Genomic DNA, 106,302 nt, shown 5'->3' with positions numbered 1-106,302 from the left:
CATCATTGATGTACAAGGCTACTCCGCCACCTTTGCCTTTCTTCCTGTCTTTTCTAAACAACACATAGCCTTCAATACCTGTACTCCAGTCATGAGTACTATTCCACCAGGTTTCTGTTATCACTTGCAATCTTTCAATTGTACCAACAGGTGGCACTAGCAACTTCTCAATTGGTTAAAAAGTATTTACTATCCATTCATCCATCCCTGTTGATTCTATGAAAGAACATATGTCACAATTCACGTCGATTTCCCAGGAACAATGCAATCAGATATCCGCACAACAAAGTCATTCTGAAACAGGGAACTTATGCTGGAAAGATCTTTTCACTTCTACATGGCTATAAACTGTAATATGAAATCATCGTTTTCTATAGTTACTTGAACAGAATACTGTTATTAAAGTTGAAAAAAAAAGAAAACAGCCTCTTACCACACTCCACACAGTGCATTCAAATAACTGGAGAATCGAGGGAACTGAAAAGAAACATAAGTGTCAATGAGCATCACCATTGGGAAGCCAGAATCAGGTCAGATCTTCAAGAAAGGTTTTCAGAGGAAGGAGTTATGCTCAAACAGCTCCAGAGGCACTGGTGTGGCACATGCCAGGATGCACATTTTGACAAGCAAGCACAGACACTGCAAGTAATCCACTAACAAACTTACCATTGGCACAATCTTTTAGCGATAAAACTGAAGATTACGAATAGGGCCCTACCAAATTCAGTCTATTTTGGTCAATTTCCTGGCCATTGGATTTTAAAAATCATAAATGTCATGATTTCAGCTATTGAAATCTGAAATGTGACGGTGTTGTAATTGTAGGGGTCCTAACCCAAAAAGGAGTTATCGGGGCGGGGGGGGAGGTTGCAAGATTATTGTAGTGGGGGTTGCGATTCTGCTACTCTCATTTCTGTGCTGCTGCTGATGGCGGCGCTGCCTTCAGAGCTGGGCAGCTGGCGAGCAGCGGCTGCTGGCCAGGAGCTCAGCTCTGAAGGCAGAGCTGCCACCAGCAGCAGCGCAGAAGTAAGAGTGGCCTAGTATGGTATTGCCACCCTTACTTCTGCGCTGCTGCTGGTGGGGCACTGCCTTCAGAGCTGGGTGCCCAGCCAACAGCTGCCGCTCTCTGGCCACCCAGCTCTGAAATCAGCACAGAAGTAAGGGTGGCAATACCACAAACCCCCTACAATAACCTTGTGACCCCCCTGCAACTCCCTTTTGGGGCAGGACCCCTGGTTTGAGAAAAGCTGGTCTCCCCCATGAAATCTGGTCTTTTGTGTGCTTTTACCCTCTACTATACAGATTTCATGGGGGGAGACCAGATTTCACAGTCTGTGACACATTTTTCATGGCCATGAATTTAATAGGGCCCTAATTATGAATGATCTAACTCCATGTATCTTTCCCAAACCTTTAATTCTGCAAAATCAAAACACTAACACTCTGCTGGGCTTGCACAGCGTGTTACAGCTGAGGATCTCAATGTAAGCATGTATCGTTATCCCCACTTTGCTGATGGGGAAACTGAGGCACAGTGATAGCTACAGAACTGGGAATAATACTCAGGAATCCTGACTCCTACATGCCTGCTCTAGCCACTGGAAAGACTCTCTTCCCTTAAGGCTGTGACTTGGAAGAGAATGGAGAACAGTTTACATCCTGCCTGATGGGTGGAATTCACCCTGTGCAGAAGGCCAACACAAACCCTATTACTCACATATGTCACACTTTAGCCCTGGGATGGCTCAGTGCTAGGCCTTTGCCCAAGGGCAGATTTGACCAGCTGAGTATTTAAATCGAAAAACCGAGTATTCAACCAAAAATACAACATTAATGCTTAAAAAGCCTCACAAAGAGAAGGCGGCTAGCCCAGGGGGTTGGGATGTTGGAAGAGCTAAATTCAATTCCCAGCTCTGTCACTGACTTCTAGTGTGTCTTTGAGCAAGTTACTTGTCTCAGCTGACCTACAACAGGGATCCCTGCTCTGCCTCCCAGCAGGTTGTGAGGAACTCAGATCTGAACGTTACGGAGGCTGTGCACATTGCTATATGGGGAGAGGATCACTCCCATTGTTTAGATTTTCCAAGGAGTGTTTCACTGGACTCCAAGGCCCCATGGATCCACCCTCATGTCTCTCCTTAGTGTCCATGTCCTGGCTTGCTCACCAACACTTTTCAATTATTAGTTTGTTCCCAGGCATCTCCTGCACTCAGTGTCTGTCGTGATGGTTCATGGTTCACACTGATATTCAGGACTAAAGCTGCAGTGAGCTAACCGTGGCAAATTGCCAGTACTGTTATGCTGGGTCTCACACTTTGTCTTCTTTGGGGAGGGTTCAGAGCACCATTGCTTGCCTCTGAATCAGTATTTTAATTACCCCACTATTGTCCTTGAGGAGGGGAGTGGAAAGGGAGGGACCTGGGCCCACCCTCTTCTCCATGGTCCCCACCAGGGCCTGAGTTTTGGGAATCCACTTGACCTATTGTTTCTTCCCTGTGTTACTTCCTCTCCTGCCCTTCAGCTTGAAGGGTTTGCACTCCCTTCTACAAAGCCAGGTGCCCCCTTACCAGTGTGTTTTTGGATTTCTCAGCTCAACCCACAGCAGTCCCCAATTTCTCTTTGTCTCTCTTCAAACTTTCTATTTTGGTACTCCAACTCAACACACTGACGAGCAGGGTTTTTTATACATGATGCTGCTGGTGTCTTATGGCTTCATGAGATGCTCTTAGTTAATTTTATGCAAACCTTTCCTCCTCTTGGAGATAGGATCCTGCTAAACTTCTCCTGCTGCCCTCTGGTGCTTGTTCAATTAACTCAGGATGTAGAGTACAGTGTCTATAACGATAGAGGTTTGTTTCTGTTACCTGTAAGGGTTAACAAAAGGAACCAATCAGCGAACCAAATTTTCCAATCTTCACGGGGGAGTTTTGGGTTATGTGTTCTGTTCGTCTGCTGTTCTCTCTCGGCTGCTGGAGTGATCTCTTATCTCCGCAGCTTTCTATATCTTCTGTTTCAGTGTAGTACAGGTAAAGAGCATAGGCTATTATTTTCTTTTACTTTCCATGTGTGTAGTTTGCCAGAATGTTAAATGTTATTTCCTTTTGGTAGGCTGTTTATTCATTTTGTTTTTCTTTTAGCAATGCCCTGTATATTTCACCTTGATACAGCGCACCTATTTATGTTTTTATCTTTCTTTTCTTATCAAAGCTTCTCTTTTAAGAACTGTTATTATTTTTCTCTGGTAAGGTGGAAGCCGAAGGAGAGGGAAATTCTTTGTTTAGAGTTAAAGCTTGCATTTGACAGGACTCTGAGCTGAGGTGCAGAGACCCTATCTCTCGTGTTCTGTTTCAAGGAATTGAAGCAGGGTAATCTCCTAGAGTACCCAGGGCGGGAAGATCTGGGAGGAGGCAAAGAGGGGGAAGGGAAGTAGGTTATTTCCCTTTGTTGTGAGACTCAGGGTATTTGAGTCTTGGGGTTCCCCAGGGAAGGTTCTGGGGAGACCAGAGTGAGCCAGATACTGGAATTTCTGGCTCGTGGCAGCGCTATCAGATCTAAGCTGGTAATTAAGCTTGGAGGTTTCATGCAGGCATCCACATTTTTGACGCTAAGGTTCAGAATTGGGACGTATGCTATATGACAACAAGCTGGGCTCTAAGCCAGGTTACCATGTTGACCCTTTCCCTGAGCAACTATCCCAAACTGTGTCAATACACTATGTGTTACCCAGAAGGAGATGGTTATACTCTGGGTGGGTCACTGCTTGCCTTTCACTCGCCCTGTGTAAATCAGGAGTAACTGCACTGAAGCCAGTGGAGCTGCACTGGTATAGAGCTTGTGGGAGTTAGAGCAGGACGAGACCTCAAAGGAATTTATGTGCCTGTCTCCCATTGATGTCAATGGGAATTAGGTGCCTAGCACTTTTGAGGATCGGGATCTAAGTCTCCCCCTGAGCCAGTTGTGAGTGTGAAACATGCCCTCTCTCTGGCACTGAAGGGAAGATGATGTAACTTACCAGGGGTTTGGTGAGGAAAGCCAGAATCTTCTTCAGGAGAAAGGGGAGTCTGTAGCAATTGATCTGGGAGCAGGAGTTGGGATCCACAGTGTCCAGTTCACTGGGAAGGGAGACAGAGAAGAGGCAGTCAGGATGAGCCAGCTGTGCTGGGTCTACCCAGTGCTGATTCCTAGCCAGAAGATGTCTGACATTCATTACATAACATGGACCTCAGCTAGCCCCTTTCAGCCAAGGAGATCAACGTTCTTTGCAAACAAATAAATCTACGACTGCGAGATCCCCTGGAGACCAGGCAAGGCTCCCACAAAGAGACAGTCACCAGATCAGCTGATTTGCAGTCCTGTGCACTAGCCACTACATAAGGCACAAAGAAATAAACTCTTCCCTGTTATAAAGCAAGAGGCTGGAAAAGCCTGCCTCCTAGCCTAGGTTATCATGTTACTCTTCTTCATGGCATCACTCAGTGAAACCAGCTGGCTTATGGGCTAGCCTCTTGCCTGGATATGCCCAACAGGAACTGGCCCAGAGGTACTAGGCCAGTGGCAGCTGGTGCCCAGAACAAGTGGTGGGGCTTGACCAGCAGGGGAAATGGCATTCAGACCCAGGCTATGTGGCCAAACCCCAATAGCCCAGCTGAAGGCCATATTCCCAGTTCAGTGCTTCCTTCCCCTGCCACTTGCAGTCTGCGAGTGTGCCTACACTGCACACTAAGCCCAGGATCTGACTCAGGTTTGAGCACAAGCCCCACTTCCATCCACACCCACATCCGCATGACTCAGGTCAAAGAAGCATGCCAGATCCTGGTCATAAGACCCTACAGTGGGGAGAGAGGGGGGAATCAAAGCCCAAGGCCACCGAAACTCAGGTCCAAGCCCTGTCATTTTGCAGTGTGGACACAGCTCAAGCCGCAGAGCCAAGTCAGAAGGTCTGTGTGGTGCAGGACGGATGTGTTAGCACAGCTGTGAGACCCAGGATTACAAAGTAGTGTGGATGCTCAGGCCCGGGCTTGGAAACATTATGTGTGTCGTACAGACATACCTAAGGCTACGTTTTAGTCATGGGTATTTTTAATAAAAGTCACGGACAAGTCACGGGCAGTAAACAAAAATTCATAGCCCGTGACCTGTCCATGACTTTTAATAAAAATCCCTGTGACTAAAACTTGGGCGGGGGGGCTGCAGGTGCTCAGGGGCGGGGAGGGTTGTCCGGGGTGCCGCGCGTGCTGGGGGAGGTGGCCCAAGACTCCTGCTGGTGCTAGGGGGGAGGGAGGAGTTGGCCAGGCTGCCAGATGCTCCCTACCTGGCTCCACGTCCCTGTAGCTCCTAGGTGGTGGAGAGGCACAAGCGCCGGCTAGCACAGCTCCCATTGGCCGGGAACTGCAGCTAAAGGGAGCTGCAGGGGTGGGGCCTACAGGTGCAAGCAGCGTGTTGCGCAAAGCCACCCCTGCCCCCTCGGCCATCTACCAGCTGCAGGGCCATGCCAGTGGGAGCCCACTACCACAAGGTAAGCACCCCCCCACAACCCCGTGCCCCTAGCCCTGAGCCCCCTCCCACATTCCCAGTCTGCTGAATCTCTGCACTTCTGGGCCAGGCAGCTCAGCACCCTGGCACCTCCAGGCCTGCTAGTTCAGAGCCCCAGCACCTCTGGGCCTGGCAGTTCCTAGCCCCAGCACCTCCAGGCCAGGCAGCTCAGCGCCCTGGCACCTCCGGGCCTGGCAGTTCGTAGCCCCAGCACCTCTTGCTCTGCTGCATCAGTGATGAGTTTAAAAAACTTGCTTTAGTCCCGGCAGCTCTTTCATTACAAATTAAGCTCTGCCTCATTGGTGGGGCTTAGCTCCGCCAGCCTATCGGGACCCGCACCTCCATAGCAGACCCGGCCCAAGTTCACCACGGTTGTAAGCAGCCGCGACTCCTCAGAAGACAGTGCAGTCAGGCCCACAGCACTGCTAGGCAATGGTCCCGTGTCCCTGTAGCTCCTTCACTTCATTGTGGAGACCCAGCCTGCTGTCACTAATTACACCCACCCCTCTGCGTGTGGCCGGCCTCAGTCACACTTACAATTTCTCAAGCAAAGCAGCGCCTCCATCGGCAAACAGGCCCTTCATGAAGAGCTCGTTCATGACATAGTCGATCCGTGGGGGGACGAATGGGATCACCTGGGTGAAAGAGGAGGTGGTTCAAAAACCAGGGGACAATACTTCATTGTAATTACTTATATTCTGGTAGAATCCAGAGGCCCCACCTGAAATCGGCGCCCTGCTTTGCTCGGAACTGTATGTACACTTGGTAAGAGATCTAGTGATTTGCCTGGCAGAGCCAGGAATTAAACCCAGATCTCCGGAGTGTCACTGCAGTGCTTTCTTCACAAAACAACCCTACCTCCATTTAGCCAAGATCTGCGGTATAAACAGGATTCTCGCTCAGCACCATCTGCACACGGGACAGTTCTGAGAGTGCAAGCTGCAGAGTAGCCCATAATATTATCATCATTTAACTCCTGCATAGAATCATTTGCTGGTCACTGAGTAACATGAACACACCTAGGATGTAATAACGCCCATCAATGGTAGTGTTGGGTTTTTTTGAAGAGTTCCTGCATAATATGGATGTAAATATACTTAGATTTTAAAAGAAAGGTGAGAGGAGAGGGGAGAAAGCTTTTCCTGTTTTCTTTTATTCAATTTATCCTTTTCCTTTGCCATCGTCTTACTAAAAATAATACCACACAGTCACACTGTATAGCATCTTCTATCCAAAGATCCAAAAGCAGCCTCCAAAGGTATGATTAGCCTCTTTTCACAGCTGAGGCTCAAAGAACATACATGATTTGTCCAAAGTCACATGGGAAAATAAAACCAGCGTAGCTCCACTGAGGTCACCAGTTTACTCCACCTGGCCCACAGGTCCTACATAAATACTGTGTTTGTTTTTGTTTTTAAAATTAAGAGCAAAAGATACTACAGAGTTTAGTGGAGCCAGTTAACACAGAAGAATTACAGAGAGTGTCCGTCTCTTCCCCAGGACAACTCATCTGGTAGTCTGAAAGTGGAAGGATAATTTACATGGGATGGAGAGACTCCAAGGCACAGCTATGAGTACAGTAGAAATACCTAGACAGAGTCTTAAATACTAATGTACGGGACGCAGTCTGAGTACTACCTTTGAATGGAAAGGAGAGAAATTAGAGCAGACTGAAGATGTCTTTTTCCATCGGAAAATGTCATTGTATCGCAACTAAAATTCCACAGGAACATGCTGATTTAAACCAAATTTTGCTTTTAAAAATATCAAAATGAAGCATTTCAATAATGCTAAGTGTATTTTAAATTTTATAAAAAAAGCAAATACCAAAATGGAAACAAAACTGAAATTGGGAAAATTAAACAAAACACCAGTTGAGCTGAAGCAAAGTTTTCAAGAGTTTTGTTTCATGGAAAATGTTGAAATTTTGGTTTTTCATTCTGATTCGGGACCAAATATTTTTCTGAAATGTTGGAATTTCCCATGGAACAAAAATGCCAGTTCCCAACTATCTCTAGTTGCAAGATTTTCTTGTTAGCTGATCCTCCTGTATTTGTGAAAGGCATTTTAATCATTATACGTTTCATCCCAGTTACAATCAAGGTAGTGTGATAACTAGGTACAAATATGTGGTTCTCTGTTGCTATCTGGCATGAGACCTAGTAGGCTTCAGAGGGTTAATTAACCTATGCCTTGCAGTCAGTCAGATTGCTTCTCCTTATCACTTTGATTCATGTAGTTATATCGATCATGTGAATAAAGCTGGTTATGAACGAATAGGTTGCAGCCACTGAATGTACCGTGTGTCCAGCCTCCTGCAGCAATGTCCTGGTTTCATGCACAGCCCGTCTCATGCAAGGAGGTAGCAGGAAATAGCCGTCTGTGTCATAGTACCCGATCCGAAGAGGAGTGGAACTGGAGTACACCTGAGAGGAGACATATCTGCCCTTAACGTCTCTAGAACTGTGGGAATAATGGGATTAAACCACTATCATCCAGACTCTTCCCAGCTGGGACTAATGATGGGCAAACCTCTGCCCTCAGCCCAATCCTATGAGGTCCTGATTCTGCTCCCTCCCATCTCCCAACTCAAAGATCCTGCCCCCAGCCCTGTCCCCAGTGGTCTCTCTCTCCCAACAAGCCCTGTGGCTGTGATTCCATCATGGGTCCTCAGCTCTGATATTCTCTCTGTCTCCGAGGTTCTAGCCAACAGCCTCCTTCCAAACCCCACACATTCTGGAATCTCCCCACATCAGAGGGACCACAGGCCCTGACACCAAGGATACCAGGAAGTGGGATGTGAAGACGTTGGCCAGATCAGCCAACATTGTCACGGCTTTTCAGAGCACAATGTAGATTTCAGCAAAAGAAGGAGCCTAACCAGTGTGACCATCTAACGTTAATTGGTCACCGTTCAATGACCTACCTCCTCGTTGAAGGGCAGGGGTGGCACAGTGGGGTCCAGGCGGAACATGTCGTCACACAGGAGTGCTCTCATGCACAGAGTCAGGCTGTCCACGTCCCTTGCCATTGGCCCGACCATTCCTGTAACTGAAGTAAAAGAACACACATGTAGCTAACCACTAAGCCAAATGTTTGAGCTCACCCAAGGTAGCCAGATGTATCAAGGCCAGGTATGCTTATAGCATACGCAATGGTCTCCATATCTGTCTACAGCTGTGATAATAAAGGGATAAACTCTTTTATTCTGAAGATCTAGAATAAACAGTGTAACTCATGGAATAAGAAACCTCCCATTTATTTCTATGTTTGAGCTCCTCATTCGCATTCTGCCCTTCCTTCCTTCCCCCATCCCCCATGCGGATAAGGTCCAAGTTCAAGGTCCCAGAAGACAGAGCTGTCAGTAGTTAGCCTGACATGAATAAAGGGCATTCTTCGGTCTAATAAGGGGCTGTCACAAAATATGTCTGCCTGAGTGAGGACTGGAGAACTTGACCAGCTAAGTCTGTCCCAGAGCTGAGCCAGGGAGGACACAGCAAGAAGTCCACGGGTCAGGGGGGCAGAAAAGCGAGTGTACGGGAAGAGAATGCCCTTCTTGAGGGGCTAAGGAGCATGGATAGGAAGAGAGGCTAGTCATAGGGACAGCGGAAGTTTTCGTTGATTGGATTCCCAGTCACTATTTCCCACTTTTGGCTGAAACTTGCACTTAAATGAACATTTCCCAGATTTCATCTCCAACCGAGTGGCTCACCATCGAGTTAGGACAATTTCCATTATAATTAGTATTTCTTTGTATTACAGTAGAACCCAGAGGCCTCAAGCAGAGCTCGGCTTTGCACAAGACAAACTGAACTCTTTGGGGCAGGGACTGAGAAGGCACGAGACAAAGGAAGAGTTATTACCTCTACTTTACAGATGGGGAAGTGGGACACAGAGGGGTGAAGTGTCCCTGCCCAAAGTCACCCAGGGATGGAACTCAAAACACCCATGTCCCAGTCTAGTTCCTCTCTGAGACCCTCACCGTGGTTAATATCTGTTGCCAGAGGTTCAGACAGAAAAGGTCGTTGAAGAAATGGCTCACCTGTTTGGACGTAACTGACAGGGCCGCTAACTCCGAAGGGACCGTGGGAGATAGAAATAAACAAACACATAAATACTGTGGATAACAATAGGAGGCATCTGAAGGGGGCAGGAGGGGACAGGCAGGGGAAATAGATTTAAGATCTGTCAACAGATCAGCTGCCAGGTTTAGTGATGAGGGAGAAACCCGCCCAGGTGGGGGATGAATCAGCTTGCGGCTGACCCAGCACCTACTGAAATGAAGGGAAAGGCTCCCATGGATTTCACTGCTCACTGGATGACCTTTCATGAGGAAAGGCCATTCCCCTTTCTGCACAATCTGGAAATAGACGGTGCCCCTCTCAGCAGGGTAACCACTGGGAATGGAAGGTGAGGAGCTCAGCACTCGCCCCCCCCCTAATCCGCAAGGGTCCTATGCTCCACTGCAGGATACAGATCTGAGTCTCAAATGAAGCCACTGACAGTTACTCATACCCTGCAAGGCAGAATTAAGCCCCGAGGAGTTTAAAACAAGACCTACCCATGCAGGCCCCAATCCAAAGCTCACTGAGATCACTTGGAGTCTTCCCAATGATTTCAATGGCATTTGGACACAGCCTTTCAAGATCTGTGATGACACTTAGAGAGAGGGAGCTGGGGTTTCAGTGAGCTTGGATTTGATTCACAAGGCCGGGGACCAGGCTGGCTTTGGGCAATGGGTTTTCACCCTCAGTGGCAGCGATTCAGGGTGGTGGGCACTTGGTCTCAGCACATGCTGTGCCATGGAAGCTCCTTGTTACCTCTGAGAGGCTCTGCAGAAATCAACAAACAATCAATCCCTTGTCAGTGCCGCAGAAACCAACGCAGCCCTTTGGCAGGCTGGGGGCAGGTCTCAGCACTTACCTCAGCCTGTTGCCCGTCGGCTTGAGCCCGCACAGCCCGCAGAAGCTGGACGGCAGGCGGATGCTCCCACCTATATCTGTCCCAAAGCCCAGGACGGACCCTCCTCCAGCGATCAGCGCCCCTTCCCCTCCAGAGGAGCCGCCGGGGCTTTTCTTGTGGTTCAGTGGATTCACAGTCTGACCAAAGATCAAGTTGCTGCAGTCGTAGCTGAGTGAGATGGAAACCAGCAGGTCAGTTAATGGCAGTGAGCTCAGTTCTCTACATCACATTCCCTTCCATAGCGCTGAAGGACGCAGAGGCCTATTTAACCTTTCACCTTACCAAGACACCTCACCTCACCTTGTTACGGACCCAAATCTCCACTCAAATGACCAGTGAAGCCAACAGGCAGCAGAGTCCAGCAGATCAGCCAAGATCAAATGTGCTGACTCCTACTTCAACAGTGATCTCAATAATGGGGGACTAGCATAGGCCGCTCACTGCTGGTGAATAAGGTACAATGCAGCTCACAACTGGAGAACGATGGTGGGCGGGGGAAGGGGAGTATGCCCCTGATCCACCTACAATATAGTCCTTTATTGGTAGGGCCCTACCAAATTCATGATCCACTCTGGTCAATTTTGTGGCCCTAGGATTTGAAAATTAGTCAATTTCACATTTTCAGATGTTTACATCTGAAATGTCACAGTGTTGTAACCGACCCAAAAGGGGGTAATGGAGGATTGCAAAGCTGATGTCGGCGGTTGCAGGATTGCCACCCTCATCTTTTCCAGCCCCAGAGCTTCCTGCAGCTGGTGGAAGTTCGTGGAAGTGGAGGTGGGTCTGATCTCCCCCTTGCTGCTGGGAGCACCCCAGCCAGGGTCTCCTAGCTGCTAGTCTTGGCCAGTGGTGGATTAGCTGTGCCCAGGAGCTCTGGACAATTTGGGAGTGCCCTGAACCCAGATCTGAGGTTGCTGCAGCACAGAAGTGAGGGTGTACCACCCTCACCTCTACACTGCCTCTGGAGGTGGGTTGGGCCTCCCCACCGAGAGCAGTAGTGCAGGGGAAGGACAAGTCATGTCCCACCTCAGCTTGCCCAGACTAGTGGCTAGAAGCCCCCAGCTAGGGCGCTCCCAGCAACACAGGGGAGATCGGATTTCACTGGGAAGGACTTATTTCACGGTCCGTGGCACGTTTATCATGGCTGTGAAATTGGTAGGGCCCTATTTACTGGAGAGCAGTAGCCTCGGCATAGTTCTCCTGCATAGGTGCCTGGACTATTCGGCTGATCGAACAGCAAGAGGACTGCATGGAATCGCCTCCCAGTGGAAGCTGCCGGAGCACTGGCTGGTGCCCTGTGTGAGCATTTCCGAGTTAAATGCAGGAACGGGGGAGCAGGACCTGAGCAGCCCCAAGTACACAGAGTTACTCAGAGCCGCGTGGCTCTGGCTCACCCCTTTCCATCAGCCCCAACCTGAAGCAGAGTCCCCAGCAGTCCTGGGAAGGCCTTCTCTGGTGGGGTGAGGGCCCCCCTACACTGAGCACAGAGAGAAGGGGTACATTAACTTCCACTGGATCTTGAATGTTCACAGTCCAGTTGGGACCACCTTGCTGCTGAGAGTAGTCCCGGTGAAGATAACGGCCCAGGGCCTCAGAGATTAGTAAGCGCCTAACTCCCATTGATTTCAACTGACATAAGGTGCCTAAATACCTTTGGATCTGAGCCAACATGATTGGTCACACGGGCAAGGTGATGACAGTCTGGCCTCTGGTGTTTCTCTCTCACTAAGCACTGAGAGCCAGATTTGAAGGCTAGCGAAGTCAGTGGCTGTCTTTCCACCCTCCCACACTGGTCTCGACGGCAGGGGGGTACGGAAAAGTAGCAATCCTTGTCACCCGCCATTACTTGATCAAGCACTGGGAGATGTTGGTTTTCACAAACGGAATGGCCCCCTGCTTCTTCAGCACCTTCACTAAGACGCTGTCCTCTCGCTCCGGGTAGCCAAGGTACTGTCCCAAGCCACAGGTGGAGACGTGACCCTTGGAACGGGGGCAGACATAGAGCACGTTAGAGACACGGGACTGACACTGTGGTCACCATGGATGAAACCTCTGAGCCCTAACGTGAGAGGTGGAAATGGACATGCAGCTGCCTCCCAGTGTCCTCTGGTACATAGCCATTAATGGTGATACAAGGGCTGGCAGCTCCATTGAAGGCCCTTCTCTCTCTCCTGAGGATCATTTTGCTCCACCACAAATGAGCAATTTCCCCCACATATCCTAACTGCTCTCCAGTCCCAGCCATGAGATGCCTTCTTACAGTCTGACATCCCCTTTCGCCCCGCAGCCCTTTGTAAGTCACCCACCTCTGATATCACCACATCTCTCAAGGCAGCTGACTCAGTAGATCACAGGGATCTTTCTGCCAACCTGGCCATGACACTGCTTCAGTGCAGCCTCATTGCACTCACACTCTGATGACAGAGCCATAAACAAGCTCATCGATATTTCAGGGCTGAGCCAATACTTTTAATTAAGTTAATGACACTGTAATTAATTCACAGCCAGCTGGAACTTCACAGAATCAGTAGGGAATAAAACTCAGACCTCCTGCTCCAAAAAGCACAGCCCCCTACCAGTTGAATTAAAGGAGAATCACTGTTCACTCTCTGCAGCATAGAGCTTTTGACACATATGGACAGTTCCACTTCTATCCAGCAGAGGGAAATGGTTCACAGACACACCAACTAGCACATATACCATATCAGTTGCTCTTTATACCTTCCACTACAGCGGTCCGTGTATTTTATTACCGATCCCAACATAGTGCACTCCCTTATCTCAACATTACATGCTTCTTTAAAAAGGGGAAATATAGAAGCACCTCGTATCCAATGGAATCCTTGATACTGACGGGAACTCCATTCAACAACCCTTTCTCCCTTTGCGTCTTCACTTCCTGGAGCAGGTGCACACACTCTTGAATAAAATCCGTCACACAGTTCACATCCCGGTTCACTTCTAAGGCCTTGCCAAGAAAACATAGGAGGGAAAGAAAGGGTCATTCACCTCTTAAGACCTTTAATTCACCCTGCATCTGAGTTTATGCTTCATAACGAAGGAAGACAAGCAAAACCTTGTACCCAGGTCTACACTGGAAAGTTGTTTCCAATTAAGGTAGGAGGTGAAGTTAAAGTGCAATAGCTATTCCTGATTAACTCCATGTGTGGACACTCTTATTCTGAAACAAGAATGCCTTATTGTGTTTCATGGTATAGAAACAGAGGAGTTAGATTAAAAAAAACATAAAATACTTTTGCTGCAAGGTTACAATGTAACACAACTTTACTTCTCAGAATTCAGACCCATAACACACACACACACAAATGCAAAGAGAAACAACAACAACAACAACAGAGACAGACAAAACAGGCTGCTCCCTAAAACAAAAAGGAACAATTCATTCCACCTTATTCTAGCAGGCTAGCTGCAGACTGACTGCTGCTGCATGCTAGGCAGGTCTTATGCTTCCCTACAGAGCCCCCTGGTGTGCAAGGAAGATGAGGAAAACCTGAGAACTTAAAGTGATAGATCACAATTTTCAGTTTTCAATACACCACAGAATAAGACATTATCTCTTTGCATTAAGCATTTCCACCCAGGGACCTAATCAGGAACAACTTCTGTGCGTAGACAGACAAGTCCTGAGTGGCATTGCTCCAGGCAAAACTCCTAATAACTCTATGGGGGAAATTTTCCCTAGTGCAGAGGGCCAGCCCTAGATTTAAACAACTGATAATTTACTTCAAAGAGAAATTTTAAGCAAACAATCCCAGTTTATCCTAAAGCTAGCACCAGTTATTATTATTGTATCTGTTAGAGTTGGCCTGGAGGACCCAACCAAACTCAGGGCCACCCATTGTGCTAGGTGCTGTTCAGACACATAATGCATCAGTCCCTGCCTGGAAGAGCTTGCAGATGAAATAGCAAGTTAAAGGGAGTGTTATAATCCCCATTTTATAGTTGGTTAGCTGAGCTCAAGGCAGATTAATTCCCTTGCCCAAGGACACACAGGGAGGTGTGTGTCAGAGTCTACAGTTGAAGCCAGATCACCTGAGTCCCAATTCAGTGCTTTAACCACATCCTTGCTGTCTTGAAGAAGGGATGACTTCCTCACCTTGTCCAAGTACGTGTAGAGGACGCTGTCTGGTGACAGGGAATCTTCCTTCAGTTTCTTGACCAGCTCAACAAGCGGCAGAGAGAGGATGTGACTGGCCTGTACCTCTGGGTTCTGCAAAGTGTGGTAGATACATGGCAATTATTGTGTAGAGCACGGAGCCGGTTGGAAACTCTTGTGTGTATAATAAAAAAAAAACAGGTGAAAATTTCAATCAGTTGTTTTCCCCCATAAATATATCCCCCTGTTTTCTGATCAGCTCTAGCAAAGAATTGTCCCACAGTTACAGGGTCAGCTTCTCTCCCTATCTTGTCTCTGGGTTTCAAGACCTGGGTGAATGATTCCCATCAACAGCTGAAGACCTGTGAATTCAAGACAGTTGTATTTCATTGCAAAGATGGTCAAATTCCACCCTCTCCCCCGCAAAAAAAATCTGCAAGATTTCCTGTTTTCACCCCCAAACAGTTCTAATTTCTGAGCAAACAGCTGCTTTCCCCTGCAACATTGTCCAAGGAAATTTGGCTGAAAACAGAATCAGTTTTTACATCAATGCAGTATAGTGTATATGACACATAGATGATCACTTGCAAGTTTCCATGCTGAATGTGGTCTGGGCTCATTCCTAAGGATCTCCTGCTGCTACATTATTTATAGCAGTCCTATAAGTAGCTCTGAACTGTTAACCTGAGATGCAGTCTGGTCTATGATGCAATGCATGACATCAAATTTAGCCTGCTCCGCCAGTGCCATCTGCTACCAGCAGGGTGCATGGTAAAGCCGAATTTCATGTAACACATACAACAAAAAAAATTAGCTCAGGGCTTCGCCAGGTGGTAGGTCACTGTGTAGACAAGAGATGGGGCTGTAGCTCAGACAGCGTTCAAATAAGTTCACTGATTCTGACATACCAGGTTGCAACTCAGCTAAACAGTCTGGGGTTAAGTAGGAGACTTGCAAATAATTTAGGGTCTGTTCCTGTTGCCCTTAAGATGAGCAGTTCCTTATTCCATGAGTGGGGCTAGGCTAAACTTGGAGCCCTCCTAAGGTCCTGGATGATCAGGGACAAAACAAATCTCATGCTGGGAGATAGGTCTGTGTGCTATGGGGTGAGACTGACAGCTAAGACCCCTGCGTGCAGGAGATTATAAAGGAAACTTTCGGGCAGAAGTCACAAGACTTCAGGGATCATTCATTCTCCCAGCTCAGAGGAGAGTTTTTTTTTGTAGCTGGACCCATGACACATTTCTTTGAGACTGTTAATAAGATGCGTGTGCATGATCCTTTCTGAGGACAAGAGGAATATTCGGGTGCGTCACCTCTTGTTTGAACTGCTGGACAGCTTCTTCCATCCGGCCCAGGGCACGCACTCGGTTCCTCCTTGCCTCCCGCATCCTCTGCTGCACCAGCTTCTTCACCATCCACTTGAGCACCAGGAAGGCCACGGTGGAGCTGCAGAGCAGGATGGAGATAACGCTGGGAGCCAGCTCCACCTCTGGCAGCAGCTGCCGCATCTTCTCGGGGATCATAGCAAGATGGGCCTCGCCGGCGGCTAGGGCACCCTGAAATCAACAGGGCAAGTAAGGAGGGGCCAATTCTCAGCCATTCGAATACCAACCACGATCAGCCTCCACTACCGCTGGAGCTAAAGGAGGGGCAGAAAATGGAAGTGCTGGTTGTTGGTGCTTCTCAAGAGATCTCGTTTTAAGGCCCTGGTCTCCCAAAGGGTCTAGGTCCCTGCTATAGTGAGTGCATTGACGTGCTTGCATGCTTGGTTTGCAGGCTGTGGGAGAGGGGACGTTTCTCAAAGCCTAGTACCCGCTCCCTTCCTGCAAGGAGGAGCTCTGCAAGGCCGGTAGGATCCGTTCCCCTCACCCCACACCCTGGTCTCCTGTCACTGCAGGATCTGAGCAGCCTTCACTGACACGGGCGGGAGTTCCTGGTGGAAGAAGTGGGCCCCAGACTGAGCAGCAAAGCAAAGGTCAGCCCATTGCATCAGGCTGGCACATGTGGCGTGCTGGAGCAGACACTAGGGGCCCAGTCCCCTGGGGGTTTAACTCCCAGGGACATCAGGCAAAGACGGAGCAGGCCAGGATTCAAACCCTGCACCTTCCCATTCTTGCTCCTTCCCCGCACTCCCCCATGCATCCCCATCCCCATCCTCGCTCCTTCCCTGCACCCTCCATCCCCCGTCCCTGTACCCCATCTCCAAGCCAGGAGCAGCACATTGACCTCTCTGTTGGGGGGCGTTTCAGGCTCTCTCCCTCAGGCTAAGCCTTGCTTTTCTCTCTTCAGCTCATTTTCCCGCCCCTGCTCCCCAGACCCTGTCCCTCCCAAGCTCATCGCTCTGCTCCCTCATCACTGCCTGGCCCCTCATCCGCAGCGCAGGGGGACTCTGCCGCTTTGAGTGTTGCCTTCAGCCTCCCGCCAACTGCCCACTTCCAACTGCCATTCCCCTCGGCCACGGAACCTCCCGTTGCCAGCCTCCAGATGTCCCGATTTTATAGGGACAGTCCTGATATTTGGGGCTTTCTCTTATATAGGCACTTATTACCCCCTACCCCCGTCCTGTTTTTCACACTTGCTATCTGATCACTCCACTCCTGCCCCTCGGCCAAGGGCTCGGCGCTCCCAGAAAGGGAGCACCGTATCTATCCCTTTGTCCAGCACACGGAGCAGCACTGGCTGCAGTGGAGAGATACAGGCTATGTCTACACTGGGAAAATAACAACCCTTTGGAAGCGATTCTCAGGGCCCAGTCAACTGACTCCAACTCGCACTACTGGGCTGAAAATAGCAGGGTAGACATTCCCACTCAGGCAGGATCCCAGGCTCCAAGACCCACCCGCCTCACCAGGTTTCATAGCCCATGCTCCAGTCCAAGCCAGAACACCTACACTGCTGTTTTCAGCCCTGTAGCACAAGCTCGAGGTCTGACTCTGCTGGGGTTTGCTTTGGTTTTGCAGTGTAGACGTACCCACTGTGAGATCAGTGGATCAGGGCCAGGATGAGAGGAGCTGGGTGTGTTAATGCCAAAAGGCTGCTGGTTTTAAAACTTTAAATTGCTAAGAATAAGCCATCAGTCTATGGTCAGGAGCAAGTTTATTCCAGCAAGGATCTAAATCCACCATGGACAAGGCCCATATACAAGGCAACGTCCTGCTTAAAACACTACTTTGATCTTATTTATTTGGCTAACCGTGGTGTGTATCCAGTGTTAAACCATTATAGACAAAGCCAATGGAAGGGGAGGAAAAAATGGAAGTTCAGACTTAGCCAGAATTGTAGGAACTCATTACTCAAAAATTTTGTGTTATTGTCTCTCTTTCAACAGCTTCACTTTACAGTTTGGGTGTTCCCTCCTTTAAAATTTGACAACCTTTAAAAAACTAGGGATTTTAACCTGAGCTGGTTAGAAAATAGTCATCCTCCCATTAATTATTTTTCATTTTTGTCAAAAATTTTCACAAAAAAATTGATGTTCTGGCTGAAATTTCAGCCAGAATAGATACTTTTTTTGATAAAATAGAATTTTCAGGCAAAAGCAGACAATTTTCACAATACATTTCATTTCATCAGAAAAATTTCAACTTTTAAACCTCTAACAGCCACAGGTAGTCTTCATCTTATTAGCCTAGCACCACCCATTGTGAACCAGTATTTGAAGATTAAAATAGTTGCTATCAAAATTGTCAAGCACAAAGCCCTCACCTTACATTGCATTTGTTTTGTTCTGATTTCTAATATGGCCAGAGGGTTGCAATACAAATAAAACTGTAGCTTCTGTGTTCACAGCTATGTAAATTGCCGGCAACTTAATAGGATTTGGTTGGTTTTCATGGGGGAAGAGGGAGAAGGAACCTCGCTGCTAGTGCAGACTGGGACGTTTCTTCCACAGAAACACTGTCCCACAGCAGGTCTAAGCACTTAGATCTGATTCTCAGTTATTTCAGCTGTAGTGGTCACTTAACAGAACAAAAGACTCTCTATGGAGCCTAATCAGCTCTGTCTTTAAACAGTGGAGAGGGACAGGTCTCCACCCTCTCTTTTGATGCCCTCAATCAGCACAGCCTAAGTACAGTTCTACTGCCCTTTACTCATACAGTACGAATAACATTTCATTCCCCCCACACACACACACACACATTCAAGTGGTTTGTAACCCAACCCCAGCCAAAGTCTATCACTTGGGCAACACAGCTCTGTTTGCTGGATATCTAGGAAGAGGTGTGACTGTAACACAATCTGGTCCTGACGCCTCCCCCGGCTCATCACTAGCTGTCAGGGAGAGCTCATTTAGACTTTGCTGACAAATCATCATTTGAAATGATTAGGTTGGCCCATATCACCGAAATGAATGCACTGACATTGTCATGAAAAACAACTGCTGTATAAGGAAGCTAGTCTATGTTCAGACTTTTAAAATCTATTATATTTTTTCAGATACACTTATTTCATCATACACTTTATATGCGTTTAAAGTGTGTATTAATATTTCAATTCAAATTTCCAGACAATCATTACATTGGCAACACTGCACATAACATGTTCACAAAACTGGGGGTGTTGGGGGAATTCAGGGGTGGGCAGGAGCGGCGCCAGGGTTTTTGGCACCCTAGGCGCAGGGCCGGCTCCAGCCATTTCGCCACCCCAAGCACGGCGGCACGCTGCGGGGGGTGCTCTGCCGCTTGCTGGTCCCGTGGCTCCGGTGGACCTCTCGCAGCGTCCCTACGGAGGGTCCGCTGGTCCCGCAGCTCCGATGGACCTGCCGCAGGCATGCCTGCGGATGCTCCACCAGAACCACGGGACCAGCAGACCCTCACAGGCACGCCTGTGGGAGGTCCACCAGTGCAGCCTGCCGCCCTCCCCACAAAATGCCACCTCCCCCCCCCCACATCCTGGTGCCCTAGGCGACTGTCTAGGTTGCCTAAATGGAAGCGCCGGCCCTGGGGGTTGGTGTGTAGGGAACTCCCTGCCTCTTCTCAATTTAAGATCATTGGGGGGGGGGGCAATTGTGGGACTCCCTGGCAAATCCGCAGGCTCGGTGCAACCTGTGCTTGTCAGCAACGTTTTGCTCAGCTCCGGAGAGGCCGGGGGTGGCTGTCAGAGGAAACGCTCCCTCCCTCGGGGGCTGCATTGCACAAGGACACATACACACACACACGCTGATTTCTTGCACACCCTGACGTGACACGCGCATGCGTGTGTCTTTCAGGCCAATCAGTTGCACCCTGGCTCTCTGTGCCCCGGGGACTCCAGCCGGGGCGTTCACACGCGGGGCTGCGCTTTGCCTGTCGCGGCGGAGCGCGCGGGGTCCCTGGGGCGCTGCGATGGGAGCCGGCGCCTCGGCCATCTCCGCGCTGCTCTGCGGCGCGGCGCGGCCGCCCTGCTGCTGCGCTGGCGCCGGAGGAGCGGGCTCCGCCGGGCGGTGGCCCAGGCTGGCCGGCGGCGCCAGCTGGCGCTGGGTCGGATGGAAGAGGCCGCCGGGCGGTTTCGGGAGCAGGTGGGCGCCCCGATGCTCCTGCTCCGGGCTGAGTTCCAAGCCAGACTCCGCCGGGCCGGGCCGGGCCGGGCCGGGCCACCGGGCTGCAGGCACCTGCCCCGGCCGGGCTGGAGATGCCCCGGTGCCTGGTGCCTGCCGGCTGTGACTGGGGGACACTGAAGTGCTTAGCTGCCACCAGGCGACAGGGCAGGGATGGGTGGTAGCGACTGTCCGAAAGAGAGACACCCCCCACCCCGGGCCCTATCGCAAGGCAATAGGGCAAATTTAGGGACTCTCTGAGCCGCACATGATAATCTTCAGAAGTTCCAGGGCTGGGCCTGCTGGAGGGGGGCGTCAGCCCTGTGGGGCGGGTGCCCACGGCGGCTCGGGGCTGCTCAAGCGAAGCCCCGAGTCCTGGCAGGTGCCTCCCACAGGACTGAAGTTCAGAGCTCCCCTCCTGCCTGGGGCTGGTAGGTGGAGAATTGTGAGGGCTCAGTGAGCTGCGCTTTAAATGTAGAAGAGCTGCATGTGGCTGGTGAGCTGTGGGTTGCCCACTCCTGTAATAGGGTTTAGTGGAAATGATCCCAAACCCCTATGGAACCTGTTCAGTAGATAGCTCTGCAGTAGGGGAGTGAATTCTCTGCTGAGTTCTATGGGACTTTTCCAGGTGTGTTTGTGTGTGTTATGGGCAATGCACTGAGTGAATTGAACATTAACTGCCAACTCTCCGGCTTTCCATCATTTTCTTCATAAAGTGCTTTTGCTAGGCCGAAGTACAACTGGCTTGGGGGAGGGGAGCTGTGGCCAATGTGTGTTTCAATTCCCCCTGCACCAGCAAGACCTGAAGCAAGAAAAGACAGGCCGAATCACCTCATGATCACTTTGCAGGCTTAATGTCCAGGAATTTGGCTCCTCTGTCCAGACCGTGTTTGTTTGCCCATGCTGGCTGCCATTTAATCACACGGCTGATCAGCGAGTTTGGTTGGTGAGCAACCCACATGCATAAAGTAATCTGTTGCATCACATGTGGTAGCGTTATAAAACTGGAGAGAGCAGATTTCTTCAGGTTTTTTTAAATGCCTGAAGTCTCAAAGGTTGCATCCCAATTGCAGCCACATTTTGTATCACCTCTGCCCACTTTAACTCTGTAATGTGAAAGCACCAGTGCCAGAGTCTCACTAGTATATTTCACCAGGATGAATAGATTCAGAGATAAAGGCACGTAGTTCAGCAGGTGTAGTAGGCCCCTGCTGTTTAGGAAGGCAGTGTTTACTAGATAGAGCTGTGGGCTGGAAGTCAGGAGACACAGCCTGCTGGAGGACCTTAGATGAGTTGCTTTGCCTGTGTGCCTCAGTTTCCCCATCTGTAAAATAGGGATGAAGATTCTATCCTCCTTTGTAAAGCTCTCTGAGATCTACTGATGAAGAGTGCTGTGTAAGAGTTAAGTCTTCTTATTACCTGGCTAATAGTCGGGATGCAGCATTTATTTAGAGAAATGAGATTTGGATCGATTCAAATTTCAGTGCTAGTGATATATGGCAATGGAAAATAGGGGGTTTCATTGCACATGGGCCCCAAATGCAGTTCTGTTGTGTTCAGCTCTGGGGGGTTGCTTCAAACCCAGCTCTCATTTTGAGGTGAACAAGGTTCTACTGTGTAACTTGTGCCACCGGGGAATCTCTGAACCTAGAGAGAGTAAGCCTGGATGAGTTCCAGAGATACCTAGTACCCTGCTCCCATAACCACTCTTGTGTATGTTTGTAAACTAACCTACAGGCATCAGTGTTTGAGCCAAATGCTCAATCCTGCAGGCTCCCGAGTACTGTACTTTGGCCCTGATCCAGCCTTGCACTCAGGCATGTGACTAAACCTAGTGGCTTTAGCTGAGACTACTGAACTTTGAGGTTACAAGTACATGTTTGAAGTGCTTGGCTAGGTCAGGGTCAGAGGCGCTCAGCTGCCTGCAGGACTGAGCCCTGAGTTTGTTTCTGGCGGAGGCTGGAAGTTAAATGAGAGGCTGGGGAAAGTGGGAAGGTCTGGACTAAAATAAAAGCAGGTCTGTTGAGATGAAAGGACCTAAGGTAGTTCTGTTTTTATTTGCTTTTTTCCATTGTGCCTGAGAGTTTCTCATGGTCTTTGAGAGAGGCCTGGGACCTCCCCAGAGCTCTCTGACCTCCCCAGAGCTACTCCAGAAGTGACCTTTGAGTCAGTTGTTACTTTCCTGCCTTTACACTTGTTCTGCTCAATCCAAGGAGCATGGCCCCAATCCTGCCATTTGACCTTTACACCACACGGCGTTCCCCGACACCAAATGGCAGAACTGGAGTCTCTCTCAGTGTCAAGATTCGCTGTTTGGCCCTCTTTTGCTGTAGCAAGACTTAAAAAAAATGTTTTTAGAGTTTTTATTTTTTTTAATACAAGGCAGGAAATGATGCTGGTTTTGCGCCTTCCATCATCCAAAACCAGAAGAAATGACTTTGTTTGAACTTTTTAAAAGTCCTTCAGGCAGACAGCAAGCATGGGGAAAGTCAACCCAGAGGTAGCTGGTTTTGAAAAGTTATGAGCGTATGACAACCAGAGAGTCATCACTGTTCTGCAGCCTTAACTATGCACCTTTAAGGATCCGTGGGTGTTTTATTTAACACAGGTTACACATGGGGATTGCAGCACCTGCTGCCAAAGTAGATCCATCTCCAGGGCAGATTGCAGCCGCTGTTTGAGAGCACAGCAACATTCCCCAGCACTTCACAAGTATAGACGTACCAATTCCATGTTTAATTCCTCCCTCAGAATCCTGATGTAGATGCGGATCCCATCCTGTCTCTCTCCTTGGTGGAGCTCTCTGAGAAACTCCGGGACGGTTCCCTTTCCCCAGACTGGGTCTTCTATACTTACATGGACAAGGTGAGGAATGCACATGGCATATTTCCAAGGCTTGTTGCTAATCAAACTAGGTGTGATTTTGTGCTTGGAGGTCTGAAAAGAGAGCATTGCTCAGTGCAAACAGAATATGTGGTTGGGGCTGAATGCTCAAGCCAACAATTCACGGTGAAACAAAGAGGATGCTCAGAATTCGAGATGACTACAAAGAAAAGCTATTATTGGGATAGTTTCTAGGCTCAATCTGCATCCCAAAAGAGCTTATGAAGCAAGCTAACATTTTGAAAGTGTGTATCCTTAACCACGTCACTACCTGACTCATGAAAAACTCAGATTGGCTAACAAAGTCCTGCACAGATCCAAGCTAGGGGAACTGCTGTGGCGTATTCTGCAACTTGGGCTAAGGGAAATAATGAACAATAAATCCCCGGTTGTGCAAAGGGACTTCTATGGGTTGATGCTTGTGTGGCAGTGAAATCAACGAGGCCCCACACTGTCACGTCATCTGCCTACATGGATTCGGGCATGGTTGTTTCATGGATTCATAGACTCTAGGACTGGAAGGGATCTCGAGAGGTCATCGAGTCCAGTCCCCTGCCCTCATGGCAGGACCAAATACTGTCCAGACCATCCCTGATAGACATTTATCTAACCTACTCTTAAATATCTCCAGAGATGGAGATTCCACAACCTCCCTAGGCAATTTATTCCAGTGGTTTAACACCCTGACAGTTAGGAACTTTTCCTAATGTCCACCTAAACCTCCTTTGCTGCAGTTTAACCCATTGCTTCTTGTTCTAATCATTAGAAGCTACCTTGAACAAGTTTCTCCCTCCTGATGACACCCTTTTAGATACCTGAAAACTGCTATCATGTCCCTCTGTCTTCCCTTTCCAACTAAACAAACCCAATTCTTTCAGCCTTCCTTCATGGGTCATGTTCTCTAGACCTTTAATCATTCTGTTGCTCTTTCTGGACCTCCTCCAGTTTCTCCAATCTTTCTTGAAATGCGGTGCCCAGAACTGAACACAATACTCCAGTTAGGTCTAACCAGCACAGAGTAGAGCGGAAGAATGACTTCTCGTGCTTGCTCAACACACAACTGTTAATGCATCCAGAATCACGTTTGCTTTTTGCAATAGCATCACACTGTTTATATTTCATATTAGCTTGTGGTCCACTATAACCCCTAGATCTCTTTCTGCCATACTCTTCCTAGACAGTCTTTCCCATTCTGTATGTGTGAAACTGATTGTTCCTTCCTAAGTGGAGCACTTTGCATTTGTCTTATTAAACTTCATCCTGTTTACCTCAGACCATTTCTCCAGTTTTCCAGACCATTTTGAATTATGACCCTGTCCTCCAAAGCAGTTGCAATCCCTCCCAGTTTGGTATCATCTGCAAACTTAATAAGTGTACTTTCTATGCCAACATCTAAGTTTCTGCCTTCCAAAAATCAATATGTCCATTTGACCAACTTTTTTTTTATGGGCAAATAAAGCATCAAACTTTTCATTGTCCTCCATCACCATGTTAAGATTTTGGCACAGGGTTTTTTATTAAAATTCATAGGCAGGACATGGACAATAAACAGTGAATCATGGAAGCCAAGCCCCGCTGGCCGGTGGGGGGCTGACAGCCGGAGCCAGAAGTCACTGAGGTCTGCTAAAATCACGGAATCTGTGACAAAATCACATCTTTAATCATGGCTAGTAAACTTAGACATGTATTTAGAATTGATTTTATTTAAAAAAAAAAAAAAAGTTAATGACCAACACATTATTTTTAAAATATAATCCCAGAAACTTCTCCAAATAAATTGCAGCACGGTTCTGTACTGGATCCTCATCTGGGGTCAATGAGGGTAACCCCTCTGGAGTACGTCGGTGTTAAATGCTGGTCTGCACTAGAAAACTAGAGTGACCCAGCGAGATGGCTCAGGGGTGTGAAACATTAACACCCTGGAGGGACTTAGTTAAGCCGACCTAAGTCCCCATGTAGAAGTGCTAGGTTGACAGAAGAATTCTGACATCAACCTAGCTACCACCTCTGGCGGAGATGGATTAATGAATTGACAGGAGAACCCTGTCTAATTGTAAACCAGCCAGGCCATCTGAGGTTGTGTCTCAGTGTCTTCCACACACACCCAGAAATAATTGTCCTCAGATAAAGCTGCCTGAATGGGGAAAAGAATGGGCAGAGCTACTTTCTGCTCTGATGTAGGCAGTTTCAGAGCCCAGCCTGGTTGTGGAGTTCTCTCTGGAATGACTGTCTCCCTCACTGGCTTTGTCTTCTTTCCAAAGGCCCTGCAAGTGACCAAGGAAATCAACTGTGTGACTGATTACCTCCAGGAGTCTGAATCCCAGCTTCAACAAGTGAAAAGGCAGAAGACAAAGGACTTGCTTTATGGGGTCCCAGTCAGTATAAAGGATTCCATTAATTGTAAGGTACAGCACACATCCGCTAATTGCTTGAGAGCTGCAGGAGCATAAGCCTGATGGAATGTTGTGAGCAAAACACTTCCTTATTCGCTTATCTTCAGCTGTCTATGTCTTCATGATTTGTAATGTCAGTAGCAGCCTCTGAGTCAGGCATATGCTGTCAATTAATGGCTGGATGGGGTAAGACAGGTGCTCACAAACATTTCCATCATGAAGGCAACCTCTTAATAGAGAAATCATCTCCCGGACACCTCTCTCTCAGTAACAAGTGTAACCCCGTCCTGTGAATTGCTTACATGGGAAAGCAATATTAGGAATGTATTTAGCTGCGAGTAGGCTTGGCAGAATTCATTTATTAAATCATTTTGATGGATAATATCAGTGTTTGATTTTTTTAAAGCATTTAAAAAATTTTTTTATCAAATACATTTTTCACAGTTGCAGGAAATTATGGGGGGGGATCAGACACTGCGGGGGTCAGACAGTCATCAATGATAGCAGCTGTTGAGATTCAAAAAGTTAAAGCTTTTATAACCCTTAAAACACAAATTGTCAACATCACATGTCAGAATATACAAAGCAAATATCCTTTAATCAAATGCTTACGTTCTCAAGCAGCGTTGCTTTTATTTGTTTTTGTTTGGTTGGTTTTTTACTTTGCCTATCTGTACATTTCAATTATTGTTGGAAATATTTTTTCCCAGTTGTGTGTGTGCACAGTGAAATCAACATGACTAAAATTTACCAGTTTAAAAATCGAATCCTTCCAAGTTTAGCTATGAACAGATGCCAGTATCGCTCCTTGTGGACCTGATACTCTCCTGTTGTTGACCCCTCCTTCCCCTCTTTATTTTTGTTTGGGGGCTTCAATCAGGCGTCATTCTGTATGGCCATGGGTCTCCCCAAGCCAATTTGAAATGTTTTTCTCAAGTGTGTGTGTGTATGAATGCGCGCACATGCCCACGCACACACAGCTTCATAAAGTAAACAGTGCCAAACACTGCTGCTTAATCGTGAGAAAGTTGCAATCCTCCCTTTGGAAGTTTGAATCTACCGTCTCTTTTCTTTTAATTTTTTCTCAGGGCCATGATTCCACCCTGGGGCTTGTGAAACGTCTCAATCAGCCTGCTGCTGAGGACTGCGTGGTGGTGCAGGTGTTAAAGAGACAGGGAGCGCTTCCATTTGTGAAGACCAACGTTCCGCAGTCCCTGTTAAGGTAACTGGAATCCTTTTATTGGATCTGACTCATTTTTGTTGCCGTAGCGTGTATATACGTCATTAGAGTGGGTTGAAATTTCAATGAAAAAAACATTGACAGCATTTCTAATTTGATTGAAAAATGGGGGAGGCCAGGACACAAAATCTAATGATTCCCTCACTCAGTTTCCCGCTACATTTTCAGCCAGTTTTAGAGCTGTTCAAAATAGAATTAATTTAAATTTCTACAAAGAAGTAGACTTTTAAAAAACTTAATATTATTTCCCCTCTTCCCCCCTGCTGTTCCTCCACTTCCCATGTATAAACATAACTGGAAAAGATCACGTTAAATACAGTGTATGTATTACATATAGTGTATTTAGCTAAGGGCTGGGGGGGAGGAGAGGGAAAGATACTGTAACAAATGACTCCATATTACACTATAATGGCCTGACGCAAAGCCCAATGACGTCGATGGAAAGCTGCCATTGACTTCAGTGGACGTTGGATCAGGTTTTAAGCGAGCCCCTTGTGTACCTGATGTCCTTTCTCTTCCGATCCCTTTTAGCTACGACTGCAGTAATTTAATCTTTGGCCAGACAGTGAACCCTCTGGACCACAGCAAAACGCCTGGCGGCTCCTCCGGAGGAGAAGGGGCGCTGATTAGCAGCGGTGGATCCATCCTGGGCATTGGGACGGATGTAGGAGGAAGCCTCCGTATTCCAGCTGCCTTCTGTGGGATTTGTTCGCTCAAAGCCACTGGGGGCAGACTGAGGTACTGTGTATCACTGGGTCTTGCTGTCTTGTAGTAACTCATGCTTCAGTGGAAACCGTTCCGGGGTGGAAATCCTGACCCACTGACGTCAGTGGGTGTTTTGCCATTGACATCAGTGGGACCGGGGTGTTGCCCATGTGTCTAAAGTATATGACACTATAACAACTTCACTATGCCAGCATGTTGGGTGGGCACCTCTTCAGCCATGTGCAATGATCATGCAAATATGAGAAAAGGTTTAGAAACCTGACCTACACAGAGAGGTTAAAAAACGGGACGTGTTTAATCTTGAGACGAGATGACTGTACGAGGGACACAATAACATCTTCAAATACGTTAAGGGCTGTTATAACGAGGGCAATTAAGCTCCGGAACGGGCTACCAAGGGAGGTGGTGGAATCCCCATCAGTGGCGGTTTTTAAAAGCAGGTTGGACAAACATCTGTCAGGGTTGGGCTATGTTTACTTAGTCCTGTCTTGGTGCAGGGAGTGGGCTGGATGGCCTCTCGAGGTCCCTTCCAGCCCTTCTTGTCTATGATTCTATGTTGGCATTTGACATACAAGTTTTTCACAACTCAGCAGACTCCTCCTTTCATCACAAAAGCAAAACCCACGAGAAGCACTTTTACAGTGCAGTTCCTCCCCTGCCACGTGTAGCCCTCCCGTAAAGAGAGAGGGGCTAGGATTCCCAAGGCACTGAAGGGCATTAGGTGCTCAATTCTCATTTCAGTGGGAGATGGTTACCTAATTAACACTACCTAACTCTTTCATCAGTAGATTTGCAAGCACTTTATGGAAGCTCAGTATCATTATCCCCGTTTTACAGATGGGGAAACTGAGGCACAGAGAGGGAGAGCGAGTTGCCCCAGGTCGCCCAGCAGACCAGTGGCAGTGCGGGAACTAGAACCCAGGTTTTCTGTGTCCAGGTCTGTGCACATGCAAATTCTCCTTTGGGCAGAGACTTAACTCTGCAAAACTTCAGCCCAAAGTGTGAATGCTCTGGAAGGACGTCACAGTGGTCGTGGGCTAATGGAATCCTCCATAAGCTTGGCTCCAGCATTCACGACCAAGTGAAAGCGGGGTGAAAGCAAGCAAGCAGATCCTTCCAGAATAGACCTGATTCCTCTTATCAGGAACTCCTAGTTGTTTTCAAGTGCTGTTGGGGTCCAGCTCATATCAAGGAACAGCAGTTCACAGGAAGGTGGTTGAGAATTTCTGCTGGTTCTCCATGTAACTTAATGTCACCCACGATCTTAAAATAAATCTTCTCTGTTATCTGTCTTTATATTCTCTCCACAGCAAGAAAGGAATGGTCTCCAGTATTCCAGGGCAGAAATCAGGTAGGATTTATCTTTTGATTATTGGGGAATCTTTCTCTCTTGGGTTTTGGCTCCTCTTAAATGAGATCCACGTGGTTGGGGAGCTGCAAAGCAATGTAGCATCCCTTTAGGGCTCAAGAGAAGAATCTAGCCAGAGTGAGAGAACCCTACACTGAGATGGTCTCTGGAGTTGAGCTGGGTTGTATTCGGGTGAAGAGGTTGGGTTTGCTTGACACATGAACTTGGTGGCCTGCCTGTTAACGCAGCCGGAGGCACATAATCCACTGCTCTTGCATGGGAGGTGAGATGTGGAAGGTAACAGAAAACAATAGACCCTGGGATAGTATGGTTATGGGGAATAGATAAATGCCTGGACAGAGAGGCTTCATGCAGGACAAGTGGCTGGTGAAGATGTACCTCTGCTTGGACTCTTCTATATTGTATTCTGCACTTTGGTGCTGAAGGGAGCACGTGGCCCATGATTCTGGATAAAGGGCGCTTTGCTATTCTTTTGTCATGGCTTGTTCTGGTAAAGGCCAAATGAAAACCCTGAGTTTTCAGCCACAGCCTGGTCTACCTGGTGTCCGTCCTTACAGAAGGACAGATCCCGATTCCTAATCTGTTCACAAGGGCCAGCCTTAAAAACATCTGAAGGTTTCCAGAGATTGCTGGTGCTCCCCTTTCCCAATCCCTTAGCTGTCTTATTGAGCACCAGTTCACACATCCTGTTCCAGGTCTAAACTGTGGAGTGTTGCCGCTCTCACTGGCGTGCGGAGCTCTAGCAATAGATTTGGTGGCAGGCCAGAGCTCGGACGAACTCTGTCTGGAATTCTTCAGAGTTCCCTGCCTCTTTTCCAGCGCAGGCCAGCTCCACTTGTGACAGAGCTCTGGGGGTTCTTGTTAAGCCTTAAAAGAAACCTAACAACAAAACTCAACACAGTTTGGCAATTTTCTGGGTTAGAAGTGAAAATAAGTATCAGAGATATCTGGACGACTCCTCCATTTATACGGTGAATGAGAACATTCAGAGTTGTTATAGTAAGAATTGAGAGTGTGGGAAAGAGTTCTGGCAGGGATATCAATCCTCATGCTTCAGGGCATAAGTCAACCTCTGATTGTTGGGGGCAGGAGGAAACATTCCCTGGAGATGGATTATCCCATCTTTGCCTGCTGCAGGATTTCTAGCACATTCCTCAGATTCAGCTGGTACTGGCCACTGTCGGAGACAGGATCCTGGACTAGGAGGACCCCAATCTAATTCTGTGTGGCAATTGATATTTAAGCTATGCCCCGTGAAGATGCCCACAAGGTCCATATGTTTGACTGGATGAACGTTCTCTCTGGTTGTTTTTGTTCCAGCTGTAGTAGGAGTGGGGCCAATGGCGAGGGACGTGGACAGCCTGGTTCTGTGCATGAGGGCACTCCTGTGTAAAGACATGTTCCGCCTGGACCCCACCGTGCCACCAGTGCCCTTCAATGAGGAGGTAAAGAACCAGACAGGTCTCTGAAGGAGGAGAAATGTTCAAAGAGCATCCCACTGATGAGCAGCTCCTTATCCTTTACCTTTGAAAATAGAGCAGTAAAGTCACTTGCATTCTGCTGGGGCTCTCAAAGCACTTTTCATAATCTCCTCCCTCCTGTGAGGTTAATATAATATATTCTCCATTTTACCAGTGGGGAAACCGAGGCACACAGCAGGGGAGTGATTTGCTTGAGGCATGCAGTGCAATCAATGGCCGAGTTGGAAGAGACTCGAGTTCTCCAAGTCTCAGGCTTTACCTGCAAGGCCATGCTTTATATGAACTTTAACTCATATCTGAACGTGCGTGAACTATGTCCATTTTTGCATAAGTCTTTGGTGCTGAGACCTCGCCGGGGCCCAGCTCTTCTTGGCCCTGGTGAGGTCTCAGCTGGAGAACGGCATCCAGTTCTGGATGCCACTTTTTAGAAAGGATGTGAATTCACTGAAGAGAGTCCAGAGGAAATCAACAAAAATGATCAAAGGTTTAGAAAACCTGACCTGTGAGGAAAGGTTTAAAAAAACTGGGCCTGTTTAATCTTGGGAACGGAAGATTGAGGGGGTACCTGGTAATAGTTTTCAAATATGTCAAGGGCCTGTTATAAAGAGGACGGTGATCAATTGTTCTCCATGTCCCCTGAAGGTTGGTCAAGAAGCAATGGGCTTAACTTGCAGCAAAGGCGATTTAGGTTAGATATTAAAATAAACTTTCTAACTCTCAGGATAGTGAAGCCCTGGAATAAGTTTCCAAGGGAGGTTGTGGAATCCTCATCATTACAGGTTGGACAAACGCCTGTCATGGATGATTGAGGTTTACTTGGTCCCACCTTGGTGTAGGGAGCTGGATTTGCTGACATCTCGAGGTCCCTTGCAGCCCTAGGTTGCTATGATCTGTACCCATCGGTATAGGGGCAGAGGGAGGATGTGAAAGTTGGCACAAGGGGACCTGCAAGTCTTGCCCAGTGGGATTGATTTAATTGGTGTATGTTCCTGGCTTGACAGTTTCAAATGTGACTGTCGTTCTTGGCAGAAGCTTCACTTTCTACTACCACCACCACCAACCTTCCCTTAAAACCCTTTCTTCCAGGTGTTCTCCAGCTCACGGCCCCTCCGCGTAGGATATTATGACACTGATTCTTTTACGATGCCAGGTCCTTCCATGAGACGGGCGGTTTTGGAGACTAAGCAGCTTTTGGAGAACGCAGGCCATACGGTACTGAGAACAATAATACACTTGTGTGTATTGCGGTAGCATTTCTGAGCCCTAGTTGGCAACCAATGTTCCCTCTCATTTTTTGCATCCATGTGCGGAATGAATTTTGTTATGTGCACCAATACGGAGGTGATGTGTGGCGGGGGTGGGGCCAAGGAGTTCAGAGTGCAGGAGGGGGCTCAGGGCTGGGGCAGAGAGTTGGTGTGTGGGGGGGTGAGGGCTCTGGCTGGGGGGCAGGTGTGTGTGTGTGTGTGTGTGTGTGTGTGTGTGTGTGGTGGGATGTAGGCTCTGGGATGGGGCCAGGGATGGATTTGGGGTACGGGCAGGGGCTCAGGGCTGGGGCAGAGGGTTGGGGATGCGGGGGAGTGGGGGCTCTGGGGTGGGACTGGGAGCTTTGGGGTGCAGACTGCCCTGGGGTTGCAGCAGGAAGAGGGGACTCCCGCCAGCCCTCTCCGGGGTCAGGGCCGGGAGAGTGGCGCCTCTCCTCAGCCACAGTCCAGGCCCCTGTGGCTACGCCCCTGCGCAGCCCTTGATAGCCTGCTGCACGGCCGCGCAGCTCAGAGGGAACTTAGACCAGGACTCCATTGTGCTAGGTGCTGTACAAACAGAATTAAAAGTCCGGCCCTGCCTAACTGTTGTTCCTGTACATATCAGCCTTTCCCATTTCTTTCATGCCTCAGTCAGCGTCCCACCCAAAGAGCACAAATCAGGGCTTCCCTGCACAAAGCCTGCTCTAAACACTTCAGATCAAGCCCTCAGTGAAGCTGTGGGAAATTTTGCCGTTGACTGAAATGGAGTCAGGACTTCACCCTTGGGCTCCAGTATATAGATATCCCTAAAGCAGCCTCCATGACATTAGCATGCGCTTATTGCGAGAAATAAATTGTCATTTGTCTGGTAATTTGTGCATCTTGCGCGGGATGGGGGGGGATTAAATTAAGAAATGCAACATTTCAGTAACTTGTTTAATTTTCTCCAGTCCCTTGTGAAAGGGTCCTATTGAATGTAATAGAAAATAAAATTAAAACCACTCTATTAAATTCTGTAGGATTTTAATTTCTTTGGGACCCTATTCAATTCCTGGAGGTCCCCATTGTTTGGGGGATCCCTTTTGAGCACCGCAGACATAATAGGGTAAAAAATCAGGTCTGTTTCTCCAGTTTCCATCATGATTAGGAACAGGGGCTGTATACAGAGTGAGCAGAGCAGTTGCTGGCTGCAGATCTGCTTTTCATTGGGCCAAACTCTGTGTGGGTGTAAGTTAATACAGCTGCTCCATCACTGTGTGCTCAAGTGCTCTCAGCGGACTGGGGCTCACCACCACCCACTGCAGAGTAACTGGCTTCAGGAATAGCGGCTTTCTTTGTCCTTTGGGGTTTTTTTCAGCATCAGAAATCCCTTGTGAGCCCTGGTGAACGGAGTGTGAGTGAATTGTGCTAATGGACAGATGCAGGAGCCCTTAACTGTTTCCCCCATCCCAGTTCTGTACCACTCGCTGTATTGCATCACTAAAGCCTCTCATACCCCACTGTCATTTGTCCCATTTAGCTGGTGCCGTTCAAACCCTGTCATATTGAACACCTTATGTTTGATATTTCTGTAAGCGGATTGTTTGCAGATGGGTGCTCCACCTTTTTGGACCGCTTGTAAGTATTATCTTGAGCAACTGTTTGTATGTGCATCTGCATCTGTATTTCTAGATGCACAGGAATTAAAATGTGCATATGGGTGTCATTAAAAAATACAAAGGAGAACGAAGGGTAGTCTATTGGGTAAGGCCAATTGATAAAGAGGAGTGAAGGGTAAACTATTGATTAAGGTGCTGGGCTGGGACTCTGAAGACCTTGGGTTAAAGCTTCGCCACAGAGACTGCTTGCGACCTTGGGCAAGTCACTTAACCTCTCTATGCCTCAGTTTCCCATTTGTAAATGAGGGATAATTCTTTCCTGTCTCACAGGGTGTCATAGCATTCCCTCTCAGATCTGAACCTTAGAGTTCAGAAAATGAGATCCTAGCACATGAATCCTCTAAGCTTAGTTACCAGCTTAGATCTGATAGCACTGCCACCACCCAAAAATATAGTGTTTTGGGGCACTCTGACCTCCCCAACCTTCCCTGGGGACCCCAAGAACCCAAATCCCTTGGGTCCTTAAAACAAGGAGAAATAAAACCATTCCCCTTCTTCCCCCTCCCAGACTTTCCCTCGCTGGGCTATCCTGAGAGATACTGATCCAAACTCTTTAAATCACAATACAGAGAAGCATATCCCTTTCCTTCCACAAAGAGGCAAACAGATTCAAGGCAAACAGAGAGAGAGATTCTACCTTCTCCCCATCCCGTCTCCCCCACAGTCCTGGTGAGTTTATCCATCCCTGGGATAAACAAGGGAACAAGAAAAAAATCAATCAGTTCTCTAAAAAGAAATCTTTTAATAAAAGAAAGGAAAAAGTAAAGAATTATCTCTGTAACTTCAAGATGTAAATATTACAGGTACCTAATAGCTTACAGACACGAGAAAGAAACTTTCCCCAGTACCAATACAAATCAAAATATTCCAGCAACTACATATATAAAAGTTAACCAGCCAGATCATCCCAATTTGTCAAATGAGTAAAACAATCAAAAAAGCCTAAACTCCTGTTTTTACTCACTATTTAAACAGAAATTAGAGAGCCTGTAGTAATGTCTGGTCTCTCTCAGACCCCCCGAGAGAAGAACACACAACGGACAAAGAACTCACACAAAAGCTTCCCTCCACCCAAATTTAAAAGTATCTTGTCTCCTGATTGGTCCTCAGGTCAGGTGTTCAGTTCCCTGCTTGTAACCCTTTACAGGTAGAAGAGACATTAACCCTTAACAATCTGTTTATGACACAGGGCTAGTGTGAGGATAAAACCATTAATGATTGTGAAGTGCTCAGATACTGTAGTGAGGGGGAAGGAGGCGGGGGAGCAGCTATATAGAAAAGCAGATCTGCTGGATATTGAGGGTAGCTGACACCCACTGATATCAGTGGTGTTGGCAGCTTAAGAACCTAAATTTTGAGTTGAATCTTAGGTTGGCTGATCTGCTCAGGGATGTTAGAATTAAAGCTTTCAGGAGAACCCAAAGGAGTATTTCCTGGAGTTCAGCATTAACATGCCATGCGGGGGAGTTGATGGTATGAGAGCTGAATTACAGCTGCAGCCTTAATGCCTAATAAACTGAGTGTATTGTTCTCTTTCAGCAAAGGGGAACTAGAAGATCCCAATATTAAACAGTTACTTCTGTTGTGTAAAGCACCGGGCTGGCTAAAAAGTCTCTTGTCCTGGATTTGCAAACCAATAGTAAGGTTTATTTATTGCTAACCTCCTTAGAATGTATTGAACAGCTGGTGACTAAGGTGAGCACTGAGGGCCTGATTCTCAAGTTGCACTCAGACCCCTTTGCACCGCTCCGCAAATGTAAAGGGCGCTTAACGTCGGCATAAATTATTTGCCGCTTTATGGCCCCTTTGTGCTGCCAGCATGGTGTAAGCCAGGACTTGGCCCTGAGAAGTTTCGCAGGGTTTGGGGGAGGAGACATCTGCTGTCCTGTGGGCAAGGTGAACCTCCTGTATGTGCCTCTTTCTAGCTGCAAAAACTATCATACCTAGAATGGTTCAGTGGTTTGAGTGCTAGCCTAAGACTTAGAGGTTCAGTTCCCTGTGTGACCTGGGGCAAGTTACGGAGCCTCTCTGGGCCTCAGATCCGCAGCTCTACGATAAGGATAAGAGCATTCCCTATCCGAGACTAAATACACTAACGATTCTGCAGTCATGGGGGGCCGGCTAGGTACCTAAGATAGAAACATTTTTGTCTTTAATCAGCCGTTTTCAGTCCACCGCTGTACAAAGTTGTCTCTCTAAGCACGGCTCCCTTTGATTTTTGCACCATGCCCATCCAAGCAACTCCCACCTGCTTCTTTGCAGCCCCCTCGGGGCTGCCATTTGCTGTACATATCTATTCAGCTAATTTAAATAGGTGGCTCACAGTAAACCTCTCGTCTTTGTATTGAGATGGTTACTGTTTATCTGTATTCCGACAGTCTCCACAATCAGCCTGGGCATTTGCCATAGACGGAGGAAGGCCCCATTTCTGCCCCAAAGAGCTGGCTGTCTAAGAAGGCAGGCAGTATACACGGGGAGAGCAATAGCAGTGATGGCAGGTTCAGTCTGGAGTTCCTCATGAAAAGAGTTCCAGTTGAGCTGTATCCAGAGCAGAGAGGAGTCCACATCACTACATGTGGGATTTGGCTCAGTTGGCAGTCTCTGGATGGGACCCCCCTTCTCACTTCTTAAGCAGCATGGCCCCATCCAGTTCACACAGCAGCACAGAGGTGCTAAAAGTAGCAGGGTGGCCATGGTGTCTCAGATGGCAATGGTGGTATCCTCATTTAGGGTGACCTGTCCAAGGTCACGCAACCAAGAAGTGACTTCAGGAGTCCTCACCCCTGGGTCCCCTCCTCCAAGCACTACCTTACACTGTTTCCCAGAGTTGGGAATGGGACCCAGGAGTCCTGACTCCCAGCCCCCTGCTCAAACCACTAGACATGCACGCTTCATTTTTAATTTCCCAGATTTACATTTGTTGTAGCCACAGTCATCTGAGCTGCTAGACGTATCTTTAAACAAACACGCACCTGTATTCCATGTCTGTTTTCTTTCCTCCTTTTTTCCCCTCTAGGTGCCTAGATTAGCAAAAGTCCTGGGAAACATGAACGAGAGGTAAATAATTCTGAGTCTGAACAAATACGTCAGGGCTTTGCTCTATTTTTCTGTGTTTTTACCATTTTGAGTTTAAAAATTAACCTCATAATATTATGCCTAGGCAATAAAATGCTCCCTCTGAAGCACCTGCCATTGGCTGCAGTCAGAGAACGGGATATGGCCATTATGTTCTAACCTTCCCAGGCTGCCCTGTGGGCCACAGCTCCTGAATCTCTGCAGCACTGCACAGTGGGGCCGTGCCTCTGACACACCCTTCCTGCCCTCACGCCCCCGGCTTCCCCTGCTGGCTCCTAACCCAGGACTTTTAGGGACACTTTCCACTGCTCTAGCCCTTTTACATGATGCAAAGGGACCAGAGCAGAGTGAGAATCTCGCCCAACGTCTGCCCTGAAATGACAGTTCCCTCGGGAAGGAATAAGCCTGACCTCCTCTATAACTAGGCTTGGCAGAATTCAAGTCTGATGAGTGAGATTGATGTTTTAAAGAATTTTTCTTTGTCTCAATTTTAAATGTCATAGTTGCCAGAAATTATGGGATGGTGGCAGACAAGAATTATTTAATGAGAGTGGACATCGAGATGTAAAAAGTTAAAGCTTCAAACACAAATGGTCAACGTCACATGTCAAAATATACAAAGTAAATAGCCTTAAATTAAACTCTTAAGTTCTCAAGCAGCATTTTTCTAGCTTCGCCCATCTGTAAATTTCAGATATCACCCATGGAAGCATTTTTTTCCCGTCAGTTTGTGTGTGTGCAGTGAAATTGTTTACCAACATTTACTGATTCAAAATCAAATCTTTCCAAGCTCGTGTCTAACACAGGCCATAGAAATTCCCCGAAATAAATCCTGCAGCAAATCGTTTAGAAACCATCTAAGCTTGATTTTAGAATGATGGAGAATCCACCTTTCAGGTATCACCGAACCATTGTCCGGAATGTGCTAGCTGTCTCTCTGATGGTGCCTCCCCATGACAGGCGCTGTCCTGCCATGGTCCAATACTGAAATCCCTTCTTGTAATAAAGAATGGATGAAATTCTGGCCTCACTGAAGTCGATGGCAAAACTCCCATTGACCTGTATTTCACCCCGTGTCTTTAACCAACCTCAGTCATAAGAACATAAGAACGGCCATACTGGGTCAGACCAAAGGTCCATCTAGCCCAGTATCCTGTCTTCCGATGGTGGCCAATGCCAGGTGCCACAGAGGGAGTGAACAGAACAGGTCATCATCAAGTGATCTCTCTCCTACCATCCATCTCCGCCCTCTGACAAACAGAGGCTAGGGACACCATTCTTTACTCATGCTGGCTAATAGCCATTAATGGACAGTCAAGTTGTAATCACTCTGCCACTTTCTCAATTGCACACTAGGACAGCCAATTGTGGGGTGCAAAAGCCAGTTCTTTTTAATTGTATCTTGCAATTGAGTTTAATTCTTTCAATTTTCTTTCTGACATCTGTAGGTCAGTGAAAGAACTCTGGAAACTTCATTGTGAGATTGAGGTAAAGCACCATCTGGAGCAGTTGGTTCCGCTCTTTAATCCTTCTTTGTCCAACCTGATTCTGTGCTCATTGACATCAGCAGAAAGGGTACCAGTTACTTGGGTTGGACTCTAAATCTTTGGAGGGTAAACCAGGATAGAGTCCAGTATATTTGCTCAGCTGATTTATTTTGGCGGCTCTGAAATATCTCCCTGGAAGCTAGGATTGAATTTGGGGTGTCCTTCCAGGTCGGGTCCACTAAACAAGGAGACATTTTTTCAAATACAATAAAAAGCTTGGACGTCTCTAGTGTGATAGAACCTACAGGCCCCAGCCAAGATCAGGGGCCTGTCTACACTTAAAATACGATACGAGAAGTTCTCCCACTGGCATAGGGATTCCACCTCCCCGAGGGGTGGCAGGTAGGTTAACGGGAGAATTCTCCATCGGCCTAGCACAGTCTACAATGGGGGTTAGGTTGGTTTAACTGCGTGGCTCAAGTGTGGATTTTTCACACCCCTAAATGATGTAGTTCTACCCACCTAATTTCCTAGTGTAAACCAGGCCTAGGATCCCACTGTACTCGGTGCTGTATGCACATGGTAAGAAATCGTTCATATCCCAAAGAGCTTACTCTCTAGACAATGAATAAGAGGGGAAACCAAGGCACAGAGCGACATGACTGACTTGGGGTCACTTAGCAGGTTGGTGGCAGAGTTTTTGGAATACTGGATTGAGACCTGGATTCTGTCCTCTAGACCACATTGCCTCTGGATAATTCTGTGAGTTTTGCAGTGTGTGAAAACAAGGCATTCCCAGGAGCTCCTCTCCCATGTATTCTAATCAGGTCTCCACTCCATAGCTTTACTGTTGGCAAATACAGAGGATACACTCTGCTCCCTGTGCCTCCTAACTGAGAGTGATGGCACATTAAACAAGGCGTTGGGATCTGCTCCTTTCCCGAGGAGTGATTTGGCTGACACTTTCAAATCCCGGTGCCTGAAGCTGGGGACCCTAAATGCATATTTAGGCTCCTAAATAGAAGTGGTGTAACTTTCAGAGATCCTGAGCACCTGCAGCTCCTCAAGCGACTTAACTACGGTTGCAAATTCTCAGGAGCTCTGAAAATCTGGCCACTTTTATTCAGGACCCTAAATAGGCATTTAACAGCCTAACTTTAGTTTTGGTAGCTAAAGCTGGTCAGGAATCTTTCTTTGACAGTGTTTTCTGGTCAAAACCAGAGAGAGACTCTCCCTCTGGGTTCTGAAAAATCCAGGTTAACGCAGTAGAACCTCAGAGTTATAAACTGACCGGTCAACCGACACACCTCATTTGAAACTGGAAGTACACAGGCAGGCAGCAGCAGAGACGAAAAAAAAGCTATTGCAGTGCAGTGCTGTGTTAAATGTAAATTACTTAAAGCTTAAAAAAAGATTGGACAAGGTAAGGAAACTGTTTCTGTGCTTGTTTCATTCAAATTAAGAGGGTTAAAAGTGGCATTTTTCTTCTACCTAGTGAAGTTTCAGAGCTATATTAAGTCAATATTCAGTTGTGAACTTTTGAAAGAACCACCAGAATGTTTTGTTCCGAGTTATGAACAACCTCCATTCCCGAGGGGTTTGTAACTCTGAGGTTGTACTGTACCCCATGTTCTTAAGCAGGGACTTGAATTCCTGAGCCCTCTCATCACCAGGCTATAGTCTGTCTCTTCTGTTGGAGCTGATCCGCTTTGTGTAAATTATATCCATTAGCCAGGGAGATTGATGCAGAACAAAACCAAATTCGGAATCCTCAAAATGTTTCACAAAACAGAATTCTTGCTTTCCAGCCAGCCCTGTTAAAATACTGGCTTGTGTGGTAACAGTCCTAAGTTGTGTTTTGTCTTCCGCAATTGGATAGGGCAGACAGGGGATCCGGGTTCTAATCCCGACTCTTCCGTTCGCTTGCTGCATGACTTTGGGCAAGTCATTTGATTGCTGAGTGCCTCAGTTTCCCAGGGGTGTTGGTGTTTACCCACCATTGGAAAGCACTTTGAGATGGGCAGTTGAAAGGTGCCAAATACTGTTGTTTATTATGTGCAGGCTTTGAGAAAAGACTGGAAAAGTGTTTGCTGGTCTGAAATGGTAATAGCTGAGAGCCTTGTCAGGAAGAGAGCTGTCCTGGCAAACCCCCACTGCCAAGAGCACTTAAAAAGCTGTTTTATAGTGGAGCCCCAGTGATGATCCTGCTAACCCGGAGCCTGACCCAGAGACCACTGAAGCCAATGGAAGGGATTTTTGTTTCATTGACTTCAGCAAGAATTTGGATCTGGCTCCGGGTTTATTATTTTAAGTCTATTCTTTGGTAGGATCATTTTTATTGACACTGAATTCCAAGTGTGTGTTTGCTCCTTAGGAGTATTGCCGAGAATTCATCACCGAGTGGAGGAAGCTGGACCTGGATGTGATGCTGTGTCCGGTTGTGGGCCCTGCTTTTCAGGTTGGATTTCCTGGGAAGCTCTCAGGTAGAACTCCTTGGGAACTTCTAGAGTCAGGCCCATCTCAACTCTTTGGGTTGTTCAAGGAACTCTGACTAGGCAGTTCTTATTCTGCTTATTAGCCCTCACAGTCCACTGTGAAATGGCTGGAGGTTAGCTTACCTCCGGAGCTCCTGTCCTTCTAGTTTGGATCTGTCTAGGACCCAGTTAGGACATTTAGCAACATGGAAAGACCAGGGTGTTCACAGCCCCCAGGCTCAGAAGCCCCCATTAGGATATATCCTAGCACCAAGAGATTTCTTCTTCCTGGAAAGCTCTGCTAATGCTCGGAAGTTGAACCATTGCTGAAAATGGGTTAGTTCCAATGTAGATTGGACCAAACCATCTTCAATATTGTTTTGGAAAGCGTGACTGAGGCTTCATTCCACGCCGAGAGTGGTTTTGTCCTGTCTATGCTCGTAACTCAACCGGTTTGGTTCAGGAGGCACTTGTTGAAAATTCCTTTCAATGCTGGTCCAGTTTCCGAGCATTAATGCCGGAGGGTTTAATGTAGTCCCACTGCAATGGTTTCTTTGCAGAATTCTCTGATTTTGATGACACTTGTCCACCTGTAAGTCAGACCACAGCCACAGGACATGTAGGAAAGGATACCCAATAATAGTTTCAAAAGCACCTACATTCCATTTTAAAAAATAACTTAGACCAAGTCTCATTGAAAGTCAATGAGACCTGGCCACCTAGGTCCACATCCTCAAAGATATTTGGGTACCTGACTCCTTTTGAAGTCAGTGGGACTTAGGCCCAAATCCTCAAAGGTATTTAGGTGCCTAAGTCACTTCTGAAAATGGCATGGAGGCTCCTAAGTCGCTTGCACGCTTTTGAAAATTTTACCTCTGATGTTTTGTAAATATCCTCCCCAGCACAGCCTGAAGTTTTTGCAATACTGTGGTTCTTACAGAGCATTGCGTAGTCTGTGTATGGAATAATCTCGGGAGCAGATACCAGGGTGATGGATGCGGGATAAGCCCCTGAATAGAGAAGGATAGCTGGCAGGCATCTGAGAAATGTCTGCTGGAAAAGAGGTATTCTTGGATGGAGTGACCTCCAAAAGAGAAGACAGATGTAGAGAAGCTGTCAGGCCTTTTATGGTCCAATGTTCCTACCGTGCTGCATGTGAGGAACCAGCAGTGAAATCCTTCTCCAAGCTAACAATGGTAATGCCTCCCTCACAAAGGGAGTCAATCACCAATGAAAAATCTTTGCTCTTGGTGTCATACCCCAAATAAAAGGAGGCTCTTCTGGTAAAACTGGGTACAGTTGGTAACCTGAACGTGACACCTCTTTGTTCTCTCTCGCAGTGGCAGCAAGTTACACTATTTTGTATAACTACTTGGACTTCCCTGCCGGGGTTGTGCCTGTCACTGTGGTGACGAAGGGGGATGAGGAAGAGCTGAAAACCCACAGAGGACACTATAACGATTGGTGGGACAAGGTCTTTGTAAAGGTCAGTCGCTAACTGTTCTCAGGAGACGAGTGCAGTAGGAAGAGAGCCTGAGAGAGAAGCCCTTGTGTCAGAGGCCTGGTATGAGGCCTGAGCTAAAGTAGTGGGCAAGCTTTGCTGATATAAAGCAAAGTTAGCCAAAGTCAGGCTGCGAGCAAACAACGGGCTCTGCCTGCAAGTTCACAGAATCTGGCAAGAACAGGGCTGATATTGGAGAAATACACATTCCTAAGAAGTACTAAGCACAAACCACTCATTCAAACACATCCAGAACATCCTGATATCAAGGATGATGTAAAAACATTACCCACGGATAGCGGGAACACACTGACCCTCCTAAAAGATAAGGTCAGGATCACAGTGTAATAAATAGAGATGTTTTGGTCGAATGGCACAAGATCTTAACAGATCTGGTGGTCATCGGGTGGTTCGCTCGAGGTCTCCTGTGCCGGCTGTCTGTGCAGAGCTGGGGCAGCACAGAGGGAGAACACCCACACGCAGCCGAACATCTAACCACAACTTGTATCAGCCACGGCGGCTTTCCCTGGACTTTGGGCATCAACCTGTTTCCCTCTCTCTGTCAGGCTATCCGGGGAGGCATGGGGCTGCCCGTGGCAGTGCAATGCGTGGCTCTGCCGTGGCAGGAGGAGCTGTGCCTGCGGTTCATGAAGGAGGTGGAGACGCTGACCCGAAGGAGGCAAAGAAACCTTTGAACGACGGGCAGGATGGAACACTGCTGGGTACAATGTTCTTCGTCTGTGGCAGCCAGCCATCTGCATCAAACAGTGATGTTAATGACACAACCTTGGTTTCATTAAATAACTTGATGGTGCTTTCCATTCTCCGGCTAATCGCTGTATCCTGCCCCTTCCAGGCAGCGGGAGGGGGAGGCGTGCCCAGCTGTGGTGGGGCTTGCATCAACACTGACATGCCAGTACAATACCTGGCACTGCCATAGTCTCATTCTAGGATCTCTGAGCTTTTTGAAAGCACACCGCTAACTACAGCTATGTCTGTTACAGCAGCACATCTGTGCGGACATGCTTCCTGTGCCAATGCAGGGTTGTTGTTTTTTTCCATTCCTGTAGTTGATCCACCTCTCCGAGAGGCAGTAGCTAGGGCAATGGAAGGATTCTTCTGTCAATCTAGCTGCAGCTATACTGGGGGTTAGGCTGGCCTAACCATGGCAACTGGGGGCAAAACTTTACACAGCTCTGAGCCGCGGAGCTGGATCAATCTAATTTTTGAGTGTAGACCAGGCCTAAGGCTCACACCATGCTCCTGGGAAGTATTGTTTCCCCCATATTATAGGCAGGGAAACTGAGGCACAGGGCTGTTTTTAAGTTGGTCCAGGCCTCGTAGGGTCTGTCTTCACTGCAAAGTTAACTCTTACTCAGACGTTGCCCGTAGCCCGCCCCCGTCCACACACACAGCCCTCTCCCCTGAGTTTGGTACTTCATGCCCAGGCTAGCTGGCCTGGCCCAGGTTAGAGCGCGGGTACTGCTTTCACTCGGGCTGGTAACCCACCCACTTTGCAGTGAGGGTGCAGATTACATCACTCCAGTGCTGTCCCACAGTCCCCCCTGCATGCCCAGATGAGTTCTCCCACAATTCACCGGGAAGGAATTGGAGAACAGCTCAGCTGAGTGCAGCACAGAGAACCCTGGGATGTGCTACCTGCAGTCCCAGTGGCACACACTGGGAGGGCGGCACCGGTGAGGACACAGTAACATGAGTATGGCTTGGCAGTGTGGCCCTTGCCCCTGGACTAGGCTGACCTGGGCACTCAGATCCAGTTGCTGATCACCTGCATTAACTCTGCAGTGAAGACTGACCCATAGCATGTGGCAGAACGGGCCATGATAAGAGCTGCCTGAGGAACTGCAGACCCTCCATCTGCCCTGGTTGGGGGCCCAAGGAGCGGGGCCATGGGCTGGGAGCTACTCTCAGTCCCACCCCCAACCCAGGCAGATGGAAGGTTCATGGTTCCCCAGCTGGGCTCCAGCTGCCAGCTTGGCTGGGGAGCAGAGCCTTGGCGGGGAGGGGAGAGGCAAGGGGCAGGACCTTTTGGAGAAAAGTGGGAGGATCCTGGCCCCCTCCTTGTTCCAGCACCCCGCCTCGTAGTTCTCTTTTCCCTCTTGGTCCCAGGTGACCAGTCCTTCAGTTTCCACTCATTCCAGTTGCCTTGTCACGGATCCTTCCCTTGTGGGCTCTGTGGCAACGCTTTCTTCCCAAGTCTGGTTGTCCAAGACAACTTTGTCTTCTCAAATGCTATTCAGGGTTGAAATCTGCACTTCCAGCCCACATATCTTCTCCGGTATGTCCGCCGGCTTGCATCAGAAATCTCTTCTGTCCCTTGGCAGAAATGAAAACTCAGCACATCCAAGGCAGGTCATGTCACTCCTTCCCTCGTCATTCATATCCGCCATGGAGGTAGCTGTCACAGGTGCTCCACTCACGGCAGGTATGGTGCCTTCTCCTGGCTGTTCTGGGAATAGCTCACCAGATCGATTGCCCCTTTCTGCAGTTGTGCACTGTCCTGCCGCCTCTGTCTGCAGCCCCTCTCTCACCCCAGCTGTGTGGGGGCTCCCTCGTGACTCAGGTCACTATTGTGGTTTCCCCTTTGGGGAGTAGGAAAGTCTCTCCTCACACACAGGCTCCAGTAGTTTCCTTACTCACTGCCCCCCTGGTGCCAGTTCCCCAGTGGCTGGTTGGAGAACCTGGGCTCACCCTCTACTCTATGTTCGGGCTCAGGGACCCTATAGTCAGCAGTATAGGCCTGTTCCACCCCAGACCTTGCTGCATTTCCCTGAGGCCTTTCCTAACTTTCTGACCCTTCCTTCTCTGCATGGGCTTCAGGTGAATGTGGCATTGCAGGAGGCTAGCCTCCAGCCCCTTCCCCTCTGCCCAAGGCTCTGCCCCTCCCCTTATCCTCTCCCCCCACCCACCAAAGACTGGAGAGCGGGCGCGCGCACACACGCACGTACGTGTATATCTCTCTCTCTCTCTCTCTCCTCGGGACACTGGGAGAGCAGGGAATTGAACCAACATCTTCCAAGACCCACACGAGCAATCCAGCGACCCCTGCGATCCTATTTGGCAGTGATGTAAATATATACCTTTACTATCCAGTCACCTGTTCTGACTGTCCGGCTGCGTGTTGAAATCCATGTGACTGTACTAGGAGCAATGTGGAGAGCCTGCTCTTAGGGTAATTACGGAAAAGGGAAATCGTTTCTGCAGAGCCAATTTGAAAGCTCTTGGGCCTAACTCCACCCTGGGTGGTGTCGGAGAAAAACTCAGTTCTCACTTTTTTTGTTTGGGTGCGGCAGAGTCAGATACTTTATTATTTCTCAAGTAATTGCAGTTGAGGGAGGGAGTGCCCTAGGACACAGGGTCACCCCAGTCCCGGACAGGTCTCTCAACAGGTAAACAATTACAGCAGCATTTATACTTTTGTCTCAGACAATAATAATCAACAGCTGCTGTCATAAACAGATAGTTAAGGGTTAATGTCTCTTTTACCTGTAAAGGGTTAAGAAGCTTAGTGAACCTGGCTGACACCTGACCAGAGGACCAATAAGGGGACAAGATACTTTCAAATCTTGGTGGAGGGAAGTCTTTGTTTGTGCTTTTTGTTTGGTTTGTTGTTCGCTCTCGGGACTGAGAGGGACAGGACATCAATCCAGGCTCTCCAAATCTTTCTAAATCAGTCTCTCATGTTTCAAACTTGTAAGTAATTAGCCAGGCAAGGCATGTTAGTCTTATGTTTTTCTCAACTTGTAAATGTTTCTTTTTGCTGGAAGGATTTTACCTCTGTTTGCTGTAACTTTGAACCTAAGGCTAGAGGGGACCCCTCTGGTCTGTAGGAATCTGATTACCCCATAAAGCATTTTCCATCCTGATTTTACCGAGATAATTTTTACCTTTTCTTTCTTTAATTAAAAGCTTTCTTTTTAAGAACCTGATTGATTTTTCCTTGTGTTAAGATCCAAGGGGATTGGATCTGGACTCACCAGGGATTGGTGCGRGGGGGAAGGAGGGAGTTGGTAAATTTCTCCTTGTTTTAAGATCCAAGGGGTTTGGATCTGTGTTCACCAGGGAATTGGTGAAGTCCCTCAAGGCAACCCAGGGAGGGGACAAAGTTTTGGGGAAACAGAGAGTGTCCCAGACACTGGAATTCTGGGCGGTGGCAGTGTATACCAGATCTAAGCTAGTAGTTAGGCTTAGAAGTGTCCATGCAGGTCCCCACAACTGTACCCTAGAGTTCAGGGTGGGGAAAGAAACCTTGACAGCTGCATTTTGTTTATACATAGGTCATCCTGATATCTTGTTCTTCTCACTTAAGAGACTCCTGTCTACATTTCGTGTTATCTACACAAGGTCGAAACAACTTCTCACACAGTTCTTTTCCACTCGCCTCACACAATCCCTGCTTCTACAAATCTCGCGTTATTAGGGTTTCAGTTAGCCTAACTCTTGCTAACAGAGACTGTCATGCATTAAGATCCCCTACAAATCCCTGTCAGTTCTTTTTGTACTTCCACAGTGGTGCTGGTGTGAATCTGGAGTAACTCCTCTGATTTCAGTGGAGTTTCTCCAGGCTTAAGCTTGAGAAACAAAGGACCTGATGTAAACCCATGGCACGCTAAGGAAGACTGTTCTCTGGATCTGAGACACGTTTTTTTCGGGGCGGGGCGTGTTTGGACTTTTTGCGTTGAGCTGTGATTGTGGAATTTGCTGTGAAGTTTTCAAAAAGTTGAATTCTGTGGTGGTTTTAACATGGCGAGAATACTTTGCACAGCCCTGCTGCCCTCTGCTGGTCAAAACATTGAGGGAAAAGGAGAGAAATTACCTATATAACTATTGATCTCTGATGATATTAACCAAGATTTTCTTAGGCAGCTGTTGAGTTTTGGGTGCCCAGCTTGAGACACTTTAAAGATCCTGATTCACAGATAGGGCCAAGCATCCACCCTCTGAAAATCAGGCCACCTTATGGCACCTAAATTGGGTTCTCAGAAATGTAGGCACCCATAAGCAGAAGTCGTTTTTGAAACGCTTGGCCTGGTGATTCTAGCGCCACGTCCTAGAATGGAAATCCATGGCTGTTGAGTACGCTTGGGGCCTTCACGCAGCCGCAGGCGGCTTCTCTCAGACGTGTGCCCTGTGCCCCGCCATGGCTGAACTAAAGACGAGCAGCTGCCAGGAGGGAATCATGGCAACTGGCAACAAAACCATAGGCTGTCTCTTCACTGCGCAGTTAGCCCATATGATCAGGCCCCTGGTCTGAGCACATGGCTTAGCCTAGCCCTGGTGTGAGCAGTCTGCAGCGAAGTCTCACCTGCGTTTCTGTGCCCTCATGGTTTCTGCATTAACCCCCAGGAGACTCGGGGGCATGTTCCTTGGTTCTTTGGGCTGAGATGCTCCGAGTCTTTCCCAGTCCACTGTGTGACTTGCAGGAGAACTCGTCTGTCCTCAGGAGTCCATTGTGGGAAGGCTCTGGCAGACTATCAGCATTGGAGTGGCTTAGCCTGCGTCCTCACTGCAAACTGGGCGCATTCCAGCATGAGTGAAAGCAGAGCCCGGGCTACCTCTATGCCAGGCTAGCTCATTGGGGCTGGGAGCACCTCCGACCCGATCAGGGCTCAGTGTTCCAGGAAGCTGAGGGGGGCTTCTCTGATCAGCTGCTTTCCCCAGTGCCCAGGGGCAGAGCAATCAGGGCTGCACTGCGTCAGAAAGCAGGCAGAGTTCTTTCCCCTTCCCCTCCGGAGCTGACAGCTTTCTCACTGCGGGGAGCAAAACTGATGGCGGGCAGAACAGACCTGAGGCTAGAACTGATGGGATGTCTTGGGGCACAGGACTGATTTCGGGGAGTTGAGTTCTAAGCAAGAGGATGGACACATCTGGGGCTGGTGATAGACCCCTCCCTCTCCCCCCCCCAGCACTTTTTTCTCAGACCTCTGTAAGCAGGGGTGGCTCTAGACATTTCGCTGCCCCAAGCAGGGCAGAATGCCGCGAGGGGTGCTCTGCTGGTCACCAGGAGGGCAGCAGGCGGCTCTGGTGGACCTCCTGCAGGCGTGCCTGCGGAGGGTCTGCTGGTCCTGCGGTCTGCTGGTCCACCGGAGCCACGGAACCAGCGGACCCTCTGCAGGCACGCCTGCGGGAGATCCACCGGAGCCACCTGCGGCCTTCCCGGCAACCAGCAGAGCGCCCCCCGCGGCATGTCGCCCCAAGCAAGCGCTTGGTGTGCTGGGGCTTGGAGCCGCCCCTGTCTGTAAGCACCAAAACCCAGGTCTGAGGTTTTCGTGTATGGAAGATGAGGGGAAGGGTTGGGCTAGAACCCGGATAGGAGGTCAGGTTAACGGTGTAGTGGAGACACACCAAGAGAGGCAAAAAGGAAAAAAACCCGAAACCTCCTGCAGAGCTCGGCGGGTTAAACTCGGTTGCATTGTAGCCAGGGTAAGAGAAAACGTCTACTCCTGCTGTAACCTTTAGTTAGTGGGGTTAGTTACTATATTAATTATTGCTAGAGGTGGGTCTAAGCCATGCAGTTCAGAGCTGGATTTTGAGCTCAGGGTAGGTCAGAGGTCTGTCCATTATATAAAGTGGAAGGACTGCCTGGTGGTTAGGACACCAAACGTAGGACTTGGGAGCCTCGATTCAATTCCCTGCTCAGCCAGAGACTTCTCATGTGACCCTGGGTAAGTCAATCGCTCTGTGCCTCAGTTTCCCATCTGTGCAATGGGGATAACACCCCAGCACAGCCTCACTTTTATCCTCAACACCCCTATATGTAAGGGAAAATATGGTGGGCGTACAACTTTGGCCAGGCTTTTAGGCCTAAACTTTGGATAAGCTTGTTTCTAGGCTGTGTTGAACTTTGGTTCAGCTTGCCTCTGTGTATAAGGGGCAGAGAGGAGGGAGACAGAGTGATGAAAACATGATGGAAAGTTACTTCTGTGTGTCCAGAGGTAAAAGGAGTCACAGTGGAAAGTTCCTAACACAGAACAATGGCTTTTGTGTGTATAAAGGGCATGAGGGGGCAGAGTGATAAGGTCTCAAGTAGCATAATTGGCAATAGCCAGGCTTATAAAATATATAAGCATGACAGTTGTGTTAGAAAGGTCGCTGACCACAAAAGAACAGACAGTGAGTAACAAGGGGGGCCTAGTGGGCGAGATGCTTGTTTTTGCTTTTGTCCTATATTCATTTTGCAATGTATTCCAAATAAGGTAATTAATATGGAAGTATGTGTAATTTGTCTGTGGTTTTAACCTTTATAAGCTAGCTAAAATTTAAGGAGGCCAGAGCAGCTTGCCGCCTTGCATGGGGCCATGCTGACTCTCCTTGCGTCTACGCTTGTATAAAATAAAGGAGCCTCAGGCTGTCTGATCCAAAATCAACCGTGTGGTCAATTTTCCACAACAAGTAGGAGAGTGGAAATGCTCTGATCCCACAGTGATGAGGTACAGATAAGCGCCTTCGAGAAGGGTCAATCGTGAAAGTTACGGGGGGAGGGAAAAGGGTTTTTCCTCTCAACCCACCCTGTGCCCAAAGCTCTGGGATTTTAGATGGGCCCCATCTCAACCTCTCTCTTTTTTTGATTACGAGCTGGTTACAATGATTTCTGTGTTCTGGATCTCTCTCTTTGTGACAACCACAGAGTCTGATGGAGATGTCATTCAGCTTGCCCCAGGCGGAGTGATGCTGCTCTGCGGGGAAAATGGTTCTCTTTGCCCTGTGTCCATGGCTTGGGAAAGCCAGGGAAGCTGGGACACGTGTGGGGGTGCTCCTTCATAATGATTCATGCTGGTCTCTGGATCTGGCACTAGCCTGGTGTGCCTGTCCGGAGAGTTTTGATTAAATGTGTCTGTCTAGGGTGCTCCAGGCAAGGAGGCCACTTCTAAGTCATGGAGTCACTTCCACTTAAGGGTCAGTACGAGACCGTGCCAGAGCCAGTGGCCTTACCAGCCCTGGGCCAGTCTCCTGGGCAGCCCTCAACCTCGCTTGATAAGGTGGGTCAGGACCCACGTACACTTGGGAGAACCCAGGGGACAAGGGGAGGGAGGTTGAGGTTGAGGGGCTGGAAGGAGAACAGCAGGGCCTATAGCCAGCTCGGGGTGGGTTCCAGGACGACCCAGGCTGCAGTGTTTAAAGCACCGCCTGTGAGAAAAAAACCCTGACTGGCTGCTTTCTTCCCTGGCCCTCCTGGAGATGAGCAACCAAGCAGGGCTGCTGCAGAAGACAAGCAGAAGGAGGAGGAAGCAGAAGGAGGCCAGCGGCTCATCACTCCTCTGTGCTTCCCAGCAATGCCTGGCAGGGGGAGAGGGGACCCCGCTGCCGCCCCCGGCCTCAAGGCGGGGAATGAAGAACCCCAGGAGGAGCCGAAGTGGGGCTATGGGGGTAGAATTGATGGGGGGACAGGGTTGACTTGGGGGTTGGGTGCAGAATTAACTGGGCCGGGGACAGGCAGACATGAGCGTGCTGCTTTCTTTCAGGCCCCTCTAGTCACTGCTGGCCTGGCTAGGAGAATGTGAGTTGGTTTGGTTCTGTCCATTAGACAGGGTGAAATAAACACGGGGGGGTTAATATGTTGTCAAAACCCTTTTTTCTCTGATGCTTTGTTCCAGCCACTCAGTAAAAACACTTTGTTGCAAGGAGGCGGAGGGTCGCTATATCGTGGGCCCCAGGTCCCTGAAGGGAGGAAACGCAGGGGCCCAAACCCAGCTGGACCTGCAGAGGGATAAGTAGTTGGTATGCAGGGCAGTGTGCCAGGGTCCTGGTCAGAGAGTAGAAGAATTTGGGGGGAATCTCACGAGACAGGGTCAGGCAAGAGGCTGATCCGTGGAAAGGAGGCGCTCAGAGAGACCAAACCAGGGACACGGGTGCTGCTTGTCTCAGGCCCGTGAGGCTGTTAATGTTCAACATCCCATTCCAAATGGGACGGCCTCTTGGCCTTCTCAGAGGAGAAATGAAGTCCCCACTTGGCTATTGCTGACGGGGCAAAGGTTCAGTGCCAGAGTCCAGGGTTTAGGATGCCCAGCTCTGGAGTTTTACACTCTCCTGTTTCAGATCTGGTCTCTAGCTGACTGCGCGCTGCAGACAGTTAAGTAGCACTAGCCTTTGCCTGTCCTTTCCTGCTAATGCACCCGAGCCCAGTGTATCAGCAGGCGTGAAGGCTGGGAGACGGTCCCGCTATGATCCAGGCAGATTGGAGGCTGCTCCTGCCTGCGGGCGAGGTCGATCCTCGCGCCGTGGTAGCCCTGCTCTGTGGCTCAGCTGTGCAGTGCTGGTGCTGCGATGGGTGAGGCAGAGACAGATCCAGGAGAAGATGGACCAGGCAAGGAGGACGCGGGATCTCAGTCTAGAACAAATGGAAAAGGTGGCTCGGCGGTTTAAACAGCAGGTAACTTTTACTTTCTGGCCGGGGGTGGATTTGCGTTGCCTTAAGCAAGTGGGTCGAGATTGTTCATTCCCTAAATGATAATTTGGGGCAAGATCATGCTGAGCAGCAGCCCACCTCAAGGGGGAACTCCCTTCCATATACAGTGATGTACCCCCTTTATCAGGTGCAGCCTGCTGCACCCCGATTCTCCATGGCCTCAGTGCCTCCTTTCCCTTTGGAGAGCCATGGGCCCTTGGCGTAACACCCAGGCAAAGGGACTTTATTTCTGCTTAACTCTTGCATACGAATGAGCAGACACTGCTTCAGTGTGTATCTAGCTCTTAGATTGTAAGGTTCTTGGAGCAGAGACGGTATAAACTGACAGTTATTGCTAGTTGCAAATTGGGGCAGAACAATGTGAATTTTTTTATTCTTTTTCCAACCAAATAATCCATTTTGAAAATGGTGACTGTGTCTCAGCTGAAAAATCAAGGCACTAACTAGACAAAGATAAGGCTGTACAGAAAAGTAATGCAAGTATGTCACACAGCTCAAAACGCTGAGGTTGCTGCTGCTCCTTGGACGAAGAGGTAATTAATGGGTTTTCTGCATGAGACTGCGCTGTATTATTAACAGGAACTTGGCTATCAGTGCATTCCCTCCTCCTGCATGGTCTGTTGCATTGCAAGGCTACCTCTTTAAAGTGAACATCTTGACAAAGCCTTGGCTGGGATGATTTAGCTGGGGATTGGTCCTGCTTTGAGCAGGGGGCTGGACTAGATGACCTCCTGAGGGCCCTTCCAACTCTGATATTCTATGATTCTATGAGCTTCAAATATCCCCTGTTGGAAGTGATTAGCAGAGATAGGCAGAAATCATCCAGCAAAGTGATTGCTGATCAAAAATGGCAAAAAAATTTCATAGGGAAACTGCTGCAAAATTGCCTTTTACAAGACTGAAAATCAAACTCTTTTCTGACTTGTTTCCCGCAAAATGTACTGTGATTCTTCTGTTTTTACTAAAAGTCTTTCTCTGCTTCACTTTGTAAATCATGATTGGAATTTATAAAATAAAATTTCCGTAGCTATTTCCCACTCCCCTAATTTGCCCCAACCCAGCTAACTCGATTATCTTACTAACGTATTTTGGCAGACAACCTGCTCGAGTGCTCTTGCTGAAATCAACCAAAGTTGTTGTTTTTCAATAAGTCTCTGCTTTGTTCCCTAATGTAACCAGAAGATAAGCTCCAATGCTGTAAGAAGCTTCCCCTGGCGGACTCGCACAGAGTCCAGGAGAATGGATTCTGCCATGTTGGCTGGGGATATATCTATGGAGGAGGAGGAGTGTGGATTAGGTAGGAGGAGGCAGAGCATGAATAAATCATCACCAGGAGTTTTTAATACCTCCTGGGTGGTGTTTATAAGCTCACTCAGGGAGCCAAGCTCATCCCTGCTGTAACTCTCTGCAGGCTTCAGTAGAGTTACTCCTGGAGTGTAATTGCTCCACTGTTTGTAGTATCTTTTCTGTAAACCTTCCCTGTGTAACAATGCATCTACACCTTGCAGAACCCAGGGATACAGGCTAGTCACATCCTCTCCCTGCCACTTGTGGAGCTGGCTGAGAAACTGAAGGAAGGTTCCCTCTCTCCAGAGAGCGTCCTCTATACGTACATAGATCAGGTGAGTACAAGAAGATGTACTGGCCCTATAAAGTTAGGAGGGGGAGCCTCTGTGTTTCTGCTCAGCAAGCTAGATAATGTAGTCTTGGGTGGAAAGAGAGGGGAATTACCACAGCGATGCTCAGATATTCTGGTAATGAGGGGCAGTATGAAGCTCTAGGAAATTGAATGGAGCACACTGGAATTTTTAGCAGTGGAGAATGGGCGCTGCACATGTTCTCTTAGGTGGGGTGTTTTCTACTTCAGTCTCTTCTGCAAAGCAAGCCATAAAGGTATCATCGTCAGTAGACCCGCTCAGGAATTTTTTCAACGAAAGGTGTTTTTTTTTTTCATCGGAAAATGCCGATTGGTGGAAACAGAAACTTTTGGTGGGAAAAGGTTGGTTTGGATGAATTTTTTGACTTGAAAATGTTTCAGTTGGCCAAATAGATGTTTCAGTATTTTCTAAATGAAGAATTCTGGTTTCCCAGTTTGAAATGGCTTTTTGTTTTCAAAATATAAGCTAATTGCAGCTTAAAAAACTAAGAAAGGGTTGAAATCTAAATAAAATGTTGCAATTGACCCCAATCACTCTTTTTCCTTTTGGATTTTCAGTTCATGAAAATTTCAACTTTGTTCCATTTAGGATGAGAGAAAATTTTATGGGACAGGAAAATCATTCCCCACCCACCACTAGTCATTGGAAGTGGGGATAAAGCCCAGGACTTCTGAATCTAAATTTGTGTGAGCCACTTTGCATGAGCTAAAACCACTTTTACTGCCGCTTACCCAAGCCTGTAGAAGACTCATCATTTATGCATGTCCCAGCTCACTGCACAAGCATGAGCTATGCTCTCCAGGTGCATTCTAGGAAGTTGGGTATCTTGGCGGAGTGTAGGGGATTTGGTAAGGAGAGATGTAGTCTGGCACCTCTAGCTCACCTATTGGAATTTGGCCCAGACTCATAGGACCTCAGTATTGCCAAGTCACGAGTCAAGTGCTAAAAATCAAGAGATTGGCTGGCTTAAAAATCCTAAGGATTAAATAAACACTGGGGTTCATTTTATTTGCCTTCTGGTATCTGAGCCGTTTGGATTGACATGCTCAAGCTTTTCTCTGCAACCACCAGGTACTATTTTTTAAAAATGAAAGTTGAGAGTCTCAAGTCATCACATGACTCCAGGAGCTGGGACTTAAAAAACAAACAAACCCATCCTGTACATTGCAAGAGTTGGCAACACTGGAGGCCAAAAGTCATCACTATCTTAATAGCTGTTCAGTGACCTATGTCAGATGAATAGGACAAGTGCTCAGAGCACAAAATTGTCCTAACAACTGATCACAAAGAGCATATTTCTTAGCAGTCTCTATAGAAAGGCCAAGGACTGAATCTAAAGTCTTAAAAATGAAGCCCTGAAGGTTTGGCAAGGTCTCTCTTTTCAACCTCAAATATACTGTCTTTATTCATTGTTATACCCCATTCCCTTCTCGGTGTGTTTGCCTTGCCGCTGTTCTCCGTGTCCACGGAAAGGCCTTGGAGGTGACCCGGGAGGTGAACTGTGTGACAGATTTTATGCAAGGCTGTGAGGAGCAATTGCGGGAAGTGCGAAGGAAGAAGGAGAGAGGGTTACTGTATGGAGTTCTCGTCAGCATCAAAGATCACATTGGCTGCAAGGTGGGCACGGTATTTTCTGTAAACTGCTGGTCTGTTGACTACCTTGGACTGTTCTAAGTAAGCAAAGGTGTTCATAAAAACCTGGGAGTTTAGACTTTTGAAAGGGGCATTTTATCCCAAACAAGTCACCCTAAAAATTTCAGACTAAAGACAGATAATAAGTAGGGCTGTCCATTAATCACTGTTAACTCACATGATGAATTCAAAAAAATTAATCATTTTTAAAAAGATTAATCGCACTGTTAAACAGTAGAATACCAGTTGAAATGTATTAAATATTTTGGTTGTTTTCTACATTAACAAATATATCAATTTCAATTACAACACAGAATACAAAGTGTAGAGTGTTCACTTTATTATTTTTGATTACAGAGATTGGCACGGTAAAAATGATAAACAAAAGAAATAGTATTTTTCAATTCACCTCACACAAATACTGCAGTGCAACCTCTTTATCGTGAAAGTGCAACTTATAAATGTAGGGTTTCTTTGTTACATAACTACACTCAAAAATAAAACAATGTGTAAAACATTAGAGCCTACAAGTCCACTCAGTCCTACTTCTTGTTCAACCAATCACTAAGACAAACAAGTTTGTTTACATTTATGGGAGATAATGCTAACCACTTCTTAATTACAGTGTCACCTGAAAGTGAGAAAAGGCATTCACATGGCACTGTTGTAGCTGGAGTCACAAGATATTTACATGCTAGATGTGCTAAAGATTCATATGCCTCTCCGTGCTTTGGCCTCCGTGCCAGAGGACATGCTTCCGTGCTGATGACGCTCGTTAAAAAAAGTCTCGCCCTTTCCAAAGGAAGGGAAGTTTAACTTAAATGTTCGATTGATTCCCACCACCATGTCACCTAATTTATAGCAGCAAAGAGATGGGCCATATGCATGGACCTGTGGACATACCTTGCTTTACAATGCACTCTGCAATAAGACACACACAGCTGGCCCGTGTCTGCGGCTGAGACCTGTGGCTGGCCCATGTTCATAGGACTCAGGTTGTGCAGCTATAAAATTGCACGGTAGGTGCCTGGGGAGGAAGGTGGATGCTATCTGGTTACCTTCTCAGGTCCATTTTGTTCAGTTCTGATGATGCTTGGTGGCCGAGTGAGGAGACCACTTTCCTCCGGCTGCCACAGAGCAGCTTCTCCTTGTGACAAAGAGCCTCGGAATTAAAGAATAGGAGAGTCTTCTATTTTCTTTTTACCAACCGGGCTGACATGTCTCGTTCCTGGGAGGGGAAATCTACCAGCTCCCAACCACGTCAGCCCAGTATGTCTAATGAGCTCTGTTTCCCACTCCCCAAAAGGGTCACGTCTCCACCAGTGGCTTGGTGCAATTTCTCGGCAAAGCGGAGGAAGAGGACAGCGTGATAGTCCAGGTTTTGAAGAGGCAGGAGGCGATTCCATTTGTGAAAACCAACATCCTGCAGAGCATGATAAAGTAATAGCTTGTTCTCTGTATTACAGCTGTCCCTGCCCCCCCATCCCATGCTTCCTTCTGTCATCTCGTTAAAAAAATTGGGAAGTGAAGGGTTGACTTGGCTTTCTTCTCCCTGTCAGCGCTTCTGCTGCAGAATCCATTCCTCCCACCTCCAGTGCAGGAGAAAAGTTACCTGCCCTCCTGCTTCTTATCACCACGCCACCTTCGCTTCCCTCCTTCAGTCCAGTATCGTCAGCAAACCTTTCCTCCTGCTGTGTTTGCGGAGATAGAAATAATTAACAGCCAACCCACTCCTTTCCTTTCTCCAGCTATGACTGCAGCAACTTGATCTTCGGCCAGACGGTGAACCCGCTGAACCACAAGAAAAGCCCTGGCGGCTCCTCCGGAGGGGAGGGGGCGCTGATCACCGGAGGAGGGTCCATCCTGGGCTTTGGGACAGATATCGTTGGAAGCATCCGCCTGCCGTCCAGCTTCTGCGGGCTGTGTGGGCTCAAGCCGACGGGCAACAGGCTGAGGTATGCTCTGAAGTAGAAAACAACCATGTGACCACTAGTGAAATCTGTTTTACTAGTCAGTGGAGCCAGGCATCGGGTGTCCCCAAGGCACGGCTGTGCCCTGCATAACCATTGTGTTGTGGCTGCTTCCCTGCCCAGAGGCAACAAGCACTGATGCCTACCTGCTAACTTGGGAATAATGGAGTCAGGGGAGTTGCTCCACTCATGGCAGCCTGACAGGTGGGGCTGCTAGAAATTGATTTTGAACCTCCTTGTCACTGGGCCTGGATGGAATTTTGTATTTCCTAATTTTCAGAGGGTTACGTTTAGCCACCCTACCCATTCTGGAAGGGTTCAAGGCATCACTGAGCAACTGTAGCTCTTTGTTAATTAAATCTTGAGGCGTTTACTAGAGACAAGCATTCACCTGCCCTTTTCGAAGGGTGTGGACTATCCTTTGCAGAGGACACTTAGATTATATCCACGAGGGAAGATATAGGCCAATTTATCCTGTACCCATCTTTGGATCCACTTACCTCAGTTTGGTCTTCCCACGCTGCTCCTGCTTTAATGAGACCCTTTGATATATATAGACCAGATACACTGCAGTGCATGTTGGTAACACATGTACCCAGTAGCACCTGTAGTCTGTTTCGGTAGTAAGTGCGGTATCTACCACTCAGGCAGATCTCTTTCCTCCAAATACAGTTAACTGTTGCTAATTTTTCTCCCATTTTATATATTTCATAGCACCCATGGTCTCGCCAGTCCTATAGCCGGCATGAAATCAGGTGAGTCCGTCCAGATTAGAAAATAAAGCCTGGTTACCTGGGGGATAACATATGGATGCTAGTTAAAGACATGGTTGGTTGATGACAAGTTCTGAGCAGGGAAAACTGGAAGAGGTAGTAAGTCAGATCCTAGCCCCTGCTACAGCCCTTTGCGCTGTCACCTTCCATTTTTATTAGTGGTGAGTAAGTATTTTAAGAAATATGACACTGTCCCTTTAAATTTCACACTTCATGCTGTATAGGAGAGGATCTTGACTGGCCTGATTCTTTTGATGACAGCAGACAATCCTGTGCTTAATGTCCAGCTGTCTCTGGGTGCAGCGCAGAGGGGTGTGTTGTTGGGGAGCTGAGTAATGGGATCCTGATTCTCTGCCTGGTCTGGCCCCAGATACAGGTTAGAGCACCCTGGGGGCTGCCCTAACCTGTGCCAGCTGGCGTGGGGTCCCAAAGGCCAGTTGCAGATTGCCACAGCAGGTTGTACTCTGGCCACCCCTCTGGTCTGGGGAATGGCAAGTGGGGAAGGATAGGGACCGGCTTTGCTGGCTTGGGGGTCTCCTCCCTGCTTGGTATCCCCGACAGGGAGATTACAGACACAGTCTGCTCCTTTTACTCTGCCTGCTGCAAAGGAAACAGAGTAGGATCGAGGATCTGGCTCCAAGCGTTTGGCCCACCATGTCCTGTGTTGTTGAACAGCCTTCCCCATATTAGCCAAGAGATGGACTATGTAAAGGGGCACCTCTGCATTCCATCTTCAGTGATGGGCGTCCTTGCATTTGTGGTTGCAGTTACAGGAATGGTCGGGCCAATGGCGGGGGACGTGGACAGCCTGGCTCTGTGCATGAGAGCGCTCCTGTGAGACGACATGTTCCGCCTGGACCCCACCGTGCCACCCCTGCCCTTCAACAAGGAGGTAACAGAGTCAGACTGCTCCTCAGTGAGGGAACCTCCGTGTGACACGGCGCCGTGGATTAAAACATCCTAGTCTTTGCAAACCTGTGATCCGTATTATGGAAATAGCCCCATTGAACCAACTGTGGGCCCACCATCTTAGAACATGGCTTACTGTTGGACAGAACCTCAATTCGCCCACAACTGAACCACCTGGCAATGACCACTGTCCAAGACAGGATACTGAGCTAGATGGACCTCAGGTCTGACCCAGTCTAGCCATTTCCCATTCCTAAGCGAAAGCTCCTCTGCTTCCAGGTGTACTCCAGTTCAGTCTCTCTTCGGATCGGGTATTACGACGGATACGGCTATTTCCAGCCCTCGCCCAACATGAGACAGGCTGTCCAGGAAACCAGAAAGCTTCTCCAGAGGGCAGGGCATACGATATGTTTCTTGCGCTGAATGCTGGCCTGAGGGCCAGGGATTGTCAGAGTTCTAATCCCAGCAGTAACATAAAACATGACGCATGTGTATTTTGATAGCACCTAGGAGCCCCAGGCAGAAACAGGCCCTGCTGCGCTAGGTGCTGCACAAACACCAATCAGGAAACAGACCCTGACCCAAAGAGCGTATCATCTAAATAGACAAGAGAGAGGCAGCCTGGAGGGAGGGGTAGAACATACAAGTTAGCGGGAACAATATGATGGCAGCAAAAGTCCTGTTAATTCCACAGGGTTTTTCAGGGGGGTGGATTTACTTAGGAGGTGATCAGTTAAATAGAAAGAAGAGAAGGGAAGGGGACGAGGCTGGAGAGAAAAGCGTTAGAGGGTCAGGTGGCTTTGGACAAATCAGGTACTTCCCTGACCCATTCATCTGTCAAATGGAGATAATATCTATTCACTAACCTGTTGTGAAGATTAGAAAGTGAAAAGCTTCATTCAATAGTCTTTGTTCCCAGCCACCACTGTCTCACTAGCCTCGCAGGCCCACTGGTCTGACTTTGACGTCTCATAGACTCCTAGGTCAGAAGGGACCAATATGATCATCTAGTCTGACCTCCTGCACAAAGCAGGCCACAGAACCCTACCCATCCACTTTTATAACAACCCCTAACCCATGACTGAGTTATTGAAGTCCTCAAAATTGTGGTTTGAAGACCTCAAGCTGCACAGAATCCACCAGCAAGTGACCCATGCCCCAAGCCCACCTCCAACCATGGCTTGGGGCTTCCAAACTGCTGTGGGTGCCAGTTCCCCGTAATATTGCTTATGCTTGTGTCCCAATGAATATCAAGACATCTGAACCTCCGTGGGTCCCTGGTCTCTCAGTCCCTTAATCCAGCTCATGTTTGCCAGGCAAAAGGGCAGCTCTCTTCAGGGGGCATAAATCAGGGATCGGGGCAAGTTTTCATATCATCAGGGAGACCCAGGTTAATGAGATTTTGAACCTGGGACAATCAGTACTAAAGCGCCTCTACCACTTGAGTAAAGGAGGAATTTCATTAGCTACCGGAAGCAGTAGGCTATTATCCACTCTGGACCAGCCACTAGTGGGGGCAGTGACACACACTTGGCAGATGTGTTCCAACATTAGTATTTAGGGAAAATGGATCTGGGCACCCACAGCTAATCTGAATTTGGAACAAGAGGAGAGGCCTTTTTTTTGCTTCTCTAGCAAGGTTTTCACAAATGTATATTTTTGTCCAATGTCTTTGCCTCCTCTTGAGCCATGATGGTTTTCATGCAGCTGGTCCCTTTTACACGCCCCCTGGGATTGATTACATGGTGGATGAGCTTTTCACCAGAGGCCTCTTTTCTGATGGAGCTGCAAATCTGTTGGACAAATTGTAAGTAAATCCCATCGTCTTTGAACAGGGCTGGAGGCCAATTGCTGTGGCTCAATGGGTCATGCAGGCAAGGGAGCATCAGGAGGAATCAGCAGATAGGTTCCTTCTGCAAGGAGGCCAGGTTTGATTAGCCTGGAATTAACATGGAGGATGGGTTGTCTCTGCATGTTCTGTTGTCCTGCTGAGACTCTTCTGAGGAATGTTATTAAGAAACTAAGATTGTGCCGTCTCGGTCCATACTAGTTTGGAATAGTTTACAGGATGCTAAACAGAGTAAGCTCCATTGGTCCCATTATTCTCACTTCTAGTGGGTGCTGAGTTTCCATTGTCTAGGCCAAGGGTTGGCAACCTTTTAGAAGTGGTGTGCCGAGTCTTCATTTATTCATTCTAATTTAAGGTTTCACATGCCGGTAATACATTTAAACATTTTTAGAAGGTCTCTTTCTATAAGTCTATAATATATAACTAAAATATTGTTGTATATAAAGTAAATAAGGTTTTTAAAATGTTTAATAAGCTTCATTTAAAATTAAATTAAAATGCAGAGCCCCCCCGGACCGATGGCCAGGACCGGCGCAGTGTGAGTGCCACTGAAAATCAGCACGTGTGCCATAGGTTGCCTACCCCTGGTCTAGGCTAATCAACCTGCCCGTTATACTTGTATAGCATCGTCTGCCACATCATGCTAACCTCAATTATATATGTCCACGCTCTCAATGGGTCCGGTGCTGTAGCATCAAAGCGCCATTGAGACCATTAGGAATTGCATCATTTTTGTGGGATAGGACTATGTTCTCCCCTTCTTCATCATTGGCACCGCTGTGGTGGTTCTTGGTCTTTTCTCTCCGTGACTGCTGGCTGTTCTGTTCTTGTGGTTCGATGGAGAAGGCTTCTCAAAGAGAAGAGTCGGAAAGGGATTGAAGCTCATTCTAATCCCTGGTGGTAGGGGATTGCATGGCGGAGGGTCCTTCACTGACTATGTCTAGCCCCAGTGAGTTTCATGGTGGGCTCCATCCGCTGCGGCATCCTGCCTGATCACAGCTGTCAAGATAGGTTTCGGAAAGTGATGCAGTCTCTGAGATATCTGGGCCCCCACCCCACTTTACACAACTGCATCCGAATTCCAAAGCAAAATATGCTGCCGGATGTATACAGCATTCTGCATTTCAGAGCACCTCCCCAAACCAGCACAATACACGTACAAATGGGGAAAGGCCAGGAAAGAGGGGCAATGGTCTTGTGGCTGAGGCGTTGGACTGGGACTCATGAGATGTGGGGTTGATTCCTGGTTCTGGCACGGACTCCTCGCGTGACCCTACTCATGTCATTTAATCTCCAAGTGCTTCAGTTGCTCCAGCTGCAACGTGGGGAGGATAACAACAGAATTGCGTGAGGTTACGTTGACTCATGGTAGAAGTGCTCAGAACTCGGGTGAGGAGACATGCAGCTAGAAGGCCAGCAGAGTGAAGGCAAGTCCCAAGGTGTGTAAAAACAAAACAAAAAATCCCGCAAAAATGGGAAATACTCCATAGTCTACCAAAAAAATGGAAATAAATATAGGAAATAAGCATTCATGTCATGTTGCAAAGAGTTATTCTGGAGCATCTACCCTTACACACTGAGCAATGATTTCTGTTATGCTCAGGGGTTCAGAACTTGATATCATGGGTTGGTGCCTGCGTGAGTTGTCGTTTTACTATTTAAAGATGCTAAAATGTTGGTTGGGAAGTGGCACTCTACAACTGGATTGACATGACAGCCTCCTTTCTCCCTCACCTTCCAGCAAAGGGGACATTGTGGATCCGACCCTGAAATCGCAGATCAACTGTTACCATCTTCCCATTCTGGTGAAGAAGATTCTGGCCCTCATCTTAAAGCCTGTGGTAAGTCACCTCGATGTGTATCCTCTTCGCGCGCTTATTGCAGTGGGAGTTGCTCAAACATCTACAGGCTGGGAAGGTTCCCACAGATGGAGAAGGAAGATATAAAGAGCATCTATTCAGCAAGCATTTGTGGTGAAGTCCCGGACCCTGTTTGCATTGTTCTGCTGTTGTGATATAAATCAGTCTGAAGCAATTCTGGAGTCATGGTGTAAAACCAAAGCTATTTTCTCCAATTTGATTTGAATGAGAACTTGTATTTAGGACCATTTCCCTTACGACAATAATTGCCAAGAAGATGATTCTCCTCCTCCTAGCCTAGTGGGTCCAATAGGTGAATCAAAATAAAACTATACGCTTCTTGCATCATACGGTGGCCTTATCACAGAGCAGAACAGGTCATTCAGGACAGTAATAATCACAAACCTTACGCAACTGGCAGTAGGTCACCATTTCTTCTTGCTGATGATCAGATTTAAAGCTTAGCTATAAACAGTTAAATCCCAAAGGTGGGAAAAATCCTCAGCGTTTTGCTATGAACTTTTTTCCTAGCAACTCATGGTGACCAGTAAAGATCCAGTTCTGGACCCCAATCTCAGATCTCTGAAGGCCTTGAGGATGTTTGGATCTGGGATTTTAGTTTGGATCACTCTCCAATAAATATGCATAGCGGCTCATCATTTTAATGATTGGTCGTTACAGTATTTGCTTGTATTGTTGTAAGGGCACCGTCCTGTGTGTGTGCTTATTCAGAGCTATTCACTTACGCTCAGGTTTTGTCTGAATCAATAGTTAGTCCATGACAAACTGGGGTGTGAATCTACCATATACTAAACTGTCCACGTGGATCCTGCTGATGCACACTGACCGTTCCTTAGTGTGCTTTGATCTAATACCCATTCACAGCAGGACTAGGTGAAAGCACACTAAGACACTGTTAGTGTGGGTCAGCAGGATCCACACAGACAGTTAGTGCATGGCAGGTTAGATTCACACCCTATCATGCTGCAGACTCACTGTTCATGTAGACAAGCCCTTAGTAACTACTACAATGGGTGCAGATTAAAAACCATAATTGAATCTGGAAGGTACAAAGCCTGGGGAATGGGTACATGTGACAGGCAAAGCAATGCAGAAGCAAGTTTATTCCTGTTTTCTGATGTTGACATGTATTTTAGGGTGTCTCATAAACACTTCTGCTTATGCTGTTGTTCTGCAAAGGGAAGCTGTTGGGTTTTATCTTGGAGAAACTGTTCATGAAATACGGTGCAGTGAAAAAGGGGACTCTCTGAGCAGCATATATGTTCGCTATGACATTGCTGATTGTTCACATGCCGCTGCACTATTTCTACTGCTGCAATGGAAAACTGTAGAGCAGACAGACTTCATTACGCAGGCCTGCTCTGGTGGGGCCTCGGCAGCGTTTGGTTTTCATGGAAGGCTGAAGCAGACTAACTGGCTGATTTCTTCTGAATGATGCTGCTTTTGACTGCCCTGCACAGTGACCCACTCATTCCAAATGTTGTTTCTCTCCAAGTATCCACGAATCATCAGAAATCTGAACGCACTGTGTGGAGTGGGGTAAGTGGCTCTGTGAAAAGTTCCTCTGCACCATCAAATTAAGGTATATAGAAAGGGTGCCTTTGTCATGGTATCAGAAGTGGAAAGGAAGCCAGTATCTCCTGAGGAGACTATGCATTTTAACACCTTCCTTATCAGAATCAAGGCTGTACAGATCATTTTTATTTCTACTGGTGGCCTGATATGACCTCAGGGAATGTAGAGCTCCCTGTTCTTGCTTGAGTTTTGGTTTGTGCTCTGTGCTCCACTTCTTCTGCGCCAGACTAGGCTGTTGCTCTCCTAGAAGGGCAAAATACACATCTGTGGCTACCTATCTGTCCCGGGGAATCCCTGCTTTAGCTCACACAGGTACTTGGAGAGCAGTACACGAGGTATGAATTGTAAATCGCAGTAGGATGCTGGTCTATACCCAACTGCGTTTCCACTTACAGCTCATAACTGGTGTCTGAACTTGAAGAGTTTGTATGTTGCATGAGCAAGTTCATTGGGAACGTACTTTGCAAGCCAGGGGCTGGACCCAAAGCCCATTGAAGCCAGTGGAAAGGGTCCCATTAACCTCGGGGGGCTTTGGCTCAGATCCCCCGGATTCCAGAATGCTTTCCCCATGTGTAAAGCCTGATGCAGCTCCCCTGAAATGAGTTGAGGTCTTTCCCATTTGCCATAATGGACATTAGATCATGCCATTAAGCCTTTACACTTTTATTCTGTATGTGTTGAATGGAACTGCCCCAGCTTGTATATTACATAGAAATAGCAGGTAACGTTCTTTTCCCTGAATCCCATTCTGAGGGCAACATGTTAATCTAATAAGCTCTAGCTGTTATCATCCTCAGATCTCAAAGTGCTTTACAAAGGAGGTCAGTGTCATTATCCCCCATTTTACAGTTGGGGAAACTGAGGCAGGAAAATGACAAGATCCAGAAATAGAACCCAGATCTTCAGATCCTCAAAGGCCATTAAATCATCCAGTAAATGATGGAAATCCTTACATTTGTGTGTATATGACTAATTAGGACATCTTCTTTTTCAATTTTCTTTCTATTATTCCTCTGATATACAGTAATTACAAAATTAGCCATGATTCCCAGAAAAAAAGATAAATAGGTGGGATTTTATCCATATAAAATGATGGGGTCTAAATTAGCTGTTACCACTCAAGAAAGAGATCTTGGAGTCACTATGGATAGTTCTCTGAAAACACCTACTCAATGTGCAACAGCAGTCAAAAAAGTGATCAGACTGCTGGGAATCATTAGGAAAGGGATAGATAATAAGACAGAAAATATCATAAAGCCTCTATATAAATCCATGGTACATCCACACCTTGAATACTGCATGCAGATGTAGTTGCCTCATCTCAGAGAAGATCTGTTGGAATGGGAAAAGGTTCAGAAAAGGGCAACAAAAATGATGAGGGATATGGAATGGCTTCCATATGAGGAGAGATTAATCAGACTGGGACTGTTCATCTTAGAAAAGAGATGACTAAGGGGGGATATGATAGAGGTCTATAAAATCATGACTGGTGGAGAAAGTAAATAAGGAAGTGTCATTTACTCCTCATAACACAAGCATGAGGGGTCACCTAATGAGATTAATAGGCAGCAGGTTTAAAATAAAGAAAAGGAAGTATTTCTTCACACAGTGCACAGTCATCCTGTGGAACCCATTGCCAGTGGGTGTTGTGAAGGCCAAATGTCTAACTGGGCTCAAAAAAGCATTAGACAAGTTCATGGAGGATAGGTCCATCAATGGCTATTAGCCAGGACGGGCAGGGACGCAGCCCCATGCTCTGACTGTCCGTAGCCTCTAATTGCCAAAAAACTGGGAGTGGACAGCAGGGGATAGATCACTCAATAATCACCTTGCTCTGTTCATTCCCTCTGGCATTGGCCACTGTCTGAGGCAGGATACTGGGCTAGATGGACCGTTGGTCTGACCCAGTACAGCCGTTCTTATGATTTCACTCCATGTATGTATCTGTGGGAATATTGACTCACCACAGTCACTCCCCCTTGTGGCTGGGCATGGTAAGGCAGACTTCCTCCTCTCATGCCCCCTGGGTATGGTCACCGCAGTCCCACGGGGAGCTGCCTCTTCTCATCACTCGGCCCTCCAGCCAGGTGGTCTTGTTCCCACCCCTTCCCGGCTCCCTTGGGTCTGTTAACAGATCCAGTGGAAATATAAAGACAGCTGACTCTTCAGAACTGACTGGGCTTATCTGGCTGCCCTCTCACTCAGGGCAGCCTCGGCTGCATCCCAGTGACTTCGCGTCTGTGTCTGGCTCCTGTGTCTCATTCCACCACACAGTGTACGGCTGGTGCAGTTCTTCACCTTCCCGGGGTTCCAGCAGGCTGTTGTCCCTCAGCAGCTCCTCACCTTCCCTTGGGCTTCAGGTTCACCTCAGGAGCAGCCACTTCCCTGAAAGAGGGAACTCACTACATCCTCTGCCCTGGGTCTTCTCCCAACAGAATGCAGAAAACTCCAAACAAACCCAGCTAAAGGAGCCTCCGCCCATCCAGGCTTGAGCTGTTAGTCCTGATGGGTTCTCCCCAGCTCCCTAATCCTGTTGTGGAACACTGACCCCTAGCACTACTTCCCTGGACCCTTGCTCAGCTCCTCTTCTATAACTTCCCTCTGGTTCCTGTCCCAGACTGAGGGGCCTCTAACCTTCTCCCTCCTGGGCTTCTCTGTCCTGTCCTGGGTCTCCTCCTAGCTTTCACTTCCGTCTTTTATAGAGCAGACCCAGCTCCTCCCCAGATGGTCGGATAACAAATCAAGCCTGACATACTCCTCCAGGTGCAAAAAAAGTGGGCTAATTGTGCACTGACTCCAGTTAACCTTTTTGCCCACCGGTGTGGGATTTACACCCCATCACAATATCACAATGAAGCTAGGTGGGAATGGATTTAAGTGAATTTATTGTGAATTTTGTCCATATGGCTGAGTGAAAAGAAATGTGATGACACTCTTTTAAAATAAACACTGAAAGGCTCTTTAAACGTATTCCTAGACATATTTGGCTCATATGTGGTATGATTGCTTGATCTATATAATTGTCATATAGGTGGTCATTTGTGTTCTGTAATAATGACACATCATTTTAATGACACTTTTATCTGCATTTTATTTATATGATGTACGGACGACTAATCCTGTCAATTTTCCAGATCAGCAAAAAGCCTTTGGAAGCATCATGTAGCAGTGGCGGTAATATTATTTTCTCACTAAGACAAATTATCAAGATTTCATATTGACATTTAAATGGTCATTTCAGCTACACAATCAGTGCAATACTGAAACTGATCACGTGAGAATAAATCAGAAACACCTCACTTTGAGAAACAAGCATTTCTAGAATAGGTGATGAGTGTACAGGCAGAACTTATATGCACAGAGGCATATAAGGTCACTCAAGGGAGAGATGATCCTTCGGACTGCTTTCTCCAAGCAGAAATAGCACAGGAAGAACTTGTAATGAACAATTTCATGTATTTCCTCTTGAAGCAAATCCATAGCTTCAAACACTAGATACCATTATTGCTAGTTAAACCACATATGGAGGTATTGAGGCTAGAAACCAGAACCTAAGGATTCAAATACACAGATGGTCAGCATTTGAGTTAAGGTAGAATCTTCTTGAGAGTTTGTGGCCTCGTTGTAGAGCTGGTTGGGAATTTTTGGACTGTTTTCCCATTGGAAATGCCAGTTAGTTGAAACTTCTCACAGAAACGTTATTGGTTTCAGTGGAACGTTCGTCAGTTCCAGGATGGCTAGCCAGTAGCCCAGTGGTTTGGTCATTCACCTAGGATGTAGGGTTTCTAGGGTCAAACCTCTGTCATGCCTAATTTGGAGCAGGGATGTGATCCTGGCTCTCTCTCATATTAGACAAGTGCCCTAATCACTGGCTGTTCTGCAGTGTGTGTTTGGTGTCTCACTCTTAATTTCTTGTGTAAAAATTCTAAAGCTCTCGCTTTCATTCCAGTGTGGAACAAAAACAAATGTCAGAACTTCAATTTTTTTTTGCAAAACAGAATTCTTGGAGGCTTCAGCCACTAGCTGAAGAAATATTCATGCTTAAGCAAGTATAAGGCCTGGTCACACACCGCATTTAAATGATTTAAAGAGCGTTAAATCGATTTAACGCTGTACCCGTCACACTACATGCCCTTATATACGATAGAAAGGCTCTTTAAATCAATTTCTGTACTCCTCCCCGACGAGAGAAGTAGCGCTAAATTCGATATTAACATATCGATTAATCGGTTAACGTCGATTTTCTGTCGACACTATTGGCCTCCAGGCGGTATCCCCAGTGCACACTGACCGCTCTGGACAGCAATCGTGAACTCGGATGCAGCGGGCAGGTAACAGGAAAAGCCCCGCGACTTTTGATTACATTTCTGTTGCCCAGCATGGAGCTCTGATCAGCATGGGTGGCGATGCAGTCTCAAATCCAAAAAGAGCTCCAGCATGGACCGTACGGAGATACTGGATCTGATCGCTGTATGGGGAGAGAAATCTGTTCTATCAGAGCTCCGTTACAGAACACGAAATGCCAAAGCGTTGAAAAAAATCTCCAGGCTACAGCGCTGCGTGACAAGCGTTAACGGGAAGCCAGAGACTCAAATGGACACTCATGGATGGAGGGGGTACTGAGGACTCCAGCTATCCCACAGTCCACAGCTCTGAAAGTATTTGCATCTTGGCTGAGCTCCCAATGTCTGTAGGTTCAAACACAGTGTCTGGCGTGGTAGTGAATAGCTCCTCAGTTTCTTCCCCGCCCACCACACGTGAAAGAAAAGGGAAAGAAATCATTCTTGACTTCTTTCAGTGTCACCCTATGTTACTGGAATGCTGCGGTAGACGCGATGCTGCAGCAGTGAAGAGCAGTATCCGCTCCTCTCCCTTCCCCCTCCTGGTGGTAGATGGTGCAGTAGACTAGTAACCGTCCTCATGAATATTTCTAACATGTTGACAGGAGGTGTAACATTTCGTGGTTACTCCCAGTAGATAGGACAGAACGGCTAATAAAGCTTCATCATAGCAACTGGGGGCTTCAGCCCCCTCCTTCCCTGTGTAAAGAAAAGATTCTGTACTTGCCTGGGACTGTCATAGCAGCAGCAGCTGTGCTCCTCTCCCCCACAGCGCTTAATGTCCTGCCTGGAATATCATCGCGCCGGGAGGCTGCCTCCCCTCATTTAATGTCACTAATCAGTGTTCTATCCCTGCATTCTTTATACTTCATGACACAAATGGGCAGGACACTGCCACGGTAGCCCAGGAAGGTTGGGGGAGAAGGGAAGCAATGGTGGGGTTGTTGCAGGGGCACCCCCGTGAATACTGACACGGAGCAGCTGTGCTTCTGATAAACTGGTCCTCTAATACACTTGCCCTTATCTAGGCAGGACTGACTCTATTTTAAGAAACCATAAGGGAATGATTGACCAGGAGTCAATCCCAATTTTGCTTTTGCGTTGCACCCCGGCCGATTTCAGCCAGGGGCACTCATGATAGCAAGCGGGACAGTACAGAGGGGAGAGATAACCGTCTTCATTGCCAGTTTACTCCGGCAGTAGACGGTACAGAACGACTGGTAACCATCTCTGCTATCATGCAAAGCAAGTGAATGCTGCTGGTGTAGCGCTGGAGTACGCCTCTCTGTCCGCGCATCCAGTACACATACGGTGCTGGGAAAAAAAACGCTGAATACGGGCTCCATGGTTGCTTGTGCTAATGGCGTCTGCCAGGGCAATCCAGGGAAAACGGCGCGAAAGGATTGTCAGCTGATGTTTCCCGGAGGAAGGAATGACTGACGACATTTACCCAGAACCCCTGCGACAATAATGATCAACCCAAACTCCAAAGGGGCGGGGGAGACTGCGGGAACTATGGGATAGCTACGGAAGAGCTACCTACAATGCAACGCTTCAGAAATCGACGTTAGCCTCGGAGCATGGACGCAAAATGCCGAATTACTGTGCCTAGTGTGGCTGCATGAAATCGAATTTATAATATCAGTTTTATAAAACCGATTTTAGCTAATTCGATATTATCCCGTAGTGTAGATGTGGCCTGATAGTCCATCCTGCAGAGGGCAGTCGTGCACATGTAAACTGATACATTAGTAGAGGTGGCTGAAATTTTTCAAATGTGTTTTTTTCCAAACGAAAATTTTTTCTTTTTTTGAACCGGAAATATTTTGTGAAAAATTGTCAACATCACAGACATGTTTTTTGTTGTTCTTCTCAACATTTTTAATGACATGGATACTCAAAAATATGAGTTTACCAAACCCCTACTTTTCAGGAAACGACAAATTTCAACGTTTTGAAATTATTATTCAAATAGTTATTGACATGCTTTGTTGACTAAAATCTTGGTTTTCGGCGAACAAAAGATTTTTGATGAAAATAGATTTAAAAATGGGCCCACTTTGAACCCAGTGAATTGGAAATTACTTTGCAGTTCTGAAATTTTGGCCAAATTTTCATCTTTTGATCAGCTCCGTACGTTATGCTGTAGTCTTCCAGGAAGCACAAAGATGTTCGAAACAAACCCCCCAAATTTTTAAAGAAAATACAGATTGGCCACAACTGTAGCTTAGTTACAAGTGTAACTCTCTCTCTCTCTCTCTCTCTTTCTTCCTAGGTTTACCGTACAGAATTCATTTCTAAATGGAGGAAGGTGGAGCTGGATGTTATGCTGTGTCCTGCTTTGGGTCCAGCGTTTAACAAGGGCTATCCTGGGAAGCTATTTGGTAATCTCTGGCGATGTCTAACTCTACCAATTCAGGCTGGTATTGTAGAGGTACTAGCAGAAATGGAAGCAAGCTTTTCAAGGTTGAAAAACCTACTAAAAGAGTAGTTATCAATCATAGATATGTAGGGCTGGAAGGGAACTCAGTCATCAAGTCCAACTCCCTGTGCTGTACTAGGACCAAGGAAACCTAGACCATCCCGACAGGTCTTTGCCCAACTTGTTTTCAATGATGGGGATTCCACGGCCTTCCTTGGAAGTCTGTTCCAGAGCTTAACTACCCTGAGAGTTAGAAAGTTTTCCCTAAAATCTAACCCAAATCTTCCTTGTTGCTGATTAATCCCATTACTTCTTGTCCTACCTTCAGTGGACATGGAGAACAATTAATCATAGTCCTCTTTCTAACAGCCCTTAACATATCTGAAGACTATTACCAGTCATCCCTCAGTCTTCTTTTCTCAAGACTAAACATGGCCAGTTTTTTCAACCTCATAGGTCAGGTTTTCTAACCCTTTAATCATTTTTGTTGCTTTCCTCTGGACTTTTTCCACTTTATCCACATCCTTCCTAAATTGTAGTGCCCCATATTGGACACATTACTCCAGCTGGGGCCTCACCAGTGCCAAGTAGAATGGGACAGTTAACTCCTGTGTCTTACATATAGCACTCTCGTTAATACGCCCCAGAATCACATGAGCCTCTTCGCAGTTGTCTCACATTGATGACTCATATTCAGTTTGTGAGCCACTGTAACTCCCAGGCCCTGTTCAGCTGCGCTAACACAGATAGTTATTCCCCATTTTGTAGTTGTGCATTTAACTTTTCCTGCCTAAGTGATGTTCTTTGCACTTGTCTTTATTGAATGGTTCGCTGGCAAACTGGGTGGACGTGTCTAGTGTGATCCTGCTGGGGTTTGTCCTGGGACTGGTGCTACTCAATACTTTCACAAATAGAGTGGAGAGGAGGCTTATAAAAATTTGCAAGATGACACCAAGCTCAGAAGAGCTGCAAGCACTTTGGAGGTAAAAGTGAGTTGGGTAAAAATGCCCTGACAGAAGGGACAGGCAAAGGTTTGTAGCTAGTGGATTATTATTGTGCAGCAGTTTATAGCACATTTTGTTCAAAGCACAACTCAAGAGGCTTCCTCAGCATTAGCAGATGAGTTAAAGAAGACAGAAACCAATCAGCAATATCTGAAGTGAGCCTTGACATGTTAATTGCACCATTGTGATCTGACTGTAAATCTAGCTACCGAGCAAGTGTTGTAGCTGCAAGGATGATATTGTTCTTCCAATTAGCCCAATCTCATTGTTGTTGCAAAGAGGGCTATGAAGTTTCTGCAGCTAAATGCACCATGCAGATGTGGCGATCTCCAGCATGGGTCATCTTCAGAAATTGAACCTGACAGCTTCGGCAAAGATCTCTACCACTGGAGCTAAAGGAATAACTCCTTTAGCTAGAAACAATAGTAGGCTGTTATCCTCTAAGTGGACCAGCCACCTGAGGCAGACACAGCATACACTGTGTACAGGTTACGTAGACCACTTGGCTTAGCAAAGAAGCTTAGTCTGTTTAGACAGGATTATTTTAAAATGTTTGCCTTTCAGCTTTGGCTAAGGAGGCATATGGCTCTGGTGGGGATAACCTTGGAATAAAGGAGGAATGTCTCCTCGAAGCTAGAAGGATGATGACTAATTAATGGGCAATTGGATAAGAAAAACAAACATGACTATGGGGTTGGAGGGTTTGAAATAGGAGGGGTAATTGAGAGCCTACTCCAACCACCATTGAAGTTAATGGAAAGAATCCCATTGATTTCAGTGGACTTGCATCAGTTCCTAAAAGAACAAATGGGCCAGATCCTCAGCTGGTACAAACTGATGTAGCTTCATTGATTTCAATGGTGCTACGCTTGTTTCCACAAGCTGAGAATCCGGGCCAATGTGTTTAGCTTGGCTAAATGTCCAGGAATGAGCCTGTCATTGTGCCAACAACTGCAATACATGCAGCATATGCTGTTGTTTGGGGGGGGAAGGGGAAGGGTAATAGGATGAAACTGAGCAAAATAAAACTTAGGCTGAATACCAAGAAATATTTGGCTGTAGAATAATCTCTTCAGGGAAATGATGGAGGTCCCAGCACTTGAGCTAGGCTAGACTGAGCAAAGCTCTAGATGCTAATCTCCAGTATTGAACAATCCTGCATCAGTTGGGAAGAGGATGTGCTCTGTGATCTGGGAGGTTTTACCCATCTCCGGTATTCATGGACAACTGTCTGAAGTCAATGGAGCGACTCCTCCATTTAATACAAGCTGAGCTTTGTTCAGCTCCATGCATCCTGGCTTGTGAGAATGAGAAAGAGGTTACTGACTGCTGAGCCTTGAGCTTCGGTGGCATTATTCACGTCTGAGTAAATTGCACTGATTCATTGGATGAGGGCAGAATTCATTCAGTTATCAGGAGGGTCAGTGTGGACACTAAAGCTGAATTGGCAGAAGGCCTCAGCCCAAGGCTGAGATATTTCTGACTGCCACCGTCTTATAGAAGTGTCCTGGGAAAGGTCATTGTCCAACGTCTCAACAGGGAGCCTTTCGTGGCCACCGATCATTCATCTCGAGTGAAGACTGCACTGTGCAGCAAATCCTCTGGGCGTTCTATTCCTCGGAGTAAGAACTTTGCCCAGAGCTGGGGTTCCACATGCCAACTGTGGCTCGACAGAATTGGAAACCTGATGCTCTGAGCTTGTTCTGTTGTCTTTTCCCAGCTGCTACTTCCTACACCAATTTATACAATGTCTTGAACTTCCCTGCTGGGGTTGTGCCGGTCAGCGTCGTCACGGAGGCTGATGAAGAACAGCTGAAGAATTACAGAGGGCACTACGGCGACCCTTGGGATAAGAGGCATAGAGAGCGGTTAGCTGACATTACAGAGGACGATTTCCAGATCAATACTAAGGGAAATCTGCCCTGCCAATCTGATGTCCCTCTGCATGGTTAGGTGGGGGTAATTTCTCATATGCTTTAGTGACGAGGTTGCATTACAGGACAGGATGAGGCAGACAGCTGGGGAAGGGATGGGAGACAGATAAGGTAACTTCATTAACAGTGAGCACACAGTAAAGCAGAATTCCATTGATTTCAGTGTCGCTCCACTGATTTCCACCAGCTGAGGATCTGGCACCCTGTATCTCTATGCCTGTCTGCTAGCAGTGCCATTGACTTCAGGATGACTGCTCTAGATAGGCGACTCGTGGGGAGGCACCAGGTAAAGGAGGGGCACGTGACTGCCTCATGTGATACGCCCGTGCTCTCCCCATCCCATGTGGGGTTCTTCCCTCCTGCTGAGCTGACTCCCCTTGGCATATTCGGCTGCTCTTCCTTGCAGCCAGGCCCCAGGCAGCATGGCTGGAAGAGGAGAGGCTCTGACCCCACCTCTTCCCTTCCAACTCTGGCCCCACCCTTTCTTCTCCCCACCCAGGCCGGTGGAGGCACTTGACCCTGGGGAGGGTCACTTGACCCTTTGTGCCCCTCCCACCAGTTGGTATGTGCTTCTGACTGTGCCGTAAGTGCCCTGGGTGACATTAGGACGCTTGTCTCCTCTGAAGGCTGTGGAAGGAGCCGTGGGGCTGCCTGTCGCCGTTCAGTGCGTGGCTCTGCCATGGCAGGAGGAACTGTGTCTGCAGTTCATGAAGGAGGTGGAGATGCTCACTCGTGAGAGGAAGAGGAATGTGGACCCACTGATGATGATGATGACGACACTAATGATTTGAACTTATAAACCAAGTCACCTTCCAACTAAGACATGAAATAATGTGAGGACACCCCTGTGAATTGGACTGTTTCCCTTAGTGGTTAATAAACCTTTTCAAAAGCTGCTTCTCCTGTTAACAATTCAGCCAAAGCCTGACTCTGTGCAATCAGTGCTTCATTTGCCTGTGTTCAATTTTTAACCAAAGAGTGGGAGAAAAGCAAAAAAGGATCAAAATCTCGCTGAAGGATCAATGAGCAGCAGGAAAACAAATTTAAAAAAAAAACCATTCTAGGGAACACACATCTATTCCCCCGTTTGCTCATTACTGTACCTGGGAGCCTGTGATTTTATATCACTGTCACTGTTTGCGATCAATATCTGCCAATGATTTTTTGCGTCTGGGACCCTCCCTCACCGTAAACTTGTTGGTGAGAAGCAGGAAGGGAGTGAGAGCCACGGAGGCGGCTGAAAGGGGTTGATTAGTTGGTATTTTGGGGGAATTGTCTGAAGTAGTCACACAGCTCTAATAACCAACCATGGAAAAGAGACGACTAAGGGGAGATATGACTGAGGTCTATAAAATCATGACTGGTGTAGAAAAAGTAGATAAGAAAGTGTTGTTTACTACTTCTTATAACACAAGAACGAGGGGTCACCAAATGAAATTAATAGGCAGCAGGTTTAAAACAAACAAAAGGAAGTATTTCTTCACACAACACACAGTCAACCTGTGGAACTCCTTGCCAGAGGATGTTGTGAAGGCCAAGACTATAACATGATTCAAAAAAGAACTAAATAAATTCATGGAGGCTAGGTCCATCAATGGCTATTAGCCAGGATGGGCAGGGATGGTGTCCCTAGCCTCTGTTTGCCGAAAGCTGGGAATGAGCAACAGGGTCACTTGATGATTCCCTGTTCTGTTCATTCCCTCTGGGGCACCTGCCACTAGCCACTGTCGGAAGACAGGATAATGGGCTAGATGGACCCTTGGTCTGACCCAGAAGGGCCATTTTTATGTTATGTTCATTTCTTCTCCAAGGTCTGAAGACACTTCACCTACATAGAGCAAGGGGTAGAGCAGGAGGAGGGTGTGAAAACAACATAATATATTTTTAAGAACTCAGTCAGTGCTTGCAGGGGGTTTCCCAGAACATCCTGTCTCATCAGTGTTTGCCTTTAGACTATAGCAATTTGAGGCAGAGGCTGTCTATTTGTTCCACGTACACAGCCAAGAACATAGCTGGTGTTTAGTAATAATAAATCTGACCCTGGCCCAAGGGCAAGAGCAGAGAATAAAGAACTGCTTGGTAAATGTTCTTGCTCCCAAACAAAATGCAGCATTCTTCATTTGGAAGAGCAGGCTCAGCAAAGGGTCTTGCATCCTTCAGTTTGTTAGTGGCAAACACAGGAAGCGATGTGCTGCAGAATGGTTTGACGGGCGGATTTTGAGATACTGAAGCTCACTGCTCAGAGGGCACTTTGATAAATCTGCATTGGAACTCTTCATAATCATTGCTGTGGAGATCTTGGGGCTATGGGGGACAACAATTTCAATGGAATCCCTGGGAAGACGGGTTGGCCTCACAACCTCATTGCTCAGCTGGAGGAGTTGAACAGACAAGCGACTGAGACCTGGACATGGAAAGCAGATTAAAACCAAGAGCAACTCATCCCTGTGCTAGGGGCTCCCAGGCCTGGTTGACCAGACTGATCCACAGATTAGCCATTAGCAGCAAAGCTCTTGGTGCCCAGAAATTAGTTCAGGGCAATTAACAGACTTGGGTGCGATACCATTTGGTGATCAGCTCTTCATCTACAATAGAACGTGAGCACTAGAGCTGGTTGGACGTCCTACAGCCACACTTAAAAAAATCCAAAAACCTGTTGAAAATGTTCTGTTCTGTTTGATTCAACCACAGAAAATGGGAAAAGAAAAAAATGTTTTGGTTTAAAATTTTCAGCTGTCAGTGAAAATGTTTGGCTTTCAAAAACTGATTTATTTTTTTCCTGGAAGACTCATTTTTTTAAACTAAAAATGATCCTAGAAAACCAATTTTTTTCGGTTTCAGGTTTGTGTTGAAAAAATTGGAAAAACTTTTGCAGGAAATTTTGAAAAAAAACCCACAATCTCTCCCTGGTACTTATATAACCCTGGGAGGGGGTCTTCACCCCCACACTAGCCCTGAGTGGGCTAATGTGGGCCAGAAAGGGCCCATTAATCTTATATGTTGTGCAGCTAGTAGTTGATAAAGATTAATTGCAGCTGAAGCCAAGATGTGGGAGGAGGGAGGCTAGGATTATAAAGCCAGGAAGTGAGAACTGAAGAAGGGCCCTGCAGTTACTCGCTGGAGGAAAGGGAGTTGGTCAGGGATAAGGAGGATGTCCAGGGGTGGAGGACGTCCAAGGGAGATTGGCAAGAGGCATGGTGGGTAGACCGTGGTAAACCCAGACAGACCAGGAGCTAGGAAGAGCCCAGGGAACGGGACTGAACAAGCCTGGGTTGCTAGTGATAGCGTCCCTGGGCTGGAAACGGGAGTGGCAGGTGGGCCTGGGTTCCCCTACCACCCTCTGGGAAGTGACACAGGATCCAGAAGTGGGACAGAGACTGTCCAAGGTGGCATCCAGCTTATCCAGTGGCACATTGATACCTCAGAAGCTGGAAGTGGGGCCCCCGAGTCACAAGGAGGGAGCGCTTTGAGTCATGAAGAGAGAGAGACCACAGCAGGGTAAGATCTAGCCAGGAGGAAGTGCAACTGTGGTGATTGGAGCACTTTACAGGCACCATCACCATAATATCTGAACACCTCCCAATCATTAATGTAGTCATCCTCACGCCACCCATGTGAGACCAGGCAGTGCTATTATCCCCATTGTACAGAGGGGAAATTGAGGCAGAGAGGCTAAGTGACAGGAAGTCTGTGCCAAGGCAGGGCATTGAATTTGGGCCTCTCACCTGCTTAGGGTAGTGTGCTAATCACTGCCCCATCCTTCCTCTCAACTCTGGGAGCAGGGGGTGGATGACTTGAGCTCTCCATAACAGCTGTGCCCTGTGACACAGTGACCCCAAGTTCCCTGACTCAAATCTGCCCTCCTCCCCTCCCAGACCATGACACGCACACAGTAAAGCCAGAGGCGGTGTGTGAAAATGATCCCAGCTTTATGCTTTGCCCAATGGGATCTCCCACTGGCCAAATCCTCAGCCCAGCGCCCCGTGTTAACAGCTCCATGAGATCTGGGGCTAGAAAGTCCTTGTAGAGTTTCTGCACACATAAGAGACTTCCTGTGCCATTAGCTCATGGGATACCAGGGTGGGGGCAGAGAGTGCTGAGGGACTCTTCCATGTAGCAAGGTTGGACTGAGTTGGGAGGAATCCCTGCCGTGGTGCAGCTGTGCTGCATGAATGGATGTGGTTGGAATCATTGCAATGACTTGTGTGGAGCTGGTGTGTTTGCAATGGTGCTGGCAACCCTTGGGTAAGGCTGGGCGCATGCCAGTGTGTGGCTCGGGAGTGATTTGAAAGGGGAGCAGGTGCTCGAGGTTCCCACTGCCGGTGATGGCCACTGCTGCTTTCTCTGCCAGTGAGGGGCCATAGGGCAAAGAGATTTTCTCCTGCCTCTCGCCAGTGGCCTCGCTCCAACAAGGACTTGAATCACCCCACTCCTGGAGGAAGGTTGACGTCCCTTCCTGGCAGCCTCTGGTGTTGCACTTGCTGGACGTGAGGCGTGCCCATGGCTGGCTCCGTGGAGAGCAGGAAGGAATAATTGGCTGACCCCATCAAGCTAGAATTCTTGGCTATAAGGAATGTCAGTGGGTAGACTTAGAGTTGATTCAGAGACAGGGAAGCTGAGGGGGGGCTTTGAGTTCAGGTCCTGAGCTTTGTCTTCCCTCTCTTTGTACCAGAGGCAACTGAGGACACCTTGGAGGTAACGTGCTAAGCCCCTGACTGATGGAGAGGTTTGTACCACTTGTGAATGCCCCCAACACACACATCTGGCTCATTTTTAGAGTAGGACGACTGGTTCTGAAGAGAGCCAGAACAGCATGGCCAAGAGGCCGCCATTGTGAATGATGGGACAGCTGGGGAGATGAAAAAAGGAGTTAAAAAAGGAGACCAGTGCGTCTCTGTTCTAACTATTACCCTCCTTTATTATTTCCATTACGGTACCACCCATAGCCCCCCGCCAGGATCAGGGACCCATTTTGCAGGACACTTTAGAGACACAGCAATAGATGCTAACAACAGACTTACTCCTTTTGATATCATTCAGCTACGATTGCAGCAACCCCATTGGAAAGACCAGGCCACAGGTTGCCTTGCCTAACGGTCAGGAGGAGAGGCTGGCTTAATGGTTGGAAGAGAGGAGACTGCAGGTGAGAGAAACCATCTTAAACAAAGAATGCATCTTGCAGTCTTCTTTCCATCTTTTTGCTGGTCAGCCTGGCCAGGACACATCACAGAGATCAAATTGCTTGGGTTTTTTCTCTCTTAAAGTGCAGGATAAAGATGGAGTCTCTCTCTTCTCCTTATTAATTTAACTGGGGTCAATACACCCTTCAAACACAGCGCTGGATTGGTTTATAGATAAAGGTAGCGATGGTTACAAGCCAATAAAAAGTGAAAACACACATCTAATAGTCTAAAACTTGTAGCCATCGCTACCTTGGTCTCTTTTACTTGGTGTCACTTTATTCATGTGCTTCTGTGAACAAACCTGTTTTACTTTTATTACAAACCAATCCAGTGCTGTGTTTGAAGGGAAGGATGTATCTTCCCCCCGTCAGTTACATTAATAAGCTGTGATGCACTGATTCTTTAACAGCGAGGCAAACTGAGTATCCTTTGTGAATGTCTGATGGTAGAGGCTGCGCATTACAGGGAAACATCCCTGAGGAGCTCGGGGGCTGGAACTCACTGATCGTTACCTGCGAGGTGAGGGCTGGGCCAGGAAAGGCTGGAGGGGTTAGCTGGTGAGGAAGACAGATGGGTGTGGCAGTGTAGTCTGAAGCTTTGGACCACTGCTGGATTGGCTACCAGTTTTAGACATGTGTTTTCACTTGTATTTGCTTGTAACCAAAACCTTACTCAGCTTTTGGGGGCTCTGGACTCAATAAGTGTGCATATTTGAGACAATATACAGGATCTCCTCTTTTTACCTTCAATTTGTTTCATTACTGTGATTGAAAAAAGAAAAGGTAAGATTAGTTTGTAACTCCCACGCCCCAGAAGAAATCCCAGCCCTACTGAAGGCAATAGGAGTTTTTGCCATTGACTTCAGTCGGGCCAGGATTTCACTCCCATATTCGCTGCCTCTTGAGCAAGCCTCAGCTTTTCCTCACAGCCTTTCACTCCCCCTCCAATTGATTATGTGGTGAGCAAGCCCTTCGCAAAGGCCTGTACTGATGGAGCCTTCTCTTTGTTGGAGAAGTTTTAAGTCAACAGCACACTGTGGAATGTGTTCTGGAAAGAACCCTGGGCCGGTGCATTTTGGATCCAAAATAACTGTTTAAATCCAAGTGAAATAGGCCTCACAGTCCTGCCTTATTTAACTCACAGGAATGGAAGAATCAATGCCCATGTTTCTAGCCAGGAAGCAGATTCTATAGCTGGAAGAGCTAAGATCAGCAGGGAATGGCCAGGGAGGATGGATTGAGTCAGCCAGCTTTATCCACTCATCCCACTGAGATGTATTCATGGATTGCTGTTAGGATACTGATTTGGTCTGACAAGGGATAATATAAAGGGAATTACATGTCAGTTATGCATTCCCCATCCCTTTGGGCTCAGGGTGAAGAGTACTGAGCACCTGAGCTGTGCAGAGCCAGCTGGTCTGAAGAATCCAGCCCGCTGTGGGACATGGTGATTGCACTGAGTGCAATTATTTTTTCATTATCCACGTCCAGTCAAGTTCTGGTTAGGAACTGGCACTGCTTAGTGTTGGTATCAAACATCTGGATTGCCCAAAACGGCCTCCTTTCTCTGTTACCTCCCAGGGAAGGAGATATTATGGATGCCATGTTGAAATCCCAGATCCATTGTTCCAGTCTGCCGTTCCGGTGCAGAGGATTTTGGCTCTGATCTTAAACCCCATGCTGAGTCATCTAGACGTGCATCTTTCTCATTCTCTCACATTGTCGTGGCAAATGCTCAGAGATCTGCAGTAAGACAAAGGGTCCAGCAGATGGAGATAGAGGAAGAATTGCCTAGTGGTTAAGTTACTGGCCTAGGATTCAACAGGTGTGGACTGAGCTGATGCAAGTCACTTAATCTCTCTCTGCCTCATTTCCCATTTGTAAAACAGAGATAACAATCTGGCCTTTCCCCCACTCCTATTTTGATTATACACTCTTCAGGGCAGGGACTGCCTTTTACCATGTGTACAGCACAACAGGGCCCTGAATTTTGGCTCGGGCCTCTCCACACTACTGCAACACATAAGAACGGCCGTATTGGGTCAGACCAAAGGTCTATCTAGCCCAGTATCTGTCTACCGACAGTGGCCAATGCCAGGTGCCCCAGAGGGAGTGAACCTAACAGGTAATGATCAAGTGATCTCTCTCCTGCCATCCATCTCCATCCTCTGACAAATAAAGGCTAGGGACACCATTTCTTACCCATCCTGGCTAATAGCCATTTATGGACTTAACCACCATGAATTTATCCAGTTCTCTTTTAAACCCTGTTATAGTCCTAGCCTTCATAATAATAATAATATAATAAATATCTTTGGTTTCATCGTGTTAGCTCTGTCAAGTATTTTAATGCTCCATGGGCATAAAATGTCCCTCTTTTACGGGGAGCACCTAAGTGCATCCCTGTGTTTTGTTAAAATAAGCACTATCTTTCAACAACAGTGAGCATGTACAACACGTTGGCTGATTAGCGGGCCAGCTGTTGCATTTCGTGCTGATTGCTTTCGGGATGCTTTAGGAATGACTGCCAGGAATAAATCAGCGAGGTTGCTGGGGGAAATGTAAAGACCGTGTTTTACATTTGAAAATTTGATCTCTCAATAGTTTCCTAAATGCATCTTATATGGCAAGTGTTTGCACTGATGGCTGTTGTGAGATGTAAATTGATAAGCACTTCTGGATCCTCAGAGTGAAATGCCATTTCCCCCAACTGGTATTACATTATGAATTTCTATTTGTGATCATCTCTTCTGCTCCAAGCCCTACTGGGTCAAGCTCAGTAACTGAAATCAAGCTACGTCCGCATCTTCCTCAAGCTGAAATAGGACAATAATAATAACAACAATAAACGTTATGGAGTCAGTGTTGGGTTTCCATGTCCTGCCTGTTGATGATCAAATTCTGGGCTCAATAAGGCAGCTAAAAACATAGTTAAGCCACAGAGGTGAGAATGTCCTTTGTTGTTTTGAGTGGGATTTTTTCTGTAACAATCTGCATCTTCATATCCCTGACTGGTTATGTGTATCAGTGTGCGCCCTTTGTTAGCTCTATGTAAAGCAGCTGGCAGCTCACCCTTGGTGCTGCCTCTAGACACACAGATTCTGGTAATGCATCTAGGCAGATAGCTTGAGCTGGGAATGAGAGAGACTTAGAAAAAGGGATACGCGTGAGTAACGAAGAGAGGAGATACACATCTGTTTTGCAAATTCACTATATTTTAAATACTCATTGAGGCAGATCCTCTGCTGGCATAAGTCAGCATAGCTGCACTGAAATCAAACGAGCTAAGGATCTGGCCCCTGATCTTGGAAATTCAAAAGAGCAGTGAACCATCGACCGATAAAATCTTATTGACGCAGAATAAATGGACCTCAGGTCTGATCCAGAGTCTGGCAATTGCTGTGATTGCTCTGTTACCAGGCTAATTTAAAATAGAATTTCCTCTTAGTTTCTCTGAACTGCCAGAGATCTGAATGACCTGTTTGGAGCAGAGTAAGAGGCTTTTATTTCAGACTTCAGTGCCAGCATCCCAGTCAAACAGCTGTACTGAAATGGGGTATTTGTGTAAGGAATAGTAGGAAAGGGCAGACAGTTCATTAGCTTATAACGTACCACAGTTGGCTATATATCACTGATCTGGGTAAAGCATGCTTCATTTCAGATGCTGCTTTTTTATGGCAGGATGGGATATGAAACAGAAATTCGGAAACTGGGTTTCCATTTGTATATCGATATCCAGGTGGCTGTTGTAGCTCACAGCTGTGCTGATGTCCCAGCTCCGGGAGCTCACACTATAAGCTTAGGTTATGTGTGTATTTTTCAAGGTAGAATTACAGCAGGATTTCCACACTGATCCTCTAGACCTTTATCCTACACACGTTTTGATTGGCTTTGGCCTGGGTCCAGAATAGCACCTCTGCAGGTGCTTAACTCTAAGCACTTGCTTAGTCTCAGTGATATCAGTGGGACAACTCAGGTGTTTAAAGTTAAGCGGGTACTTAAGTGTCTTGCTGGGCTGAGGCCTGCAGGTATTATGTAGAGGTTGCAAATGCCTGTGGGTTTTCACGCCCTTTTAAAATAGGGGTGGAAGAATAACATGGAGATTGTAGTCCCTGGTCTGAAATTCGCCCCTTACATCCCACTTAAGTTTGAGGGTGTTAGTGAGACCTGAGTAATGCATAAGCTTTGTGCTACTCCTCTACACAGGGGTAATTTCATCCTGGATGACGCTCTTGCAATAATCTGTGGCCAGACTCTGCGGCCAACAGATGGCAGCAAAACAAGGATTAGGACTAGAACTCAAGACATGTGGCTTGAAATCCGTAAACCTCTGCCCAGTGAGCAAAAGGGGGAGCTGTCATTATAGTAAACTGATACGTTCCAACTATCTAGTACAGGTGAGGTTGCCAGTTTTGGTTGGATGTATTCCTGGAGGTTTCATCACATGACATAGGTTTAATTAAAGATTAATCTTCGATTTCTGGAGATGCCAGGGCAATCTTGGAGGCTCGGCATAGAGGGGAGCAATACACACACACACAGATCAGTTAATTTACACATGGTCATTGTAAAAATTGAAGAGCTTAACACACAAACATCTATTTAATTAATATGTGCCAAAGAGACTACAGAACACAAGGCGCTACCATAAAGGTTCACTGTAAATTGTGCCATGGAGAAGGATGAGTGAAAATGCTCACAAAGTGACCAAATCAAGATAAAAGGTACAGATGTGTTCCTTGTCCTTGTTACTAACGCCGGGCTAGGTTCCGAAAGCCAAAGATGTCGAAAGAAAAGCTGGTCAGGGATTTTTTTTTTTTTGACAAAATGTTTTTTCATCAGAAAATGCTAATTTGTCAAAACTGAAACTTATTGGGTCAATTTAGATGAACATTTGGTCAGGAAGGTTTTTTCAGGGCCAGGCTGAAGTTCCTGAGAGAGACCAAGACCAACCCACTGCTCCCATGATAACCAGCAGCTTGTAACTCACCTCAGATGAGGATACTCAGCTTCAAGTGATTGGTTTGAAGGAGGCAGAGCAAGGATTTGAACCTGGATCTCCTACACCCCCGAGTGCCCTAAGGGCTGGGCTATAAAGTCAGTGTAGGGATGGCTCTGTCCAATGAATGTTAATTATTTATACCAGGTGGAATGCCCAGGACCAGCACCAGCTTTTTCACTGCCCCACTGGGGCCCAGGATGGAAGAGAAACAGAGAGGGGTGGTTTCTGGGAGAAGCGCGGCTGAAATGCCATGAACACCGGGGCGCGAAGTCCTTGCCGCTGAATGCTGCCCCCCCCCCCCCCAAATCGTAGGCTGGTTGCGCCGCGCTGGGGGATTCATAACATAAATCCCAATTCTGAACCTTAGGTCCAAATTGGATGCCTAGCATAAATCCTCTAAGCTAATTCACCGAGCTAGCATCTGATGCGCTGCCACCAGCCAGATCCATCTCTGGCCTCGTGCTCCCGCAACCTTCCCTGGGGACCTCGACCAGATGCGCCCTGATCTACAACAATAGGGAATAAACCCCACCCCGTTGTCTCCGTTTTATTTCCTCCCGTCTCCGCCCTGTGGACACTAGGAGATACCGTTCAAGTCCTTGAAATGCAAAACGATAGATCAAGTTTCTTTCACCCTCAGTCAGAGTCCCTGCAAAGATACGCTTGTGCACTCTGACACAAAGAGATGTAATCATTCCCACCCTGTTCCTTCCTAACCAACCAATCCCTGGTGAGTTCTACAACTAGGAAAAATCCAACACGGTCTTAAAAAGAGAAAGCTTTACATACAAGAAAGAAAAAGACATAGAATGGTGCCTGTATCAAGGTTGGACAATATACAGGTCAATTGCTAAAAGGACAAAAATGAACAAAACAGCTATCCAAAAAATATACACATTTAAAACATTCCAGCAAACTACACACATGTAAAATACAAAAAAAAACCAATAGAAGCTACTGTCTTTCTACTTGCTAACTTACAACTTGGAAACAGAAGATTACGGAAGCTGAAGAGCGAAGTCACTCTCAGAGCCGAGAGAACAGACGAGACACAGACAGAAAGACACACCCAAAATCCCTCCTGCAGCTTGAAAAATCCGGTTTCCTGATTGGTCCTCTGGTCAGGTGTGTGGTTCCCTTTGTTAACCCTTTACAGGTAAAAGAAACATTAACCCTTAGCTATCTGTTTATGACACAGGTGGAATGCCCAGGACCAGCACCAGCTTTTTCGCTGCCCCATGCGGGGCCCAGGATGGAAGAGAACAGGAAAGGGGTGGTTCCAGGAGAAGCTGCCACTGAAGACCAGGGCGGCCGAAGATCCTGCCGCTGAAATGCTGCCGAAGGACCTGAAATGCTGCCCCCCCCAAATCCTAGGCTGGTTGCGCCAGCCCTGGGAATGCCTCCAACAGGAGAGATTCTGTAGCACAAGGTTTTGCACTTGGGTCTCCCACATTGCCGTGGCCATTCTGGGGTAGGGCTCCCTGTTGTCTTCTTTTTGTTTGTGGAGCAAAACCAAATGTCAAAACCCAATTTTTTGTGGACGAGAATTCTTGTTTTCCAGCCAGCTCTTCATGCAAGTGTCCTTTTTCCTTTTCTTTATCTGCGCTCTTTCTTTACCTTGTGTCTCCGAGGCACCGGTCTAGCGAGCACTTGTGCCGGTGAGTAACTTGAAGCACATGAGTAATCCTACTGGGTTCAATGGGAGGACTCGCATGTGTAAAATTATTCATGTGCACGTGTGTGCCAGATCAGTGCCTCCATTTGCACGCCCGTGCTTTGAAGTTCAGCATGTGCTTAAGCATCTTACTGGCTCAGGGCCTTCGGTGCTGATGCAATGCATATCAAAGTTTTGATTTAGTTGGGGATTGGTCCTGCTTTGAGCAGGGGGTTGGGCTAGATGACCTCCTGAGGTCCCTTCCAACCCTGATATTCTATGATGGTCAGTGAGAGCCTATCCCTTGAATTGAATGGGCACTGGGTCACCTGGAGGACTGAGCCCAGAGTTGGGGGTCAGGAGGACATTGGCTCTTATTCTGACTCTGCTACTGATTTGTTATTTGGCCTTGGGCAAGTCCCTGCACTTCTCTGCCTCAGTTTCCCCATCTGTGAAATCAGTAGGGATACTAATACTTGCCCTCTCACTTCCCAGGGATGTTGGGAGGATGAATTAGTTAACGTCTGTCCTGTGCTCTAGGCCTGGGAATAGCAGTATAAATTCTATGCATTACTTGTTTCACTGTGTTCTGTGAACTTTCCAGGTCAGTGAAAAACCTCTGGGAGCAGAACATTGCCCTGACAGTAATTGCATTTTCTCCTTGTGAGGTGGGGGTAGGCGGGGGGGAATCAGCAAATAATGAAGACTTTCTATGGGGGTTGATGTTTAACCGCCACTTTGTTTTCACAGCGGCTTCTATGCTGAAATGGATCATATTAAAATTAAGCAGATACATTTCTCCCTGGGAATTAGGCAGGTCCAGAAAGGCTAGTGCATGGGGTGAGGGGAAAGCTTGCATTGTCCTTCATCCTTGGAAGGGAAGCCTCTAAATGTACCTGAATGGAGGGAGGGGAGGAATATTGAGAGGAAAGTAGGGGGCTGTGCTTTGTCTTAGAAAGGCTGTATTTTGTAGCTGTTGGCAATTCTGGGTTAGGCAGTGTTTCGCATACCTAGACCGACAAGCCGCCTGAGTGACCTAGTTAAGCACCAGCGAATGCTGTGTGCCCCTGTCATAAATAGATAGCTAAGGGTTAATGTTTCTTTTACCTGTAAAGGGTTAACAAAGGGAACCAAACACCTGACCAGAGGACCAATCAGGAAACTGGATTTTTCAAAGTCTTGAGGGGAGGAGAGGGTAATTGGGAGGTCTGAGTCTTTTGTGTCTGTATCGTTTCATGTCTTGATGATAAATTGTTCTTTCTAGCTATCTAGATCTTCTTGGTTCAAATGTGTAAGTTACAGGAGAGAGGAGATATAAAACAATTATAGGCGTTTACTGGTTGTTTTGGTTGTATTTATCATGTGTGTAGAGTGCTTGGAATGTTTCAAATGGGATATCTTTTGTTGAATCGACTGTTTATTCATTTTGTTTATTAAAAGCAATAGCCCTGTATTTTGTCATTCTTACGATACCTAGCAGAATATGTTTGGATGTCACTTTCTTTCTTTCTTTTAAAGATGTTTTGATTCTCTTGGAAGGCTAAGGAACGAAGGGGAGGGAATATCCTTTGTGTCATCCAGACTAAGCGGAGGGTAAGCTCTCTGCAGCACCAGGCGAATGGATGGAAGGGAGAGATGGGAGGAGATCAATTCTGTTTTTCTCTTGTCTTGGGTTGCTCTTTGTGGAATAGAGAGACATGCTTCTTAGTTATTGTGATGTAAAAGAGATTGCCCTAATCAGTACTCCAGGTTAGCCCAGAGAGGAATAGTTCTGGGTGGGAAGAGAGTGTGGGAGAGAAGTGGTTAATTCCCTTGTGGTAGAGATCAGTGGCTTTCTAGTGCGCTTGGGGACCCTCCAGGAACGTTTTTGGGGAGACCAGAGGGGGCCAAAACCCTGGAATTTTTGGATGGTGGCAGCGAGATCAAAGCTAAGCTGGTAATTAAGCTTAGAAGGGTTCATGCTAGGCACCCAGATTTTTGGACGCTAAGGTCCAGATTTGGGAGTTAGGCTTATGATAGCCCCTTCCTCCCTCAGATGGTGTGTGTGTATTTGGGGACGGGCTGAGCATTAGCTACGAGTGGGGCTCCCATGGGAGCAGGGCTCCTGGGGAAGCTGTGGGAGAGAAGTTGGCTCAGGGCCTTGCTGGGGATATTGGTCTCATATGTGCATAGACTTGCCCTCTGCTTCTGTTCTTCCCCTGATCCCCTCCCAACATGGGGGAAAATCCGGAGGGGAGGTCATACCATTTCCAGCAGGATCTGATCCTTTGCATGGTCTCCTCTACGGCCACAAAGGGGGACTGGGGTCAGCACTAGGATGAGAATGCAGAAGATCCTGTTGCCTAGATCCGCGTTCTCAGCCCACTAGACAGCTTCACCCCAGGGGTAAAAGTCTCCCCAGTGCAACAGGCCAGCACCAACTTATGTGCCACTTACTTCCGTCTCTTCAGCAACTAGATTCATTGGTCCCGTGCAGGCCCTCTGCCGGTGGTGAAGTTCATTCTCCATGTCCCGGGCAATCATTTCCAGCCGCATGCCTAAGCCACACGGACTATGCAGATGTCAGCTTTGAACTTTCAACCTGATTTGGAGCTATGCAAGAGCAGAAAAAGCATCTGAATGAATCTCAACACTTGGAAACACGGGGGCGTTGCCCTCACCCTGTGCGCGGGTTTCATTTCCAGCCGCTTTGGGTTGGTGGAGGCTGCGTGGGGTTAAAGTGCCCTGCCTCTGCCTTGCTTTGTCATAGCATCTGAGGAGTAGCCTGGAGTTATAGCAGCTGCTCCAGGGTCTCACTATGATCCTAGATATGCTGAGGCAGCTGCTATCTGAGGTGGATCCTCACCTAGTCTCAGCCCTGCTTGGTAGCTCAGCTGCAGCTATCTTGGTACTGAAATGGATGGGGGCAGAGACGGATGCAGAAGAAGAGCTACACTATGAGAATATCCTCTCCCCCCCGCAACCCCTCGCTCTCCTTATTAGAACAGGAACTAATTGAACATGAGAGAGGCCCAAACTGCAGCATTCAGCTTCAGATTCCCCCCACATTTGGAGGGAGTTGGGATCTGGCATTTAGGTTCACCCCATTGCCAGGATGGGTCCAGCTAGGAAGTTCAGATCAGGATTCCAAAGGCTATTTGGATCGAGAGCCTGACATCCCAGGTAACATCCCATGGCTTGTGTCTCCTCTGCAGGCTGTGGAAGGAGCAGTGGGGCTGTCTGTCGCCTCTGCCGTGGCAGGAGGAGCTGTGTCTGCGGTTCATGAAAGAAGTGGAGATGCTTGCCCTAGGGAGGAAGAGGAGAAAAGTGTGACTTCTCTCTCTCTAAGGAATCCAGCTATTCCTTCCGAGCCAATAAAAGGATTGCAAAAGTCCTTTCAGCAACACAATGCAAGGTTTCTCTCAGTATTTACTCGTTGTCTAAAGTGCAGGATGAGAGTGTAAGAATCAATGTATAGCCAGAAACCAGCAATCAACCAACCCAGAACAGCACCCAGCAAAACCAGGAGGGTGTGAGAAAGAGGAATTCCCCTGTCAGATCAGACATATACAAACTGTTCTGGGTCATTTCTCCAACACGAGAGGGGAAGCAAAGCTCCGGTCTCTCCTCCCCTCAGTGTAAATGCAAATGATTCCAATTATTGATGTCCTACATAATTTATATCTTGGATGTTCTTTGCACCGTCACCATCTTCAGGTCGCTCAGTAAAATACACCTGGCGTATCTGACACATGGGAAGCTGCATGGTCTTTAAGAAAAGGGACGGGACAATGTTTCAGGGCTTGAGGCAGACTTAAGATCAGACTTGAGCCGGGGGAAGTTTTCAGGGTGATGCAGGAGGTTACATGATTGCAGAGAAGCCAAAAGAGAGGAGAAAATGCTTTTAAAGGAGCACAGCACACCCTGATTGGTATCCGAGCCAGAGTCCTCAAAAAAGAAAACGGGGACAAGAGAAGGCATGAGGTCTGGTCCTCTCTTTACAGTGCATCTCTGCTCCAAAAATGGGACTGTGGCTCCTTTTTACTGATCATCACTGAATTAGGAAACACAAGATCTGGGCTTTGTTCCCAGCTCTTCCAGTGTCTTGCTGGGTGAACTTGGGCAAGTCACTTCATCTCTGTGACTTGGTTTCCTTCTATGTAAAATAGTGAGGCAGGGATTAGGAGGCAGGGTAGAATTGATGTGGGGTCTCTGGAAGGAGAACTGATGTTGGAGCGGTGGGCAAGAACTGGCATCTTGGAAAACTGATGATAAGACTTGGAGGGGGCAGAACACGTGAGGACAGAATATTGTTTTGGAAGATTGAGCATGATCAGGGGCATAGACAATTCTTGTATGTGGGGGCTAGAGTTAAAAATAAATGAAAAATTGTAGACTGTTCAGAGAAGAGCCACGAGAATGATTAAAGGGTTAATAGTGATAGACAAAAGGAGCTCAATCTTCTCCTCTTGACAAAGAAGGCTAAGGGGTGGCTTGTTTACAGTCTAAATATCTGTATGGGAACTAAATAGTTAATAATGGACTCTTCAGTCTAGCAGCGAAAGGTCTAACATGATCCAATGGCTGGATGTTGAAGCTAGACCAATTCAGACTGGAACTAAGACATACACTTTTAACAGCGAGAGCCATTAACCGTTGGAACAGTTTAGCAGGGCTTGTAGATTCTCCATCACAGACAACTTTTCAATCAAGATTGGATGTTTTTTTCTCTGATTTGTTGGAGGGCTTTCCCTCAACCCTCCCACTTCCCTTGTTCTTCTCACACAGGCAGCAAGCATCAAAAGACCAGAAGTCCAAAGTGCAGATAATGCAATGTTCATTGGGGTTAATGTCCAAGCAAGCATAGTCCGAATCCCTTCTCACCAGTCTAGCGTATCTCTATACGCTGATAGAATCTGTTCCTCAGTATTCTGTTCCCAGCTCTGACGCAGAGCATTTACCCTGCATCCTCCTTCCCAGTTGACGTCGCAGAGCGTTGCCTAAGTCCCTGTTCCCTATTCCCATCCCCCCTCCCCATGATTCCAATTTCCCTTCCATTTCCTCTTTGACCCCAGCTTATATAGTAATAGTCTCAGCTATACTTAACTAATCCTAGCATATTGTAACATAATTCTCTAACCAGTTATATCTCACTACCCTAATTAACTTACACCTAGCATAATTAATCATACAGCAGACAGAAACAATTAGAGAACCAGGTAGATTAACAATAGAAAAGTGGGGGCTATAAAGATAAAACAATATAGAAATGAGGGTTTCACAACCACAGATAAGTGATTTCTTGCCACACAGACTGCTGTCAAACTAAGTTTTCTTTAACTATCTTAAGATCTGTCTCTTTATCTGGTGGTGATGGGCATTATCAGGACAGGATTGTCTTCCTAACAGCCCAATAGCACCTTATTTCAATGTGACTGGTTTGGAACATGAGGATGTGACCTAGGGTGACCAGACAGCAAGTGTGAAAAATCAGGACAGGGGGTGGGGAGTAATAGGAGCCTATATAAGAAAAAGCCCCCAAAACTGGGATCTGTTCATATAAAATCGAGACATCTGGTCACCCTAATGTGACTTCCCAGCTTATGGCTGCCCCTGCTGCTTAGCCAAAGGCCTTAACCTAACAACAAGGCCTCAGACTAGCCTAGTGAGATAAGGCCCATACTCAGATGGACTGTGATTTTGATTCTTTGTTTTTATACCCCTATAACTAGCTAAGTGATAAAAATACACCCAAAAACCTTTACAGGCAGGCCTGAATATCTATATTCTAACTAGATTATTTTGGGAAGTGCTCTGGTTGGTGTTATCCAGGAGGTCAGACTAGATGATTCCAATGGTCCCTTCTGGCCTGGGAATCTATAAATAGCTGTTGAATATTCTTTTAATGAGTTTTATACCAGACTAAATTTGCCCAGGTTTAAGGAAGTGAAATAAACAAATAGCTGTTCCAGACTCACTGTTTCCTTTGTTAATGCAATCACTACCTTCTGGGGGCAGCAAGCCACCACTTGTTTACATGCATGATGCTGATATGCGTAACGGGGCTGAATTAAAGTTGCACAGATGATTTTAATTCTGGGATTTCCTAACTCGAGTGCTTGACTCTGCAACCTTAATAATGGGCTTTTAATGTTGTTTTGTCTGTAATTTCTTAAAAAAAAATTTTAAAGAGCAAAACTAAAAAAAATGAATTCCATCACGTAGCTTCATACTGACACCCACATGGCTCATCAGCAGGGTTGGAGCCATCACACAGAACTCTACCACTTGAGCTAATGCAGTAACTGATAGAGGATAACAACCTACTACTGCTGTGTGGACCAGCACTGGAGGAAGGGGGATGAGACACCCCCTTGCCCAGTGTGTTTTCATAGATTTGCTGACAGAGTAATGGTGAGACTCAGGCATCTTGGGTTCCATTCCAGGCTCTGGAGGGGAGTGTGCTTTGGTGGGCACAGACTCTTCTGCCCATTTTCCCCCAATCTTGACCCCTGCTGTCCCATTCCCTCCAGCCTATCCCTGGCCTGCATTTTCCCCATCCCTGGCGCCTTCTCCCAGGCTTCTCATCCCAGTCCCAGTCTCCTTGCACAGCCAGTCCTCCTGCTCCGAGCTTGCTGTCCAAGTCCCAATCCCCCACTCCCCACACACATTCCTGGTCTCCTTGCTGTACCTAGACTTCACACAAAAAGTAGTGAGCCAGCAGCCAAAAACAGCTGGAAAGTGCTTTCAAATGCACATACTAATGAAGCTTTAACAAAAAAAAATCTTGTTTGTTTGTTTCTGAATAAATACAATAAATTCACAATGGGGTTTGTGCCTTTTTAAAGCTTTTTTTTCCCTAAAATACAACGTACAGCCAGAAACTCTCAAAAACATGAATTTTGTGTAACTCTGTAGATCACCCATAAATAGGATCTGTTTTCTCCCTTATATAGAATGTAAACTTATGAACATGACATGAAGTCAACATATCTTACAGCCATTCACAAAAATCCCTCTGAATTTCATAAAATATAACATACAAATATAAAATTCACCTCACCTACCCCAGAATGCCTGCTGTCTCAGAGTGGGTCCAGGAGAGGTCTGCTTCTCTTAAGCCTTGGCTCTGCAGGTTGGCTTGCCATTGGAAGGGAAATCATTGACGTGGAGTCTGGGTACGTTTTTAGTGCAAATTTTTGCATACACACCAGTCCTGGAACAGGGGTGGTCAGCAACTGCATTCAGGTGAAATTGTAGCCAAAGCAATTGATTAGAAGTAACTTGTCCGTGTGGCATTGGATGGATGTTGTCAGGCAGTTGCGGCCTGTGGTTTTTTTCCACTTGTCACTGATGTACACGTTTTTCCCCCTCTTGACCAGAGCTGTGCGGCATTTTTTGCAGCATGGAGTCATGATGCAAACCCCACCCAGCCTCGTGATGTGTGGATGCAAATTCCCACCCAGTGTCATGACATCTTGATGCAAACCCCGCCCCCTGATTTTTTGGGCTGTTTTTTCCATGTTTTGGGGGCCAACAACACTTGGTTTAGGGCAGTTTTCTAGCAAGCCCTAGGCTGGTTTCTGGGGTAGCAGCTCCGCCCTAAAGATTGACTCTAATTAGCAAGATTAAAATGGAGCAAACTCCCTTGCTGCTCACTACAGCTCTCCCCAAGGAATCCTCTCCACCAAACTAAAAGCAGCACAGCGATTTCTTCCAGCAGTGAAATAGAAACTTGCCTAACAGCACCATCTAGCGGCTCCCCGGCCCTCATAACTGTAAGTATTAATTGTCTATGTCCAAAGCCAGCTAGTATTTGCTAGAGGGGTTGAGCTAGAACTAGAGTCCTTAATGCCAACCTGCTATTGGTCAGATATGAACACAAGAGACTTGTTCCATGAAGTTATGGGTGAAACTCATCTCGTTGAAGGCCAATGCAAGGCCTCTGCCCCACTTGAGTCCCATTGTTTTAAAGGCGTAAGTGGGGCATAGGAATGACCTCCAACCCACGTTGCCATGTTCCCATGGAATTGTTTCTGCCTGACAAGCTTTTTAGTGTTGCCATCATTCTTCTGCACAATACATTGTAAAGACTGACTCTTCAGGTCCAACCTGTGTAACTTAATTATTTAAATATAGCTTCTAATTGACTGCTGGTTCCCTTTCAATTTAGAGGACTTATTGAAATAGACTAGACAAACATAGCCCAGCCCCATCCTCAGTCTAAACCCCCAAGGTGTACCTAGTCAGCTCCCACCACTGGGATGAAGTCACTATCCCCATGGGGAACTGGCTCCACCCTCCATAAGATGCACGGGCCCCTTTTCAGCCTCCACCCCAAGCATGATGCATGGTCAGATGGTGTTGGGTCATGACGCAGGATCTGCCCATGCTCTGTTTGCATTCATCCCCTGTAACAACAACTCCACCATGTGGCAAAGCCCTAGAGAATTCAGTACAACTGTATATCCCTTTGGTAGATTCTCTGTTCCATTCCAGAGGGAGATGGAATCATTTCTCCAGAACCCTATGACATTTCTTTAAAACCCTGATATTTTCATCCCTACTAAGCTTTGCAGAACTTTTCCATGAAGGCCTGCAGCTCAAGAGAAACTTATGCAAAGGTTCAAAGTTCCAGCATTCCCACGTGTTCCATGTTCCCTCAAATCACAGATACCGTGTTCTATAGTCAGCCACTTTGTCACCTGGTAAAAATGTAATTGCTAATTGTAGCTGATGCTAATATACACAGGCTAACTTATATCCATGCTATGCTGACGATATTACCTGTCATACATATTCCAAGCAGTTAAGTATTGTATACAGATTATTAAGCATTACTACGGCAGTTATATAGCCCAAAATTGGCCTGGACCTTTGTTGTAATCATGTACACGTATGCTATGTAGCCCATAACACCTTGCATTAGCCGAAGTAAGCCTTGGCTTTAGTAGACAGGAAAACTGTCAGTCTCAGAGCATATGATTATTTCCTCATGGCAACAGGAAAGGAGTTACCCATATAGACCTAGGTGTCTTCATACCTCTTTGTACATGAAATTCACGTGTTCAGAACAAAGATAAGGGTGCATCATGACCTGGAATGCATGGATTTAGAGCAAAAGATAAAGGGGTACACCATGATACCAGAAACAAATAAGGGAGGAAGCTGATCAGTTGAATCCAGTTTCAGGTGACATATACAGTACCTTACGCTGGTAAACAAGTAGGGTATAAAAAGGTGGCTTAAGGGATATAACTTCGGGGAGCACACCTGCTACATAAAGTGAATCTCACGACATGGGACTCCTCTTCGCAGACTGGTACCGTATAGAACTGTTTTCCTGTACCACCTGACTGACATTGGTTCGTTATGAAATATACTCAAGACCAGCTAACCACAGCGTAGTCAAGCAATTGACTATGCAATTGATCAAGAACTGAGTTAGGGCTTAAGTCTCTTGTTTCTATATGGGAAGTTCTTATGGTGCAGAAGTTCTCTCAAGGACCCCCTGCCCTCTCATTCATGGCACATCCTCTCCCATTCCTGACTGCTGACAATACCTGCAGCGGGGATTTTCAAAGGAGCCTAAGAGAGTTGCACCCCTAACTCCAGTAGCATTTCAATAGCAGCAGAACCCCCCATTTCCGTTAGGCCTTTTGAACACCCCACAACAACAGCTTCCATGGGGAAGTACAGGTAGGAAGTTATTTCATGTGGGTGTGGCTCTTGGCTACTCTGGTCTGCTAACAATGGAGGGGACTGTAGGAGGTGATGTAATACGGATATCTGCTCACTGCAAATCAACTGAAACCTCCATGATAGGACCTGGGACCGAGTTCTACCCGCCGCTCTACTATTAACTCATTGGGTGTCCTTTGCAGCTCTCCCACTTATCAGACCTCATTCTCCCTATCTAGAAAAGGGGACAGTGGTACTTACCTACCTTTAAAAAACACTTGGTGATCTTCTGCTGGGAAAGTGCTACACAAGAGCTAATCCATCACGTATATAGTCCTATCCGTATCTGACTGCAGGGGTGTATGTAATAGCATGTGTGTCTATAGAGCCTTTCGTCTGTGGACCTAGGGCTGCATTTCCAAATGCCAGCAGAGGGGAGGGAGGAAGATATCACTGCAATGTTACAGATGAGGAATTGTGACACACGAAGTGACTTGCTTAAAGCCGAGCGGCTGCAGAACCAGAAGCAAACTCCAGAGTGCTCAACCTCAGCTCTGAGCACTAATTCCCTCTGTGGTTATTTTACAAATAAGCAGAGGAGGTTGGAGAAGAAAAACAATCAAGTTGCAAACAAATTTTAGCTAGATCCTGGGAAGTCCTGCTTCCAGAAACAGAGAAGACACATTACACTCTTATCATGTCTACAGCATTTATTCTCAGTGTTTGTAGCACAGAAGCAGACGTTCCCTTCCAGGTGTTTTAAAAGAATCACAAAGCAGTTCTCTCTCTGGAACCTCTGGGTATTTCATTACAGCCTGGAAAAGAGTGAGATCACCTCCGTTCAGAATGTCACAACAGAGATGCAGCTGGATGAAGACGAACTGCCCAATCTCACCTCCACCAGGGAGAGGGGGTCAAAAAGCCGACACCCCTACTGTTCCCGGCGTAATCTGCAGAAGTACATGGGTCCAAAGTTTGCCGTGAGGTGGGGAAGGACAAGCTCCCCCAGCCTGCAGTCTGCAAAGAAAGAAAATGTGTCCTGGAAGAGTCTCCTGAAGTAGCTTAAGTCTTCAACGTGGACATTGATGTTGTATTCAGTTTCTGCTACCTCAACAGCTCTCTCAACGACGTACTCGTTCTGCAGCTGAGACAGGGAGCACGTGGAGTACACCACTTCCCCTCCCGGTCTGGCAGCGAGGAGTCCAGCGCTAGATTGGAGGGGAACAAAAGGATGATTATGGGATGTAAAGGAGTAAGGCCCTGCTGTGACTGTATGCGTCATTAGCACAGACTGTCTGCTGAAGAGGGGAAGCCAACCTCCTGGCTAGCGAGAGATGGACAGGGCTTCTGGATGCCGCAGTCTAGACGGCTCCACGCTATCACTGCAGTTGCAGGAGAATTTAACACTGCAATGATAATAAGCATTTGTCCCACAGTGAGACAAACAGTAAACAGAAGCAGGATGAGTCATTCTGCTGGAAAGGAGACCATAAGCAGTAGACTGAGAGTTCATTCAGCCACATGCTCCAGGGACACAGAACAGGCTGAGAAAGGATGCAGAGGAGAAATGGTCTTGTGGTTAAGGGACTGGGTTGGGATTTTAAAGATTGGCTTCAATATTTGTTTTTTTGCTATAGAATCCCTGGGTGCCACCTCTGTGCCTCAGTTTCCCATCTGTAAAATGGTGATGCTAAAGTTTCCTGTCTCACGGAGGTATTGTGAGGATACGAGTTTCTTAACGTCTGTGAGGCACTCAGATACTGCAGTTAAAGGAAACTGCATGAATTCTCCAAACAAGGTATCATTTGACTCCAATCTCTCCCATCCTGAGGTATGGTTTTCTATACTCAGCCCAGCAGCCAGTATGAGAACCTGGGTGGACAGACAGATCGCCTGCCTCAGGTGGGGTCAAGCTCACTCACAGAAGCAGCTGCACCTGCAGCATCGGCAACATCTGACGCTCCTTCATTCTCATTTGACTGAAAATGTTGTTGTCCTCTTCCATGACGGAATGTCTATCAGTCGTGCACGGCACATCCACAAGCACCTGCATGATAGAGGACTGGGATCTCAGCTCAGTTCGCCACCTGATTAAAGCTTAGAAATTTGTTCAGAGTCCTTTTCCTTTGCCCAGTTCCTCCACTATCCCTGCACACATTCTGATCTAGTCAACTGTTTAGATAGTGCCTATCACCATGGTATCAGAGTCCAGGTACACACACTGGATTGTCATTGGTAGGTTGCTCATGAGTCTGGGGGATAGGCAGATTGAGAGCTAGATTTTAAAAGGGCTGATAATTTCATGTTATCGCATTTGTAGCTATGTCAGCTAAGAGAAGGGAAATTAAACAGTTTCTCTCTTGCAGATCAACATTTAAGGGGAGAATTCCCCCTTCTCCACCATTGCATAGTTGGATAAATAAATTATTGCCTTCCTCAGAAGCATCCAGCATTTTCCTCTACCAGTGCCAGAAAACTCAGCTAGACAGGTCTGCCTTTTCCATATTTTCAGTCACTTACCCTATTGTAAGTGTCCCCCTCCAGTTCCCCCCACTTCCTTCCATCCCAGGATGTGATGCGCACATCAGCGCTGATGTCTTTGGGAATGTAGCTACAGAGAACTCTGTGCAGCCTGTTACTGCGGGAAGCAGAGATATCGTTGGCAGCCAGGTGACCTGTCATGAGAGGGACAACAGAACACACACAGAGTGTCATAAACAGATGGTTAAGGGTTAATGTCTCTTTTACCTGTAAAAGGTTAAGAAGTTCAGTGAACCTGGCTGATACCTGACCAAAGAACCAATCAGGAGACAAGATACTTTCAAATCTGGGTGGAGGGAAGTCTTTGTTTTGTGTTGTTTTTCTTTGTTCTCTGTTCTCTCTTGAGATTAAGAGAAGCCAGTCATGTAACCAGATTTCTCCAGTCTTACTGAAACAGACTCTCAGGTTCCAGATAGTAAGTAATAGATAGAAAGAGGATTAGATTTGTTTGTTTTCTTTATTTGCAAATGTGTATTTTGCTGGAAGGATTTTACCTCTGTTTGCTGTAACCTGTATTTTATGCTAGGGGGAGCGAGTCCCTCTAGTCTATATAGCTGAAGACCCTGTAAACATTTTTCCATCTTGATTTTACAGAGATAATTTTTACTTTTCTTTCTTTAATTAAAAGCTTTCTTTTTAAGAACCTGATTGATTTTTCCTTGTTTTAGAATCCAAGGGATTGAGTCTAAACTAACCAGGGATTGGTGGGGGGAAAAGGAGGGGAGATGGTTAACTCCTCTTTGTTTTAAGCTCCAAGGAGTTTGGATCTGTGTAAGCCTCTCAAGGCAACCCAAGGAGAGGAGAGTCTGGGGGGAAAGGAGGGGGATGGGTAATTTCTCCTTGTTTTAAGACCTAAGGGGTTTGGGTCTTGGGTTCCCCTGGAAAGGTTTTGGGGAAACAGAAGTGTGCCAGACACAGACTTTTGGCTGGTGGCAGCGTACCAAATTAAGGCTAGTAATTAAGCTTAAAAGTGATCATGCAAGTCCCCACTTCTTGAACCTAAAGTTCAAAGTGGGGAAAAAACCTTGACACAGAGAAAGAACGTGAAGAAAACCAACACACAGAGACAAACTGACGTCCCAATTGCCCAGATCCTATAATCACAGGAGAGTGGTCAGATGGAAAAAATCCACCTGACACTAACAGATGGGCTTTTGCAGAACACTCCATGCCAATATAACTTGGGAAGAGAGAGCAGAAAGTCAAATTGGGGACTATAAGGAATTTATCATTACAACCCTGTCATAGTGAGCAAAGATCACCTGCTAAGCATCTAACCCCATCTATACCCTGAAGCACCTTTGTGGACAGGTGAAGGGTGGGATCGCCAACTTTACTTACGGCAACATCCTGTCTGCAGAAGAGCCAGCGTCTTGCCACCAGGTGCTGCACAGAGGTCAAGGACTAGGTCACCAGGCTGCACATTGAGAGCCAAGACAGGCAAGAGTGATGCGGCATCCAGCAGATAGTAGCCAAGGGTTCCTAAAGCATCTGGTCTAGAAATTCCAAGAGATAATTGAAAACCAAGTATGTTATAAAAATCTGAAGAAAAAAGTTAAGATACAGAGCTTGAAACCCTCAGGTTAAAAACACATGAATGCCATATTCCCAGAGATAGTTACCCATCAGGTACGTTTGATGAAGGACCAGAACATACAATCCCAGAAAAATACAATGTTCCAGATGGAAGACACCGATTCGATGATGACCTAGTTCATCTCCAGGCCACCAAAGAATGATTCCTCAAAGTATATTGCTTAGTGCTTTGTCTGCTTTAAATATTCCTATATTGTATGTATTTTACAGAACCCTAATATGCTTCTTCACCTCACCCCAGCACAACGTTTTCACAAGCTCCATTAAAGCTGTGTAGAACCAGCAGCTGAGCCACAGAAGAAACATGTAGAGATTAAGTTCAATGCAGCTAAATACAATGCTGTATGTGATGAATTTGGGAGGGGAGGGGGCGAATGGCTTTTATTTCTGTTACTCTACAAGTCCTAGCTTGGAAGATGATTCCTACAAGGTAGCCTCAAACCCAGAGACTGAACATCCGCTTTTGAGGAGGGGTTAGGGGAAAAGAATTGTAACAAGTATACACACAGCACAACCGGCTCAACTTTCCAATCAGTGTTACAGAACAGTTAATACCTAGCTCTTATACAGCATTTTTCATCAGTAGATCTCAAAGTGCTTTACAAAGAACGCAGTATAAAATCTCTGTTTTATAGACAGGGAAACTGAGGCACACAGTTTTTAAAGCAATTTCCCCAAGCCTACCCAGCAAGCCAGTGACAGATACAGGAACCGAACCCAGATCTCCTGAGTTACAGGCCACAATGCTTCCGAGTGCCATACCTTGCCGGAGGAAACCGACTGACATCTCCTTTGGAGAACGTGTAACACTTGATGTTGGGGCTGATGGACGTAGAAAGCGATGATGGCATCTGTGTTTGTTCCACAGACAACTGTTCTCTGTGGGTTTCTTGGGGCACTGTTTCCTCACCCCTCACTCGTTCTACAGGCGAATCCCCCTGCATGTGCCGAGCTGCTTTCTGAGATTCATAAATAAAATCCACAGCGTTTAGAAGTTCCAGTTCTCGGCTGACCCTGTCGGCGTCAGAGAAATTGTTGATGAGCGCGCCGTATTTCTGTTCCGAGAGAAGGCTGACGCGAATCGAGGGCCACAGGCTGCCAAACTGCACACTGTAGTTCATGTCGAAGTTCTGCAGAGCCAGCCGGCTGGCCGAGATCTTGGGAGCAGTGCTAGCCTTCAGAGAAATTGAAAGGTTAGCCACGTGAAAGAATCAAACACTTTTTCACTGTGACGTTTCCCCACTTCCGTGACTGGAATGATCAAGAGCGAGGCTCTGCTTTACCACAGTTACACTTGGCACTTCTGCCCGCACCTGTCCCAGGAGGAACTTCAACTGAGTCCCAAACAATCCAGAAATAAAACAGCCCTGCTAGGAGGCAGCTGTTCTGCTCATTGCACAGATGGGGAAACTAAGGCACAGAAAAGCTGAGTAATTTGCATTCAGTTTGAAAATAGCAAGACTGGGTGTGCAGAGTGGAAATGGAACACGGCCTCACTTCAGCATGTTTTTACAGCTCCATTAAAGCTGTGTGGAACCAGTAATTAAGCCATAGAAGCAACATGTGAAAAGGAGGCCTTGGGATTAGTAGTGGTGGGGTGTTACTTGTAGAAAAGGGACAGAATGCCTGGGGCTGGAGAAAGGAGATATTAGACAAGAGGCTTTGGATGTATGGATGGGAAGGAGAATGAGGGGGATCAGCCATTAGCTGGGAGGATTAGGTTTCAGGGGGATTAACTGAATATCAAGGTTGGAAGGAACCTCAGGAGGTCATCTAGTCCCACACCCTGCTCAAATCTGGACCAATCCCCAGACAGATTTTTGCCTGAGATCCCTAAATGGCCCCCTCAAGAATTGAACTCACAACCCTGGGTTTATCAGACTAATGCTCAAACTACTGAGCGATCCCTCTCTAGGGTGAGAGGGGAGGGGAAAGAAGAGAATTTTGGGCTGGTGGAATCAGCAGAGGGGTGGAGGGAAGATTTTGGGGGGATTACTGAGAAGGATAGAGGGGGAGCAGAATGGTTTTTAGATGCAGAGTGGGTTAGTGGGGATGGGGGGGGGGGGGAAGGGAAACATTTCCAGGGCTTAGTAGGGAGTGCAGGGGATGGATTTCGGGAAGTTAGGAGGGCATGGGGGCCAAGAGCTGGGTCAGTAGTGGGCTCTGGTACTGGGTGGCCCGAGCCGAAGGGTGTGTAGGGAGAATTTCAATGAGGCATTAGCGAGGGTGCTGGAGCATCTTTTCGGGTATCAGTAGAGTGTGGGGGAGGGAGACAATTTCAGGGGACTGGTGGGGGTGGGGGTTAGGAGGAAGGGAAACATTTCAGGGGCAAGGGAGGATTTTGGGGTTTTAGTAGGGAACGCAGGAGGTGGATTGTGGGGGGTTAGTGGGGCTGGGTCAGTAGCTGGGCTGTGGTTCTGGGCAGGCTGAATCCCAGGGTGTGGGGAGAGAATTTCGTGGGGAATAGATGGGGCGGAGCTTTGTGGGGGGGGGCGTCGTGTTAGGAGGGAAGATTTCGCGGGGGGAGGATTAACGGGGAGGGGGTTATTTCGATGGGGCCGGGGAGGTATTTGGGAGTCCCTGGAGGAATGATGCGGGGGGAAGGCTTTTCGGGGGGGGGTCAATGGAGTTGGGCAGTAGAGGAGGATTGGGGGGAGGAATTAGACAGGGTGAGGGGGGTTATGTTCGATGTGCGGCGCGGAGGATTTGGGGAAGTCCCTGAAGGACCCGATGCGGGGAGGCTTTTCTCGGGGGGATCAATGGGGAGTTAGGAGCGCCGAGGATTTCGGGGGCGAGGATTTCGCGCGGCGGGGGGGGTTATTTCGACATGGGCCAGGGAGGATTTGGGGAGTCACCTTGGGCGGACCCCCATGGGGAATGTAGCGGGGAGCTTTCGGGGGTCGAGGGTCAATGGACTACTAGGGAGGATTCGGGCGGGAGATTCAGCGGATGGAGGATTTGGGGGGTCCCTGGAGGAACGGTTGCGGGGGAGGCTTTTCGGGCGGCGTAATGGCCGGTACGAGGGATTCGGGGGTAGATTAGCGGGGAGGATTTGGGGTAGTCCCTGGGGAGGGCGCTCTCACTCTGCGGGCGGTTCCCGTTCCCTCACCCATTTCTTCTTGAAGCGCGTACCGCCGCGGGGGCCCAAGCCCCAGGCCCCAGGCAAGCCACCCCCTGCAGCAGCCGCCGCCGCACGCCGGGCCCCCGGCGCCGCCATGGTGCGCGCCGCTGGGCCGGGACCGGCCGAGGGCACGGGCAGCCCGCTGCAGAGTACCGGGCCCTGCGGCCCGCCCCGCGGGATGCTGAATTCCCGCCGGCCGGGGGCGGGCCAAGCCTCTGATACCCGCCCCCCACGCATCCCTCCCCAGCCGTGAGGACCCCCCGCACACTCCAACGCCCTTCCCACGGGTTGGAGACCCCGCAGACTCTGTGCTGGGGGCCCTCTAACCCTCCAGAGCCCCCCCCAAGGCTTAGGACCCCCCAGCTCTTGCACCTGGGACCCTCTAACCCTCCAAGCCCCCCCAGCTTTGTGCCGGGAGGACCCTCTAACCCCTCCAGAGCCCCCCCAAGTGGGCGCGACCCCCCAGCTGTCGTGCGGGGCGACCCTCTAACCCCTCCAGAGCCCCCAGGCCTTGGGGCACCCCCCCAGCCTGTTGTGCGGGGGCCCCTCTAACCCCTCCAGGAGCCCCCCAGGTGGGACCCACCAGCTGCTGTGCTGGGGACCCTCTAACCCCTCCAGAGCCCCCCCTAAGGCTTAGCGACCCCCCCACGCTTTGTGCTGGGGACCTCGTAACGCCCTCCAGGCCCCCCAAGCTTAGGGACCCCCGCCCTCTGATGCTGGGACCCTCTAACCCTCCGAGCCCACCCCAAGGCCTTAAGGACCCCCCAGCTCTGTGCTGGGCGACCCTCTAACCCCTCCAGAGCCCCCCCCCCCAAGGCCCCTTGGGCACCCCCAGCCTCTGTGCCTGGCGGCCCTTAACCCCTCCAGAGCCCCACAGGCTTAGGCCCCCCGCTCTGATGCTGGGGACCCATCTAACCCCATCCAGAGCCCCCCCCTAAGGACGTTCAGGGACCCCCCAGCATCTAGCTGACCTGGCCGCGACCCCTCTAAGCTCACTCCAGAGCGCCCCCAAGGGCTTAGAGGATCCCCCCAGCTCTGCTGCTGGGGACCTCTAACCCTCCAGAGCCCCCCCTAAGGCTTTAGCGACCCCCCAGCTCTTGTGCTGGGGACCCTCTACCCCCTCCAGAGCCCACCCACAAAGGCTTAGGCGACCCCCCGCAGCTCTGTGCTGGGACCCTCTAACCCTCCAGAGCCCCTCCCCAAGCTTAGGCCGACCCCCCAGCCTCTGTGCTGGGGCCCTACTAATCCCCTACGAGCCCCCCCCAAGCTTTAAGCGACCCCCCGCTCTGTCCCTGCGGGACCCTACCCCTCCGGAGCCCCCCCAGCTTTGTGCTGAGGGCGCCCTCTAACCCCTCCAGAGCCCCCCCACGGCTTGGGGACCCGGCCCAGCTGTGCTGCGGGGGACCCTCTAACCCCTCCAGAGCCCCCCCACGGCCTTAGCCCACCCCGCTCTGTGCTGGGGCCCTCTAACCCCTCCAGAGCCCCCCCCAAGCCTTAGGACCCCAGCTTGCTGCTGGCGGACCCTCTAACCCCTCCAGAGCCCCCCAAGCTTAGGAGCCCCCCCAGCCTCTGCTGCTGGCGGACCCTCTAACCCCTCCAGAGCCCCCCCAGGCTTAGGGACCCCTCAGCTCTGCTGCCCTAGGGGACCCTCTAAACCCCTCCAGAAGCCCCCGCCGGCACGGTTGGACCCCCCGCTGCTGTGCTGGGACCCCTAACGCCCTCCGAGCCCCCCCCAAGTTACGGACCCCCCAGCTCTGTGCTGCGGACCCTCTAACCCCCCTCCCGAGCCCCCCGCTTTTGACTAGGGGACCCTCTAACCCCTCCAGAGCCCCCCCCCAAGGCTGGGACACCCAAGCTGGTGCTGGCGGGGGACCCTCTAACCCCTCCAGAGCCCCCCCCAAGGCTTGGACCCACCGCCTGTGTGCTGGGGGACCCTCTAACCCCTCCAGAGCCCCCCCACGGCTTTAGCCCCGAGCCCCCAGCTCTGCTGGTGGGGACCCTCTACCCCTCCAGAGCCCCCCCCAGGCTTGTGTAGGCGACCCCAGCATTGTGCTAGGGGACCCCTACCCTCCCAGCGCCCCCCCGCAAGGCTGTGGGACCCCCCACTTGTGCTGGGGACCCTTACCCACTCCCAGAGCCCCCCCCCCCGGCTTGGGGAGCCCCCAGCTGTTGCTGGGGCCCTCTAACCCTCCAGAGCCCCCAGGCTCAAGGCGACCCCCAGCCCTCTGATGCTGGGGAACCCTCTCACTCCCCTCCAGGCCCCCCCCCCCCAAGGCTTAGGGACCCCCCAGCCTCTGCCTGCTTGGGGACCCCTCTAACCCTTCCAGAGCCCCCCCAAGGCCTTAGGGACCCCCCCAGCTCTGTGCCTGGGGCCCTCTAACCCCTCCATTAGCCCCCCCCAAGGCTTAGCGGACCCCCAGCTTTGTGCTTAGGGGGTCGGACCCTTAACCCCTCCAGAGCCCCCCCCGAGTTTAGGACCCCCAGCTCTGTTCTGCGGGACCCTCTTAACCCCTCCAGCGCCCCCCCCAGGCTTGGCGGACCCCCCCAGCTGTGTGCCCCCTGGGGACCCTCTAACCCCCCTCCAGAGCCCCCCCAAGTCTTAGGGACCCCCAGCTCCCCCTGTGCTGCGCGGACCCTCTAATCCCCTCCAGAGCCCCCCAGGGCCTTAAGGACACCCCAGCTCTGCCCTGCACTGGGACCCTCTACCCCTCCGGAGCCCCCCAGCATTTGTGCCTAGCGCCGGACCCTCATAACCCCTCCAGAGCCCCCCCAAGGCTTGGGGACCCCCAGCTGTGTGCGGCGCGGCCCTCTAACCCCTCCAGAGCCCCCCCCCAGGCTTGGGGAGCCACCAGCTGTGCTGTGGGGACCCCCTCTCGAACCCCCTTCCGAGAGCCCCCCCCAAGGCCTTAGGGACCCCCCAGCTTTGTGCTGCGGACCCTCTAACCCCTCCAAGCCACCCCCCAAGGCTTGGGGCCCCCAGGCCTCTGTGCTGGGGACCCTCTAACCCCTCCAGCAGCCCCCCCAAGGCTTAGGCGACCCCCCAGCTTTGTGCTAGGGGACCCTCTAACCCCTCCAGAGCCCCCCCCCAGACTTGGGGTCCCCCCAGCTGTGTGCTGGGGACCCTCTAACCCCTCCAGAGCCCCCCACAGCTTGGAGGTCCTACCCTCAACTCTGTGCTAGAGGAGCCACCATCCCCTCCAGAGCCCCTCAGTTTAAAGGTTCCTCCCTGGCTCTATGCTAGGGGACTCCTCATCTCCTCCAAGCCCTCTGCATCTTAGGAGTCCAGCTCTGTAGGAGACCCTCCTGTTCCCTCTAGTCTAGCTCTTCCCCCACTCACTGTATACCCTTGGGTACATTCCTTAACCTCTCTCAGCCTGTTTCCCCACCTGACAAATGGGGATACATGGAGCACTGGTTTGACCCACTTTCTACTACTTCACCCAGGCCTTTGTGGCGCTATACAGCCCTGTGTACCCCTTCCACCTGAACATCTATGACCCCCAAGAATGCCTCAGTGCCAAGAATGTTCTGATTCTGGCATGCTCATTCCAGTTCACCAAAGAGGGTCACATGAGGTCTCCCATACAAGCTTATCTCACACTGATCCTCATTGTTTCATGCTAAATGTACAGATGATATTTAAGGAGTTATTTTTATATATATATAATGGAAAATACATATTGAAATCTGGCACCAACCAAAGAGAGGTTTCTTCCAGATAAGAGGCAAGTGTATTTTCTTCCAGGTGTAAATTAAGCATTGTAAGCCCACACAACAGACACCCTATTTACCTACAGAGTCAACAGCAAAGGAGCACACAAGATAAAATGAGCCATGGGGGTTAGCCTGGCCCTGTGCAAAGACCATTAATTTTGGGAAGGGGGTGTACGTAGGAGGCAAAGAACACCCCTTTATCCTGCACTTAGGAAGTAATTGGGCAGTGTGATTACATTCACAAGGCTTTGGGTGAGATAACACTACCTTAGAAAGGGGGTCAGCTTGTTAAAGTTTAGTCTCTAGAAAGCACCTATTGATTTTGTTTTATATGTAAACCTTCTGTTTCCATTATCTTGTCTCACTAGCTCCTAAAATCTTGATTTTTAATAAGCTTATGATTGGTTTCACCATAAGCATAACTCCCTACTGTGGTATTGTAAGAAGAGCTGATCCTGAGCTGAATTATTCAACCTGGTGTTGAATAATTGTTCCTTTGGGCACAGCACAGCTGGCATTACTGGGAGTGTTCAGTGGGTAAGGGCTGAATGCAAAAGGCAGATCTTCACAGGGGCTTACAGTGCACCTGTTGTTAATCTGCAAAGCAAAGGTGTAGTATTGGCCTGAGGAGAATGCTTGGGTGACTGACAGCCACTTAAGCACAAGCAAGCCTCCCTCTCACTGGAGGGGATGGAAAGAATGTGACACAGCTATCCCATAGTTCCCACGTCCTGGTTTACAGCCCAGTGCCTGCTGGGACCAAAAACATTGTCCCGGGTGCTGCTGGGTACAGCCTCACCCC

General features: G+C 47.9%; 4 protein-coding genes across 4 annotated transcripts in view; 2 read left to right on the top strand and 2 right to left on the bottom strand.

Moving 5' to 3' along the window:
• Window positions 1-16,137, bottom strand: part of LOC116839249 (vitamin D3 hydroxylase-associated protein-like) — a 29,014-nt gene extending 12,877 nt beyond the window's left edge. The window contains exons 1-11 of the mRNA XM_032805047.1: window positions 15,928-16,137; window positions 14,612-14,725; window positions 13,319-13,462; window positions 12,341-12,474; window positions 10,456-10,662; window positions 10,191-10,206; window positions 8,459-8,608; window positions 7,833-7,958; window positions 6,070-6,167; window positions 4,013-4,112; window positions 434-477 (exon numbers count right to left, since the gene is read on the bottom strand). Of these exons, the coding sequence (XP_032660938.1) occupies window positions 434-477; window positions 4,013-4,112; window positions 6,070-6,167; window positions 7,833-7,958; window positions 8,459-8,608; window positions 10,191-10,206; window positions 10,456-10,662; window positions 12,341-12,474; window positions 13,319-13,462; window positions 14,612-14,725; window positions 15,928-16,137 (1,343 nt within the window). The remainder of the gene's footprint in view (window positions 1-433; window positions 478-4,012; window positions 4,113-6,069; window positions 6,168-7,832; window positions 7,959-8,458; window positions 8,609-10,190; window positions 10,207-10,455; window positions 10,663-12,340; window positions 12,475-13,318; window positions 13,463-14,611; window positions 14,726-15,927) is intronic.
• Window positions 16,138-19,938: 3,801 nt separating this feature from the next.
• Window positions 19,939-42,474, top strand: LOC116839255 (fatty-acid amide hydrolase 1-like). Its single transcript, XM_032805057.2, is given in 16 exon segments — window positions 19,939-19,981; window positions 19,984-20,111; window positions 22,881-22,994; window positions 25,274-25,417; window positions 26,494-26,627; window positions 27,177-27,383; window positions 28,682-28,722; window positions 30,061-30,185; window positions 31,308-31,433; window positions 32,982-33,079; window positions 34,660-34,759; window positions 36,137-36,177; window positions 37,644-37,683; window positions 40,057-40,165; window positions 41,497-41,642; window positions 42,224-42,474. Coding segments are annotated over 16 exon segments (1,725 nt in total). The 3' UTR covers window positions 42,353-42,474.
• An 8,365-nt stretch (window positions 42,475-50,839) lies between these two features.
• LOC116839240 (vitamin D3 hydroxylase-associated protein-like) lies at window positions 50,840-74,072 on the top strand. The gene is given in 17 exon segments (XM_032805035.2): window positions 50,840-50,921; window positions 50,924-51,048; window positions 52,593-52,706; window positions 54,216-54,359; window positions 55,681-55,814; window positions 56,123-56,329; window positions 57,059-57,099; window positions 57,885-58,009; window positions 58,306-58,435; window positions 59,734-59,833; window positions 61,617-61,716; window positions 63,251-63,294; window positions 66,465-66,504; window positions 69,946-70,054; window positions 72,817-72,968; window positions 73,657-73,777; window positions 73,780-74,072. Coding segments are annotated over 17 exon segments (1,818 nt in total). The 3' UTR covers window positions 73,830-74,072.
• A 21,146-nt stretch (window positions 74,073-95,218) lies between these two features.
• Window positions 95,219-106,302, bottom strand: part of NSUN4 (NOP2/Sun RNA methyltransferase 4) — a 17,988-nt gene continuing 6,904 nt past the window's right edge. The window contains exons 2-6 of the mRNA XM_032805053.2: window positions 99,428-99,840; window positions 98,411-98,565; window positions 97,049-97,203; window positions 96,451-96,575; window positions 95,219-95,736 (exon numbers count right to left, since the gene is read on the bottom strand). Of these exons, the coding sequence (XP_032660944.1) occupies window positions 95,460-95,736; window positions 96,451-96,575; window positions 97,049-97,203; window positions 98,411-98,565; window positions 99,428-99,786 (1,071 nt within the window). The 5' untranslated portion in view covers window positions 99,787-99,840 and the 3' untranslated portion in view covers window positions 95,219-95,459. The remainder of the gene's footprint in view (window positions 95,737-96,450; window positions 96,576-97,048; window positions 97,204-98,410; window positions 98,566-99,427; window positions 99,841-106,302) is intronic.

The sequence above is a fragment of the Chelonoidis abingdonii genome, chromosome 7, assembly GCF_003597395.2.
Source record: "Chelonoidis abingdonii isolate Lonesome George chromosome 7, CheloAbing_2.0, whole genome shotgun sequence".
Classification (NCBI taxonomy): domain Eukaryota; kingdom Metazoa; phylum Chordata; order Testudines; family Testudinidae; genus Chelonoidis; species Chelonoidis abingdonii.
This window is presented reverse-complemented; position numbering and strand designations above follow the sequence as displayed.